Genomic DNA, 144,179 nt, shown 5'->3' with positions numbered 1-144,179 from the left:
AGTTACGACTGTGTGGTAACTGCTGTGGTGTGCACAGTTCCCATTATGTGGGAACAATTGTGAAGTGTAGAGCTCTCATTGTGTGTAACCATTGTGACGTGCACAGTTCCCATTGTGTGGTAACCATTGTGAAGTGTAGAGTTACCATTGTGTGGTAACCACTGTGAAGTGTACAGTTCCCATTGTGTGGTAACCATTGTGAGGTGTAGAGTTTCCATTGAGAGGTAACCACTGTGAAGTGTACAGTTACCATTGTGTGGTAACCATTTTTAAGTGTACAATCAGCATCGTGTGTAACCATTGTAAAGTTTACGGTTCTCATTGTGTGGTAACAACTGTAAAGTGTACGGTTTCCATTGTGTGGTAAATGCTGCGAAGTGTAGAGTTCTTATTGTGTGGTATCCATTGCGAAGTGTACAGTTTCCATTGTGTGGTAACCATTGTGAAGTGTAGAGTTGACATTGTGTGTAACCATTGTGAAGTGTACAGTTACCATTGTGTTGTAACCACTGTGAAGTGTACAGTTACCATTGTGTGGGAAGCATTGCGAAGTGTACAGTTCCCATTGTGTGGTATCCATTGCGAAGTGTACAGTTCCCATTCTGTGGTAACCATTGTGAAGTGTACAGTTCCCATTGTGAGGTAACAGTTTAGAAGTGTACAGTTCCCATTGTGTGGTAACCGCTGCAAAGTGTGCAGTTACCATAGTGTGGTAGCCATTGTGAAGCGTACAGTTCCCATTGTGTGGGAACCATTGCGAAGTGCACAGTTCTCATTCTGTGGTGACCATTGCGAAGGGTAAATTTGCGATTGTGTGGTAATCATAGTGAAGTGTACAGTTACCATTGTGTGGTCAACGTTGTGAAGTGTACAGTTCCCATTGTGTGGTAACATTATGAAGGGTAGAGTTACAATTGTGTGCTAACCATTGAAAAGTGTAAAGTTTCCATTGTGTTGTAACACCTGTCAAGTGTGCAGTTCCCATTGTGCGATAACCATTGCGAAGTGGACAGTTCCCATTGTGTGGTGACCATTTTGAAATGCACAGTTACTATTGTGTGGTAACCATTGTGACGTGTAAAGTTCTCATTGTGTGGTAACCACTGCATAGTGTACACGTACAATTGTGTCATAACCATTATGAAGTGTACAGTTCCCATTGTGTGGTAACCAATGAGAAGTGTAAAGTTCCCATTGTGTGGTGACCATTTTGAAGTGTACAGTTACCATTGTGTGGTAACCATTGTGAAGTGTACAATTCCCATTGTGTGGTAGTAACCGTTGTAAAGTGTACAGTTACCATTGAGTTGGAACCATTGTGAGGTGTACAGTTCCCATTGTGTGGTAACCATGATGAAGTGTACAGTTATCATTGTATGGGAACCATTGTGAAGGGTACAGTTCCCATTGTGTGGTAACCATTGGAAAGTGTACAGTTCCCATTATGTGTAACCATTGCGAAGTGTTCAGTTTTTATTGTGTGGTAACCATTGTGATGTGTAGAGTTACCATTGTGTGGTAAAGACTCCGAAGTGTACAGTTTCCGTTGTATGGTTACCATTGTAGAGTGTAGAGTTACCATTGTGTGGTAACCACTGTGAAGAGTGCAGTTACCATTGTGTGGTAACCATTGTGAAGTGTACAGTTATTATTGTGTGGTAACCATTGTGAAGGGTACAGTTACCATTGTGTGGTAACCATTGTCAATTTTAGAGTTTCCATTTTTAGTAACCATTGTCAAGTGTACAGTTACCATCGTCAAGTAACCATTGTGATGTGTGCAGTTCCCATTGTGTGGTAAGAATTGTGAAGTGTACATTTACCATTTTGTGGAAACCATTGTAAAGTGTACAGTTCCCATTGCGTGGTAACCATTGTGAAGTGTACAGTTATTATTGTTTGGAAACCATTGTAAGGTTTACAGTTCCGATTGTGTGGTAACGATGGTGAAGTGTACAGTTTCCATTGTGTGTAAGCATTGTGAAGCGTACAGTTTTTATTGTGTGGTAACTATTGTGACGTGTACAGTTACCATTGTGTGGGAACCGCTGTGAAGTGTACAGTTAACATTCTGTGGTAACCGCTGTGAAGTGTAGAGTTCCAACTGTGTGGTAACCATTGTGAAGTGTACCATTCCCATTGTGTGGTAACCATTGTCAAGTGTACAGTTCCCATGATGTGGTAAAAATTGTGAATTGTACATTTCCCATTGTGTGGTAACTATTGTGAAGTGTACAGTTCCATTTGTGTGTAATCATTGTGAAGTGTACAGTTCCTGTTTTGTGGTAACCACGGTGAAGTGTGCAGTTTCGTTTTCGGGGTGACCGCTGAGAAATGTAGATTTATTATTGTGTGTAACCATTGTGAAATGTACAGTTCCCATTGTGTTTAACCATAGTGAAGTGTCCAGATTTCACTGTGTTGTAACCATTCTGAAGTGTAGAGCTCCCCTTGTGTGTAACCATTGTGATGTGTACAGTCACCATTGTGTGGTACCCATTGTAAAGTGTACAGTTCCCATAGTGTGTAACCATTGTGAAAAGTAAAGTTACCATTGTGTGGTGACCGCTGCAAAGTGTACAGATCCCATTGTGTGGTAACCATTGTGAAGTGTAGAGTTTCCATTGTGAGCTAACCACTGCAAAGTGTACAGTTTCCATTGTGTGGTAACCGTTGTGAAGTGTACAGTTATCATTGTGTTTTAACCATTGTGAAGTGTACAGTTTCCTTTGTTTGTAACCATTGTGAAGTGTAAAGTTCCAATTGTGTGGTAACCATCGTGAAGTGCACTTTTGCCATTGTCCGTAACCATTGTAAACTGTACATTTACCATTGTGTGGGAACCATTGTGAAGTGTAAAGTTTCCATTGTGTCATAAGCATTGTGAAGTGTAAAGTTCCCATTGTGTGGTAACCATTGTGAAGCCTACAGTTCTCATAGTGTGTAACCATTGTGAAGTGTACAGTTTTCATTGTGTGGTAACTATTGTGAAGGGTACAGTTTCCATTGTCTGATAACCATTGTGAAGTGTACAGTTATTACTGTGTGGTAACCAATGTGAAATGCCCAGTTTCTATGGTGTGGTAACTGCTGTAAAGTGTACAGTTCCCACCGTGTGGTAACCATAGTGAAGTGTACAGTTCCGATTATGTGGGAACTATTGTGAAGTGTAGAGCTCTTATTGTGTGTAACCATTGTGAAGTGTACAGTTACGACTGTGTGGTAACTGCTGTGGTGTGCACAGTTCCCATTATGTGGGAACAATTGTGAAGTGTAGAGCTCTCATTGTGTGTAACCATTGTGACGTGCACAGTTCCCATTGTGTGGTAACCATTGTGAAGTGTAGAGTTACCATTGTGTGGTAACCACTGTGAAGTGTACAGTTCCCATTGTGTGGTAACCATTGTGAGGTGTAGAGTTTCCATTGAGAGGTAACCACTGTGAAGTGTACAGTTACCATTGTGTGGTAACCATTTTTAAGTGTACAATCAGCATCGTGTGTAACCATTGTAAAGTTTACGGTTCTCATTGTGTGGTAACAACTGTAAAGTGTACGGTTTCCATTGTGTGGTAAATGCTGCGAAGTGTAGAGTTCTTATTGTGTGGTATCCATTGCGAAGTGTACAGTTTCCATTGTGTGGTAACCATTGTGAAGTGTAGAGTTTACATTGTGTGTAACCATTGTGAAGTGTACAGTTACCATTGTGTTGTAACCACTGTGAAGTGTACAGTTACCATTGTGTGGGAAGCATTGCGAAGTGTACAGTTCCCATTGTGTGGTATCCATTGCGAAGTGTACAGTTCCCATTCTGTGGTAACCATTGTGAAGTGTACAGTTCCCATTGTGAGGTAACAGTTTAGAAGTGTACAGTTCCCATTGTGTGGTAACCGCTGCAAAGTGTGCAGTTACCATAGTGTGGTAACCATTGTGAAGCGTACAGTTCCCATTGTGTGGGAACCATTGCGAAGTGCACAGTTCTCATTCTGTGGTGACCATTGCGAAGGGTAAAGTTGCGATTGTGTGGTAATCATAGTGAAGTGTACAGTTACCATTGTGTGGTCAACGTTGTGAAGTGTACAGTTCCCATTGTGTGGTAACATTATGAAGGGTACAGTTACCATTGTGTGCTAACCATTGAGAAGTGTAAAGTTTCCATTGTGTTGTAACACCTGTGAAGTGTGCAGTTCCCATTGTGCGATAACCATTGCGAAGTGGACAGTTCCCATTGTGTGGTGACCATTTTGAAATGCACAGTTACTATTGTGTGGTAACCATTGTGACGTGTAAAGTTCTCATTGTGTGGTAACCACTGCATAGTGTACACGTACAATTGTGTCATAACCATTATGAAGTGTACAGTTCCCATTGTGTGGTAACCAATGAGAAGTGTAAAGTTCCCATTGTGTGGTGACCATTTTGAAGTGTACAGTTACCATTGTGTGGTAACCATTGTGAAGTGTACAATTCCCATTGTGTGGTAGTAACCGTTGTAAAGTGTACAGTTACCATTGAGTTGGAACCATTGTGAGGTGTACAGTTCCCATTGTGTGGTAACCATGATGAAGTGTACAGTTATCATTGTATGGGAACCATTGTGAAGGGTACAGTTCCCATTGTGTGGTAACCATTGGAAAGTGTACAGTTCCCATTATGTGTAACCATTGTGAAGTGTTCAGTTTTTATTGTGTGGTAACCATTGTGAAGTGTAGAGTTACCATTGTGTGGTAAAGACTCCGAAGTGTACAGTTTCCGTTGTATGGTTACCATTGTAGAGTGTACAGTTACCATTGTGTGGTAACCACTGTGAAGAGTGCAGTTACCGTTGTGTGGTAACCATTGTGAAGTGTACAGTTATTATTGTGTGGTAACCATTGTGAAGGGTACAGTTACCATTGTGTGGTAACCATTGTCAATTTTAGAGTTTCCATTTTTAGTAACCATTGTCAAGTGTACAGTTACCATCGTCAAGTAACCATTGTGATGTGTGCAGTTCCCATTGTGTGGTAAGCATTGTGAAGTGTACATTTACCATTTTGTGGAAACCATTGTAAAGTGTACAGTTCCCATTGCGTGGTAACCATTGTGAAGTGTACAGTTATTATTGTTTGGAAACCATTGTAAGGTTTACAGTTCCGATTGTGTGGTAACGATGGTGAAGTGTACAGTTTCCATTGTGTGTAAGCATTGTGAAGCGTACAGTTTTTATTGTGTGGTAACTATTGTGACGTGTACAGTTACCATTGTGTGGTAACCGCTGTGAAGTGTACAGTTCCCATTGTGTGGTAACCGCTGTGAAGTGTAGAGTTCCAACTGTGTGGTAACCATTGTGAAGTGTACCATTCCCATTGTGTGGTAACCATTGTCAAGTGTACAGTTCCCATGATGTGGTAAAAATTGTGAATTGTACATTTCCCATTGTGTGGTAACAATTGTGAAGTGTACAGTTCCATTTGTGTGTAATCATTGTGAAGTGTACAGTTCCTGTTTTGTGGTAACAATTCTGAAGTGTGCAGTTTCGTTTTCGGGGTGACCGCGGAGAAATGTAGATTTACCATTGTGTGTAACCATTGTGAACTGTACAGTTCCCATTGTGTTTAACCATAGTGAAGTGTCCAGATTTCATTGTGTTGTAACCATTCTGAAGTGTAGAGCTCCCCTTGTGTGTAACCATTGTGATGTGTACAGTCACCATTGTGTGGTACCCATTGTAAAGTGTACAGTTCCCATAGTGTGTAACCATTGTGAAAAGTAAAGTTACCATTGTGTGGTGACCGCTGCAAAGTGTACAGATCCCATTGTGTGGTAACCATTGTGAAGTGTAGAGTTTCCATTGTGAGCTAACCACTGCAAAGTGTACAGTTTCCATTGTGTGGTAACCGTTGTGAAGTGTACAGTTATCATTGTGTTTTAACCATTGTGAAGTGTACAGTTTCCTTTGTTTGTAACCATTGTGAAGTGTAAAGTTCCAATTGTGTGGTAACCATCGTGAAGTGCACTTTTGCCATTGTCCGTAACCATTGTAAACTGTACATTTACCATTGTGTGGGAACCATTGTGAAGTGTAAAGTTTCCATTGTGTCATAAGCATTGTGAAGTGTAAAGTTCCCATTGTGTGGTAACCATTGTGAAGCCTACAGTTCTCATAGTGTGTAACCATTGTGAAGTGTACAGTTTTCATTGTGTGGTAACTATTGTGAAGGGTACAGTTTCCATTGTCTGATAACCATTGTGAAGTGTACAGTTATTACTGTGTGGTAACCATTGTGAAATGCCCAGTTTCTATGGTGTGGTAACTGCTGTAAAGTGTACAGTTCCCACCGTGTGGTAACCATAGTGAAGTGTACAGTTCCGATTATGTGGGAACTATTGTGAAGTGTAGAGCTCTTATTGTGTGTAAGCATTGTGAAGTGTACACTTACGACTGTGTGGTAACTGCTGTGGTGTGCACAGTTCCCATTATGTGGGAACAATTGTGAAGTGTAGAGCTCTCATTGTGTGTAACCATTGTGACGTGCACAGTTCCCATTGTGTGGTAACCATTGTGAAGTGTAGAGTTACCATTGTGTGGTAACCACTGTGAAGTGTACAGTTCCCATTGTGTGGTAACCATTGTGAGGTGTAGAGTTTCCATTGAGAGGTAACCACTGTGAAGTGTACAGTTACCATTGTGTGGTAACCATTTTTAAGTGTACAATCAGCATCGTGTGTAACCATTGTAAAGTTTACGGTTCTCATTGTGTGGTAACAACTGTAAAGTGTACTGTTTCCATTGTGTGGTAAATGCTGCGAAGTGTAGAGTTCTTATTGTGTGGTATCCATTGCGAAGTGTACAGTTTCCATTGTGTGGTAACCATTGTGAAGTGTAGAGTTTACATTGTGTGTAACCATTGTGAAGTGTACAGTTACCATTGTGTTGTAACCACTGTGAAGTGTACAGTTACCATTGTGTGGGAAGCATTGCGAAGTGTACAGTTCCCATTGTGTGGTATCCATTGCGAAGTGTACAGTTCCCATTCTGTGGTAACCATTGTGAAGTGTACAGTTCCCATTGTGAGGTAACAGTTTAGAAGTGTACAGTTCCCATTGTGTGGTAACCGCTGCAAAGTGTGCAGTTACCATAGTGTGGTAACCATTGTGAAGCGTACAGTTCCCATTGTGTGGGAACCATTGCGAAGTGCACAGTTCTCATTCTGTGGTGACCATTGCGAAGGGTAAAGTTGCGATTGTGTGGTAATCATAGTGAAGTGTACAGTTACCATTGTGTGGTCAATGTTGTGAAGTGTACAGTTCCCATTGTGTGGTAACATTATGAAGGGTACAGTTACCATTGTGTGCTAACCATTGAGAAGTGTAAAGTTTCCATTGTGTTGTAACACCTGTGAAGTGTGCAGTTCCCATTGTGCGATAACCATTGCGAAGTGGACAGTTCCCATTGTGTGGTGACCATTTTGAAATGCACAGTTACTATTGTGTGGTAACCATTGTGACGTGTAAAGTTCTCATTGTGTGGTAACCACTGCATAGTGTACACGTACAATTGTGTCATAACCATTATGAAGTGTACAGTTCCCATTGTGTGGTAACCAATGAGAAGTGTAAAGTTCCCATTGTGTGGTGACCATTTTGAAGTGTACAGTTACCATTGTGTGGTAACCATTGTGAAGTGTACAATTCCCATTGTGTGGTAGTAACCGTTGTAAAGTGTACAGTTACCATTGAGTTGGAACCATTGTGAGGTGTACAGTTCCCATTGTGTGGTAACCATGATGAAGTGTACAGTTATCATTGTATGGGAACCATTGTGAAGGGTACAGTTCCCATTGTGTGGTAACCATTGGAAAGTGTACAGTTCCCATTATGTGTAACCATTGTGAAGTGTTCAGTTTTTATTGTGTGGTAACCATTGTGAAGTGTAGAGTTACCATTGTGTGGTAAAGACTCCGAAGTGTACAGTTTCCGTTGTATGGTTACCATTGTAGAGTGTACAGTTACCATTGTGTGGTAACCACTGTGAAGAGTGCAGTTACCGTTGTGTGGTAACCATTGTGAAGTGTACAGTTATTATTGTGTGGTAACCATTGTGAAGGGTACAGTTACCATTGTGTGGTAACCATTGTCAATTTTAGAGTTTCCATTTTTAGTAACCATTGTCAAGTGTACAGTTACCATCGTCAAGTAACCATTGTGATGTGTGCAGTTCCCATTGTGTGGTAAGCATTGTGAAGTGTACATTTACCATTTTGTGGAAACCATTGTAAAGTGTACAGTTCCCATTGCGTGGTAACCATTGTGAAGTGTACAGTTATTATTGTTTGGAAACCATTGTAAGGTTTACAGTTCCGATTGTGTGGTAACGATGGTGAAGTGTACAGTTTCCGTTTTGTGTAAGCATTGTGAAGCGTACAGTTTTTATTGTGTGGTAACTATTGTGACGTGTACAGTTCCCATTGTGTGGTAACCGCTGTGAAGTGTACAGTTCCCATTGTGTGGTAACCGCTGTGAAGTGTAGAGTTCCAACGGTGTGGTAACCATTGTGAAGTGTACCATTCCCATTGTGTGGTAACCATTGTCAAGTGTACAGTTCCCATGATGTGGTAAAAATTGTGAATTGTACATTTCCCATTGTGTGGTAACAATTGTGAAGTGTACAGTTCCATTTGTGTGTAATCATTGTGAAGTGTACAGTTCCTGTTTTGTGGTAACCACGGTGAAGTGTGCAGTTTCGTTTTTGGGGTGACCGCTGAGAAATGTAGATTTACCATTGTGTGTAACCATTGTGAAGTGTACAGTTTTCATTGTGTTTAACCATAGTGAAGTGTCCAGATTTCATTGTGTTGTAACCATTCTGAAGTGTAGAGCTCCCCTTGTGTGTAACCATTGTGATGTGTACAGTCACCATTGTGTGGTACCCATTGTAAAGTGTACAGTTCCCATAGTGTGTAACCATTGTGAAAAGTAAAGTTACCATTGTGTGGTGACCGCTGCAAAGTGTACAGATCCCATTGTGTGGTAACCATTGTGAAGTGTAGAGTTTCCATTGTGAGCTAACCACTGCAAAGTGTACAGTTTCCATTGTGTGGTAACCGTTGTGAAGTGTACAGTTATCATTGTGTTTTAACCATTGTGAAGTGTACAGTTTCCTTTGTTTGTAACCATTGTGAAGTGTAAAGTTCCAATTGTGTGGTAACCATCGTGAAGTGCACTTTTGCCATTGTCCGTAACCATTGTAAACTGTACATTTACCATTGTGTGGGAACCATTGTGAAGTGTAAAGTTTCCATTGTGTCATAAGCATTGTGAAGTGTAAAGTTCCCATTGTGTGGTAACCATTGTGAAGCCTACAGTTCTCATAGTGTGTAACCATTGTGAAGTGTACAGTTTTCATTGTGTGGTAACTATTGTGAAGGGTACAGTTTCCATTGTCTGATAACCATTGTGAAGTGTACAGTTATTACTGTGTGGTAACCATTGTGAAATGCCCAGTTTCTATGGTGTGGTAACTGCTGTAAAGTGTACAGTTCCCACCGTGTGGTAACCATAGTGAAGTGTACAGTTCCGATTATGTGGGAACTATTGTGAAGTGTAGAGCTCTTATTGTGTGTAAGCATTGTGAAGTGTACACTTACGACTGTGTGGTAACTGCTGTGGTGTGCACAGTTCCCATTATGTGGGAACAATTGTGAAGTGTAGAGCTCTCATTGTGTGTAACCATTGTGACGTGCACAGTTCCCATTGTGTGGTAACCATTGTGAAGTGTAGAGTTACCATTGTGTGGTAACCACTGTGAAGTGTACAGTTCCCATTGTGTGGTAACCATTGTGAGGTGTAGAGTTTCCATTGAGAGGTAACCACTGTGAAGTGTACAGTTACCATTGTGTGGTAACCATTTTTAAGTGTACAATCAGCATCGTGTGTAACCATTGTAAAGTTTACGGTTCTCATTGTGTGGTAACAACTGTAAAGTGTACGGTTTCCATTGTGTGGTAAATGCTGCGAAGTGTAGAGTTCTTATTGTGTGGTATCCATTGCGAAGTGTACAGTTTCCATTGTGTGGTAACCATTGTGAAGTGTAGAGTTTACATTGTGTGTAACCATTGTGAAGTGTACAGTTACCATTGTGTTGTAACCACTGTGAAGTGTACAGTTACCATTGTGTGGGAAGCATTGCGAAGTGTACAGTTCCCATTGTGTGGTATCCATTGCGAAGTGTACAGTTCCCATTCTGTGGTAACCATTGTGAAGTGTACAGTTCCCATTGTGAGGTAACAGTTTAGAAGTGTACAGTTCCCATTGTGTGGTAACCGCTGCAAAGTGTGCAGTTACCATAGTGTGGTAACCATTGTGAAGCGTACAGTTCCCATTGTGTGGGAACCATTGCGAAGTGCACAGTTCTCATTCTGTGGTGACCATTGCGAAGGGTAAAGTTGCGATTGTGTGGTAATCATAGTGAAGTGTACAGTTACCATTGTGTGGTCAACGTTGTGAAGTGTACAGTTCCCATTGTGTGGTAACATTATGAAGGGTACAGTTACCATTGTGTGCTAACCATTGAGAAGTGTAAAGTTTCCATTGTGTTGTAACACCTGTGAAGTGTGCAGTTCCCATTGTGCGATAACCATTGCGAAGTGGACAGTTCCCATTGTGTGGTGACCATTTTGAAATGCACAGTTACTATTGTGTGGTAACCATTGTGACGTGTAAAGTTCTCATTGTGTGGTAACCACTGCATAGTGTACACGTACAATTGTGTCATAACCATTATGAAGTGTACAGTTCCCATTGTGTGGTAACCAATGAGAAGTGTAAAGTTCCCATTGTGTGGTGACCATTTTGAAGTGTACAGTTACCATTGTGTGGTAACCATTGTGAAGTGTACAATTCCCATTGTGTGGTAGTAACCGTTGTAAAGTGTACAGTTACCATTGAGTTGGAACCATTGTGAGGTGTACAGTTCCCATTGTGTGGTAACCATGATGAAGTGTACAGTTATCATTGTATGGGAACCATTGTGAAGGGTACAGTTCCCATTGTGTGGTAACCATTGGAAAGTGTACAGTTCCCATTATGTGTAACCATTGTGAAGTGTTCAGCTTTTATTGTGTGGTAACCATTGTGAAGTGTAGAGTTACCATTGTGTGGTAAAGACTCCGAAGTGTACAGTTTCCGTTGTATGGTTACCATTGTAAAGTGTACAGTTACCATTGTGTGGTAACCACTGTGAAGAGTGCAGTTACCATTGTGTGGTAACCATTGTGAAGTGTACAGTTATTATTGTGTGGTAACCATTGTGAAGGGTACAGTTACCATTGTGTGGTAACCATTGTCAATTTTAGAGTTTCCATTTTTAGTAACCATTGTCAAGTGTACAGTTACCATCGTCAAGTAACCATTGTGATGTGTGCAGTTCCCATTGTGTGGTAAGCATTGTGAAGTGTACATTTACCATTTTGTGGAAACCATTGTAAAGTGTACAGTTCCCATTGCGTGGTAACCATTGTGAAGTGTACAGTTATTATTGTTTGGAAACCATTGTAAGGTTTACAGTTCCGATTGTGTGGTAACGATGGTGAAGTGTACAGTTTCCATTGTGTGTAAGCATTGTGAAGCGTACAATTTTTATTGTGTGGTAACTATTGTGACGTGTACAGTTCCCATTGTGTGGTAACCGCTGTGAAGTGTACAGTTCCCATTGTGTGGTAACCGCTGTGAAGTGTAGAGTTCCAACGGTGTGGTAACCATTGTGAAGTGTACCATTCCCATTGTGTGGTAACCATTGTCAAGTGTACAGTTCCCATGATGTGGTAAAAATTGTGAATTGTACATTTCCCATTGTGTGGTAACAATTGTGAAGTGTACAGTTCCATTTGTGTGTAATCATTGTGAAGTGTACAGTTCCTGTTTTGTGGTAACCACGGTGAAGTGTGCAGTTTCGTTTTCGGGGTGACCGCTGAGAAATGTAGATTTACCATTGTGTGTAACCATTGTGAAGTGTACAGTTCCCATTGTGTTTAACCATAGTGAAGTGTCCAGATTTCATTGTGTTGTAACCATTCTGAAGTGTAGAGCTCCCCTTGTGTGTAACCATTGTGATGTGTACAGTCACCATTGTGTGGTACCCATTGTAAAGTGTACAGTTCCCATAGTGTGTAACCATTGTGAAAAGTAAAGTTACCATTGTGTGGTGACCGCTGCAAAGTGTACAGATCCCATTGTGTGGTAACCATTGTGAAGTGTAGAGTTTCCATTGTGAGCTAACCACTGCAAAGTGTACAGTTTCCATTGTGTGGTAACCGTTGTGAAGTGTACAGTTATCATTGTGAAGTGTACAGTTTCCTTTGTTTGTAACCATTGTGAAGTGTAAAGTTCCAATTGTGTGGTAACCATCGTGAAGTGCACTTTTGCCATTGTCCGTAACCATTGTAAACTGTACATTTACCATTGTGTGGGAACCATTGTGAAGTGTAAAGTTTCCATTGTGTCATAAGCATTGTGAAGTGTAAAGTTCCCATTGTGTGGTAACCATTGTGAAGCCTACAGTTCTCATAGTGTGTAACCATTGTGAAGTGTACAGTTTTCATTGTGTGGTAACTATTGTGAAGGGTACAGTTTCCATTGTCTGATAACCATTGTGAAGTGTACAGTTATTACTGTGTGGTAACCATTGTGAAATGCCCAGTTTCTATGGTGTGGTAACTGCTGTAAAGTGTACAGTTCCCACCGTGTGGTAACCATAGTGAAGTGTACAGTTCCGATTATGTGGGAACTATTGTGAAGTGTAGAGCTCTTATTGTGTGTAAGCATTGTGAAGTGTACACTTACGACTGTGTGGTAACTGCTGTGGTGTGCACAGTTCCCATTATGTGGGAACAATTGTGAAGTGTAGAGCTCTCATTGTGTGTAACCATTGTGACGTGCACAGTTCCCATTGTGTGGTAACCATTGTGAAGTGTAGAGTTACCATTGTGTGGTAACCACTGTGAAGTGTACAGTTCCCATTGTGTGGTAACCATTGTGAGGTGTAGAGTTTCCATTGAGAAGTAACCACTGTAAAGTGTACAGTTACCATTGTGTGGTAACCATTTTTAAGTGTACAATCAGCATCGTGTGTAACCATTGTAAAGTTTACGGTTCTCATTGTATGGTAACAACTGTAAAGTGTACGGTTTCCATTGTGTGGTAAATGCTGCGAAGTGTAGAGTTCTTATTGTGTGGTATCCATTGCGAAGTGTACAGTTTCCATTGTGTGGTAACCATTGTGAAGTGTAGAGTTTACATTGTGTGTAACCATTGTGAAGTGTACAGTTACCATTGTGTTGTAACCACTGTGAAGTGTACAGTTACCATTGTGTGGGAAGCATTGCGAAGTGTACAGTTCCCATTGTGTGGTATCCATTGCGAAGTGTACAGTTCCCATTCTGTGGTAACCATTGTGAAGTGTACAGTTCCCATTGTGAGGTAACAGTTTAGAAGTGTACAGTTCCCATTGTGTGGTAACCGCTGCAAAGTGTGCAGTTACCATAGTGTGGTAACCATTGTGAAGCGTACAGTTCCCATTGTGTGGGAACCATTGCGAAGTGCACAGTTCTCATTCTGTGGTGACCATTGCGAAGGGTAAAGTTGCGATTGTGTGGTAATCATAGTGAAGTGTACAGTTACCATTGTGTGGTCAACGTTGTGAAGTGTACAGTTCCCATTGTGTGGTAACATTATGAAGGGTACAGTTACCATTGTGTGCTAACCATTGAGAAGTGTAAAGTTTCCATTGTGTTGTAACACCTGTGAAGTGTGCAGTTCCCATTGTGCGATAACCATTGCGAAGTGGACAGTTCCCATTGTGTGGTGACCATTTTGAAATGCACAGTTACTATTGTGTGGTAACCATTGTGACGTGTAAAGTTCTCATTGTGTGGTAACCACTGCATAGTGTACACGTACAATTGTGTCATAACCATTATGAAGTGTACAGTTCCCATTGTGTGGTAACCAATGAGAAGTGTAAAGTTCCCATTGTGTGGTGACCATTTTGAAGTGTACAGTTACCATTGTGTGGTAACCATTGTGAAGTGTACAATTCCCATTGTGTGGTAGTAACCGTTGTAAAGTGTACAGTTACCATTGAGTTGGAACCATTGTGAGGTGTACAGTTCCCATTGTGTGGTAACCATGATGAAGTGTACAGTTATCATTGTATGGGAACCATTGTGAAGGGTACAGTTCCCATTGTGTGGTAACCATTGGAAAGTGTACAGTTCCCATTATGAGTAACCATTGTGAAGTGTTCAGCTTTTATTGTGTGGTAACCATTATGAAGTGTAGAGTTACCATTGTGTGGTAAAGACTCCGAAGTGTACAGTTTCCGTTGTATGGTTACCATTGTAGAGTGTACAGTTACCATTGTGTGGTAACCACTGTGAAGAGTGCAGTTACCGTTGTGTGGTAACCATTGTGAAGTGTACAGTTATTATTGTGTGGTAACCATTGTGAAGGGTACAGTTACCATTGTGTGGTAACCATTGTCAATTTTAGAGTTTCCATTTTTAGTAACCATTGTCAAGTGTACAGTTACCATCGTCAAGTAACCATTGTGATGTGTGCAGTTCCCATTGTGTGGTAAGCATTGTGAAGTGTACATTTACCATTTTGTGGAAACCATTGTAAAGTGTACAGTTCCCATTGCGTGGTTACCATTGTGAAGTGTACAGTTATTATTGTTTGGAAACCATTGTAAGGTTTACAGTTCCGATTGTGTGGTAACGATGGTGAAGTGTACAGTTTCCATTGTGTGTAAGCATTGTGAAGCGTACAATTTTTATTGTGTGGTAACTATTGTGACGTGTACAGTTCCCATTGTGTGGTAACCGCTGTGAAGTGTACAGTTCCCATTGTGTGGTAACCGCTGTGAAGTGTAGAGTTCCAACGGTGTGGTAACCATTGTGAAGTGTACCATTCCCATTGTGTGGTAACCATTGTCAAGTGTACAGTTCCCATGATGTGGTAAAAATTGTGAATTGTACATTTCCCATTGTGTGGTAACAATTGTGAAGTGTACAGTTCCATTTGTGTGTAATCATTGTGAAGTGTACAGTTCCTGTTTTGTGGTAACCACGGTGAAGTGTGCAGTTTCGTTTTTGGGGTGACCGCTGAGAAATATAGATTTACCATTGTGTGTAACCATTGTGAAGTGTACAGTTCCTATTGTGTTTAACCATAGTGAAGTGTCCAGATTTCATTGTGTTGTAACCATTCTGAAGTGTAGAGCTCCCCTTGTGTGTAACCATTGTGATGTGTACAGTCACCATTGTGTGGTACCCATTGTAAAGTGTACAGTTCCCATAGTGTGTAACCATTGTGAAAAGTAAAGTTACCATTGTGTGGTGACCGCTGCAAAGTGTACAGATTTCATTGTGTGGTAACCATTGTGAAGTGTAGAGTTTCCATTGTGAGCTAACCACTGCAAAGTGTACAGTTTCCATTGTGTGGTAACCGTTGTGAAGTGTACAGTTATCATTGTGTTTTAACCATTGTGAAGTGTACAGTTTCCTTTGTTTGTAACCATTGTGAAGTGTAAAGTTCCAATTGTGTGGTAACCATCGTGAAGTGCACTTTTGCCATTGTCCGTAACCATTGTAAACTGTACATTTACCATTGTGTGGGAACCATTGTGAAGTGTAAAGTTTCCATTGTGTCATAAGCATTGTGAAGTGTAAAGTTCCCATTGTGTGGTAACCATTGTGAAGCCTACAGTTCTCATAGTGTGTAACCATTGTGAAGTGTACAGTTTTCATTGTGTGGTAACTATTGTGAAGGGTTCAGTTTCCATTGTCTGATAACCATTGTGAAGTGTACAGTTATTACTGTGTGGTAACCATTGTGAAATGCCCAGTTTCTATGGTGTGGTAACTGCTGTAAAGTGTACAGTTCCCACCGTGTGGTAACCATAGTGAAGTGTACAGTTCCGATTATGTGGGAACTATTGTGAAGTGTAGAGCTCTTATTGTGTGTAAGCATTGTGAAGTGTACACTTACGACTGTGTGGTAACTGCTGTGGTGTGCACAGTTCCCATTATGTGGGAACAATTGTGAAGTGTAGAGCTCTCATTGTGTGTAACCATTGTGACGTGCACAGTTCCCATTGTGTGGTAACCATTGTGAAGTGTAGAGTTACCATTGTGTGGTAACCACTGTGAAGTGTACAGTTCCCATTGTGTGGTAACCATTGTGAGGTGTAGAGTTTCCATTGAGAGGTAACCACTGTGAAGTGTACAGTTACCATTGTGTGGTAACCATTTTTAAGTGTACAATCAGCATCGTGTGTAACCATTGTAAAGTTTACGGTTCTCATTGTGTGGTAACAACTGTAAAGTGTACGGTTTCCATTGTGTGGTAAATGCTGCGAAGTGTAGAGTTCTTATTGTGTGGTATCCATTGCGAAGTGTACAGTTTCCATTGTGTGGTAACCATTGTGAAGTGTAGAGTTTACATTGTGTGTAACCATTGTGAAGTGTACAGTTACCATTGTGTTGTAACCACTGTGAAGTGTACAGTTACCATTGTGTGGGAAGCATTGCGAAGTGTACAGTTCCCATTGTGTGGTATCCATTGCGAAGTGTACAGTTCCCATTCTGTGGTAACCATTGTGAAGTGTACAGTTCCCATTGTGAGGTAACAGTTTAGAAGTGTACAGTTCCCATTGTGTGGTAACCGCTGCAAAGTGTGCAGTTACCATAGTGTGGTAACCATTGTGAAGCGTACAGTTCCCACACAACAGTTCCCATTGTGTGGGAACCATTGCGAAGTGCACAGTTCTCATTCTGTGGTGACCATTGCGAAGGGTAAATTTGCGATTGTGTGGTAATCATAGTGAAGTGTACAGTTACCATTGTGTGGTCAACGTTGTGAAGTGTACAGTTCCCATTGTGTGGTAACATTTTGAAGGGTACAGTTACCATTGTGTGCTAACCATTGAGAAGTGTAAAGTTTCCATTGTGTTGTAACACCTGTGAAGTGTGCAGTTCCCATTGTGCGATAACCATTGCGAAGTGGACAGTTCCCATTGTGTGGTGACCATTTTGAAATGCACAGTTACTATTGTGTGGTAACCATTGTGACGTGTAAAGTTCTCATTGTGTGGTAACCACTGCATAGTGTACACGTACAATTGTGTCATAACCATTATGAAGTGTACAGTTCCCATTGTGTGGTAACCAATGAGAAGTGTAAAGTTCCCATTGTGTGGTGACCATTTTGAAGTGTACAGTTACCATTGTGTGGTAACCATTGTGAAGTGTACAATTCCCATTGTGTGGTAGTAACCGTTGTAAAGTGTACAGTTACCATTGAGTTGGAACCATTGTGAGGTGTACAGTTCCCATTGTGTGGTAACCATGATGAAGTGTACAGTTATCATTGTATGGGAACCATTGTGAAGGGTACAGTTCCCATTGTGTGGTAACCATTGGAAAGTGTACAGTTCCCATTATGTGTAACCATTGTGAAGTGTTCAGTTTTTATTGTGTGGTAACCATTGTGAAGTGTAGAGTTACCATTGTGTGGTAAAGACTCCGAAGTGTACAGTTTCCGTTGTATGGTTACCATTGTAGAGTGTACAGTTACCATTGTGTGGTAACCACTGTGAAGAGTGCAGTTACCATTGTGTGGTAACCATTGTGAAGTGTACAGTTATTATTGTGTGGTAACCATTGTGAAGGGTACAGTTACCATTGTGTGGTAACCATTGTCAATTTTAGAGTTTCCATTTTTAGTAACCATTGTCAAGTGTACAGTTACCATCGTCAAGTAACCATTGTGATGTGTGCAGTTCCCATTGTGTGGTAAGCATTGTGAAGTGTACATTTACCATTTTGTGGAAACCATTGTAAAGTGTACAGTTCCCATTGCGTGGTAACCATTGTGAAGTGTACAGTTATTATTGTTTGGAAACCATTGTAAGGTTTACAGTTCCGATTGTGTGGTAACGATGGTGAAGTGTACAGTTTCCATTGTGTGTAAGCATTGTGAAGCGTACAATTTTTATTGTGTGGTAACTATTGTGACGTGTACAGTTCCCATTGTGTGGTAACCGCTGTGAAGTGTACAGTTCCCATTGTGTGGTAACCGCTGTGAAGTGTAGAGTTCCAACGGTGTGGTAACCATTGTGAAGTGTACCATTCCCATTGTGTGGTAACCATTGTCAAGTGTACAGTTCCCATGATGTGGTAAAAATTGTGAATTGTACATTTCCCATTGTGTGGTAACAATTGTGAAGTGTACAGTTCCATTTGTGTGTAATCATTGTGAAGTGTACAGTTCCTGTTTTGTGGTAACCACGGTGAAGTGTGCAGTTTCGTTTTTGGGGTGACCGCTGAGAAATGTAGATTTACCATTGTGTGTAACCATTGTGAAGTGTACAGTTCCCATTGTGTTTAACCATAGTGAAGTGTCCAGATTTCATTGTGTTGTAACCATTCTGAAGTGTAGAGCTCCCCTTGTGTGTAACCATTGTGATGTGTACAGTCACCATTGTGTGGTACCCATTGTAAAGTGTACAGTTCCCATAGTGTGTAACCATTGTGAAAAGTAAAGTTACCATTGTGTGGTGACCGCTGCAAAGTGTACAGATCTTTTTGTGTGGAAACCATTGTGAAGTGTAGAGTTTCCATTGTGAGCTAACCACTGCAAAGTGTACAGTTTCCATTGTGTGGTAACCGTTGTGAAGTGTACAGTTATCATTGTGTTTTAACCATTGTGAAGTGTACAGTTTCCTTTGTTTGTAACCATTGTGAAGTGTAAAGTTCCAATTGTGTGGTAACCATCGTGAAGTGCACTTTTCCCATTGTCCGTAACCATTGTAAACTGTACATTTACCATTGTGTGGGAACCATTGTGAAGTGTAAAGTTTCCATTGTGTCATAAGCATTGTGAAGTGTAAAGTTCCCATTGTGTGGTAACCATTGTGAAGCCTACAGTTCTCATAGTGTGTAACCATTGTGAAGTGTACAGTTTTCATTGTGTGGTAACTATTGTGAAGGGTACAGTTTCCATTGTCTGATAACCATTGTGAAGTGTACAGTTATTACTGTGTGGTAACCATTGTGAAATGCCCAGTTTCTATGGTGTGATAACTGCTGTAAAGTGTACAGTTCCCACTGTGTGGTAACCATAGTGAAGTGTACAGTTCCGATTATGTGGGAACTATTGTGAAGTGTAGAGCTCTTATTGTGTGTAAGCATTGTGAAGTGTACACTTACGACTGTGTGGTAACTGCTGTGGTGTGCACAGTTCCCATTATGTGGGAACAATTGTGAAGTGTAGAGCTCTCATTGTGTGTAACCATTGTGACGTGCACAGTTCCCATTGTGTGGTAACCATTGTGAAGTGTAGAGTTACCATTGTGTGGTAACCACTGTGAAGTGTACAGTTCCCATTGTGTGGTAACCATTGTGAGGTGTAGAGTTTCCATTGAGAGGTAACCACTGTGAAGTGTACAGTTACCATTGTGTGGTAACCATTTTTAAGTGTACAATCAGCATCGTGTGTAACCATTGTAAAGTTTACGGTTCTCATTGTGTGGTAACAACTGTAAAGTGTACGGTTTCCATTGTGTGGTAAATGCTGCGAAGTGTAGAGTTCTTATTGTGTGGTATCCATTGCGAAGTGTACAGTTTCCATTGTGTGGTAACCATTGTGAAGTATAGAGTTTACATTGTGTGTAACCATTGTGAAGTGTACAGTTACCATTGTGTTGTAACCACTGTGAAGTGTACAGTTACCATTGTGTGGGAAGCATTGCGAAGTGTACAGTTCCCATTGTGTGGTATCCATTGCGAAGTGTACAGTTCCCATTCTGTGGTAACCATTGTGAAGTGTACAGTTCCCATTGTGAGGTAACAGTTTAGAAGTGTACAGTTCCCATTGTGTGGTAACCGCTGCAAAGTGTGCAGTTACCATAGTGTGGTAACCATTGTGAAGCGTACAGTTCCCATTGTGTGGGAACCATTGCGAAGTGCACAGTTCTCATTCTGTGGTGACCATTGCGAAGGGTAAAGTTGCGATTGTGTGGTAATCATAGTGAAGTGTACAGTTACCATTGTGTGGTCAACGTTGTGAAGTGTACAGTTCCCATTGTGTGGTAACATTATGAAGGGTACAGTTACCATTGTGTGCTAACCATTGAGAAGTGTAAAGTTTCCATTGTGTTGTAACACCTGTGAAATGTGCAGTTCCCATTGTGTGATAACCATTGCGAAGTGGACAGTTCCCATTGTGTGGTGACCATTTTGAAATGCACAGTTACTATTGTGTGGTAACCATTGTGACGTGTAAAGTTCTCATTGTGTGGTAACCACTGCATAGTGTACACGTACAATTGTGTCATAACCATTATGAAGTGTACAGTTCCCATTGTGTGGTAACCAATGAGAAGTGTAAAGTTCCCATTGTGTGGTGACCATTTTGAAGTGTACAGTTACCATTGTGTGGTAACCATTGTGAAGTGTACAATTCCCATTGTGTGGTAGTAACCGTTGTAAAGTGTACAGTTACCATTGAGTTGGAACCATTGTGAAGTGTACAGTTCCCATTGTGTGGTAACCATGATGAAGTGTACAGTTATCATTGTATGGGAACCATTGTGAAGGGTACAGTTCCCATTGTGTGGTAACCATTGGAAAGTGTACAGTTCCCATTATGTGTAACCATTGTGAAGTGTTCAGTTTTTATTGTGTGGTAACCATTGTGAAGTGTAGAGTTACCATTGTGTGGTAAAGACTCCGAAGTGTACAGTTTCCGTTGTATGGTTACCATTGTAGAGTGTACAGTTACCATTGTGTGGTAACCACTGTGAAGAGTGCAGTTACCATTGTGTGGTAACCATTGTGAAGTGTACAGTTATTATTGTGTGGTAACCATTGTGAAGGGTACAGTTACCATTGTGTGGTAACCATTGTCAATTTTAGAGTTTCCATTTTTAGTAACCATTGTCAAGTGTACAGTTACCATCGTCAAGTAACCATTGTGATGTGTGCAGTTCCCATTGTGTGGTAAGCATTGTGAAGTGTACATTTACCATTTTGTGGAAACCATTGTAAAGTGTACAGTTCCCATTGCGTGGTAACCATTGTGAAGTGTACAGTTATTATTGTTTGGAAACCATTGTAAGGTTTACAGTTCCGATTGTGTGGTAACGATGGTGAAGTGTACAGTTTCCATTGTGTGTAAGCATTGTGAAGCGTACAATTTTTATTGTGTGGTAACTATTGTGACGTGTACAGTTACCATTGTGTGGTAACCGCTGTGAAGTGTACAGTTCCCATTGTGTGGTAACCGCTGTGAAGTGTAGAGTTACAACTGTGTGGTAACCATTGTGAAGTGTACCATTCCCATTGTGTGGTAACCATTGTCAAGTGTACAGTTCCAATGATGTGGTAAAAATTGTGAATTGTACATTTCCCATTGTGTGGTAACAATTGTGAAGTGTACAGTTCCATTTGTGTGTAATCATTGTGAAGTGTACAGTTCCTGTTTTGTGGTAACCACGGTGAAGTGTGCAGTTTCGTTTTCGGGGTTACCGCGGAGAAATGTAGATTTACCATTGTGTGTAACCATTGTGAAGTGTACAGTTCCCATTGTGTTTAACCATAGTGAAGTGTACAGATTTCAATGTGTTGTAACCATTCTGAAGTGTAGAGCTCCCCTTGTGTGTAACCATTGTGATGTGTACAGTCACCATTGTGTGGTACCCATTGTAAAGTGTACAGTTCCCATAGTGTGTAACCATTGTGAAAAGTAAAGTTACCATTGTGTGGTGACCGCTGCAAAGTGTACAGATCCCTTTGTGTGGTAACCATTGTGAAGTGTAGAGTTTCCATTGTGAGCTAACCACTGCAAAGTGTACAGTTTCCATTGTGTGGTAACCGTTGTGAAGTGTACAGTTATCATTGTGTTTTAACCATTGTGAAGTGTACAGTTTCCTTTGTTTGTAACCATTATGAAGTGTAAAGTTACAATTGTGTGGTAACCATCGTGAAGTGCACTTTTGCCATTGTCCGTAACCATTGTAAACTGTACATTTACCATTGTGTGGGAACCATTGTGAAGTGTAAAGTTTCCATTGTGTCATAAGCATTGTGAAGTGTAAAGTTCCCATTGTGTGGTAACCATTGTGAAGCCTACAGTTCTCATAGTGTGTAACCATTGTGAAGTGTACAGTTTTCATTGTGTGGTAACTATTGTGAAGGGTACAGTTTCCATTGTCTGATAACCATTGTGAAGTGTACAGTTATTACTGTGTGGTAACCATTGTGAAATGCCCAGTTTCTATGGTGTGGTAACTGCTGTAAAGTGTACAGTTCCCACTGTGTGGTAACCATAGTGAAGTGTACAGTTCTGATTATGTGGGAACTATTGTGAAGTGTAGAGCTCTTATTGTGTGTAACCATTGTGAAGTGTACAGTTACGACTGTGTTTTAACTGCTGTGGTGTGCACAGTTCCCATTATGTGGGAACAATTGTGAAGTGTAGAGCTCTCATTGTGTGTAACCATTGTGACGGGCACAGTTCCCATTGTTTGGTAACCATTGTGAAGTGTAGAGTTACCATTGTGTGGTAACCACTGTGAAGTGTACAGTTCCCATTGTGTGGTAACCATTGTGAGGTGTAGAGTTTCCATTGAGAGGTAACCACTGTGAAGTGTACAGTTACCATTGTGTGGTAACCATTTTTAAGTGTACAATCAGCATCGTGTGTAACCATTGTAAAGTTTACGGTTCTCATTGTGTGGTAACAACTGTAAAGTGTACGGTTTCCATTGTGTGGTAAATGCTGCGAAGTGTAGAGTTCTTATTGTGTGGTATCCATTGCGAAGTGTACAGTTTCCATTGTGTGGTAACCATTGTGAAGTGTAGAGTTTACATTGTGTGTAACCACTGTGAAGTGTACAGTTACCATTGTGTTGTAACCACTGTGAAGTGTACAGTTACCATTGTGTGGGAAGCATTGCGAAGTGTACAGTTCCCATTGTGTGGTATCCATTGCGAAGTGTACAGTTCCCATTCTGTGGTAACCATTGTGAAGTGTACAGTTCCCATTGTGAGGTAACAGTTTAGAAGTGTACAGTTCCCATTGTGTGGTAACCGCTGCAAAGTGTGCAGTTACCATAGTGTGGTAACCATTGTGAAGCGTACAGTTCCCATTGTGTGGGAACCATTGCGAAGTGCACAGTTCTCATTCTGTGGTGACCATTGCGAAGGGTAAAGTTGCGATTGTGTGGTAATCATAGTGAAGTGTACAGTTACCATTGTGTGGTCAACGTTGTGAAGTGTACAGTTCCCATTGTGTGGTAACATTATGAAGGGTACAGTTACCATTGTGTGCTAACCATTGAGAAGTGTAAAGTTTCCATTGTGTTGTAACACCTGTGAAGTGTGCAGTTCCCATTGTGCGATAACCATTGCGAAGTGGACAGTTCCCATTGTGTGGTGACCATTTTGAAATGCACAGTTACTATTGTGTGGTAACCATTGTGACGTGTAAAGTTCTCATTGTGTGGTAACCACTGCATAGTGTACACGTACAATTGTGTCATAACCATTATGAAGTGTACAGTTCCCATTGTGTGGTAACCAATGAGAAGTGTAAAGTTCCCATTGTGTGGTGACCATTTTGAAGTGTACAGTTACCATTGTGTGGTAACCATTGTGAAGTGTACAATTCCCATTGTGTGGTAGTAACCGTTGTAAAGTGTACAGTTACCATTGAGTTGGAACCATTGTGAAGTGTACAGTTCCCATTGTGTGGTAACCATGATGAAGTGTACAGTTATCATTGTATGGGAACCATTGTGAAGGGTACAGTTCCCATTGTGTGGTAACCATTGGAAAGTGTACAGTTCCCGTTATGTGTAACCATTGTGAAGTGTTCAGTTTTTATTGTGTGGTAACCATTGTGAAGTGTAGAGTTACCATTGTGTGGTAAAGACTCCGAAGTGTACAGTTTCCGTTGTATGGTTACCATTGTAGAGTGTACAGTTACCATTGTGTGGTAACCACTGTGAAGAGTGCAGTTACCATTGTGTGGTAACCATTGTGAAGTGTACAGTTATTATTGTGTGGTAACCATTGTGAAGGGTACAGTTACCATTGTGTGGTAACCATTGTCAATTTTAGAGTTTCCATTTTTAGTAACCATTGTCAAGTGTACAGTTACCATCGTCAAGTAACCATTGTGATGTGTGCAGTTCCCATTGTGTGGTAAGCATTTTGAAGTGTACATTTACCATTTTGTGGAAACCATTGTTAAGTGTACAGTTCCCATTGCGTGGTAACCATTGTGAAGTGTACAGTTATTATTGTTTGGAAACCATTGTAAGGTTTACAGTTCCGATTGTGTGGTAACGATGGTGAAGTGTACAGTTTCCATTGTGTGTAAGCATTGTGAAGCGTACAGTTTTTATTGTGTGGTAACTATTGTGACGTGTACAGTTCCCATTGTGTGGTAACCGCTGTGAAGTGTACAGTTCCCATTGTGTGGTAACCGCTGTGAAGTGTAGAGTTCCAACGGTGTGGTAACCATTGTGAAGTGTACCATTCCCATTGTGTGGTAACCATTGTCAAGTGTACAGTTCCCATGATGTGGTAAAAATTGTGAATTGTACATTTCCCATTGTGTGGTAACAATTGTGAAGTGTACAGTTCCATTTGTGTGTAATCATTGTGAAGTGTACAGTTCCTGTTTTGTGGTAACCACGGTGAAGTGTGCAGTTTCGTTTTTGGGGTGACCGCTGAGAAATGTAGATTTACCATTGTGTGTAACCATTGTGAAGTGTACAGTTCCCATTGTGTTTAACCATAGTGAAGTGTCCAGATTTCATTGTGTTGTAACCATTCTGAAGTGTAGAGCTCCCCTTGTGTGTAACCATTGTGATGTGTACAGTCACCATTGTGTGGTACCCATTGTAAAGTGTACAGTTCCCATAGTGTGTAACCATTGTGAAAAGTAAAGTTACCATTGTGTGGTGACCGCTGCAAAGTGTACAGATCCCATTGTGTGGTAACCATTGTGAAGTGTAGAGTTTCCATTGTGAGCTAACCACTGCAAAGTGTACAGTTTCCATTGTGTGGTAACCGTTGTGAAGTGTACAGTTATCATTGTGTTTTAACCATTGTGAAGTGTACAGTTTCCTTTGTTTGTAACCATTGTGAAGTGTAAAGTTCCAATTGTGTGGTAACCATCGTGAAGTGCACTTTTGCCATTGTCCGTAACCATTGTAAACTGTACATTTACCATTGTGTGGGAACCATTGTGAAGTGTAAAGTTTCCATTGTGTCATAAGCATTGTGAAGTGTAAAGTTCCCATTGTGTGGTAACCATTGTGAAGCCTACAGTTCTCATAGTGTGTAACCATTGTGAAGTGTACAGTTTTCATTCTGTGGTAACTATTGTGAAGGGTACAGTTTCCATTGTCTGATAACCATTGTGAAGTGTACAGTTATTACTGTGTGGTAACCATTGTGAAATGCCCAGTTTCTATGGTGTGGTAACTGCTGTAAAGTGTACAGTTCCCACCGTGTGGTAACCATAGTGAAGTGTACAGTTCCGATTATGTGGGAACTATTGTGAAGTGTAGAGCTCTTATTGTGTGTAAGCATTGTGAAGTGTACACTTACGACTGTGTGGTAACTGCTGTGGTGTGCACAGTTCCCATTATGTGGGAACAATTGTGAAGTGTAGAGCTCTCATTGTGTGTAACCATTGTGACGTGCACAGTTCCCATTGTGTGGTAACCATTGTGAAGTGTAGAGTTACCATTGTGTGGTAACCACTGTGAAGTGTACAGTTCCCATTGTGTGGTAACCATTGTGAGGTGTAGAGTTTCCATTGAGAGGTAACCACTGTGAAGTGTACAGTTACCATTGTGTGGTAACCATTTTTAAGTGTACAATCAGCATCGTGTGTAACCATTGTAAAGTTTACGGTTCTCATTGTGTGGTAACAACTGTAAAGTGTACGGTTTCCATTGTGTGGTAAATGCTGCGAAGTGTAGAGTTCTTATTGTGTGGTATCCATTGCGAAGTGTACAGTTTCCATTGTGTGGTAACCATTGTGAAGTGTAGAGTTTACATTGTGTGTAACCACTGTGAAGTGTACAGTTACCATTGTGTTGTAACCACTGTGAAGTGTACAGTTACCATTGTGTGGGAAGCATTGCGAAGTGTACAGTTCCCATTGTGTGGTATCCATTGCGAAGTGTACAGTTCCCATTCTGTGGTAACCATTGTGAAGTGTACAGTTCCCATTGTGAGGTAACAGTTTAGAAGTGTACAGTTCCCATTGTGTGGTAACCGCTGCAAAGTGTGCAGTTACCATAGTGTGGTAACCATTGTGAAGCGTACAGTTCCCATTGTGTGGGAACCATTGCGAAGTGCACAGTTCTCATTCTGTGGTGACCATTGCGAAGGGTAAAGTTGCGATTGTGTGGTAATCATAGTGAAGTGTACAGTTACCATTGTGTGGTCAACGTTGTGAAGTGTACAGTTCCCATTGTGTGGTAACATTATGAAGGGTACAGTTACCATTGTGTGCTAACCATTGAGAAGTGTAAAGTTTCCATTGTGTTGTAACACCTGTGAAGTGTGCAGTTCCCATTGTGCGATAACCATTGCGAAGTGGACAGTTCCCATTGTGTGGTGACCATTTTGAAATGCACAGTTACTATTGTGTGGTAACCATTGTGACGTGTAAAGTTCTCATTGTGTGGTAACCACTGCATAGTGTACACGTACAATTGTGTCATAACCATTATGAAGTGTACAGTTCCCATTGTGTGGTAACCAATGAGAAGTGTAAAGTTCCCATTGTGTGGTGACCATTTTGAAGTGTACAGTTACCATTGTGTGGTAACCATTGTGAAGTGTACAATTCCCATTGTGTGGTAGTAACCGTTGTAAAGTGTACAGTTACCATTGAGTTGGAACCATTGTGAGGTGTACAGTTCCCATTGTGTGGTAACCATGATGAAGTGTACAGTTATCATTGTATGGGAACCATTGTGAAGGGTACAGTTCCCATTGTGTGGTAACCATTGGAAAGTGTACAGTTCCCATTATGTGTAACCATTGTGAAGTGTTCAGTTTTTATTGTGTGGTAACCATTGTGAAGTGTAGAGTTACCATTGTGTGGTAAAGACTCCGAAGTGTACAGTTTCCGTTGTATGGTTACCATTGTAAAGTGTACAGTTACCATTGTGTGGTAACCACTGTGAAGAGTGCAGTTACCATTGTGTGGTAACCATTGTGAAGTGTACAGTTATTATTGTGTGGTAACCATTGTGAAGGGTACAGTTACCATTGTGTGGTAACCATTGTCAATTTTAGAGTTTCCATTTTTAGTAACCATTGTCAAGTGTACAGTTACCATCGTCAAGTAACCATTGTGATGTGTGCAGTTCCCATTGTGTGGTAAGCATTGTGAAGTATACATTTACCATTTTGTGGAAACCATTGTAAAGTGTACAGTTCCCATTGCGTGGTAACCATTGTGAAGTGTACAGTTATTATTGTTAGGAAACCATTGTAAGGTTTACAGTTCCGATTGTGTGGTAACGATGGTGAAGTGTACAGTTTCCATTGTGTGTAAGCATTGTGAAGCGTACAGTTTTTATTGTGTGGTAACTATTGTGACGTGTACAGTTCCCATTGTGTGGTAACCGCTGTGAAGTGTACAGTTCCCATTGTGTGGTAACCGCTGTGAAGTGTAGAGTTCCAACGGTGTGGTAACCATTGTGAAGTGTACCATTCCCATTGTGTGGTAACCATTGTCAAGTGTACAGTTCCCATGATGTGGTAAAAATTGTGAATTGTACATTTCCCATTGTGTGGTAACAATTGTGAAGTGTACAGTTCCATTTGTGTGTAATCATTGTGAAGTGTACAGTTCCTGTTTTGTGGTAACCACGGTGAAGTGTGCAGTTTCGTTTTTGGGGTGACCGCTGAGAAATGTAGATTTACCATTGTGTGTAACCATTGTGAAGTGTACAGTTCCCATTGTGTTTAACCATAGTGAAGTGTCCAGATTTCATTGTGTTGTAACCATTCTGAAGTGTAGAGCTCCCCTTGTGTGTAACCATTGTGATGTGTACAGTCACCATTGTGTGGTACCCATTGTAAAGTGTACAGTTCCCATAGTGTGTAACCATTGTGAAAAGTAAAGTTACCATTGTGTGGTGACCGCTGCAAAGTGTACAGATCCCATTGTGTGGTAACCATTGTGAAGTGTAGAGTTTCCATTGTGAGCTAACCACTGCAAAGTGTACAGTTTCCATTGTGTGGTAACCGTTGTGAAGTGTACAGTTATCATTGTGTTTTAACCATTGTGAAGTGTACAGTTTCCTTTGTTTGTAACCATTGTGAAGTGTAAAGTTCCAATTGTGTGGTAACCATCGTGAAGTGCACTTTTCCCATTGTCCGTAACCATTGTAAACTGTACATTTACCATTGTGTGGGAACCATTGTGAAGTGTAAAGTTTCCATTGTGTCATAAGCATTGTGAAGTGTAAAGTTCCCATTGTGTGGTAACCATTGTGAAGCCTACAGTTCTCATAGTGTGTAACCATTGTGAAGTGTACAGTTTTCATTGTGTGGTAACTATTGTGAAGGGTACAGTTTCCATTGTCTGATAACCATTGTGAAGTGTACAGTTATTACTGTGTGGTAACCATTGTGAAATGCCCAGTTTCTATGGTGTGGTAACTGCTGTAAAGTGTACAGTTCCCACCGTGTGGTAACCATAGTGAAGTGTACAGTTCCGATTATGTGGGAACTATTGTGAAGTGTAGAGCTCTTATTGTGTGTAAGCATTGTGAAGTGTACACTTACGACTGTGTGGTAACTGCTGTGGTGTGCACAGTTCCCATTATGTGGGAACAATTGTGAAGTGTAGAGCTCTCATTGTGTGTAACCATTGTGACGTGCACAGTTCCCATTGTGTGGTAACCATTGTGAAGTGTAGAGTTACCATTGTGTGGTAACCACTGTGAAGTGTACAGTTCCCATTGTGTGGTAACCATTGTGAGGTGTAGAGTTTCCATTGAGAGGTAACCACTGTGAAGTGTACAGTTACCATTGTGTGGTAACCATTTTTAAGTGTACAATCAGCATCGTGTGTAACCATTGTAAAGTTTACGGTTCTCATTGTGTGGTAACAACTGTAAAGTGTACGGTTTCCATTGTGTGGTAAATGCTGCGAAGTGTAGAGTTCTTATTGTGTGGTATCCATTGCGAAGTGTACAGTTTCCATTGTGTGGTAACCATTGTGAAGTGTAGAGTTTACATTGTGTGTAACCATTGTGAAGTGTACAGTTACCATTGTGTTGTAACCACTGTGAAGTGTACAGTTACCATTGTGTGGGAAGCATTGCGAAGTGTACAGTTCCCATTGTGTGGTATCCATTGCGAAGTGTACAGTTCCCATTCTGTGGTAACCATTGTGAAGTGTACAGTTCCCATTGTGAGGTAACAGTTTAGAAGTGTACAGTTCCCATTGTGTGGTAACCGCTGCAAAGTGTGCAGTTACCATAGTGTGGTAACCATTGTGAAGCGTACAGTTCCCATTGTGTGGGAACCATTGCGAAGTGCACAGTTCTCATTCTGTGGTGACCATTGCGAAGGGTAAAGTTGCGATTGTGTGGTAATCATAGTGAAGTGTACAGTTACCATTGTGTGGTCAACGTTGTGAAGTGTACAGTTCCCATTGTGTGGTAACATTATGAAGGGTACAGTTACCATTGTGTGCTAACCATTGAGAAGTGTAAAGTTTCCATTGTGTTGTAACACCTGTGAAGTGTGCAGTTCCCATTGTGCGATAACCATTGCGAAGTGGACAGTTCCCATTGTGTGGTGACCATTTTGAAATGCACAGTTACTATTGTGTGGTAACCATTGTGACGTGTAAAGTTCTCATTGTGTGGTAACCACTGCATAGTGTACACGTACAATTGTGTCATAACCATTATGAAGTGTACAGTTCCCATTGTGTGGTAACCAATGAGAAGTGTAAAGTTCCCATTGTGTGGTGACCATTTTGAAGTGTACAGTTACCATTGTGTGGTAACCATTGTGAAGTGTACAATTCCCATTGTGTGGTAGTAACCGTTGTAAAGTGTACAGTTACCATTGAGTTGGAACCATTGTGAGGTGTACAGTTCCCATTGTGTGGTAACCATGATGAAGTGTACAGTTATCATTGTATGGGAACCATTGTGAAGGGTACAGTTCCCATTGTGTGGTAACCATTGGAAAGTGTACAGTTCCCATTATGTGTAACCATTGTGAAGTGTTCAGTTTTTATTGTGTGGTAACCATTGTGAAGTGTAGAGTTACCATTGTGTGGTAAAGACTCCGAAGTGTACAGTTTCCGTTGTATGGTTACCATTGTAAAGTGTACAGTTACCATTTTGTGGTAACCACTGTGAAGAGTGCAGTTACCATTGTGTGGTAACCATTGTGAAGTGTACAGTTATTATTGTGTGGTAACCATTGTGAAGGGTACAGTTACCATTGTGTGGTAACCATTGTCAATTTTAGAGTTTCCATTTTTAGTAACCATTGTTAAGTGTACAGTTACCATCGTCAAGTAACCATTGTGATGTGTGCAGTTCCCATTGTGTGGTAAGCATTGTGAAGTATACATTTACCATTTTGTGGAAACCATTGTAAAGTGTACAGTTCCCATTGCGTGGTAACCATTGTGAAGTGTACAGTTATTATTGTTAGGAAACCATTGTAAGGTTTACAGTTCCGATTGTGTGGTAACGATGGTGAAGTGTACAGTTTCCATTGTGTGTAAGCATTGTGAAGCGTACAGTTTTTATTGTGTGGTAACTATTGTGACGTGTACAGTTCCCATTGTGTGGTAACCGCTGTGAAGTGTACAGTTCCCATTGTGTGGTAACCGCTGTGAAGTGTAGAGTTCCAACGGTGTGGTAACCATTGTGAAGTGTACCATTCCCATTGTGTGGTAACCATTGTCAAGTGTACAGTTCCCATGATGTGGTAAAAATTGTGAATTGTACATTTCCCATTGTGTGGTAACAATTGTGAAGTGTACAGTTCCATTTGTGTGTAATCATTGTGAAGTGTACAGTTCCTGTTTTGTGGTAACCACGGTGAAGTGTGCAGTTTCGTTTTCGGGGTGACCGCTGAGAAATGTAGATTTACCATTGTGTGTAACCATTGTGAAGTGTACAGTTCCCATTGTGTTTAACCATAGTGAAGTGTCCAGATTTCATTGTGTTGTAACCATTCTGAAGTGTAGAGCTCCCCTTGTGTGTAACCATTGTGATGTGTACAGTCACCATTGTGTGGTACCCATTGTAAAGTGTACAGTTCCCATAGTGTGTAACCATTGTGAAAAGTAAAGTTACCATTGTGTGGTGACCGCTGCAAAGTGTACAGATCCCATTGTGTGGTAACCATTGTGAAGTGTAGAGTTTCCATTGTGAGCTAACCACTGCAAAGTGTACAGTTTCCATTGTGTGGTAACCGTTGTGAAGTGTACAGTTATCATTGTGAAGTGTACAGTTTCCTTTGTTTGTAACCATTGTGAAGTGTAAAGTTCCAATTGTGTGGTAACCATCGTGAAGTGCACTTTTGCCATTGTCCGTAACCATTGTAAACTGTACATTTACCATTGTGTGGGAACCATTGTGAAGTGTAAAGTTTCCATTGTGTCATAAGCATTGTGAAGTGTAAAGTTCCCATTGTGTGGTAACCATTGTGAAGCCTACAGTTCTCATAGTGTGTAACCATTGTGAAGTGTACAGTTTTCATTGTGTGGTAACTATTGTGAAGGGTACAGTTTCCATTGTCTGATAACCATTGTGAAGTGTACAGTTATTACTGTGTGGTAACCAATGTGAAATGCCCAGTTTCTATGGTGTGGTAACTGCTGTAAAGTGTACAGTTCCCACTGTGTGGTAACCATAGTGAAGTGTACAGTTCCGATTATGTGGGAACTATTGTGAAGTGTAGAGCTCTTATTGTGTGTAACCATTGTGAAGTGTACAGTTACGACTGTGTGGTAACTGCTGTGGTGTGCACAGTTCCCATTATGTGGGAACAATTGTGAAGTGTAGAGCTCTCATTGTGTGTAACCATTGTGACGTGCACAGTTCCCATTGTGTGGTAACCATTGTGAAGTGTAGAGTTACCATTGTGTGGTAACCACTGTGAAGTGTACAGTTCCCATTGTGTGGTAACCATTGTGAGGTGTAGAGTTTCCATTGAGAGGTAACCACTGTGAAGTGTACAGTTACCATTGTGTGGTAACCATTTTTAAGTGTACAATCAGCATCGTGTGTGACCATTGTAAAGTTTACGGTTCTCATTGTGTGGTAACAACTGTAAAGTGTACGGTTTCCATTGTGTGGTAAATGCTGCGAAGTGTAGAGTTCTTATTGTGTGGTATCCATTGCGAAGTGTACAGTTTCCATTGTGTGGTAACCATTGTGAAGTGTAGAGTTTACATTGTGTGTAACCATTGTGAAGTGTACAGTTACCATTGTGTTGTAACCACTGTGAAGTGTACAGTTACCATTGTGTGGGAAGCATTGCGAAGTGTACAGTTCCCATTGTGTGGTATCCATTGCGAAGTGTACAGTTCCCATTCTGTGGTAACCATTGTGAAGTGTACAGTTCCCATTGTGAGGTAACAGTTTAGAAGTGTACAGTTCCCATTGTGTGGTAACCGCTGCAAAGTGTGCAGTTACCATAGTGTGGTAACCATTGTGAAGCGTACAGTTCCCATTGTGTGGGAACCATTGCGAAGTGCACAGTTCTCATTCTGTGGTGACCATTGCGAAGGGTAAAGTTGCGATTGTGTGGTAATCATAGTGAAGTGTACAGTTACCATTGTGTGGTCAACGTTGTGAAGTGTACAGTTCCCATTGTGTGGTAACATTATGAAGGGTACAGTTACCATTGTGTGCTAACCATTGAGAAGTGTAAAGTTTCCATTGTGTTGTAACACCTGTGAAGTGTGCAGTTCCCATTGTGCGATAACCATTGCGAAGTGGACAGTTCCCATTGTGTGGTGACCATTTTGAAATGCACAGTTACTATTGTGTGGTAACCATTGTGACGTGTAAAGTTCTCATTGTGTGGTAACCACTGCATAGTGTACACGTACAATTGTGTCATAACCATTATGAAGTGTACAGTTCCCATTGTGTGGTAACCAATGAGAAGTGTAAAGTTCCCATTGTGTGGTGACCATTTTGAAGTGTACAGTTACCATTGTGTGGTAACCATTGTGAAGTGTACAATTCCCATTGTTTGGTAGTAACCGTTGTAAAGTGTACAGTTACCATTGAGTTGGAACCATTGTGAAGTGTACAGTTCCCATTGTGTGGTAACCATGATGAAGTGTACAGTTATCATTGTATGGGAACCATTGTGAAGGGTACAGTTCCCATTGTGTGGTAACCATTGGAAAGTGTACAGTTCCCATTATGTGTAACCATTGTGAAGTGTTCAGTTTTTATTGTGTGGTAACCATTGTGAAGTGTAGAGTTACCATTGTGTGGTAAAGACTCCGAAGTGTACAGTTTCCGTTGTATGGTTACCATTGTAGAGTGTACAGTTACCATTGTGTGGTAACCACTGTGAAGAGTGCAGTTACCATTGTGTGGTAACCATTGTGAAGTGTACAGTTATTATTGTGTGGTAACCATTGTGAAGGGTACAGTTACCATTGTGTGGTAACCATTGTCAATTTTAGAGTTTCCATTTTTAGTAACCATTGTCAAGTGTACAGTTACCATCGTCAAGTAACCATTGTGATGTGTGCAGTTCCCATTGTGTGGTAAGCATTGTGAAGTGTACATTTACCATTTTGTGGAAACCATTGTAAAGTGTACAGTTCCCATTGCGTGGTAACCATTGTGAAGTGTACAGTTATTATTGTTTGGAAACCATTGTAAGGTTTACAGTTCCGATTGTGTGGTAACGATGGTGAAGTGTACAGTTTCCATTGTGTGTAAGCATTGTGAAGCGTACAGTTTTTATTGTGTGGTAACTATTGTGACGTGTACAGTTACCATTGTGTGGTAACCGCTGTGAAGTGTACAGTTCCCATTGTGTGGTAACCGCTGTGAAGTGTAGAGTTCCAACTGTGTGGTAACCATTGTGAAGTGTACCATTCCCATTGTGTGGTAACCATTTTCAAGTGTACAGTTCCCATGATGTGGTATAAATTGTGAATTGTACATTACCCATTGTGTGGTAACAATTGTGAAGTGTACAGTTCCATTTGTGTGTAATCATTGTGAAGTGTACAGTTCCTGTTTTGTGGTAACCATTCTGAAGTGTGCAGTTTCGTTTTCGGGGTGACCGCGGAGAAATGTAGATTTACCATTGTGTGTAACCATTGTGAAGTGTACAGTTCCCATTGTGTTTAACCATAGTGAAGTGTCCAGATTTCATTGTGTTGTAACCATTCTGAAGTGTAGAGCTCCCCTTGTGTGTAACCATTGTGATGTGTACAGTCACCATTGTGTGGTACCCATTGTAAAGTGTACAGTTTTCATAGTGTGTAACCATTGTGAAAAGTAAAGTTACCATTGTGTGGTGACCGCTGCAAAGTGTACAGATCCCATTGTGTGGTAACCATTGTGAAGTGTAGAGTTTCCATTGTGAGCTAACCACTGCAAAGTGTACAGTTTCCATTGTGTGGTAACCGTTGTGAAGTGTACAGTTATCATTGTGTTTTAACCATTGTGAAGTGTACAGTTTCCTTTGTTTGTAACCATTGTGAAGTGTAAAGTTCCAATTGTGTGGTAACCATCGTGAAGTGCACTTTTGCCATTGTCCGTAACCATTGTAAACTGTACATTTACCATTGTGTGGGAACCATTGTGAAGTGTAAAGTTTCCATTGTGTCATAAGCATTGTGAAGTGTAAAGTTCCCATTGTGTGGTAACCATTGTGAAGCCTACAGTTCTCATAGTGTGTAACCATTGTGAAGTGTACAGTTTTCATTGTGTGGTAACTATTGTGAAGGGTACAGTTTCCATTGTCTGATAACCATTGTGAAGTGTACAGTTATTACTGTGTGGTAACCATTGTGAAATGCCCAGTTTCTATGGTGTGGTAACTGCTGTAAAGTGTACAGTTCCCACCGTGTGGTAACCATAGTGAAGTGTACAGTTCCGATTATGTGGGAACTATTGTGAAGTGTAGAGCTCTTATTGTGTGTAAGCATTGTGAAGTGTACACTTACGACTGTGTGGTAACTGCTGTGGTGTGCACAGTTCCCATTATGTGGGAACAATTGTGAAGTGTAGAGCTCTCATTGTGTGTAACCATTGTGACGTGCACAGTTCCCATTGTGTGGTAACCAATGTGAAGGGTAGAGTTACCATTGTGTGGTAACCACTGTGAAGTGTACAGTTCCCATTGTGTGGTAACCATTGTGAGGTGTAGAGTTTCCATTGAGAGGTAACCACTGTGAAGTGTACAGTTACCATTGCGTGGTAACCATTTGTAAGTGTACAATCAGCATTGTGTGTAACCATTGTAAAGTTTACGGTTCTCATTGTGTGGTAACAACTGTAAAGTGTACGGTTTCCATTGTGTGGTAAATGCTGCGAAGTGTAGAGTTCTTATTGTGTGGTATCCATTGCGAAGTGTACAGTTTCCATTGTGTGGTAACCATTGTGAAGTGTAGAGTTTACATTGTGTGTAACCATTGTGAAGTGTACAGTTACCATTGTGTTGTAACCACTGTGAAGTGTACAGTTACCATTGTGTGGGAAGCATTGCGAAGTGTACAGTTCCCATTGTGTGGTATCCATTGCGAAGTGTACAGTTCCCATTCTGTGGTAACCATTGTGAAGTGTACAGTTTCCATTGTGAGGTAAGAGTTGAGAAGTGTACAGTTCCCATTGTGTGGTAACCGCTGCAAAGTGTGCAGTTACCATAGTGTGGTAACCATTGTGAAGCGTACAGTTCCCATTGTGTGGGAACCATTGCGAAGTGCACAGTTCTCATTCTGTGGTGACCATTGCGAAGGGTAAATTTGCGATTGTGTGGTAATCATAGTGAAGTGTACAGTTACCATTGTGTGGTCAACGTTGTGAAGTGTACAGTTCCCATTGTGTGGTAACATTATGAAGGGTACAGTTACCATTGTGTGCTAACCATTGAGAAGTGTAAAGTTTCCATTGTGTTGTAACACCTGTGAAGTGTGCAGTTCCCATTGTGCGATAACCATTGCGAAGTGGACAGTTCCCATTGTGTGGTGACCATTTTGAAATGCACAGTTACTATTGTGTGGTAACCATTGTGACGTGTAAAGTTCTCATTGTGTGGTAACCACTGCATAGTGTACACGTACAATTGTGTCATAACCATTATGAAGTGTACAGTTCCCATTGTGTGGTAACCAATGAGAAGTGTAAAGTTCCCATTGTGTGGTGACCATTTTGAAGTGTACAGTTACCATTGTGTGGTAACCATTGTGAAGTGTACAATTCCCATTGTGTGGTAGTAACCGTTGTAAAGTGTACAGTTACCATTGAGTTGGAACCATTGTGAGGTGTACAGTTCCCATTGTGTGGTAACCATGATGAAGTGTACAGTTATCATTGTATGGGAACCATTGTGAAGGGTACAGTTCCCATTGTGTGGTAACCATTGGAAAGTGTACAGTTCCCATTATGTGTAACCATTGTGAAGTGTTCAGTTTTTATTGTGTGGTAACCATGGTGAAGTGTAGAGTTACCATTGTGTGGTAAAGACTCCGAAGTGTACAGTTTCCGTTGTATGGTTACCATTGTAAAGTGTACAGTTACCATTGTGTGGTAACCACTGTGAAGAGTGCAGTTACCATTGTGTGGTAACCATTGTGAAGTGTACAGTTATTATTGTGTGGTAACCATTGTGAAGGGTACAGTTACCATTGTGTGGTAACCATTGTCAATTTTAGAGTTTCCATTTTTAGTAACCATTGTCAAGTGTACAGTTACCATCGTCAAGTAACCATTGTGATGTGTGCAGTTCCCATTGTGTGGTAAGCATTGTGAAGTATACATTTACCATTTTGTGGAAACCATTGTAAAGTGTACAGTTCCCATTGCGTGGTAACCATTGTGAAGTGTACAGTTATTATTCTTTGGAAACCATTGTAAGGTTTACAGTTCCGATTGTGTGGTAACGATGGTGAAGTGTACAGTTTCCATTGTGTGTAAGCATTGTGAAGCGTACAATTTTTATTGTGTGGTAACTATTGTGACGTGTACAGTTCCCATTGTGTGGTAACCGCTGTGAAGTGTACAGTTCCCATTGTGTGGTAACCGCTGTGAAGTGTAGAGTTCCAACGGTGTGGTAACCATTGTGAAGTGTACCATTCCCATTGTGTGGTAACCATTGTCAAGTGTACAGTTCCCATGATGTGGTAAAAATTGTGAATTGTACATTTCCCATTGTGTGGTAACAATTGTGAAGTGTACAGTTCCATTTGTGTGTAATCATTGTGAAGTGTACAGTTCCTGTTTTGTGGTAACCACGGTGAAGTGTGCAGTTTCGTTTTCGGGGTGACCGCTGAGAAATGTAGATTTACCATTGTGTGTAACCATTGTGAAGTGTACAGTTCCCATTGTGTTTAACCATAGTGAAGTGTCCAGATTTCATTGTGTTGTAACCATTCTGAAGTGTAGAGCTCCCCTTGTGTGTAACCATTGTGATGTGTACAGTCACCATTGTGTGGTACCCATTGTAAAGTGTACAGTTCCCATAGTGTGTAACCATTGTGAGAAGTAAAGTTACCATTGTGTGGTGACCGCTGCAAAGTGTACAGATCCCATTGTTTGGTAACAATTGTGAAGTGTAGAGTTTCCATTGTGAGCTAACCACTGCAAAGTGTACAGTTTCCATTGTGTGGTAACCGTTGTGAAGTGTACAGTTATCATTGTGTTTTAACCATTGTGAAGTGTACAGTTTCCTTTGTTTGTAACCATTGTGAAGTGTAAAGTACCAATTGTGTTGTAACCATCGTGAAGTGCACTTTTCCCATTGTCCGTAACCATTGTAAACTGTACATTTACCATTGTGTGGGAACCATTGTGAAGTGTAAAGTTTCCATTGTGTCATAAGCATTGTGAAGTGTAAAGTTCCCATTGTGTGGTAACCATTGTGAAGCCTACAGTTCTCATAGTGTGTAATCATTGTGAAGTGAACAGTTTTCATTGTGTGGTAACTATTGTGAAGGGTACAGTTTCCATTGTCTGATAACCATTGTGAAGTGTACAGTTATTACTGTGTGGTAACCATTGTGAAATGCCCAGTTTCTATGGTGTGGTAACTGCTGTAAAGTGTACAGTTCCCACCGTGTGGTAACCATAGTGAAGTGTACAGTTCCGATTATGTGGGAACTATTGTGAAGTGTAGAGCTCTTATTGTGTGTAACCATTGTGAAGTGTACAGTTACGACTGTGTGGTAACTGCTGTGGTGTGCACAGTTCCCATTATGTGGGAACAATTGTGAAGTGTAGAGCTCTCATTGTGTGTAACCATTGTGACGTGCACAGTTCCCATTGTGTGGTAACCATTGTGAAGTGTAGAGTTACCATTGTGTGGTAACCACTGTGAAGTGTACAGTTCCCATTGTGTGGTAACCATTGTGAGGTGTAGAGTTTCCATTGAGAGGTAACCACTGTGAAGTGTACAGTTACCATTGTGTGGTAACCATTTTTAAGTGTACAATCAGCATCGTGTGTAACCATTGTAAAGTTTACGGTTCTCATTGTGTGGTAACAACTGTAAAGTGTACGGTTTCCATTGTGTGGTAAATGCTGCGAAGTGTAGAGTTCTTATTGTGTGGTATCCATTGCGAAGTGTACAGTTTCCATTGTGTGGTAACCATTGTGAAGTGTAGAGTTTACATTGTGTGTAACCATTGTGAAGTGTACAGTTACCATTGTGTTGTAACCACTGTGAAGTGTACAGTTACCATTGTGTGGGAAGCATTGCGAAGTGTACAGTTCCCATTGTGTGGTATCCATTGCGAAGTGTACAGTTCCCATTCTGTGGTAACCATTGTGAAGTGTACAGTTCCCATTGTGAGGTAACAGTTTAGAAGTGTACAGTTCCCATTGTGTGGTAACCGCTGCAAAGTGTGCAGTTACCATAGTGTGGTAACCATTGTGAAGCGTACAGTTCCCATTGTGTGGGAACCATTGCGAAGTGCACAGTTCTCATTCTGTGGTGACCATTGCGAAGGGTAAAGTTGCGATTGTGTGGTAATCATAGTGAAGTGTACAGTTACCATTGTGTGGTCAACGTTGTGAAGTGTACAGTTCCCATTGTGTGGTAACATTATGAAGGGTACAGTTACCATTGTGTGCTAACCATTGAGAAGTGTAAAGTTTCCATTGTGTTGTAACACCTGTGAAGTGTGCAGTTCCCATTGTGCGATAACCATTGCGAAGTGGACAGTTCCCATTGTGTGGTGACCATTTTGAAATGCACAGTTACTATTGTGTGGTAACCATTGTGACGTGTAAAGTTCTCATTGTGTGGTAACCACTGCATAGTGTACACGTACAATTGTGTCATAACCATTATGAAGTGTACAGTTCCCATTGTGTGGTAACCAATGAGAAGTGTAAAGTTCCCATTGTGTGGTGACCATTTTGAAGTGTACAGTTACCATTGTGTGGTAACCATTGTGAAGTGTACAATTCCCATTGTGTGGTAGTAACCGTTGTAAAGTGTACAGTTACCATTGAGTTGGAACCATTGTGAAGTGTACAGTTCCCATTGTGTGGTAACCATGATGAAGTGTACAGTTATCATTGTATGGGAACCATTGTGAAGGGTACAGTTCCCATTGTGTGGTAACCATTGGAAAGTGTACAGTTCCCATTATGTGTAACCATTGTGAAGTGTTCAGTTTTTATTGTGTGGTAACCATTGTGAAGTGTAGAGTTACCATTGTGTGGTAAAGACTCCGAAGTGTACAGTTTCCGTTGTATGGTTACCATTGTAGAGTGTACAGTTACCATTGTGTGGTAACCACTGTGAAGAGTGCAGTTACCATTGTGTGGTAACCATTGTGAAGTGTACAGTTATTATTGTGTGGTAACCATTGTGAAGGGTACAGTTACCATTGTGTGGTAACCATTGTCAATTTTAGAGTTTCCATTTTTAGTAACCATTGTCAAGTGTACAGTTACCATCGTCAAGTAACCATTGTGATGTGTACAGTTCCCATTGTGTGGTAAGCATTGTGAAGTGTACATTTACCATTTTGTGGAAACCATTGTAAAGTGTACAGTTCCCATTGCGTGGTAACCATTGTGAAGTGTACAGTTATTATTGTTTGGAAACCATTGTAAGGTTTACAGTTCCGATTGTGTGGTAACGATGGTGAAGTGTACAGTTTCCATTGTGTGTAAGCATTGTGAAGCGTACAGTTTTTATTGTGTGGTAACTATTGTGACGTGTACAGTTACCATTGTGTGGTAACCGCTGTGAAGTGTACAGTTCCCATTGTGTGGTAACCGCTGTGAAGTGTAGAGTTCCAACTGTGTGGTAACCATTGTGAAGTGTACCATTCCCATTGTGTGGTAACCATTGTCAAGTGTACAGTTCCCATGATGTGGTAAAAATTGTGAATTGTACATTTCCCATTGTGTGGTAACAATTGTGAAGTGTACAGTTCCATTTGTGTGTAATCATTGTGAAGTGTACAGTTCCTGTTTTGTGGTAACCATTCTGAAGTGTGCAGTTTCGTTTTCGGGGTGACCGCGGAGAAATGTAGATTTACCATTGTGTGTAACCATTGTGAAGTGTACAGTTCCCATTGTGTTTAACCATAGTGAAGTGTCCAGATTTCATTGTGTTGTAACCATTCTGAAGTGTAGAGCTCCCCTTGTGTGTAACCATTGTGATGTGTACAGTCACCATTGTGTGGTACCCATTGTAAAGTGTACAGTTCCCATAGTGTGTAACCATTGTGAAAAGTAAAGTTACCATTGTGTGGTGACCGCTGCAAAGTGTACAGATCCCATTGTGTGGTAACCATTGTGAAGTGTAGAGTTTCCATTGTGAGCTAACCACTGCAAAGTGTACAGTTTCCATTGTGTGGTAACCGTTGTGAAGTGTACAGTTATCATTGTGTTTTAACCATTGTGAAGTGTACAGTTTCCTTTGTTTGTAACCATTGTGAAGTGTAAAGTTCCAATTGTGTGGTAACCATCGTGAAGTGCACTTTTCCCATTGTCCGTAACCATTGTAAACTGTACCTTTACCATTGTGTGGGAACCATTGTGAAGTGTAAAGTTTCCATTGTGTCATAAGCATTGTGAAGTGTAAAGTTCCCATTGTGTGGTAACCATTGTGAAGCCTACAGTTCTCATAGTGTGTAACCATTGTGAAGTGTACAGTTTTCATTGTGTGGTAACTATTGTGAAGGGTACAGTTTCCATTGTCTGATAACCATTGTGAAGTGTACAGTTATTACTGTGTGGTAACCATTGTGAAATGCCCAGTTTCTATGGTGTGGTAACTGCTGTAAAGTGTACAGTTCCCACCGTGTGGTAACCATAGTGAAGTGTACAGTTCCAATTATGTGGGAACTATTGTGAAGTGTAGAGCTCTTATTGTGTGTAAGCATTGTGAAGTGTACACTTACGACTGTGTGGTAACTGCTGTGGTGTGCACAGTTCCCATTATGTGGGAACAATTGTGAAGTGTAGAGCTCTCATTGTGTGTAACCATTGTGACGTGCACAGTTCCCATTGTGTGGTAACCATTGTGAAGTGTAGAGTTACCATTGTGTGGTAACCACTGTGAAGTGTACAGTTCCCATTGTGTGGTAACCATTGTGAGGTGTAGAGTTTCCATTGAGAGGTAACCACTGTGAAGTGTACAGTTACCATTGTGTGGTAACCATTTTTAAGTGTACAATCAGCATTGTGTGTAACCATTGTAAAGTTTACGGTTCTCATTGTGTGGTAACAACTGTAAAGTGTACGGTTTCCATTGTGTGGTAAATGCTGCGAAGTGTAGAGTTCTTATTGTGTGGTATCCATTGCGAAGTGTACAGTTTCCATTGTGTGGTAACCATTGTGAAGTGTAGAGTTTACATTGTGTGTAACCATTGTGAAGTGTACAGTTACCATTGTGTTGTAACCACTGTGAAGTGTACAGTTACCATTGTGTGGGAAGCATTGCGAAGTGTACAGTTCCCAGTGTGTGGTATCCATTGCGAAGTGTACAGTTCCCATTCTGTGGTAACCATTGTGAAGTGTACAGTTCCCATTGTGAGGTAACAGTTTAGAAGTGTACAGTTCCCATTGTGTGGTAACCGCTGCAAAGTGTGCAGTTACCATAGTGTGGTAACCATTGTGAAGCGTACAGTTCCCATTGTGTGGGAACCATTGCGAAGTGCACAGTTCTCATTCTGTGGTGACCATTGCGAAGGGTAAAGTTGCGATTGTGTGGTAATCATAGTGAAGTGTACAGTTACCATTGTGTGGTCAACGTTGTGAAGTGTACAGTTCCCATTGTGTGGTAACATTATGAAGGGTACAGTTACCATTGTGTGCTAACCATTGAGAAGTGTAAAGTTTCCATTGTGTTGTAACACCTGTGAAGTGTGCAGTTCCCATTGTGCGATAACCATTGCGAAGTGGACAGTTCCCATTGTGTGGTGACCATTTTGAAATGCACAGTTACTATTGTGTGGTAACCATTGTGACGTGTAAAGTTCTCATTGTGTGGTAACCACTGCATAGTGTACACGTACAATTGTGTCATAACCATTATGAAGTGTACAGTTCCCATTGTGTGGTAACCAATGAGAAGTGTGAAGTTCCCATTGTTTGGTGACCATTTTCTAGTGTACAGTTACCATTGTGTGGTAACCATTGTGAAGTGTACAATTCCCATTGTGTGGTAGTAACCGTTGTAAAGTGTACAGTTACCATTGAGTTGGAACCATTGTGAGGTGTACAGTTCCCATTGTGTGGTAACCATGATGAAGTGTACAGTTATCATTGTATGGGAACCATTGTGAAGGGTACAGTTCCCATTGTGTGGTAACCATTGGAAAGTGTACAGTTCCCATTATGTGTAACCATTGTGAAGTGTTCAGTTTTTATTGTGTGGTAACCATTGTGAAGTGTAGAGTTACCATTGTGTGGTAAAGACTCCGAAGTGTACAGTTTCCGTTGTATGGTTACCATTGTAGAGTGTACAGTTACCATTGTGTGGTAACCACTGTGAAGAGTGCAGTTACCATTGTGTGGTAACCATTGTGAAGTGTACAGTTATTATTGTGTGGTAACCATTGTGAAGGGTACAGTTACCATTGTGTGGTAACCATTGTCAATTTTAGAGTTTCCATTTTTAGTAACCATTGTCAAGTGTACAGTTACCATCGTCAAGTAACCATTGTGATGTGTGCAGTTCCCATTGTGTGGTAAGCATTGTGAAGTGTACATTTACCATTTTGTGGAAACCATTGTAAAGTGTACAGTTCCCATTGCGTGGTAACCATTGTGAAGTGTACAGTTATTATTGTTTGGAAACCATTGTAAGGTTTACAGTTCCGATTGTGTGGTAACGATGGTGAAGTGTACAGTTTCCATTGTGTGTAAGCATTGTGAAGCGTACAATTTTTATTGTGTGGTAACTATTGTGACGTGTACAGTTCCCATTGTGTGGTAACCGCTGTGAAGTGTACAGTTCCCATTGTGTGGTAACCGCTGTGAAGTGTAGAGTTCCAACGGTGTGGTAACCATTGTGAAGTGTACCATTCCCATTGTGTGGTAACCATTGTCAAGTGTACAGTCCCCATGATGTGGTAAAAATTGTGAATTGTACATTTCCCATTGTGTGGTAACAATTGTGAAGTGTACAGTTCCATTTGTGTGTAATCATTGTGAAGTGTACAGTTCCTGTTTTGTGGTAACCATGGTGAAGTGTGCAGTTTCGTTTTTGGGGTGACCGCTGAGAAATGTAGATTTACCATTGTGTGTAACCATTGTGAAGTGTACAGTTCCCATTGTGTTTAACCATAGTGAAGTGTCCAGATTTCATTGTGTTGTAACCATTCTGAAGTGTAGAGCTCCCCTTGTGTGTAACCATTGTGATGTGTACAGTCACCATTGTGTGGTACCCATTGTAAAGTGTACAGTTCCCATAGTGTGTAACCATTGTGAAAAGTAAAGTTACCATTGTGTGGTGACCGCTGCAAAGTGTACAGATCCCATTGTGTGGTAACCATTGTGAAGTGTAGAGTTTCCATTGTGAGCTAACCACTGCAAAGTGTACAGTTTCCATTGTGTGGTAACCGTTGTGAAGTGTACAGTTATCATTGTGTTTTAACCATTGTGAAGTGTACAGTTTCCTTTGTTTGTAACCATTGTGAAGTGTAAAGTTCCAATTGTGTGGTAACCATCGTGAAGTGCACTTTTCCCATTGTCCGTAACCATTGTAAACTGTACATTTACCATTGTGTGGGAACCATTGTGAAGTGTAAAGTTTCCATTGTGTCATAAGCATTGTGAAGTGTAAAGTTCCCATTGTGTGGTAACCATTGTGAAGCCTACAGTTCTCATAGTGTGTAACCATTGTGAAGTGTACAGTTTTCATTGTGTGGTAACTATTGTGAAGGGTACAGTTTCCATTGTCTGATAACCATTGTGAAGTGTACAGTTATTACTGTGTGGTAACCATTGTGAAATGCCCAGTTTCTATGGTGTGGTAACTGCTGTAAAGTGTACAGTTCCCACCGTGTGGTAACCATAGTGAAGTGTACAGTTCCAATTATGTGGGAACTATTGTGAAGTGTAGAGCTCTTATTGTGTGTAAGCATTGTGAAGTGTACACTTACGACTGTGTGGTAACTGCTGTGGTGTGCACAGTTCCCATTATGTGGGAACAATTGTGAAGTGTAGAGCTCTCATTGTGTGTAACCATTGTGACGTGCACAGTTCCCATTGTGTGGTAACCATTGTGAAGTGTAGAGTTACCATTGTGTGGTAACCACTGTGAAGTGTACAGTTCCCATTGTGTGGTAACCATTGTGAGGTGTAGAGTTTCCATTGAGAGGTAACCACTGTGAAGTGTACAGTTACCATTGTGTGGTAACCATTTTTAAGTGTACAATCAGCATCGTGTGTAACCATTGTAAAGTTTACGGTTCTCATTGTGTGGTAACAACTGTAAAGTGTACGGTTTCCATTGTGTGGTAAATGCTGCGAAGTGTAGAGTTCTTATTGTGTGGTATCCATTGCGAAGTGTACAGTTTCCATTGTGTGGTAACCATTGTGAAGTGTAGAGTTTACATTGTGTGTAACCATTGTGAAGTGTACAGTTACCATTGTGTTGTAACCACTGTGAAGTGTACAGTTACCATTGTGTGGGAAGCATTGCGAAGTGTACAGTTCCCATTGTGTGGTATCCATTGCGAAGTGTACAGTTCCCATTCTGTGGTAACCATTGTGAAGTGTACAGTTCCCATTGTGAGGTAACAGTTTAGAAGTGTACAGTTCCCATTGTGTGGTAACCGCTGCAAAGTGTGCAGTTACCATAGTGTGGTAACCATTGTGAAGCGTACAGTTCCCATTGTGTGGGAACCATTGCGAAGTGCACAGTTCTCATTCTGTGGTGACCATTGCGAAGGGTAAAGTTGCGATTGTGTGGTAATCATAGTGAAGTGTACAGTTACCATTGTGTGGTCAACGTTGTGAAGTGTACAGTTCCCATTGTGTGGTAACATTATGAAGGGTACAGTTACCATTGTGTGCTAACCATTGAGAAGTGTAAAGTTTCCATTGTGTTGTAACACCTGTGAAGTGTGCAGTTCCCATTGTGCGATAACCATTGCGAAGTGGACAGTTCCCATTGTGTGGTGACCATTTTGAAATGCACAGTTACTATTGTGTGGTAACCATTGTGACGTGTAAAGTTCTCATTGTGTGGTAACCACTGCATAGTGTACACGTACAATTGTGTCATAACCATTATGAAGTGTACAGTTCCCATTGTGTGGTAACCAATGAGAAGTGTAAAGTTCCCATTGTGTGGTGACCATTTTGAAGTGTACAGTTACCATTGTGTGGTAACCATTGTGAAGTGTACAATTCCCATTGTGTGGTAGTAACCGTTGTAAAGTGTACAGTTACCATTGAGTTGGAACCATTGTGAGGTGTACAGTTCCCATTGTGTGGTAACCATGATGAAGTGTACAGTTATCATTGTATGGGAACCATTGTGAAGGGTACAGTTCCCATTGTGTGGTAACCATTGGAAAGTGTACAGTTCCCATTATGTGTAACCATTGTGAAGTGTTCAGTTTTTATTGTGTGGTAACCATTGTGAAGTGTAGAGTTACCATTGTGTGGTAAAGACTCCGAAGTGTACAGTTTCCGTTGTATGGTTACCATTGTAAAGTGTACAGTTACCATTGTGTGGTAACCACTGTGAAGAGTGCAGTTACCATTGTGTGGTAACCATTGTGAAGTGTACAGTTATTATTGTGTGGTTACCATTGTGAAGGGTACAGTTACGATTGTGTGGTAACCATTGTCAATTTTAGAGTTTCCATTTTTAGTAACCATTGTCAAGTGTACAGTTACCATCGTAAAGTAACCATTGTGATGTGTGCAGTTCCCATTGTGTGGTAAGCATTGTGAAGTGTACATTTACCATTTTGTGGAAACCATTGTAAAGTGTACAGTTCCCATTGCGTGGTAACCATTGTGAAGTGTACAGTTATTATTGTTTGGAAACCATTGTAAGGTTTACAGTTCCGGTTGTGTGGTAACGATGGTGAAGTGTAAAGTTTCCATTGTGTGTAAGCATTGTGAAGCGTACAATTTTTATTGTGTGGTAACTATTGTGACGTGTACAGTTCCCATTGTGTGGTAACCGCTGTGAAGTGTACAGTTCCCATTGTGTGGTAACCGCTGTGAAGTGTAGAGTTCCAACGGTGTGGTAACCATTGTGAAGTGTACCATTCCCATTGTGTGGTAACCATTGTCAAGTGTACAGTTCCCATGATGTGGTAAAAATTGTGAATTGTACATTTCCCATTGTGTGGTAACAATTGTGAAGTGTACAGTTCCATTTGTGTGTAATCATTGTGAAGTGTACAGTTCCTGTTTTGTGGTAACCACGGTGAAGTGTGCAGTTTCGTTTTTGGGGTGACCGCTGAGAAATGTAGATTTACCATTGTGTGTAACCATTGTGAAGTGTACAGTTCCCATTGTGTTTAACCATAGTGAAGTGTCCAGATTTCATTGTGTTGTAACCATTCTGAAGTGTAGAGCTCCCCTTGTGTGTAACCATTGTGATGTGTACAGTCACCATTGTGTGGTACCCATTGTAAAGTGTACAGTTCCCATAGTGTGTAACCATTGTGAAAAGTAAAGTTACCATTGTGTGGTGACCGCTGCAAAGTGTACAGATCCCATTGTGTGGTAACCATTGTGAAGTGTAGAGTTTCCATTGTGAGCTAACCACTGCAAAGTGTACAGTTTCCATTGTGTGGTAACCGTTGTGAAGTGTACAGTTATCATTGTGTTTTAACCATTGTGAAGTGTACAGTTTCCTTTGTTTGTAACCATTGTGAAGTGTAAAGTTCCAATTGTGTGGTAACCATCGTGAAGTGCACTTTTCCCATTGTCCGTAACGATTGTAAACTGTACATTTACCATTGTGTGGGAACCATTGTGAAGTGTAAAGTTTCCATTGTGTCATAAGCATTGTGAAGTGTAAAGTTCCCATTGTGTGGTAACCATTGTGAAGCCTACAGTTCTCATAGTGTGTAACCATTGTGAAGTGTACAGTTTTCATTGTGTGGTAACTATTGTGAAGGGTACAGTTTCCATTGTCTGATAACCATTGTGAAGTGTACAGTTATTACTGTGTGGTAACCATTGTGAAATGCCCAGTTTCTATGGTGTGGTAACTGCTGTAAAGTGTACAGTTCCCACTGTGTGGTAACCATAGTGAAGTGTACAGTTCCGATTATGTGGGAACTATTGTGAAGTGTAGAGCTCTTATTGTGTGTAACCATTGTGAAGTGTACAGTTACGACTGTGTGGTAACTGCTGTGGTGTGCACAGTTCCCATTATGTGGGAACAATTGTGAAGTGTAGAGCTCTCATTGTGTGTAACCATTGTGACGTGCACAGTTCCCATTGTGTGGTAACCATTGTGAAGTGTAGAGTTACCATTGTGTGGTAACCACTGTGAAGTGTACAGTTCCCATTGTGTGGTAACCATTGTGAGGTGTAGAGTTTCCATTGAGAGGTAACCACTGTGAAGTGTACAGTTACCATTGTGTGGTAAGCATTTTTAAGTGTACAATCAGCATCGTGTGTAACCATTGTAAAGTTTACGGTTCTCATTGTGTGGTAACAACTGTAAAGTGTACGGTTTCCATTGTGTGGTAAATGCTGCGAAGTGTAGAGTTCTTATTGTGTGGTATCCATTGCGAAGTGTACAGTTTCCATTGTGTGGTAACCATTGTGAAGTGTAGAGTTTACATTGTGTGTAACCATTGTGAAGTGTACAGTTACCATTGTGTTGTAACCACTGTGAAGTGTACAGTTACCATTGTGTGGGAAGCATTGCGAAGTGTACAGTTCCCATTGTGTGGTATCCATTGCGAAGTGTACAGTTCCCATTCTGTGGTAACCATTGTGAAGTGTACAGTTCCCATTGTGAGGTAACAGTTTAGAAGTGTACAGTTCCCATTGTGTGGTAACCGCTGCAAAGTGTGCAGTTACCATAGTGTGGTAACCATTGTGAAGCGTACAGTTCCCATTGTGTGGGAACCATTGCGAAGTGCACAGTTCTCATTCTGTGGTGACCATTGCGAAGGGTAAAGTTGCGATTGTGTGGTAATCATAGTGAAGTGTACAGTTACCATTGTGTGGTCAACGTTGTGAAGTGTACAGTTCCCATTGTGTGGTAACATTATGAAGGGTACAGTTACCATTGTGTGCTAACCATTGAGAAGTGTAAAGTTTCCATTGTGTTGTAACACCTGTGAAGTGTGCAGTTCCCATTGTGCGATAACCATTGCGAAGTGGACAGTTCCCATTGTGTGGTGACCATTTTGAAATGCACAGTTACTATTGTGTGGTAACCATTGTGACGTGTAAAGTTCTCATTGTGTGGTAACCACTGCATAGTGTACACGTACAATTGTGTCATAACCATTATGAAGTGTACAGTTCCCATTGTGTGGTAACCAATGAGAAGTGTAAAGTTCCCATTGTGTGGTGACCATTTTGAAGTGTACAGTTACCATTGTGTGGTAACCATTGTGAAGTGTACAATTCCCATTGTGTGGTAGTAACCGTTGTAAAGTGTACAGTTACCATTGAGTTGGAACCATTGTGAGGTGTACAGTTCCCATTGTGTGGTAACCATGATGAAGTGTACAGTTATCATTGTATGGGAACCATTGTGAAGGGTACAGTTCCCATTGTGTGGTAACCATTGGAAAGTGTACAGTTCCCATTATGTGTAACCATTGTGAAGTGTTCAGTTTTTATTGTGTGGTAACCATTGTGAAGTGTAGAGTTACCATTGTGTGGTAAAGACTCCGAAGTGTACAGTTTCCGTTGTATGGTTACCATTGTAAAGTGTACAGTTACCATTGTGTGGTAACCACTGTGAAGAGTGCAGTTACCATTGTGTGGTAACCATTGTGAAGTGTACAGTTATTATTGTGTGGTAACCATTGTGAAGGGTACAGTTACCATTGTGTGGTAACCATTGTCAATTTTAGAGTTTCCATTTTTAGTAACCATTGTCAAGTGTACAGTTACCATCGTCAAGTAACCATTGTGATGTGTGCAGTTCCCATTGTGTGGTAAGCATTGTGAAGTGTACATTTACCATTTTGTGGAAACCATTGTAAAGTGTACAGTTCCCATTGCGTGGTAACCATTGTGAAGTGTACAGTTATTATTGTTTGGAAACCATTGTAAGGTTTAGAGTTCCGATTGTGTGGTAACGATGGTGAAGTGTACAGTTTCCATTGTGTGTAAGCATTGTGAAGCGTACAATTTTTATTGTGTGGTAACTATTGTGACGTGTACAGTTACCATTGTGTGGTAACCGCTGTGAAGTGTACAGTTCCCATTGTGTGGTAACCGCTGTGAAGTGTAGAGTTCCAACGGTGTGGTAACCATTGTGAAGTGTACCATTCCCATTGTGTGGTAACCATTGTCAAGTGTACAGTTCCCATGATGTGGTAAAAATTGTGAATTGTACATTTCCCATTGTGTGGTAACAATTGTGAAGTGTACAGTTCCATTTGTGTGTAATCATTGTGAAGTGTACAGTTCCTGTTTTGTGGTAACCACGGTGAAGTGTGCAGTTTCGTTTTTGGGGTGACCGCTGAGAAATGTAGATTTACCATTGTGTGTAACCATTGTGAAGTGTACAGTTCCCATTGTGTTTAACCATAGTGAAGTGTCCAGATTTCATTGTGTTGTAACCATTCTGAAGTGTAGAGCTCCCCTTGTGTGTAACCATTGTGATGTGTACAGTCACCATTGTGTGGTACCCATTGTAAAGTGTACAGTTCCCATAGTGTGTAACCATTGTGAAAAGTAAAGTTACCATTGTGTGGTGACCGCTGCAAAGTGTACAGATCCCTTTGTGTGGTAACCATTGTGAAGTGTAGAGTTTCCATTGTGAGCTAACCACTGCAAAGTGTACAGTTTCCATTGTGTGGTAACCGTTGTGAAGTGTACAGTTATCATTGTGTTTTAACCATTGTGAAGTGTACAGTTTCCTTTGTTTGTAACCATTGTGAAGTGTAAAGTTCCAATTGTGTGGTAACCATCGTGAAGTGCACTTTTCCCATTGTCCGTAACCATTGTAAACTGTACATTTACCATTGTGTGGGAACCGTTGTGAAGTGTAAAGTTTCCATTGTGTCATAAGCATTGTGAAGTGTAAAGTTCCCATTGTGTGGTAACCATTGTGAAGCCTACAGTTCTCATAGTGTGTAACCATTGTGAAGTGTACAGTTTTCATTGTGTGGTAACTATTGTGAAGGGTACAGTTTCCATTGTCTGATAACCATTGTGAAGTGTACAGTTATTACTGTGTGGTAACCATTGTGAAATGCCCAGTTTCTATGGTGTGGTAACTGCTGTAAAGTGTACAGTTCCCACCGTGTGGTAACCATAGTGAAGTGTACAGTTCCGATTATGTGGGAACTATTGTGAAGTGTAGAGCTCTTATTGTGTGTAAGCATTGTGAAGTGTACACTTACGACTGTGTGGTAACTGCTGTGGTGTGCACAGTTCCCATTATGTGGGAACAATTGTGAAGTGTAGAGCTCTCATTGTGTGTAACCATTGTGACGTGCACAGTTCCCATTGTGTGGTAACCATTGTGAAGTGTAGAGTTACCATTGTGTGGTAACCACTGTGAAGTGTACAGTTCCCATTGTGTGGTAACCATTGTGAGGTGTAGAGTTTCCATTGAGAGGTAACCACTGTGAAGTGTACAGTTACCATTGTGTGGTAACCATTTTTAAGTGTACAATCAGCATCGTGTGTAACCATTGTAAAGTTTACGGTTCTCATTGTGTGGTAACAACTGTAAAGTGTACGGTTTCCATTGTGTGGTAAATGCTGCGAAGTGTAGAGTTCTTATTGTGTGGTATCCATTGCGAAGTGTACAGTTTCCATTGTGTGGTAACCATTGTGAAGTGTAGAGTTTACATTGTGTGTAACCATTGTGAAGTGTACAGTTACCATTGTGTTGTAACCACTGTGAAGTGTACAGTTACCATTGTGTGGGAAGCATTGCGAAGTGTACAGTTCCCATTGTGTGGTATCCATTGCGAAGTGTACAGTTCCCATTCTGTGGTAACCATTGTGAAGTGTACAGTTCCCATTGTGAGGTAACAGTTTAGAAGTGTACAGTTCCCATTGTGTGGTAACCGCTGCAAAGTGTGCAGTTACCATAGTGTCGTAACCATTGTGAAGCGTACAGTTCCCATTGTGTGGGAACCATTGCGAAGTGCACAGTTCTCATTCTGTGGTGACCATTGCGAAGGGTAAAGTTGCGATTGTGTGGTAATCATAGTGAAGTGTACAGTTACCATTGTGTGGTCAACGTTGTGAAGTGTACAGTTCCCATTGTGTGGTAACATTATGAAGGGTACAGTTACCATTGTGTGCTAACCATTGAGAAGTGTAAAGTTTCCATTGTGTTGTAACACCTGTGAAGTGTGCAGTTCCCATTGTGCGATAACCATTGCGAAGTGGACAGTTCCCATTGTGTGGTGACCATTTTGAAATGCACAGTTACTATTGTGTGGTAACCATTGTGACGTGTAAAGTTCTCATTGTGTGGTAACCACTGCATAGTGTACACGTACAATTGTGTCATAACCATTATGAAGTGTAGAGTTCCCATTGTGTGGTAACCAATGAGAAGTGTAAAGTTCCCATTGTGTGGTGACCATTTTGAAGTGTACAGTTACCATTGTGTGGTAACCATTGTGAAGTGTACAATTCCCATTGTGTGGTAGTAACCGTTGTAAAGTGTACAGTTACCATTGAGTTGGAACCATTGTGAAGTGTACAGTTCCCATTGTGTGGTAACGATGATGAAGTGTACAGTTATCATTGTATGGGAACCATTGTGAAGGGTACAGTTCCCATTGTGTGGTAACCATTGGACAGTGTAAAGTTCCCATTATGTGTAACCATTGTGAAGTGTTCAGTTTTTATTGTGTGGTAACCATTGTGAAGTGTAGAGTTACCATTGTGTGGTAAAGACTCCGAAGTGTACAGTTTCCGTTGTATGGTTACCATTGTAGAGTGTACAGTTACCATTGTGTGGTAACCACTGTGAAGAGTGCAGTTACCATTGTGTGGTAACCATTGTGAAGTGTACAGTTATTATTGTGTGGTAACCATTGTGAAGGGTACAGTTACCATTGTGTGGTAACCATTGTCAATTTTAGAGTTTCCATTTTTAGTAACCATTGTCAAGTGTACAGTTACCATCGTCAAGTAACCATTGTGATGTGTACAGTTCCCATTGTGTGGTAAGCATTGTGAAGTGTACATTTACCATTTTGTGGAAACCATTGTAAAGTGTACAGTTCCCATTGCGTGGTAACCATTGTGAAGTGTACAGTTATTATTGTTTGGAAACCATTGTAAGGTTTACAGTTCCGATTGTGTGGTAACGATGGTGAAGTGTACAGTTTCCATTGTGTGTAAGCATTGTGAAGCGTACAGTTTTTATTGTGTGGTAACTATTGTGACGTGTACAGTTACCATTGTGTGGTAACCGCTGTGAAGTGTACAGTTCCCATTGTGTGGTAACCGCTGTGAAGTGTAGAGTTCCAACTGTGTGGTAACCATTGTGAAGTGTACCATTCCCATTGTGTGGTAACCATTGTCAAGTGTACAGTTCCCATGATGTGGTAAAAATTGTGAATTGTACATTTCCCATTGTGTGGTAACAATTGTGAAGTGTACAGTTCCATTTGTGTGTAATCATTGTGAAGTGTACAGTTCCTGTTTTGTGGTAACCATTCTGAAGTGTGCAGTTTCGTTTTCGGGGTGACCGCGGAGAAATGTAGATTTACCATTGTGTGTAACCATTGTGAAGTGTACAGTTCCCATTGTGTTTAACCATAGTGAAGTGTACAGATTTCATTGTGTTGTAACCATTCTGAAGTGTAGAGCTCCCCTTGTGTGTAACCATTGTGATGTGTACAGTCACCATTGTGTGGTACCCATTGTAAAGTGTACAGTTCCCATAGTGTGTAACCATTGTGAAAAGTAAAGTTACCATTGTGTGGTGACCGCTGCAAAGTGTACAGATCCCTTTGTGTGGTAACCATTGTGAAGTGTAGAGTTTCCATTGTGAGCTAACCACTGCAAAGTGTACAGTTTCCATTGTGTGGTAACCGTTGTGAAGTGTACAGTTATCATTGTGTTTTAACCATTGTGAAGTGTACAGTTTCCTTTGTTTGTAACCATTGTGAAGTGTAAAGTTCCAATTGTGTGGTAACCATCGTGAAGTGCACTTTTCCCATTGTCCGTAACCATTGTAAACTGTACATTTACCATTGTGTGGGAACCGTTGTGAAGTGTAAAGTTTCCATTGTGTCATAAGCATTGTGAAGTGTAAAGTTCCCATTGTGTGGTAACCATTGTGAAGCCTACAGTTCTCATAGTGTGTAACCATTGTGAAGTGTACAGTTTTCATTGTGTGGTAACTATTGTGAAGGGTACAGTTTCCATTGTCTGATAACCATTGTGAAGTGTACAGTTATTACTGTGTGGTAACCATTGTGAAATGCCCAGTTTCTATGGTGTGGTAACTGCTGTAAAGTGTACAGTTCCCACTGTGTGGTAACCATAGTGAAGTGTACAGTTCCGATTATGTGGGAACTATTGTGAAGTGTAGAGCTCTTATTGTGTGTAACCATTGTGAAGTGTACAGTTACGACTGTGTGGTAACTGCTGTGGTGTGCACAGTTCCCATTATGTGGGAACAATTGTGAAGTGTAGAGCTCTCATTGTGTGTAACCATTGTGACGTGCACAGTTCCCATTGTGTGGTAACCATTGTGAAGTGTAGAGTTACCATTGTGTGGTAACCACTGTGAAGTGTACAGTTCCCATTGTGTGGTAACCATTGTGAGGTGTAGAGTTTCCATTGAGAGGTAACCACTGTGAAGTGTACAGTTACCATTGTGTGGTAACCATTTTTAAGTGTAAAATCAGCATCGTGTGTAACCATTGTAAAGTTTACGGTTCTCATTGTGTGGTAACAACTGTAAAGTGTACGGTTTCCATTGTGTGGTAAATGCTGCGAAGTGTAGAGTTCTTATTGTGTGGTATCCATTGCGAAGTGTACAGTTTCCATTGTGTGGTAACCATTGTGAAGTGTAGAGTTTACATTGTGTGTAACCATTGTGAAGTGTACAGTTACCATTGTGTTGTAACCACTGTGAAGTGTACAGTTACCATTGTGTGGGAAGCATTGCGAAGTGTACAGTTCCCATTGTGTGGTATCCATTGCGAAGTGTACAGTTCCCATTCTGTGGTAACCATTGTGAAGTGTACAGTTCCCATTGTGAGGTAACAGTTTAGAAGTGTACAGTTCCCATTGTGTGGTAACCGCTGCAAAGTGTGCAGTTACCATAGTGTGGTAACCATTGTGAAGCGTACAGTTCCCATTGTGTGGGAACCATTGCGAAGTGCACAGTTCTCATTCTGTGGTGACCATTGCGAAGGGTAAAGTTGCGATTGTGTGGTAATCATAGTGAAGTGTACAGTTACCATTGTGTGGTCAACGTTGTGAAGTGTACAGTTCCCATTGTGTGGTAACATTATGAAGGGTACAGTTACCATTGTGTGCTAACCATTGAGAAGTGTAAAGTTTCCATTGTGTTGTAACACCTGTGAAGTGTGCAGTTCCCATTGTGCGATAACCATTGCGAAGTGGACAGTTCCCATTGTGTGGTGACCATTTTGAAATGCACAGTTACTATTGTGTGGTAACCATTGTGACGTGTAAAGTTCTCATTGTGTGGTAACCACTGCATAGTGTACACGTACAATTGTGTCATAACCATTATGAAGTGTACAGTTCCCATTGTGTGGTAACCAATGAGAAGTGTAAAGTTCCCATTGTGTGGTGACCATTTTGAAGTGTACAGTTACCATTGTGTGGTAACCATTGTGAAGTGTACAATTCCCATTGTGTGGTAGTAACCGTTGTAAAGTGTACAGTTACCATTGAGTTGGAACCATTGTGAGGTGTACAGTTCCCATTGTGTGGTAACCATGATGAAGTGTACAGTTATCATTGTATGGGAACCATTGTGAAGGGTACAGTTCCCATTGTGTGGTAACCATTGGAAAGTGTACAGTTCCCATTATGTGTAACCATTGTGAAGTGTTCAGTTTTTATTGTGTGGTAACCATTGTGAAGTGTAGAGTTACCATTGTGTGGTAAAGACTCCGAAGTGTACAGTTTCCGTTGTATGGTTACCATTGTAAAGTGTACAGTTACCATTGTGTGGTAACCACTGTGAAGAGTGCAGTTACCATTGTGTGGTAACCATTGTGAAGTGTACAGTTATTATTGTGTGGTAACCATTGTGAAGGGTACAGTTACCATTGTGTGGTAACCATTGTCAATTTTAGAGTTTCCATTTTTAGTAACCATTGTCAAGTGTACAGTTACCATCGTCAAGTAACCATTGTGATGTGTGCAGTTCCCATTGTGTGGTAAGCATTGTGAAGTGTACATTTACCATTTTGTGGAAACCATTGTAAAGTGTACAGTTCCCATTGCGTGGTAACCTTTGTGAAGTGTACAGTTATTATTGTTTGGAAACCATTGTAAGGTTTACAGTTCCGATTGTGTGGTAACGATGGTGAAGTGTACAGTTTCCATTGTGTGTAAGCATTGTGAAGCGTACAATTTTTATTGTGTGGTAACTATTGTGACGTGTACAGTTCCCATTGTGTGGTAACCGCTGTGAAGTGTACAGTTCCCATTGTGTGGTAACCGCTGTGAAGTGTAGAGTTCCAACGGTGTGGTAACCATTGTGAAGTGTACCATTCCCATTGTGTGGTAACCATTGTCAAGTGTACAGTTCCCATGATGTGGTAAAAATTGTGAATTGTACATTTCCCATTGTGTGGTAACAATTGTGAAGTGTACAGTTCCATTTGTGTGTAATCATTGTGAAGTGTACAGTTCCTGTTTTGTGGTAACCACGGTGAAGTGTGCAGTTTCGTTTTTGGGGTGACCGCTGAGAAATGTAGATTTACCATTGTGTGTAACCATTGTGAAGTGTACAGTTCCCATTGTGTTTAACCATAGTGAAGTGTCCAGATTTCATTGTGTTGTAACCATTCTGAAGTGTAGAGCTCCCCTTGTGTGTAACCATTGTGATGTGTACAGTCACCATTGTGTGGTACCCATTGTAAAGTGTACAGTTCCCATAGTGTGTAACCATTGTGAAAAGTAAAGTTACCATTGTGTGGTGACCGCTGCAAAGTGTACAGATCCCATTGTGTGGTAACCATTGTGAAGTGTAGAGTTTCCATTGTGAGCTAACCACTGCAAAGTGTACAGTTTCCATTGTGTGGTAACCGTTGTGAAGTGTACAGTTATCATTGTGTTTTAACCATTGTGAAGTGTACAGTTTCCTTTGTTTGTAACCATTGTGAAGTGTAAAGTTCCAATTGTGTGGTAACCATCGTGAAGTGCACTTTTGCCATTGTCCGTAACCATTGTAAACTGTACATTTACCATTGTGTGGGAACCATTGTGAAGTGTAAAGTTTCCATTGTGTCATAAGCATTGTGAAGTGTAAAGTTCCCATTGTGTGGTAACCATTGTGAAGCCTACAGTTCTCATAGTGTGTAACCATTGTGAAGTGTACAGTTTTCATTGTGTGGTAACTATTGTGAAGGGTACAGTTTCCATTGTCTGATAACCATTGTGAAGTGTACAGTTATTACTGTGTGGTAACCATTGTGAAATGCCCAGTTTCTATGGTGTGGTAACTGCTGTAAAGTGTACAGTTCCCACCGTGTGGTAACCATAGTGAAGTGTACAGTTCCGATTATGTGGGAACTATTGTGAAGTGTAGAGCTCTTATTGTGTGTAAGCATTGTGAAGTGTACACTTACGACTGTGTGGTAACTGCTGTGGTGTGCACAGTTCCCATTATGTGGGAACAATTGTGAAGTGTAGAGCTCTCATTGTGTGTAACCATTGTGACGTGCACAGTTCCCATTGTGTGGTAACCATTGTGAAGTGTAGAGTTACCATTGTGTGGTAACCACTGTGAAGTGTACAGTTCCCATTGTGTGGTAACCATTGTGAGGTGTAGAGTTTCCATTGAGAGGTAACCACTGTGAAGTGTACAGTTACCATTGTGTGGTAACCATTTTTAAGTGTACAATCAGCATCGTGTGTAACCATTGTAAAGTTTACGGTTCTCATTGTGTGGTAACAACTGTAAAGTGTACGGTTTCCATTGTGTGGTAAATGCTGCGAAGTGTAGAGTTCTTATTGTGTGGTATCCATTGCGAAGTGTACAGTTTCCATTGTGTGGTAACCATTGTGAAGTGTAGAGTTTACATTGTGTGTAACCATTGTGAAGTGTACAGTTACCATTGTGTTGTAACCACTGTGAAGTGTACAGTTACCATTGTGTGGGAAGCATTGCGAAGTGTACAGTTCCCATTGTGTGGTATCCATTGCGAAGTGTACAGTTCCCATTCTGTGGTAACCATTGTGAAGTGTACAGTTCCCATTGTGAGGTAACAGTTTAGAAGTGTACAGTTCCCATTGTGTGGTAACCGCTGCAAAGTGTGCAGTTACCATAGTGTGGTAACCATTGTGAAGCGTACAGTTCCCATTGTGTGGGAACCATTGCGAAGTGCACAGTTCTCATTCTGTGGTGACCATTGCGAAGGGTAAAGTTGCGATTGTGTGGTAATCATAGTGAAGTGTACAGTTACCATTGTGTGGTCAACGTTGTGAAGTGTACAGTTCCCATTGTGTGGTAACATTATGAAGGGTACAGTTACCATTGTGTGCTAACCATTGAGAAGTGTAAAGTTTCCATTGTGTTGTAACACCTGTGAAGTGTGCAGTTCCCATTGTGCGATAACCATTGCGAAGTGGACAGTTCCCATTGTGTGGTGACCATTTTGAAATGCACAGTTACTATTGTGTGGTAACCATTGTGACGTGTAAAGTTCTCATTGTGTGGTAACCACTGCATAGTGTACACGTACAATTGTGTCATAACCATTATGAAGTGTACAGTTCCCATTGTGTGGTAACCAATGAGAAGTGTAAAGTTCCCATTGTGTGGTGACCATTTTGAAGTGTACAGTTACCATTGTGTGGTAACCATTGTGAAGTGTACAATTCCCATTGTGTGGTAGTAACCGTTGTAAAGTGTACAGTTACCATTGAGTTGGAACCATTGTGAGGTGTACAGTTCCCATTGTGTGGTAACCATGATGAAGTGTACAGTTATCATTGTATGGGAACCATTGTGAAGGGTACAGTTCCCATTGTGTGGTAACCATTGGAAAGTGTACAGTTCCCATTATGTGTAACCATTGTGAAGTGTTCAGTTTTTATTGTGTGGTAACCATTGTGAAGTGTAGAGTTACCATTGTGTGGTAAAGACTCCGAAGTGTACAGTTTCCGTTGTATGGTTACCATTGTAGAGTGTACAGTTACCATTGTGTGGTAACCACTGTGAAGAGTGCAGTTACCATTGTGTGGTAACCATTGTGAAGTGTACAGTTATTATTGTGTGGTAACCATTGTGAAGGGTACAGTTACCATTGTGTGGTAACCATTGTCAATTTTAGAGTTTCCATTTTTAGTAACCATTGTCAAGTGTACAGTTACCATCGTCAAGTAACCATTGTGATGTGTGCAGTTCCCATTGTGTGGTAAGCATTGTGAAGTGTACATTTACCATTTTGTGGAAACCATTTTAAAGTGTACAGTTCCCATTGCGTGGTAACCATTGTGAAGTGTACAGTTATTATTGTTTGGAAACCATTGTAAGGTTTACAGTTCCGATTGTGTGGTAACGATGGTGAAGTGTACAGTTTCCATTGTGTGTAAGCATTGTGAAGCGTACAGTTTTTATTGTGTGGTAACTATTGTGACGTGTACAGTTACCATTGTGTGGGAACCGCTGTGAAGTGTACAGTTCCCATTGTGTGGTAACCGCTGTGAAGTGTAGAGTTCCAACTGTGTGGTAACCATTGTGAAGTGTACCATTCCCATTGTGTGGTAACCATTGTCAAGTGTACAGTTCCCATGATGTGGTAGAAATTGTGAATTGTACATTTCCCATTGTGTGGTAACAATTGTGAAGTGTACAGTTCCATTTGTGTGTAATCATTGTGAAGTGTACAGTTCCTGTTTTGTGGTAACCATTCTGAAGTGTGCAGTTTCGTTTTCGGGGTGACCGCGGAGAAATGTAGATTTACCATTGTGTGTAACCATTGTGAAGTGTACAGTTCCCATTGTGTTTAACCATAGTGAAGTGTACAGATTTCATTGTGTTGTAACCATTCTGAAGTGTCGAGCTCCCCTCGTGTGTAACCATTGTGATGTGTACAGTCACCATTGTGTGGTACCCATTGTAAAGTGTACAGTTCCCATAGTGTGTAACCATTGTGAAAAGTAAAGTTACCATTGTTTGGTGACCGCTGCAAAGTGTACAGATCCCTTTGTGTGGTAACCATTGTGAAGTGTAGAGTTTCCATTGTGAGCTAACCACTGCAAAGTGTACAGTTTCCATTGTGTGGTAACCGTTGTGAAGTGTACATTTATCATTGTGTTTTAACCATTGTGAAGTGTACAGTTTCCTTTGTTTGTAACCATTGTGAAGTGTAAAGTTCCAATTGTGTGGTAACCATCGTGAAGTGCACTTTTGCCATTGTCCGTAACCATTGTAAACTGTACATTTACCATTGTGTGGGAACCATTGTGAAGTGTAAAGTTTCCATTGTGTCATAAGCATTGTGAAGTGTAAAGTTCCCATTGTGTGGTAACCATTGTGAAGCCTACAGTTCTCATAGTGTGTAACCATTGTGAAGTGTACAGTTTTCATTGTGTGGTAACTATTGTGAAGGGTACAGTTTCCATTGTCTGATAACCATTGTGAAGTGTACAGTTATTACTGTGTGGTAACCATTGTGAAATGCCCAGTTTCTATGGTGTGGTAACTGCTGTAAAGTGTACAGTTCCCACCGTGTGGTAACCATAGTGAAGTGTACAGTTCCGATTATGTGGGAACTATTGTGAAGTGTAGAGCTCTTATTGTGTGTAAGCATTGTGAAGTGCACAGTTACGACTGTGTGGTAACTGCTGTGGTGTGCACAGTTCCCATTATGTGGGAACAATTGTGAAGTGTAGAGCTCTCATTGTGTGTAACCATTGTGACGTGCACAGTTCCCATTGTGTGGTAACCATTGTGAAGTGTAGAGTTACCATTGTGTGGTAACCACTGTGAAGTGTACAGTTCCCATTGTGTGGTAACCATTGTGAGGTGTAGAGTTTCCATTGAGAGGTAACCACTGTGAAGTGTACAGTTACCATTGTGTGGTAACCATTTTTAAGTGTACAATCAGCATCGTGTGTAACCATTGTAAAGTTTACGGTTCTCATTGTGTGGTAACAACTGTAAAGTGTACGGTTTCCATTGTGTGGTAAATGCTGCGAAGTGTAGAGTTCTTATTGTGTGGTATCCATTGCGAAGTGTACAGTTTCCATTGTGTGGTAACCATTGTGAAGTGTAGAGTTTACATTGTGTGTAACCATTGTGAAGTGTACAGTTACCATTGTGTTGTAACCACTGTGAAGTGTACAGTTACCATTGTGTGGGAAGCATTGCGAAGTGTACAGTTCCCATTGTGTGGTATCCATTGCGAAGTGTACAGTTCCCATTCTGTGGTAACCATTGTGAAGTGTACAGTTCCCATTGTGAGGTAACAGTTTAGAAGTGTACAGTTCCCATTGTGTGGTAACCGCTGCAAAGTGTGCAGTTACCATAGTGTGGTAACCATTGTGAAGCGTACAGTTCCCATTGTGTGGGAACCATTGCGAAGTGCACAGTTCTCATTCTGTGGTGACCATTGCGAAGGGTAAAGTTGCGATTGTGTGGTAATCATAGTGAAGTGTACAGTTACCATTGTGTGGTCAACGTTGTGAAGTGTACAGTTCCCATTGTGTGGTAACATTATGAAGGGTACAGTTACCATTGTGTGCTAACCATTGAGAAGTGTAAAGTTTCCATTGTGTTGTAACACCTGTGAAGTGTGCAGTTCCCATTGTGCGATAACCATTGCGAAGTGGACAGTTCCCATTGTGTGGTGACCATTTTGAAATGCACAGTTACTATTGTGTGGTAACCATTGTGACGTGTAAAGTTCTCATTGTGTGGTAACCACTGCATAGTGTACACGTACAATTGTGTCATAACCATTATGAAGTGTACAGTTCCCATTGTGTGGTAACCAATGAGAAGTGTAAAGTTCCCATTGTGTGGTGACCATTTTGAAGTGTACAGTTACCATTGTGTGGTAACCATTGTGAAGTGTACAATTCCCATTGTGTGGTAGTAACCGTTGTAAAGTGTACAGTTACCATTGAGTTGGAACCATTGTGAGGTGTACAGTTCCCATTGTGTGGTAACCATGATGAAGTGTACAGTTATCATTGTATGGGAACCATTGTGAAGGGTACAGTTCCCATTGTGTGGTAACCATTGGAAAGTGTACAGTTCCCATTATGTGTAACCATTGTGAAGTGTTCAGTTTTTATTGTGTGGTAACCATTGTGAAGTGTAGAGTTACCATTGTGTGGTAAAGACTCCGAAGTGTACAGTTTCCGTTGTATGGTTACCATTGTAGAGTGTACAGTTACCATTGTGTGGTAACCACTGTGAAGAGTGCAGTTACCATTGTGTGGTAACCATTGTGAAGTGTACAGTTATTATTGTGTGGTAACCATTGTGAAGGGTACAGTTACCATTGTGTGGTAACCATTGTCAATTTTAGAGTTTCCATTTTTAGTAACCATTGTCAAGTGTACAGTTACCATCGTCAAGTAACCATTGTGATGTGTGCAGTTCCCATTGTGTGGTAAGCATTGTGAAGTGTACATTTACCATTTTGTGGAAACCATTTTAAAGTGTACAGTTCCCATTGCGTGGTAACCATTGTGAAGTGTACAGTTATTATTGTTTGGAAACCATTGTAAGGTTTACAGTTCCGATTGTGTGGTAACGATGGTGAAGTGTACAGTTTCCATTGTGTGTAAGCATTGTGAAGCGTACAGTTTTTATTGTGTGGTAACTATTGTGACGTGTACAGTTACCATTGTGTGGGAACCGCTGTGAAGTGTACAGTTCCCATTGTGTGGTAACCGCTGTGAAGTGTAGAGTTCCAACTGTGTGGTAACCATTGTGAAGTGTACCATTCCCATTGTGTGGTAACCATTGTCAAGTGTACAGTTCCCATGATGTGGTAGAAATTGTGAATTGTACATTTCCCATTGTGTGGTAACAATTGTGAAGTGTACAGTTCCATTTGTGTGTAATCATTGTGAAGTGTACAGTTCCGGTTTTGTGGTAACCATTCTGAAGTGTGCAGTTTCGTTTTCGGGGTGACCGCGGAGAAATGTAGATTTACCATTGTGTGTAACCATTGTGAAGTGTACAGTTCCCATTGTGTTTAACCATAGTGAAGTGTACAGATTTCATTGTGTTGTAACCATTCTGAAGTGTCGAGCTCCCCTCGTGTGTAACCATTGTGATGTGTACAGTCACCATTGTGTGGTACCCATTGTAAAGTGTACAGTTCCCATAGTGTGTAACCATTGTGAAAAGTAAAGTTACCATTGTGTGGTGACCGCTGCAAAGTGTACAGATCCCTTTGTGTGGTAACTATTGTGAAGTGTAGAGTTTCCATTGTGAGCTAACCACTGCAAAGTGTACAGTTTCCATTGTGTGGTAACCGTTGTGAAGTGTACATTTATCATTGTGTTTTAACCATTGTGAAGTGTACAGTTTCCTTTGTTTGTAACCATTGTGAAGTGTAAAGTTCCAATTGTGTGGTAACCATCGTGAAGTGCACTTTTCCCATTGTCCGTAACCATTGTAAACTGTACATTTACCATTGTGTGGGAACCATTGTGAAGTGTAAAGTTTCCATTGTGTCATAAGCATTGTGAAGTGTAAAGTTCCCATTGTGTGGTAACCATTGTGAAGCCTACAGTTCTCATAGTGTGTAACCATTGTGAAGTGTACAGTTTTCATTGTGTGGTAACTATTGTGAAGGGTACAGTTTCCATTGTCTGATAACCATTGTGAAGTGTACAGTTATTACTGTGTGGTAACCATTGTGAAATGCCCAGTTTCTATGGTGTGGTAACTGCTGTAAAGTGTACAGTTCCCACCGTGTGGTAACCATAGTGAAGTGTACAGTTCCGATTATGTGGGAACTATTGTGAAGTGTAGAGCTCTTATTGTGTGTAACCATTGTGAAGTGCACAGTTACGACTGTGTGGTAACTGCTGTGGTGTGCACAGTTCCCATTATGTGGGAACAATTGTGAAGTGTAGAGCTCTCATTGTGTGTAACCATTGTGACGTGCACAGTTCCCATTGTGTGGTAACCATTGTGAAGTGTAGAGTTACCATTGTGTGGTAACCACTGTGAAGTGTACAGTTCCCATTGTGTGGTAACCATTGTGAGGTGTAGAGTTTCCATTGAGAGGTAACCACTGTGAAGTGTACAGTTACCATTGTGTGGTAACCATTTTTAAGTGTACAATCAGCATCGTGTGTAACCATTGTAAAGTTTACGGTTCTCATTGTGTGGTAACAACTGTAAAGTGTACGGTTTCCATTGTGTGGTAAATGCTGCGAAGTGTAGAGTTCTTATTGTGTGGTATCCATTGCGAAGTGTACAGTTTCCATTGTGTGGTAACCATTGTGAAGTGTAGAGTTTACATTGTGTGTAACCATTGTGAAGTGTACAGTTACCATTGTGTTGTAACCACTGTGAAGTGTACAGTTACCATTGTGTGGGAAGCATTGCGAAGTGTACAGTTCCCATTGTGTGGTATCCATTGCGAAGTGTACAGTTCCCATTCTGTGGTAACCATTGTGAAGTGTACAGTTCCCATTGTGAGGTAACAGTTTAGAAGTGTACAGTTCCCATTGTGTGGTAACCGCTGCAAAGTGTGCAGTTACCATAGTGTGGTAACCATTGTGAAGCGTACAGTTCCCATTGTGTGGGAACCATTGCGAAGTGCACAGTTCTCATTCTGTGGTGACCATTGCGAAGGGTAAAGTTGCGATTGTGTGGTAATCATAGTGAAGTGTACAGTTACCATTGTGTGGTCAACGTTGTGAAGTGTACAGTTCCCATTGTGTGGTAACATTATGAAGGGTACAGTTACCATTGTGTGCTAACCATTGAGAAGTGTAAAGTTTCCATTGTGTTGTAACACCTGTGAAGTGTGCAGTTCCCATTGTGCGATAACCATTGCGAAGTGGACAGTTCCCATTGTGTGGTGACCATTTTGAAATGCACAGTTACTATTGTGTGGTAACCATTGTGACGTGTAAAGTTCTCATTGTGTGGTAACCACTGCATAGTGTACACGTACAATTGTGTCATAACCATTATGAAGTGTACAGTTCCCATTGTGTGGTAACCAATGAGAAGTGTAAAGTTCCCATTGTGTGGTGACCATTTTGAAGTGTACAGTTACCATTGTGTGGTAACCATTGTGAAGTGTACAATTCCCATTGTGTGGTAGTAACCGTTGTAAAGTGTACAGTTACCATTGAGTTGGAACCATTGTGAGGTGTACAGTTCCCATTGTGTGGTAACCATGATGAAGTGTACAGTTATCATTGTATGGGAACCATTGTGAAGGGTACAGTTCCCATTGTGTGGTAACCATTGGAAAGTGTACAGTTCCCATTATGTGTAACCATTGTGAAGTGTTCAGTTTTTATTGTGTGGTAACCATTGTGAAGTGTAGAGTTACCATTGTGTGGTAAAGACTCCGAAGTGTACAGTTTTTGTTGTATGGTTACCATTGTAGAGTGTACAGTTACCATTGTGTGGTAACCACTGTGAAGAGTGCAGTTACCATTGTGTGGTAACCATTGTGAAGTGTACAGTTATTATTGTGTGGTAACCATTGTGAAGGGTACAGTTACCATTGTGTGGTAACCATTGTCAATTTTAGAGTTTCCATTTTTAGTAACCATTGTCAAGTGTACAGTTACCATCGTCAAGTAACCATTGTGATGTGTGCAGTTCCCATTGTGTGGTAAGCATTGTGAAGTGTACATTTACCATTTTGTGGAAACCATTGTAAAGTGTACAGTTCCCATTGCGTGGTAACCATTGTGAAGTGTACAGTTATTATTGTTTGGAAACCATTGTAAGGTTTACAGTTCCTGTTGTGTGGTAACGATGGTGAAGTGTACAGTTTCCATTGTGTGTAAGCATTGTGAAGCGTACAATTTTTATTGTGTGGTAACTATTGTGACGTGTACAGTTCCCATTGTGTGGTAACCGCTGTGAAGTGTACAGTTCCCATTGTGTGGTAACCGCTGTGAAGTGTAGAGTTCCAACGGTGTGGTAACCATTGTGAAGTGTACCATTCCCATTGTGTGGTAACCATTGTCAAGTGTACAGTTCCCATGATGTGGTAAAAATTGTGAATTGTACATTTCCCATTGTGTGGTAACAATTGTGAAGTGTACAGTTCCATTTGTGTGTAATCATTGTGAAGTGTACAGTTCCTGTTTTGTGGTAACCACGGTGAAGTGTGCAGTTTCGTTTTTGGGGTGACCGCTGAGAAATGTAGATTTACCATTGTGTGTAACCATTGTGAAGTATACAGTTCCCATTGTGTTTAACCATAGTGAAGTGTCCAGATTTCATTGTGTTGTAACCATTCTGAAGTGTAGAGCTCCCCTTGTGTGTAACCATTGTGATGTGTACAGTCACCATTGTGTGGTACCCATTGTAAAGTGTACAGTTCCCATAGTGTGTAACCATTGTGAAAAGTAAAGTTACCATTGTGTGGTGACCGCTGCAAAGTGTACAGATCCCATTGTGTGGTAACCATTGTGAAGTGTAGAGTTTCCATTGTGAGCTAACCACTGCAAAGTGTACAGTTTCCATTGTGTGGTAACCGTTGTGAAGTGTACAGTTATCATTGTGTTTTAACCATTGTGAAGTGTAGAGTTTCCTTTGTTTGTAACCATTGTGAAGTGTAAAGTTCCAATTGTGTGGTAACCATCGTGAAGTGCACTTTTGCCATTGTCCGTAACCATTGTAAACTGTACATTTACCATTGTGTGGGAACCATTGTGAAGTGTAAAGTTTCCATTGTGTCATAAGCATTGTGAAGTGTAAAGTTCCCATTGTGTGGTAACCATTGTGAAGCCTACAGTTCTCATAGTGTGTAACCATTGTGAAGTGTACAGTTTTCATTGTGTGGTAACTATTGTGAAGGGTACAGTTTCCATTGTCTGATAACCATTGTGAAGTGTACAGTTATTACTGTGTGGTAACCATTGTGAAATGCCCAGTTTCTATGGTGTGGTAACTGCTGTAAAGTGTACAGTTCCCACCGTGTGGTAACCATAGTGAAGTGTACAGTTCCGATTATGTGGGAACTATTGTGAAGTGTAGAGCTCTTATTGTGTGTAAGCATTGTGAAGTGTACACTTACGACTGTGTGGTAACTGCTGTGGTGTGCACAGTTCCCATTATGTGGGAACAATTGTGAAGTGTAGAGCTCTCATTGTGTGTAACCATTGTGACGTGCACAGTTCCCATTGTGTGGTAACCATTGTGAAGTGTAGAGTTACCATTGTGTGGTAACCACTGTGAAGTGTACAGTTCCCATTGTGTGGTAACCATTGTGAGGTGTAGAGTTTCCATTGAGAGGTAACCACTGTGAAGTGTACAGTTACCATTGTGTGGTAACCATTTTTAAGTGTACAATCAGCATCGTGTGTAACCATTGTAAAGTTTACGGTTCTCATTGTGTGGTAACAACTGTAAAGTGTACGGTTTCCATTGTGTGGTAAATGCTGCGAAGTGTAGAGTTCTTATTGTGTGGTATCCATTGCGAAGTGTACAGTTTCCATTGTGTGGTAACCATTGTGAAGTGTAGAGTTTACATTGTGTGTAACCATTGTGAAGTGTACAGTTACCATTGTGTTGTAACCACTGTGAAGTGTACAGTTACCATTGTGTGGGAAGCATTGCGAAGTGTACAGTTCCTATTGTGTGGTATCCATTGCGAAGTGTACAGTTCCCATTCTGTGGTAACCATTGTGAAGTGTACAGTTCCCATTGTGAGGTAACAGTTTAGAAGTGTACAGTTCCCATTGTGTGGTAACCGCTGCAAAGTGTGCAGTTACCATAGTGTGGTAACCATTGTGAAGCGTACAGTTCCCATTGTGTGGGAACCATTGCGAAGTGCACAGTTCTCATTCTGTGGTGACCATTGCGAAGGGTAAAGTTGCGATTGTGTGGTAATCATAGTGAAGTGTACAGTTACCATTGTGTGGTCAACGTTGTGAAGTGTACAGTTCCCATTGTGTGGTAACATTATGAAGGGTACAGTTACCATTGTGTGCTAACCATTGAGAAGTGTAAAGTTTCCATTGTGTTGTAACACCTGTGAAGTGTGCAGTTCCCATTGTGCGATAACCATTGCGAAGTGGACAGTTCCCATTGTGTGGTGACCATTTTGAAATGCACAGTTACTATTGTGTGGTAACCATTGTGACGTGTAAAGTTCTCATTGTGTGGTAACCACTGCATAGTGTACACGTACAATTGTGTCATAACCATTATGAAGTGTACAGTTCCCATTGTGTGGTAACCAATGAGAAGTGTAAAGTTCCCATTGTGTGGTGACCATTTTGAAGTGTACAGTTACCATTGTGTGGTAACCATTGTGAAGTGTACAATTCCCATTGTGTGGTAGTAACCGTTGTAAAGTGTACAGTTACCATTGAGTTGGAACCATTGTGAGGTGTACAGTTCCCATTGTGTGGTAACCATGATGAAGTGTACAGTTATCATTGTATGGGAACCATTGTGAAGGGTACAGTTCCCATTGTGTGGTAACCATTGGAAAGTGTACAGTTCCCATTATGTGTAACCATTGTGAAGTGTTCAGTTTTTATTGTGTGGTAACCATTGTGAAGTGTAGAGTTACCATTGTGTGGTAAAGACTCCGAAGTGTACAGTTTCCGTTGTATGGTTACCATTGTAGAGTGTACAGTTACCATTGTGTGGTAACCACTGTGAAGAGTGCAGTTACCATTGTGTGGTAACCATTGTGAAGTGTACAGTTATTATTGTGTGGTAACCATTGTGAAGGGTACAGTTACCATTGTGTGGTAACCATTGTCAATTTTAGAGTTTCCATTTTTAGTAACCATTGTCAAGTGTACAGTTACCATCGTCAAGTAACCATTGTGATGTGTGCAGTTCCCATTGTGTGGTAAGCATTGTGAAGTGTACATTTACCATTTTGTGGAAACCATTGTAAAGTGTACAGTTCCCATTGTGTGGTAACCTTTGTGAAGTGTACAGTTATTATTGTTTGGAAACCATTGTAAGGTTTACAGTTCCGATTGTGTGGTAACGATGGTGAAGTGTACAGTTTCCATTGTGTGTAAGCATTGTGAAGCGTACAATTTTTATTGTGTGGTAACTATTGTGACGTGTACAGTTCCCATTGTGTGGTAACCGCTGTGAAGTGTACAGTTCCCATTGTGTGGTAACCGCTGTGAAGTGTAGAGTTCCAACGGTGTGGTAACCATTGTGAAGTGTACCATTCCCATTGTGTGGTAACCATTGTCAAGTGTACAGTTCCCATGATGTGGTAAAAATTGTGAATTGTACATTTCCCATTGTGTGGTAACAATTGTGAAGTGTACAGTTCCATTTGTGTGTAATCATTGTGAAGTGTACAGTTCCTGTTTTGTGGTAACCACGGTGAAGTGTGCAGTTTCGTTTTTGGGGTGACCGCTGAGAAATGTAGATTTACCATTGTGTGTAACCATTGTGAAGTGTAGAGTTTACATTGTGTGTAACCATTGTGAAGTGTACAGTTACCATTGTGTTGTAACCACTGTGAAGTGTACAGTTACCATTGTGTGGGAAGCATTGCGAAGTGTACAGTTCCTATTGTGTGGTATCCATTGCGAAGTGTACAGTTCCCATTCTGTGGTAACCATTGTGAAGTGTACAGTTCCCATTGTGAGGTAACAGTTTAGAAGTGTACAGTTCCCATTGTGTGGTAACCGCTGCAAAGTGTGCAGTTACCATAGTGTGGTAACCATTGTGAAGCGTACAGTTCCCATTGTGTGGGAACCATTGCGAAGTGCACAGTTCTCATTCTGTGGTGACCATTGCGAAGGGTAAAGTTGCGATTGTGTGGTAATCATAGTGAAGTGTACAGTTACCATTGTGTGGTCAACGTTGTGAAGTGTACAGTTCCCATTGTGTGGTAACATTATGAAGGGTACAGTTACCATTGTGTGCTAACCATTGAGAAGTGTAAAGTTTCCATTGTGTTGTAACACCTGTGAAGTGTGCAGTTCCCATTGTGCGATAACCATTGCGAAGTGGACAGTTCCCATTGTGTGGTGACCATTTTGAAATGCACAGTTACTATTGTGTGGTAACCATTGTGACGTGTAAAGTTCTCATTGTGTGGTAACCACTGCATAGTGTACACGTACAATTGTGTCATAACCATTATGAAGTGTACAGTTCCCATTGTGTGGTAACCAATGAGAAGTGTAAAGTTCCCATTGTGTGGTGACCATTTTGAAGTGTACAGTTACCATTGTGTGGTAACCATTGTGAAGTGTACAATTCCCATTGTGTGGTAGTAACCGTTGTAAAGTGTACAGTTACCATTGAGTTGGAACCATTGTGAGGTGTACAGTTCCCATTGTGTGGTAACCATGATGAAGTGGACAGTTATCATTGTATGGGAACCATTGTGAAGGGTACAGTTCCCATTGTGTGGTAACCATTGGAAAGTGTACAGTTCCCATTATGTGTAACCATTGTGAAGTGTTCAGTTTTTATTGTGTGGTAACCATTGTGAAGTGTAGAGTTACCATTGTGTGGTAAAGACTCCGAAGTGTACAGTTTCCGTTGTATGGTTACCATTGTAGAGTGTACAGTTACCATTGTGTGGTAACCACTGTGAAGAGTGCAGTTACCATTGTGTGGTAACCATTGTGAAGTGTACAGTTATTATTGTGTGGTAACCATTGTGAAGGGTACAGTTACCATTGTGTGGTAACCATTGTCAATTTTAGAGTTTCCATTTTTAGTAACCATTGTCAAGTGTACAGTTACCATCGTCAAGTAACCATTGTGATGTGTACAGTTCCCATTGTGTGGTAAGCATTGTGAAGTGTACATTTACCATTTTGTGGAAACCATTGTAAAGTGTACAGTTCCCATTGCGTGGTAACCATTGTGAAGTGTACAGTTATTATTGTTTGGAAACCATTGTAAGGTTTACAGTTCCGATTGTGTGGTAACGATGGTGAAGTGTACAGTTTCCATTGTGTGTAAGCATTGTGAAGCGTACAGTTTTTATTGTGTGGTAACTATTGTGACGTGTACAGTTACCATTGTGTGGTAACCGCTGTGAAGTGTACAGTTCCCATTGTGTGGTAACCGCTGTGAAGTGTAGAGTTCCAACTGTGTGGTAACCATTGTGAAGTGTACCATTCCCATTGTGTGGTAACCATTGTCAAGTGTACAGTTCCCATGATGTGGTAAAAATTGTGAATTGTACATTTCCCATTGTGTGGTAACAATTGTGAAGTGTACAGTTCCATTTGTGTGTAATCATTGTGAAGTGTACAGTTCCTGTTTTGTGGTAACCATTCTGAAGTGTGCAGTTTCGTTTTCGGGGTGACCGCGGAGAAATGTAGATTTACCATTGTGTGTAACCATTGTGAAGTGTACAGTTCCCATTGTGTTTAACCATAGTGAAGTGTCCAGATTTCATTGTGTTGTAACCATTCTGAAGTGTAGAGCTCCCCTTGTGTGTAACCATTGTGATGTGTACAGTCACAATTGTGTGGTACCCATTGTAAAGTGTACAGTTCCCATAGTGTGTAACCATTGTGAAAAGTAAAGTTACCATTGTGTGGTGACCGCTGCAAAGTGTACAGATCCCTTTGTGTGGTAACCATTGTGAAGTGTAGAGTTTCCATTGTGAGCTAACCACTGCAAAGTGTACAGTTTCCATTGTGTGGTAACCGTTGTGAAGTGTACAGTTATCATTGTGTTTTAACCATTGTGAAGTGTACAGTTTCCTTTGTTTGTAACCATTGTGAAGTGTAAAGTTCCAATTGTGTGGTAACCATCGTGAAGTGCACTTTTGCCATTGTCCGTAACCATTGTAAACTGTACATTTACCATTGTGTGGGAACCATTGTGAAGTGTAAAGTTTCCATTGTGTCATAAGCATTGTGAAGTGTAAAGTTCCCATTGTGTGGTAACCATTGTGAAGCCTACAGTTCTCATAGTGTGTAACCATTGTGAAGTGTACAGTTTTCATTGTGTGGTAACTATTGTGAAGGGTACAGTTTCCATTGTCTGATAACCATTGTGAAGTGTACAGTTATTACTGTGTGGTAACCATTGTGAAATGCCCAGTTTCTATGGTGTGGTAACTGCTGTAAAGTGTACAGTTCCCACTGTGTGGTAACCATAGTGAAGTGTACAGTTCCGATTATGTGGGAACTATTGTGAAGTGTAGAGCTCTTATTGTGTGTAACCATTGTGAAGTGTACAGTTACGACTGTGTGGTAACTGCTGTGGTGTGCACAGTTCCCATTATGTGGGAACAATTGTGAAGTGTAGAGCTCTCATTGTGTGTAACCATTGTGACGTGCACAGTTCCCATTGTGTGGTAACCATTGTGAAGTGTAGAGTTACCATTGTGTGGTAACCACTGTGAAGTGTACAGTTCCCATTGTGTGGTAACCATTGTGAGGTGTAGAGTTTCCATTGAGAGGTAACCACTGTGAAGTGTACAGTTACCATTGTGTGGTAACCATTTTTAAGTGTACAATCAGCATCGTGTGTAACCATTGTAAAGTTTACGGTTCTCATTGTGTGGTAACAACTGTAAAGTGTACGGTTTCCATTGTGTGGTAAATGCTGCGAAGTGTAGAGTTCTTATTGTGTGGTATCCATTGCGAAGTGTACAGTTTCCATTGTGTGGTAACCATTGTGAAGTGTAGAGTTTACATTGTGTGTAACCATTGTGAAGTGTACAGTTACCATTGTGTTGTAACCACTGTGAAGTGTACAGTTACCATTGTGTGGGAAGCATTGCGAAGTGTACAGTTCCCATTGTGAGGTAACAGTTTAGAAGTGTACAGTTCCCATTGTGTGGTAACCGCTGCAAAGTGTGCAGTTACCATAGTGTGGTAACCATTGTGAAGCGTACAGTTCCCATTGTGTGGGAACCATTGCGAAGTGCACAGTTCTCATTCTGTGGTGACCATTGCGAAGGGTAAAGTTGCGATTGTGTGGTAATCATAGTGAAGTGTACAGTTACCATTGTGTGGTCAACGTTGTGAAGTGTACAGTTCCCATTGTGTGGTAACATTATGAAGGGTACAGTTACCATTGTGTGCTAACCATTGAGAAGTGTAAAGTTTCCATTGTGTTGTAACACCTGTGAAGTGTGCAGTTCCCATTGTGCGATAACCATTGCGAAGTGGACAGTTCCCATTGTGTGGTGACCATTTTGAAATGCACAGTTACTATTGTGTGGTAACCATTGTGACGTGTAAAGTTCTCATTGTGTGGTAACCACTGCATAGTGTACACGTACAATTGTGTCATAACCATTATGAAGTGTACAGTTCCCATTGTGTGGTAACCAATGAGAAGTGTAAAGTTCCCATTGTGTGGTGACCATTTTGAAGTGTACAGTTACCATTGTGTGGTAACCATTGTGAAGTGTACAATTCCCATTGTGTGGTAGTAACCGTTGTAAAGTGTACAGTTACCATTGAGTTGGAACCATTGTGAGGTGTACAGTTCCCATTGTGTGGTAACCATGATGAAGTGGACAGTTATCATTGTATGGGAACCATTGTGAAGGGTACAGTTCCCATTGTGTGGTAACCATTGGAAAGTGTACAGTTCCCATTATGTGTAACCATTGTGAAGTGTTCAGTTTTTATTGTGTGGTAACCATTGTGAAGTGTAGAGTTACCATTGTGTGGTAAAGACTCCGAAGTGTACAGTTTCCGTTGTATGGTTACCATTGTAAAGTGTACAGTTACCATTGTGTGGTAACCACTGTGAAGAGTGCAGTTACCATTGTGTGGTAACCATTGTGAAGTGTACAGTTATTATTGTGTGGTAACCATTGTGAAGGGTACAGTTACCATTGTGTGGTAACCATTGTCAATTTTAGAGTTTCCATTTTTAGTAACCATTGTCAAGTGCACAGTTACCATCGTCAAGTAACCATTGTGATGTGTGCAGTTCCCATTGTGTGGTAAGCATTGTGAAGTGTACATTTACCATTTTGTGGAAACCATTGTAAAGTGTACAGTTCCCATTGTGTGGTAACCTTTGTGAAGTGTACAGTTATTATTGTTTGGAAACCATTGTAAGGTTTACAGTTCCGATTGTGTGGTAACGATGGTGAAGTGTACAGTTTCCATTGTGTGTAAGCATTGTGAAGCGTACAGTTTTTATTGTGTGGTAACTATTGTGACGTGTACAGTTCCCATTGTGTGGTAACCGCTGTGAAGTGTACAGTTCCCATTGTGTGGTAACCGCTGTGAAGTGTAGAGTTCCAACGGTGTGGTAACCATTGTGAAGTGTACCATTCCCATTGTGTGGTAACCATTGTCAAGTGTACAGTTCCCATGATGTGGTAAAAATTGTGAATTGTACATTTCCCATTGTGTGGTAACAATTGTGAAGTGTACAGTTCCATTTGTGTGTAATCATTGTGAAGTGTACAGTTCCTGTTTTGTGGTAACCACGGTGAAGTGTGCAGTTTCGTTTTTGGGGTGACCGCTGAGAAATGTAGATTTACCATTGTGTGTAACCATTGTGAAGTGTACAGTTCCCATTGTGTTTAACCATAGTGAAGTGTCCAGATTTCATTGTGTTGTAACCATTCTGAAGTGTAGAGCTCCCCTTGTGTGTAACCATTGTGATGTGTACAGTCACCATTGTGTGGTACCCATTGTAAAGTGTACAGTTCCCATAGTGTGTAACCATTGTGAAAAGTAAAGTTACCATTGTGTGGTGACCGCTGCAAAGTGTACAGATCCCATTGTGTGGTAACCATTGTGAAGTGTAGAGTTTCCATTGTGAGCTAACCACTGCAAAGTGTACAGTTTCCATTGTGTGGTAACCGTTGTGAAGTGTACAGTTATCATTGTGTTTTAACCATTGTGAAGTGTACAGTTTCCTTTGTTTGTAACCATTGTGAAGTGTAAAGTTCCAATTGTGTGGTAACCATCGTGAAGTGCACTTTTGCCATTGTCCGTAACCATTGTAAACTGTACATTTACCATTGTGTGGGAACCATTGTGAAGTGTAAAGTTTCCATTGTGTCATAAGCATTGTGAAGTGTAAAGTTCCCATTGTGTGGTAACCATTGTGAAGCCTACAGTTCTCATAGTGTGTAACCATTGTGAAGTGTACAGTTTTCATTGTGTGGTAACTATTGTGAAGGGTACAGTTTCCATTGTCTGATAACCATTGTGAAGTGTACAGTTATTACTGTGTGGTAACCATTGTGAAATGCCCAGTTTCTATGGTATGGTAACTGCTGTAAAGTGTACAGTTCCCACCGTGTGGTAACCATAGTGAAGTGTACAGTTCCGATTATGTGGGAACTATTGTGAAGTGTAGAGCTCTTATTGTGTGTAAGCATTGTGAAGTGTACACTTACGACTGTGTGGTAACTGCTGTGGTGTGCACAGTTCCCATTATGTGGGAACAATTGTGAAGTGTAGAGCTCTCATTGTGTGTAACCATTGTGACGTGCACAGTTTTCATTGTGTGGTAACCATTGTGAAGTGTAGAGTTACCATTGTGTGGTAACCACTGTGAAGTGTACAGTTCCCATTGTGTGGTAACCATTGTGAGGTGTAGAGTTTCCATTGAGAGGTAACCACTGTGAAGTGTACAGTTACCATTGTGTGGTAACCATTTTTAAGTGTACAATCAGCATCGTGTGTAACCATTGTAAAGTTTACGGTTCTGATTGTGTGGTAACAACTGTAAAGTGTACGGTTTCCATTGTGTGGTAAATGCTGCGAAGTGTAGAGTTCTTATTGTGTGGTATCCATTGCGAAGTGTACAGTTTCCATTGTGTGGTAACCATTGTGAAGTGTAGAGTTTACATTTTGTGTAACCATTGTGAAGTGTACAGTTACCATTGTGTGATAACCACTGTGAAGTGTACAGTTACCATTGTGTGGGAAGCATTGCGAAGTGTACAGTTCCCATTGTGTGGTATCCATTGCGAAGTGTACAGTTCCCATTCTGTGGTAACCATTGTGAAGTGTACAGTTCCCATTGTGAGGTAACAGTTTAGAAGTGTACAGTTCCCATTGTGTGGTAACCGCTGCAAAGTGTGCAGTTACCATAGTGTGGTAACCATTGTGAAGCGTACAGTTCCCATTGTGTGGGAACCATTGCGAAGTGCACAGTTCTCATTCTGTGGTGACCATTGCGAAGGGTAAAGTTGCGATTGTGTGGTAATCATAGTGAAGTGTACAGTTACCATTGTGTGGTCAACGTTGTGAAGTGTACAGTTCCCATTGTGTGGTAACATTATGAAGGGTACAGTTACCATTGTGTGCTAACCATTGAGAAGTGTAAAGTTTCCATTGTGTTGTAACACCTGTGAAGTGTGCAGTTCCCATTGTGCGATAACCATTGCGAAGTGGACAGTTCCCATTGTGTGGTGACCATTTTGAAATGCACAGTTACTATTGTGTGGTAACCATTGTGACGTGTAAAGTTCTCATTGTGTGGTAACCACTGCATAGTGTACACGTACAATTGTGTCATAACCATTATGAAGTGTACAGTTCCCATTGTGTGGTAACCAATGAGAAGTGTAAAGTTCCCATTGTGTGGTGACCATTTTGAAGTGTACAGTTACCATTGTGTGGTAACCATTGTGAAGTGTACAATTCCCATTGTGTGGTAGTAACCGTTGAAAAGTGTACAGTTACCATTGAGTTGGAACCATTGTGAGGTGTACAGTTCCCATTGTGTGGTAACCATGATGAAGTGTACAGTTATCATTGTATGGGAACCATTGTGAAGGGTACAGTTCCCATTGTGTGGTAACCATTGGAAAGTGTACAGTTCCCATTATGTGTAACCATTGTGAAGTGTTCAGTTTTTATTGTGTGGTAACCATTGTGAAGTGTAGAGTTACCATTGTGTGGTAAAGACTCCGAAGTGTACAGTTTCCGTTGTATGGTTACCATTGTAGAGTGTACAGTTACCATTGTGTGGTAACCACTGTGAAGAGTGCAGTTACCATTGTGTGGTAACCATTGTGAAGTGTACAGTTATTATTGTGTGGTAACCATTGTGAAGGGTACAGTTACCATTGTGTGGTAACCATTGTCAATTTTAGAGTTTCCATTTTTAGTAACCATTGTCAAGTGTACAGTTACCATCGTCAAGTAACCATTGTGATGTGTACATTTCCCATTGTGTGGTAAGCATTGTGAAGTGTACATTTACCATTTTGTGGAAACCATTGTAAAGTGTACAGTTCCCATTGCGTGGTAACCATTGTGAAGTGTACAGTTATTATTGTTTGGAAACCATTGTAAGGTTTACAGTTCCGATTGTGTGGTAACGATGGTGAAGTGTACAGTTTCCATTGTGTGTAAGCATTGTGAAGCGTACAGTTTTTATTGTGTGGTAACTATTGTGACGTGTACAGTTACCATTGTGTGGTAACCGCTGTGAAGTGTACAGTTCCCATTGTGTGGTAACCGCTGTGAAGTGTAGAGTTCCAACTGTGTGGTAACCATTGTGAAGTGTACCATTCCCATTGTGTGGTAACCATTGTCAAGTGTACAGTTCCCATGATGTGGTAAAAATTGTGAATTGTACATTTCCCATTGTGTGGTAACAATTGTGAAGTGTACAGTTCCATTTGTGTGTAATCATTGTGAAGTGTACAGTTCCTGTTTTGTGGTAACCATTCTGAAGTGTGCAGTTTCGTTTTCGGGGTGACCGCGGAGAAATGTAGATTTACCATTGTGTGTAACCATTGTGAAGTGTACAGTTCCCATTGTGTTTAACCATAGTGAAGTGTCCAGATTTCATTGTGTTGTAACCATTCTGAAGTGTAGAGCTCCCCTTGTGTGTAACCATTGTGATGTGTACAGTCACCATTGTGTGGTACCCATTGTAAAGTGTACAGTTCCCATAGTGTGTAACCATTGTGAAAAGTAAAGTTACCATTGTGTGGTGACCGCTGCAAAGTGTACAGATCCCTTTGTGTGGTAACCATTGTGAAGTGTAGAGTTTCCATTGTGAGCTAACCACTGCAAAGTGTACAGTTTCCATTGTGTGGTAACCGTTGTGAAGTGTACATTTATCATTGTGTTTTAACCATTGTGAAGTGTACAGTTTCCTTTGTTTGTAACCATTGTGAAGTGCAAAGTTCCAATTGTGTGGTAACCATGGTGAAGTGCACTTTTCCCATTGTCCGTAACCATTGTAAACTGTACATTTACCATTGTGTGGGAACCATTGTGAAGTGTAAAGTTTCCATTGTGTCATAAGCATTGTGAAGTGTAAAGTTCCCATTGTGTGGTAACCATTGTGAAGCCTACAGTTCTCATAGTGTGTAACCATTGTGAAGTGTACAGTTTTCATTGTGTGGTAACTATTGTGAAGGGTACAGTTTCCATTGTCTGATAACAATTGTGAAGTGTACAGTTATTACTGTGTGGTAACCATTGTGAAATGCCCAGTTTCTATGGTGTGGTAACTGCTGTAAAGTGTACAGTTCCCACTGTGTGGTAACCATAGTGAAGTGTACAGTTCCGATTATGTGGGAACTATTGTGAAGTGTAGAGCTCTTATTGTGTGTAACCATTGTGAAGTGTACAGTTACGACTGTGTGGTAACTGCTGTGGTGTGCACAGTTCCCATTATGTGGGAACAATTGTGAAGTGTAGAGCTCTCATTGTGTGTAACCATTGTGACGTGCACAGTTCCCATTGTGTGGTAACCATTGTGAAGTGTAGAGTTACCATTGTGTGGTAACCACTGTGAAGTGTACAGTTCCCATTGTGTGGTAACCATTGTGAGGTGTAGAGTTTCCATTGAGAGGTAACCACTGTGAAGTGTACAGTTACCATTGTGTGGTAACCATTTTTAAGTGTACAATCAGCATCGTGTGTAACCATTGTAAAGTTTACGGTTCTCATTGTGTGGTAACAACTGTAAAGTGTACGGTTTCCATTGTGTGGTAAATGCTGCGAAGTGTAGAGTTCTTATTGTGTGGTATCCATTGCGAAGTGTACAGTTTCCATTGTGTGGTAACCATTGTGAAGTGTAGAGTTTACATTGTGTGTAACCATTGTGAAGTGTACAGTTACCATTGTGTTGTAACCACTGTGAAGTGTACAGTTACCATTGTGTGGGAAGCATTGCGAAGTGTACAGTTCCCATTGTGTGGTATCCATTGCGAAGTGTACAGTTCCCATTCTGTGGTAACCATTGTGAAGTGTACAGTTCCCATTGTGAGGTAACAGTTTAGAAGTGTACAGTTCCCATTGTGTGGTAACCGCTGCAAAGTGTGCAGTTACCATAGTGTGGTAACCATTGTGAAGCGTACAGTTCCCATTGTGTGGGAACCATTGCGAAGTGCACAGTTCTCATTCTGTGGTGACCATTGCGAAGGGTAAAGTTGCGATTGTGTGGTAATCATAGTGAAGTGTACAGTTACCATTGTGTGGTCAACGTTGTGAAGTGTACAGTTCCCATTGTGTGGTAACATTATGAAGGGTACAGTTACCATTGTGTGCTAACCATTGAGAAGTGTAAAGTTTCCATTGTGTTGTAACACCTGTGAAGTGTGCAGTTCCCATTGTGCGATAACCATTGCGAAGTGGACAGTTCCCATTGTGTGGTGACCATTTTGAAATGCACAGTTACTATTGTGTGGTAACCATTGTGACGTGTAAAGTTCTCATTGTGTGGTAACCACTGCATAGTGTACATGTACAATTGTGTCATAACCATTATGAAGTGTACAGTTTCCATTGTGTGGTAACCAATGAGAAGTGTAAAGTTCCCATTGTGTGGTGACCATTTTGAAGTGTACAGTTACCATTGTGTGGTAACCATTGTGAAGTGTACAATTCCCATTGTGTGGTAGTAACCGTTGTAAAGTGTACAGTTACCATTGAGTTGGAACCATTGTGAGGTGTACAGTTCCCATTGTGTGGTAACCATGATGAAGTGTACAGTTATCATTGTATGGGAACCATTGTGAAGGGTACAGTTCCCATTGTGTGGTAACCATTGGAAAGTGTACAGTTCCCATTATGTGTAACCATTGTGAAGTGTTCAGTTTTTATTGTGTGGTAACCATTGTGAAGTGTAGAGTTACCATTGTGTGGTAAAGACTCCGAAGTGTACAGTTTCCGTTGTATGGTTACCATTGTAGAGTGTACAGTTACCATTGTGTGGTAACCACTGTGAAGAGTGCAGTTACCATTGTGTGGTAACCATTGTGAAGTGTACAGTTATTATTGTGTGGTAACCATTGTGAAGGGTACAGTTACCATTGTGTGGTAACCATTGTCAATTTTAGAGTTTCCATTTTTAGTAACCATTGTCAAGTGTACAGTTACCATCGTCAAGTAACCATTGTGATGTGTGCAGTTCCCATTGTGTGGTAAGCATTGTGAAGTGTACATTTACCATTTTGTGGAAACCATTGTAAAGTGTACAGTTCCCATTGCGTGGTAACCATTGTGAAGTGTACAGTTATTATTGTTTGGAAACCATTGTAAGGTGTACAGTTCCGATTGTGTGGTAACGATGGTGAAGTGTACAGTTTCCATTGTGTGTAAGCATTGTGAAGCGTACAGTTTTTATTGTGTGGTAACTATTGTGACGTGTACAGTTACCATTGTGTGGGAACCGCTGTGAAGTGTACAGTTCCCATTGTGTGGTAACCGCTGTGAAGTGTAGAGTTCCAACTGTGTGGTAACCATTGTGAAGTGTACCATTCCCATTGTGTGGTAACCATTGTCAAGTGTACAGTTCCCATGATGTGGTAGAAATTGTGAATTGTACATTTCCCATTGTGTGGTAACAATTGTGAAGTGTACAGTTTCATTTGTGTGTAATCATTGTGAAGTGTACAGTTCCTGTTTTGTGGTAACCATTCTGAAGTGTGCAGTTTCGTTTTCGGGGTGACCGCGGAGAAATGTAGATTTACCATTGTGTGTAACCATTGTGAAGTGTACAGTTCCCATTGTGTTTAACCATAGTGAAGTGTACAGATTTCATTGTTTTGTAACCATTCTGAAGTGTCGAGCTCCCCTCGTGTGTAACCATTGTGATGTGTACAGTCACAATTGTGTGGCACCCATTGTAAAGTGTACAGTTCCCATAGTGTGTAACCATTGTGAAAAGTAAAGTTACCATTGTGTGGTGACCGCTGCAAAGTGTACAGATCCCTTTGTGTGGTAACCATTGTGAAGTGTAAAGTTTCCATTGTGAGCTAACCACTGCAAAGTGTACAGTTTCCATTGTGTGGTAACCGTTGTGAAGTGTACATTTATCATTGTGTTTTAACCATTGTGAAGTGTACAGTTTCCTTTGTTTGTAACCATTGTGAAGTGTAAAGTTCCAATTGTGTGGTAACCATCGTGAAGTGCACTTTTGCCATTGTCCGTAACCATTGTAAACTGTACATTTACCATTGTGTGGGAACCATTGTGAAGTGTAAAGTTTCCATTGTGTCATAAGCATTGTGAAGTGTAAAGTTCCCATTGTGTGGTAACCATTGTGAAGCCTACAGTTCTCATAGTGTGTAACCATTGTGAAGTGTACAGTTTTCATTGTGTGGTAACTATTGTGAAGGGTACAGTTTCCATTGTCTGATAACCATTGTGAAGTGTACAGTTATTACTGTGTGGTAACCATTGTGAAATGCCCAGTTTCTATGGTGTGGTAACTGCTGTAAAGTGTACAGTTCCCACCGTGTGGTAACCATAGTGAAGTGTACAGTTCCGATTATGTGGGAACTATTGTGAAGTGTAGAGCTCTTATTGTGTGTAAGCATTGTGAAGTGCACAGTTACGACTGTGTGGTAACTGCTGTGGTGTGCACAGTTCCCATTATGTGGGAACAATTGTGAAGTGTAGAGCTCTCATTGTGTGTAACCATTGTGACGTGCACAGTTCCCATTGTGTGGTAACCATTGTGAAGTGTAGAGTTACCATTGTGTGGTAACCACTGTGAAGTGTACAGTTCCCATTGTGTGGTAACCATTGTGAGGTGTAGAGTTTCCATTGAGAGGTAACCACTGTGAAGTGTACAGTTATTATTGTGTGGTAACCATTTTTAAGTGTACAATCAGCATCGTGTGTAACCATTTTAAAGTTTACGGTTCTCATTGTGTGGTAACAACTGTAAAGTGTACGGTTTGCATTGTGTGGTAAATGCTGCGAAGTGTAGAGTTCTTATTGTGTGGTATCCATTGCGAAGTGTACAGTTTCCATTGTGTGGTAACCATTGTGAAGTGTAGAGTTTACATTGTGTGTAACCATTGTGAAGTGTACAGTTACCATTGTGTTGTAACCACTGTGAAGTGTACAGTTACCATTGTGTGGGAAGCATTGCGAAGTGTACAGTTCCCATTGTGTGGTATCCATTGCGAAGTGTACAGTTCCCATTCTGTGGTAACCATTGTGAAGTGTACAGTTCCCATTGTGAGGTAACAGTTTAGAAGTGTACAGTTCCCATTGTGTGGTAACCGCTGCAAAGTGTGCAGTTACCATAGTGTGGTAACCATTGTGAAGCGTACAGTTCCCATTGTGTGGGAACCATTGCGAAGTGCACAGTTCTCATTCTGTGGTGACCATTGCGAAGGGTAAAGTTGCGATTGTGTGGTAATCATAGTGAAGTGTACAGTTACCATTGTGTGGTCAACGTTGTGAAGTGTACAGTTCCCATTGTGTGGTAACATTATGAAGGGTACAGTTACCATTGTGTGCTAACCATTGAGAAGTGTAAAGTTTCCATTGTGTTGTAACACCTGTGAAGTGTGCAGTTCCCATTGTGCGATAACCATTGCGAAGTGGACAGTTCCCATTGTGTGGTGACCATTTTGAAATGCACAGTTACTATTGTGTGGTAACCATTGTGACGTGTAAAGTTCTCATTGTGTGGTAACCACTGCATAGTGTACACGTACAATTGTGTCATAACCATTATGAAGTGTACAGTTCCCATTGTGTGGTAACCAATGAGAAGTGTAAAGTTCCCATTGTGTGGTGACCATTTTGAAGTGTACAGTTACCATTGTGTGGTAACCATTGTGAAGTGTACAATTCCCATTGTGTGGTAGTAACCGTTGTAAAGTGTACAGTTACCATTGAGTTGGAACCATTGTGAGGTGTACAGTTCCCATTGTGTGGTAACCATGATGAAGTGTACAGTTATCATTGTATGGGAACCATTGTGAAGGGTACAGTTCCCATTGTGTGGTAACCATTGGAAAGTGTACAGTTCCCATTATGTGTAACCATTGTGAAGTGTTCAGTTTTTATTGTGTGGTAACCATTGTGAAGTGTAGAGTTACCATTGTGTGGTAAAGACTCCGAAGTGTACAGTTTCCGTTGTATGGTTACCATTGTAGAGTGTACAGTTACCATTGTGTGGTAACCACTGTGAAGAGTGCAGTTACCATTGTGTGGTAACCATTGTGAAGTGTACAGTTATTATTGTGTGGTAACCATTGTGAAGGGTACAGTTACCATTGTGTGGTAACCATTGTCAATTTTAGAGTTTCCATTTTTAGTAACCATTGTCAAGTGTACAGTTACCATCGTCAAGTAACCATTGTGATGTGTGCAGTTCCCATTGTGTGGTAAGCATTGTGAAGTGTACATTTACCATTTTGTGGAAACCATTGTAAAGTGTACAGTTCCCATTGCGTGGTAACCATTGTGAAGTGTACAGTTATTATTGTTTGGAAACCATTGTAAGGTTTACAGTTCCGATTGTGTGGTAACGATGGTGAAGTGTACAGTTTCCATTGTGTGTAAGCATTGTGAAGCGTACAATTTTTATTGTGTGGTAACTATTGTGACGTGTACAGTTCCCATATTGTGGTAACCGCTGTGAAGTGTACAGTTCCCATTGTGTGGTAACCGCTGTGAAGTGTAGAGTTCCAACGGTGTGGTAACCATTGTGAAGTGTACCATTCCCATTGTGTGGTAACCATTGTCAAGTGTACAGTTCCCATGATGTGGTAAAAATTGTGAATTGTACATTTCCCATTGTGTGGTAACAATTGTGAAGTGTACAGTTCCATTTGTGTGTAATCATTGTGAAGTGTACAGTTCCTGTTTTGTGGTAACCACGGTGAAGTGTGCAGTTTCGTTTTCGGGGTGACCGCTGAGAAATGTAGATTTACCATTGTGTGTAACCATTGTGAAGTGTACAGTTCCCATTGTGTTTAACCATAGTGAAATGTCCAGATTTCATTGTGTTGTAACCATTCTGAAGTGTAGAGCTCCCCTTGTGTGTAACCATTGTGATGTGTACAGTCACCACTGTGTGGTACCCATTGTAAAGTGTACAGTTCCCATAGTGTGTAACCATTGTGAAAAGTAAAGTTACCATGGTGTGGTGACCGCTGCAAAGTGTACAGATCCCATTGTGTGGTAACCATTGTGAAGTGTAGAGTTTCCATTGTGAGCTAACCACTGCAAAGTGTACAGTTTCCATTGTGTGGTAACCGTTGTGAAGTGTACAGTAATCATTGTGTTTTAACCATTGTGAAGTGTAGAGTTTCCTTTGTTTGTAACCATTGTGAAGTGTAAAGTTCCAATTGTGTGGTAACCATCGTGAAGTGCACTTTTCCCATTGTCCGTAACCATTGTAAACTGTATATTTACCATTGTGTGGGAACCATTGTGAAGTGTAAAGTTTCCATTGTGTCATAAGCATTGTGAAGTGTAAAGTTCCCATTGTGTGGTAACCATTGTGAAGCCTACAGTTCTCATAGTGTGTAACCATTGTGAAGTGTACAGTTTTCATTGTGTGGTAACTATTGTGAAGGGTACAGTTTCCATTGTCTGATAACCATTGTGAAGTGTACAGTTATTACTCTGTGGTAACCAATGTGAAATGCCCAGTTTCTATGGTGTGGTAACTGCTGTAAAGTGCACAGTTCCCACTGTGTGGTAACCATAGTGAAGTGTACAGTTCCGATTATGTGGGAACTATTGTGAAGTGTAGAGCTCTTATTGTGTGTAACCATTGTGAAGTGTACACTTACGACTGTGTGGTAACTGCTGTGGTGTGCACAGTTCCCATTATGTGGGAACAATTGTGAAGTGTAGAGCTCTCATTGTGTGTAACCATTGTGACGTGCACAGTTCCCATTGTGTGGTAACCATTGTGAAGTGTAGAGTTACCATTGTGTGGTAACCACTGTGAAGTGTACAGTTCCCATTTTGTGGTAACCATTGTGAGGTGTAGAGTTTCCATTGAGAGGTAACCACTGTGAAGTGTACAGTTACCATTGTGTGGTAACCATTTTTAAGTGTACAATCAGCATCGTGTGTAACCATTGTAAAGTTTACGGTTCTCATTGTGTGGTAACAACTGTAAAGTGTACGGTTTCCATTGTGTGGTAAATGCTGCGAAGTGTAGAGTTCTTATTGTGTGGTATCCATTGCGAAGTGTACAGTTTCCATTGTGTGGTAACCATTGTGAAGTGTAGAGTTTACATTGTGTGTAACCATTGTGAAGTGTACAGTTACCATTGTGTTGTAACCACTGTGAAGTGTACAGTTACCATTGTGTGGGAAGCATTGCGAAGTGTACAGTTCCCATTGTGTGGTATCCATTGCGAAGTGTACAGTTCCCATTCTGTGGTAACCATTGTGAAGTGTACAGTTCCCATTGTGAGGTAACAGTTTAGAAGTGTACAGTTCCCATTGTGTGGTAACCGCTGCAAAGTGTGCAGTTACCATAGTGTGGTAACCATTGTGAAGCGTACAGTTCCCATTGTGTGGGAACCATTGCGAAGTGCACAGTTCTCATTCTGTGGTGACCATTGCGAAGGGTAAAGTTGCGATTGTGTGGTAATCATAGTGAAGTGTACAGTTACCATTGTGTGGTCAACGTTGTGAAGTGTACAGTTCCCATTGTGTGGTAACATTATGAAGGGTACAGTTACCATTGTGTGCTAACCATTGAGAAGTGTAAAGTTTCCATTGTGTTGTAACACCTGTGAAGTGTGCAGTTCCCATTGTGCGATAACCATTGCGAAGTGGACAGTTCCCATTGTGTGGTGACCATTTTGAAATGCACAGTTACTATTGTGTGGTAACCATTGTGACGTGTAAAGTTCTCATTGTGTGGTAACCACTGCATAGTGTACACGTACAATTGTGTCATAACCATTATGAAGTGTACAGTTCCCATTGTGTGGTAACCAATGAGAAGTGTAAAGTTCCCATTGTGTGGTGACCATTTTGAAGTGTACAGTTACCATTGTGTGGTAACCATTGTGAAGTGTACAATTCCCATTGTGTGGTAGTAACCGTTGTAAAGTGTACAGTTACCATTGAGTTTGAACCATTGTGAAGTGTACAGTTCCCATTGTGTGGTAACCATGATGAAGTGTACAGTTATCATTGTATGGGAACCATTGTGAAGGGTACAGTTCCCATTGTGTGGTAACCATTGGAAAGTGTACAGTTCCCATTATGTGTAACCATTGTGAAGTGTTCAGTTTTTATTGTGTGGTAACCATTGTGAAGTGTAGAGTTACCATTGTGTGGTAAAGACTCCGAAGTGTACAGTTTCCGTTGTATGGTTACCATTGTAGAGTGTACAGTTACCATTGTGTGGTAACCACTGTGAAGAGTGCAGTTACCATTGTGTGGTAACCATTGTGAAGTGTACAGTTATTATTGTGTGGTAACCATTGTGAAGGGTACAGTTACCATTGTGTGGTAACCATTGTCAATTTTAGAGTTTCCATTTTTAGTAACCATTGTCAAGTGTACAGTTACCATCGTCAAGTAACCATTGTGATGTGTACAGTTCCCATTGTGTGGTAAGCATTGTGAAGTGTACATTTACCATTTTGTGGAAACCATTGTAAAGTGTACAGTTCCCATTGCGTGGTAACCATTGTGAAGTGTACAGTTATTATTGTTTGGAAACCATTGTAAGGTTTACAGTTCCGATTGTGTGGTAACGATGGTGAAGTGTACAGTTTCCATTGTGTGTAAGCATTGTGAAGCGTACAGTTTTTATTGTGTGGTAACTATTGTGACGTGTACAGTTACCATTGTGTGGTAACCGCTGTGAAGTGTACAGTTCCCATTGTGTGGTAACCGCTGTGAAGTGTAGAGTTCCAACTGTGTGGTAACCATTGTGAAGTGTACCATTCCCATTGTGTGGTAACCATTGTCAAGTGTACAGTTCCCATGATGTGGTAAAAATTGTGAATTGTACATTTCCCATTGTGTGGTAACAATTGTGAAGTGTACAGTTCCATTTGTGTGTAATCATTGTGAAGTGTACAGTTCCTGTTTTGTGGTAACCATTCTGAAGTGTGCAGTTTCGTTTTCGGGGTGACCGCGGAGAAATGTAGATTTACCATTGTGTGTAACCATTGTGAAGTGTACAGTTCCCATTGTGTTTAACCATAGTGAAGTGTCCAGATTTCATTGTGTTGTAACCATTCTGAAGTGTAGAGCTCCCCTTGTGTGTAACCATTGTGATGTGTACAGTCACCATTGTGTGGTACCCATTGTAAAGTGTACAGTTCCCATAGTGTGTAACCATTGTGAAAAGTAAAGTTACCATTGTGTGGTGACCGCTGCAAAGTGTACAGATCCCTTTGTGTGGTAACCATTGTGAAGTGTAGAGTTTCCATTGTGAGCTAACCACTGCAAAGTGTACAGTTTCCATTGTGTGGTAACCGTTGTGAAGTGTACAGTTATCATTGTGTTTTAACCATTGTGAAGTGTACAGTTTCCTTTGTTTGTAACCATTGTGAAGTGTAAAGTTCCAATTGTGTGGTAACCATGGTGAAGTGCACTTTTCCCATTGTCCGTAACCATTGTAAACTGTACATTTACCATTGTGTGGGAACCATTGTGAAGTGTAAAGTTTCCATTGTGTCATAAGCATTGTGAAGTGTAAAGTTCCCATTGTGTGGTAACCATTGTGAAGCCTACAGTTCTCATAGTGTGTAACCATTGTGAAGTGTACAGTTTTCATTGTGTGGTAACTATTGTGAAGGGTACAGTTTCCATTGTCTGATAACCATTGTGAAGTGTACAGTTATTACTGTGTGGTAACCATTGTGAAATGCCCAGTTTCTATGGTGTGGTAACTGCTGTAAAGTGTACAGTTCCCACCGTGTGGTAACCATAGTGAAGTGTACAGTTCCGATTATGTGGGAACTATTGTGAAGTGTAGAGCTCTTATTGTGTGTAACCATTGTGAAGTGTACAGTTACGACTGTGTGGTAACTGCTGTGGTGTGCACAGTTCCCATTATGTGGGAACAATTGTGAAGTGTAGAGCTCTCATTGTGTGTAACCATTGTGACGTGCACAGTTCCCATTGTGTGGTAACCATTGTGAAGTGTAGAGTTACCATTGTGTGGTAACCACTGTGAAGTGTACAGTTCCCATTGTGTGGTAACCATTGTGAGGTGTAGAGTTTCCATTGAGAGGTAACCACTGTGAAGTGTACAGTTACCATTGTGTGGTAACCATTTTTAAGTGTACAATCAGCATCGTGTGTAACCATTGTAAAGTTTACGGTTCTCATTGTGTGGTAACAACTGTAAAGTGTACGGTTTCCATTGTGTGGTAAATGCTGCGAAGTGTAGAGTTCTTATTGTGTGGTATCCATTGCGAAGTGTACAGTTTCCATTGTGTGGTAACCATTGTGAAGTGTAGAGTTTACATTGTGTGTAACCATTGTGAAGTGTACAGTTACCATTGTGTTGTAACCACTGTGAAGTGTACAGTTACCATTGTGTGGGAAGCATTGCGAAGTGTACAGTTCCCATTGTGTGGTATCCATTGCGAAGTGTACAGTTCCCATTCTGTGGTAACCATTGTGAAGTGTACAGTTCCCATTGTGAGGTAACAGTTTAGAAGTGTACAGTTCCCATTGTGTGGTAACCGCTGCAAAGTGTGCAGTTACCATAGTGTGGTAACCATTGTGAAGCGTACAGTTCCCATTGTGTGGGAACCATTGCGAAGTGCACAGTTCTCATTCTGTGGTGACCATTGCGAAGGGTAAAGTTGCGATTGTGTGGTAATCATAGTGAAGTGTACAGTTACCATTGTGTGGTCAACGTTGTGAAGTGTACAGTTCCCATTGTGTGGTAACATTATGAAGGGTACAGTTACCATTGTGTGCTAACCATTGAGAAGTGTAAAGTTTCCATTGTGTTGTAACACCTGTGAAGTGTGCAGTTCCCATTGTGCGATAACCATTGCGAAGTGGACAGTTCCCATTGTGTGGTGACCATTTTGAAATGCACAGTTACTATTGTGTGGTAACCATTGTGACGTGTAAAGTTCTCATTGTGTGGTAACCACTGCATAGTGTACACGTACAATTGTGTCATAACCATTATGAAGTGTACAGTTCCCATTGTGTGGTAACCAATGAGAAGTGTAAAGTTCCCATTGTGTGGTGACCATTTTGAAGTGTACAGTTACCATTGTGTGGTAACCATTGTGAAGTGTACAATTCCCATTGTGTGGTAGTAACCGTTGTAAAGTGTACAGTTACCATTGAGTTGGAACCATTGTGGGGTGTACAGTTCCCATTGTGTGGTAACCATGATGAAGTGTACATTTATCATTGTATGGGAACCATTGTGAGGGGTACAGTTCCCATTGTGTGGTAACCATTGGAAAGTGTACAGTTCCCATTATGTGTAACCATTGTGAAGTGTTCAGTTTGTATTGTGTGGTAACCATTGTGAAGTGTAGAGTTACCATTGTGTGGTAAAGACTCCGAAGTGTACAGTTTCCGTTGTACGGTTACCATTGTAGAGTGTACAGTTACCATTGTGTGGTAACCACTGTGAAGAGTGCAGTTACCATTGTGTGGTAACCATTGTGAAGTGTACAGTTATTATTGTGTGGTAACCATTGTGAAGGGTACAGTTACCATTGTGTGGTAACCATTGTCAATTTTAGAGTTTCCATTTTTAGTAACCATTGTCAAGTGTACAGTTACCATCGTCAAGTAACCATTGTGATGTGTACAGTTCCCATTCTGTGGTAAGCATTGTGAAGTGTACATTTACCATTTTGTGGAAACCATTGTAAAGTGTACAGTTCCCATTGCGTGGTAACCATTGTGAAGTGTACAGTTATTATTGTTTGGAAACCATTGTAAGGTTTACAGTTCCGATTGTGTGGTAACGATGGTGAAGTGTACAGTTTCCATTGTGTGTAAGCATTGTGAAGCGTACAGTATTTATTGTGTGGTAACTATTGTGACGTGTACAGTTACCATTGTGTGGTAACCGCTGTGAAGTGTACAGTTCTTATTGTGTGGTAACCGCTGTGAAGTGTAGAGTTCCAACGGTGTGGTAACCATTGTGAAGTGTACCATTCCCATTGTGTGGTAACCATTGTCAAGTGTACAGTTCCCATGATGTGGTAAAAATTGTGAATTGTACATTTCCCATTGTGTGGTAACAATTGTGAAGTGTACAGTTCCATTTGTGTGTAATCATTGTGAAGTGTACAGTTCCTGTTTTGTGGTAACCACGGTGAAGTGTGCAGTTTCGTTTTTGGGGTGACCGCTGAGAAATGTAGATTTACCATTGTGTGTAACCATTGTGAAGTGTACAGTTCCCATTGTGTTTAACCATAGTGAAGTGTCCAGATTTCATTGTGTTGTAACCATTCTGAAGTGTAGAGCTCCCCTTGTGTGTAACCATTGTGATGTGTACAGTCACCATTGTGTGGTACCCATTGTAAAGTGTACAGTTCCCATAGTGTGTAACCATTGTGAAAAGTAAAGTTACCATTGTGTGGTGACCGCTGCAAAGTGTACAGATCCCATTGTGTGGTAACCATTGTGAAGTGTAGAGTTTCCATTGTGAGCTAACCACTGCAAAGTGTACAGTTTCCATTGTGTGGTAACCGTTGTGAAGTGTACAGTTATCATTGTGTTTTAACCATTGTGAAGTGTACAGTTTCCTTCGTTTGTAACCATTGTGAAGTGTAAAGTTCCAATTGTGTGGTAACCATCGTGAAGTGCACCTTTCCCATTGTCTGTAACCATTGTAAACTGTACATTTACCATTGTGTGGGAACCATTGTGAAGTGTAAAGTTTCCATTGTGTCATAAGCATTGTGAAGTGTAAAGTTCCCATTGTGTGGTAACCATTGTGAAGCCTACAGTTCTCATAGTGTGTAACCATTGTGAAGTGTACAGTTTTCATTGTGTGGTAACTATTGTGAAGGGTACAGTTTCCATTGTCTGATAACCATTGTGAAGTGTACAGTTATTACTGTGTGGTAACCATTGTGAAATGCCCAGTTTCTATGGTGTGGTAACTGCTGTAAAGTGTACAGTTCCCACTGTGTGGTAACCATAGTGAAGTGTACAGTTCCGATTATGTGGGAACTATTGTAAAGTGTAGAGCTCTTATTGTGTGTAGCCATTGTCAAGTGTACAGTTACGACTGTGTGGTAACTGCTGTGGTGTGCACAGTTCCCATTATGTGGGAACAATTGTGAAGTGTAGAGCTCTCATTGTGTGTAACCATTGTGACGTGCACAGTTCCCATTGTGTGGTAACCATTGTGAAGTGTAGAGTTACCATTGTGTGGTAACCACTGTGAAGTGTACAGTTCCCATTGTGTGGTAACCATTGTGAGGTGTAGAGTTTCCGTTGAGAGGTAACCACTGTGAAGTGTACAGTTACCATTGTGTGGTAACCATTTTTAAGTGTACAATCACCATTGTGTGTAACCATTGTAAAGTTTACGGTTCTCATTGTGTGGTAACAACTGTAAAGTGTACGGTTTCCATTGTGTGGTAAATGCTGCGAAGTGTAGAGTTTTTATTGTGTGGTATTCATTGCGTAGTGTACAGTTTCCATTGTGTGGTAACCATTGTGAAGTGTAGAGTTTACATTGTGTGTAACCATTCTGAAGTGTACAGTTACCATTGTGTTGTCAACACTGTGAAGTGTACAGTTACCATTGTGTGGGAAGCATTGCGAAGTGTACAGTTCCCATTGTGTGGTATCCATTGCGAAGTGTACAGTTCCCATTGTGTTGTTACCATTGTGAAGTGTAGAGTTTCCATTGTGAGCTAACCACTGCAAAGTGTACAGTTTCCATTGTGTGGTAACCGTTGTGAAGTGTACAGTTATCATTGTGTTCTAACCATTGTGAAGTGTACAGTTTCCTTTGTTTGTAACCGTTGTGAAGTGTAAAGATCCATTTGTGTGGTAACCATCGTGAAGTGCACTTTTCCCATTGTCTGTAACCATTGTAAACTGTACATTTACCATTGTGTGGGAACCATTGTGAAGTGTAAAGTTTCCATTGTGTCATAAGCATTGTGAAGTGTAAATTTCCCATTGTGTGGTAACCAGTGTGAAGCCTACAGTTCTCATAGTGTGTAACCATTGTGAAGTGTACAGTTTTCAATGTGTGGTAACTATTGTGAAGGGTACAGTTTCCATTGTCTGATAACCATTGTGAAGTGTACAGTTATTACTGTGTGGTAACCATTGTGAAATGCCCAGTTTCTATGGTGTGGTAACTGCTGTAAAGTGTACAATTCCCACAGTGTGGTAACCATAGTGAAGTGTACAGTTCCGATTATGTGGGAACTATTGTGAAGTGTGGAGCTCTTATTGTGTGTATTCATTGTGAATTGTACAGTTCCCATTGTCTGGTCACCATGGTGAAGTGTACAGTTTTTATTGTGTGGTAATCATTGCGAAATGTACAATTTTTATTGTGTGGTAAACATTTTAAAGTGTACAGTTACCGTTTTTTGGTAACCACTGTGAAGTGTACAGTTCCCATTATGTGGTAATCATTTTGAAATGTACTATTCCCATTGTGTGTAACAATTGTGAAGTGTACAGTTTCCATTGTGTAGTAACTGCTGTGAAGTGTACAGTTACAATTGTGTGTAACCATTGTGAAGTGTAAAGTTTTCTTTTTATGTAACCATTGTGAACTGTAGTTTCCATTGTGTGGTAACAATTTTGAAGTGTACAGTTCCCATTGTGTGGTAACCGCTGTTAAGTTTACAGTCTCCATTGTGTGGTAATTATGGTAAAGTACCAAAAAACGGGTACTGTACAATTCACAATGCTTACCACACAATAGTAACTGTACATTTCACAATGGTTACCACACAATGGTACTTGTACAGTGCGCAATTCTTACCACAAAGGGAAACTGTACACTTGACAGCAATTACCACACAATGGAAACTGTACACTTCACCATGGTTACCACACAATTGAAACTGTACAATTCACAATTGTTACCACACAATGGGAACTCTATATTTCACAATGGTTAGACCCAGTGGGAACTCTGCAATTCACAGTGGTTCCAACAAAATGGAAACTGAACACTTCACAATGGTAACCACAGAATGGGAACTGTACACTTCACAATCATTACACACAATAAAAACTGTACACTTCACAATTGTTTTCACACAATGGGAATTGAACCCTTCACAATGGTTTCCACACAATGAAAACTGTACACTTCGAAGATGGCACTGAGAACAACCCAGGATTGGAGCTTGCGTTTTGCCCGCGGAGAGGTGAGTCTGAGCTGCATTTCCAGACTGATCTTTGTTGCCCATGGAACGGGGAAATTCCCAAGTGAAGAGGAGACGCGGGATGCCAGGCAGAACCTCCGCCTGGCGAAGCCGGCAGCCGGGGTGGTGGTGGCCGGCCCTGCCCAGTGCTCCCTACAGGGCGCGCTTGTCCGGGTGCCCTGTTGTACTGGCAACCGGAGACGTGAGAGGGCTGGACTTGAGACTGAGCTAGACTTGGACAGTGGGCCAGCCCAGGGGATTGCCGAGACAGAGCGTTAGGGGTGGCCTAGTGGGACGAACAAAACCGCGATCTCAAACAAGCCCCATGCAGACGGCCCGAGACGCTCTGTGGGGGAGGGGCGGCCACCATTACCGAGGCAACCCGCCCTAACTGAAATACACGCCCACTGCTGACACAGCCTGCCGTTGCTGAGGCAACCCGCTACAACAGAGAGTCTCCGCCGGAGAACGTGGCAGAGAACACAGCAGAACAGCGGAGCCAGGGCGAGTCTCACGACAGAAGGGCGGAACCTCGGCAGGCAAACAGTGGCTAGTCTGTGTCCTAGCCGGGCAGGACCTCAACCGACATCCAAAAATAAAGCCCAAACCCCTCAACACAGAGAAAAAAAAAGGGTTTTTTTAATGAACTCTGTTGCAGCAGAATCAAACATAGCATCCTAACAGCCCTGAATGAACAACAGAGCTCACAGCTCAGCAATTAAGCCCCTATAAAGTACAAACTGTCTCCTCAAGCAGCTCCCTGACCCCTCTATATCCAAAAGACTGACATTAGGCAGGCATCATCCTGGGACAAAGATAGCAGAAAAAGAAACTGGTAGCATCCCTCGCTGTGCCACAGCAGCTAGAGGTGCACCGCAGACAAGCAGGGTCTGGAGTGAACCTCAGCAGTCGTACAGCGAAGGGGCTAGATTGGTAGAAGGAAAACCAAGCAACAGAAATACTTCATCATCAACATTCTGGGTGTCCACTCAGAGACTCAATCGAAAAGTCAGCAACTACGCAGACGACCAGCGGACAAATCCACAAAGATGGGAAGAAACCAGCGCAAAAAGGAGGAAAACACCCGAAACCAGAACACCTCACCTCCTAGAAAGGACCAAAACTCCTCCCCAACAAGGGAACAAAACTGGACAGAGAATGACTGTGACGAAATGACGGAATTAGACTTCAGAAGATGGATAATGAGAAACTTTTGTGAGCTAAAAGATCATGTATTAAATCAATGCAAAGAAACTAAGAACCTTGAAAAAAGATTCGAGGAAATGATAACAAGAATGGATAACTTAGAGAGGAATATGAATGAATTAAAGGAGCTGAAAAACACAATACGAGAACTTCGCGAAGCATGCACAAGTTTCAATAGCCGAATCGACCAAGCAGAAGAAAGAATATCTGAAGTCGAAGACCAACTCAATGAAATAAAACGAGAAACCAAGATTAGAGAAAAAATCGCAAAAAGGAATGAACAAAGTCTCCAAGAAATGTGGGACTATGTGAAGAGACCTAACCTACGTTTGATAGGTGTACCAGAAGGGGATGAAGAGAATGAATCCAAGCTGGAAAATACTCTTCAGGACATCATCCAGGAAAACTTCCCCCACCTAGCAAGACAGGCCAACACTCAATTGCAGGAAATACAGAGAACACCACAAAGATATTCTGCAAGAAGAGCAACCCCAAGGCACATAATCGTTAGATTCAACAGGGTTGAAATAAAGGAGAGAATACTAAGGGCAGCCAGAGAGAAAGGTCGGGTCACCCACAAAGGGAAGCCCATCAGACTCACAGCAGATCTCTCGGCAGAAACACTACAAGCCAGAAGAGAGTGGGGGCCAATATTCAACATTCTTAAAGAAAAGAACTTTCATCAACATAATGAAGAATCTACAACAACGAACAGGCAAAACAGCCACTTAGCATCAAAATGGCAGTATCAAATTCACACATAACAATATTAACCCTAAATGTAAATGGACTCAATGCACCAATCAAAAGACACAGACTGGCAAATTGGATAAAAATCCAAAACCCATCAGTGTGCTGTATACAGGAAACCCATCTCACATGCAAGGATACACAAAGGCTCAAAATAAAGGGATGGAGAAAGATTTACCAAGCAAACGGAAAGCAAAAAAAAGCAGGAGTTGCAATTCTTATCTCTGATAAAATAGACTTTAAAGCAACAAAAATCAAAAGAGACAAAGAAGTCCATTACATAATGGTAAAAGGATCGATACAACAAGAAGAGCTAACGATCCTAAACATATATGGACCCAATGCAGGAGCACCCAGATGCATAAGGCAAGTTCTTAACGACTTACAAAAGGACTTAGACTCCCACACAATAATAGTGGGAGACTTTAACACTCCACTGTCAATACTAGACAGATCAACCAGACAGAAAATCAACAAGGATATTCAGGGCTTGAACTCAGACCTGGAACAAGCAAACCTGATAGACATTTACAGAACTCTCCACCCCAAATCCACAGAATACACATTCTTCTCAGCACCACATCACACCTACTCTAAAATTGACCACATAATTGGAAGTAAAGCACTGCTCAACAAATGCAAAACAACTGAAATCATTACAAACAGCCTCTCAGACCATAGTGCAATCAAGTTAGAACTCAGAATTCAGAAACCAACCCAGAACCGCACAGCTTCATGGAAACTGAACAACTGGCTCTTGAATGTTGACTGGGTAAACAATGAAATGAAGTCAGAAATGAAGAAGTTCTTCGAAACCAATGAGAACGAAGACACAACGTGCCAGAACCTCTGGGACACATTTAAAGCAGTCTCTAGAGGAAAGTATATAGCAATAAGTACCCATATGAGGAGAATGGAGAGATCCAAATTGACACCCTATCGTCAAAATTGAAAGAGCTAGAGGAGCAAGATCAAAAAAACTCAAAACCCAGCAGAAGACAAGAAATAACTAAGATCAGAGCTGAGCTGCAGGAGATTGAGACACGAAAAACCCTTCAAAAAATCAATAAATCCAAGAGCTGGTTTTTTGAAAAGATCAACAAAATAGACAGACCACTAGCCAGATTGATTAAAAAGAAAAGAGAGAACAACCAAATAGATGCAATAAAAAATGATAAACGGGAAATCACCACAGATTCCACAGAAATTCAAACCATCATCAGAGAATATTACAAACAACTCTATGCACATAAACTAGTAAACCTGGAAGAAATGGATAAATTCCTGGACTCCTGTGTCCTCCCAAGCCTAAACCAGGAGGAAGCTGAAACTATGAACAGACCAATAACAAGGTCATAAGTTGAGGCAGCAATTAAGAGCTTACCACACAAAAAAAGCCCAGGTCCAGACGGGTTCACAGCCAAATTCTACCAGACACACAAGGAGGAGCTGGTACCATTCCTTCTAAAACTATTTCAAACAATCCAAAAAGAGGGAATTCTTCCGAAATCATTTTATGAGACCAACATCATTCTGATACCAAAACCCGGCAGAGACCCAACAAGAAAAGAAAACTTCAGGCCAATATCCATGATGAACATAGATGCAAAAATCTTCAATAAAATATTGGCAAGCCGATTGCAACAGCAAATCAAAAAACTTATTCATCATGATCAAGTAGGATTCATCTCGGGGATGCAAGGCTGGTTCAACATACGCAAGTCTATCAACGTAATTCACCACATAAACAGAACCAAAAACAAAAACCACATGATTATCTCAATTGATGCAGAGGAGGCATTTGACAAAATTCAACAGCCCTTTATGCTAAAAACCCTCAATAAACTCGGTATTGATGGAACACATCTCAAAGTAATCAAAGCTATTTACAACAAACCAACAGCCAATATCATACTGAATGGGCAAAAACTGGAAGCATTCCCTTTGAAATCCGGCACTAGACAAGGATGCCCTCTGTCACCACTCCTATTCAATATAGTACTGGAAGTTCTAGCCAGAGCAATCAAGCAAGAAAAAGAAATAAAGGGTATTCAAATAGGAAAGGTAGAAGCCAAATTGTCTCTATTTGCAGATGATATGATAGTATACCTAGAAGACCTCATCACCTCAGCCCAAAAACTCCTGAAACTGATAAGCAACTTCAGCAAAGTCTCAGGATATAAAATCAATGTGAAAAAATCACAAGCATTCGTCTACACCAATAACAGACTTAAAGAAAGCCAAATCAAGAACGAACTGCCATTCGCAATTGCTACAAAAAGAATAAAATACCTTGGAATAAAACTCACAAGGAACGTAAGAGACCTCTTCAAGGAAAACTACAAACCACTGCTCAATGAAATCAGAGAGGACACAAACAGATGGAGAAACATTCCATGTTCATGGTTAGGAAGAATTAATATCGTGAAAATGGCTATACTGCCCAAAGTAATTTACAGAATCAACGCTATCCCCATCAAGCTACCATTGACTTTCTTCACAGAACTGGAAAAAACCACCATGAACTTCATATGGAACCAAAAGAGAGCCCGCATAGCCAAGTCAATTCTAAGCAAAAAGTACACAGCGGGGGGCATCACACTACCGGATTTCAAACTATACTACAAGGCTACAGTAATCAAAACAGCATGGTACTGGTACCAAAACAGAGATATAGACCAATGGAACAAAACAGAGGCACCGGAGGCAACACAACATACATACAACTATACAATCTTTGATAAACCTGACAAAAACAAGCAATGGGGCAAGGATTCCATGTTTAACAAATGGTGTTCGGAAAACTGGCTAGCCATGTGCAGAAAGCAGAAACTGGACCCCTTCCTGACACCTTACATTAAAATTAACTCCAAATGGATTAAAGACTTAAACATAAGACCTAGCACCATAAAAACCCTAGAAGGAAATCTAGGCAAAACTATCCAGGACATAGGAGTAGGCAAGGACTTCATGAACAAAACACCAAAAGCATTGGCAACAAAAGCCAAAATAGACAAATGGGACCTAATGAAACTCCACAGCTTCTGCACGGCAAAAGAAACAGTCACTAGAGTGGATCGGCAACCAACAGAATGGGAAAAATTTTCGCAGTCTACCCATCTGACAAAGGGCTGATATCCGGAATTTACAAAGAACTCAAACAGATTTACAGGAAAAAAACAAACAAGCCCATTCAAAAGTGGGCAAAGGATATGAACAGATACTTTATGAAAGAAGACATATATGAGGCCAACAATCATATGAAAAAATGCTCATCGTCACTGGTCATCAGACAGATGCAAATCAAAACCACATTGAGATACCATCTCACGCCAGTTAGAATGGCGATCATTAAAAAATCTGGAGACAACAGATGCTGGAGAGGATGTGGAGAAAAAGGAACAGTTCTACACTGTTGGTGGGAGTGTAAATTAGTTCAACCATTGTGGAAGACAGTGTGGCGATTCCTCAAGGCCTTAGAAATAGAAATTCCATTTGACCCAGCAATCCCATTACTGGGTATATATCCAAAAGACTATAAATCGTTCTACTATAAGGACACATGTACACGAATGTTCATTGCAGCACTGTTTACAATAGCAAGGACCTGGAATCAACCCAAATGCCCATTGATAATAGACTGGATTGGAAAAATGTGGCAAATATACACCATGGAATATTATGCAGCAATCAGAAATGATGAGTTTGTGTCGTTTGTAGGGACATAGATGAATCTGGAGAACGTCATCCTCAGCAAACTGACACAAGAACAGAAAATGAAACACCGCATATTCTCACTCACAGGTGGGTGATGAAAAATGAGAACACATGGACACAGAAAGTGGAGTAATAAACACTGGGGTCTATTGGGGGGAAAAGGGGAGGGCCAGAGGTAGGGGGAGGTGGGGAGGGATAGCCTGGGGAGAAATGCCAAATACGGTGAAGGGGAGAAGAAAAGCAAAGCACACTGCCATGTGTGTACCTACGCAACTGTCTTGCATGCTCTGCTCATGTACCCCAAAACCTAAAATCCAATAAAAAATTAAAAAAAAAAAGAAAACTGTACACTTCACAGCAGTTACCACACAATGAAAACTGTACACTACACCATGGTTACCACACAATGGTTACAGTACACTTCACAATGGTTTCCACACAATAGTAACTGTACAATTCAAAATGGTTACCACACAATGGGAACTGTACACTTTAAAATGATTACCACACAATAAAAACTCTACACTTCTCAATGGTTCCCACACAGTGGAGACCGTACCCTTCAAAAATGTTACACACAATCTTTACCATACACATCCCAGCGGTTTCCACACAATGGAAACTCTACACTTCACAGTGGTTACCACACAATAAGAACTGTATACTTCACAATGGTTACACACAAAGGGAACGGTGCACTTCATAATGGTTACCACACAATGGGAACTGTACACTTCACAATAATTACACACAATGGGAACTGTACACTTCACAATTGTTTTCACTCAATGGGAACTCTACACTTTACAATGGTTACTACACAGTGGGAACTTTACACTTCACAGCAGTTTCCACAAAATGGGAACTGTACACTTCGTAATGGTTACCACACAATGGTAATTGTACACTGTAAAATGGTTACCACACAATGGTAACTGTACACTTCACAATGGTTACCACAGGGTGGGAATTGTACACTTCACAGTGGTTACCACAAAATGGTTACTGTACAATTCGCAATGGTTACCACACAATGGTAACTGTACACTTCACAATGGTTACCACACAATGGGAACTGTACACTTCACAATGGTTACACACAACAAGAAGTGTACACTTCGCAATGGTTACCACACAATGGTAATTGTACACTTCACAATGGTAACAAACCATTTTAACTGTACATTTCCCATTGTTACACACAGTGGTAACTGTGCACTTCATAATGGTTACCACACAATGGTAACTGTACACTTCACAATGGTTACCACACAATGGTAACTGTACAATTCACAATGGTTACCACACAATAATCAGTTTACACTTCGCAATGGTTACCACAGAATGAGACCTGTACACTTCACAATGGTTTCCACAAAATGGTAACTGTACACTTTACAGCGGTTATGACACAATGGGAAGTGTACAATTCACAATGGTTACCACACAATGGAAACTGTACACTTCACAATGGTTACCACAAAATAAGAACTGTATACTTGCAAATGGTTACACACAATGGTAACTGTACATTTCACAGCGGTTACCACTGTGATTCCCACACAATGGTAACTGTACACTTCACAGCGGTTACCACACAATGAAAACTGTACACTTCACAATGTTTACCACACGATGGAAACTGTACTCTTTACAATGGTTATACACAATGGTAACTGTACACTTCACAATGGTTAACACAAATGGTAACTGTACACTTCGCAGAGGTTACCACACAATGGTAACTGCACACTTCGCAATGGTTGCCACACAATGGTAATTGTACATTGTGCAATGGTGACCACACAATGGTAACTGTACATATCGCAATGGTTACCACAAAATGGGAATTGTACACTTTGCAGTGGTTATCACACAATGGTTATTATACACTTTGCAATGGTTACCACACAATGGTAACTGTACACTTCGTAGTGGTTGCCACACAATGGGAACTGTACACTTTGCAGCGGTTAGAACACAATGGGAATTGTACACTTTTCAATGGTTACCACAAAATGGAAACGGTACACTTCGCAGCGGTTACCACACAATAATAACTCTACACTTCACAGCAGTTACCACACAATGGTAAGTGTACACTTCACAATGGTTACCACACAATGGGAACTGTACTATTCACAATGGTTACACACAATAAGAACTGTGCACTTGGCAATGGTTACCACACAATGGTAACTGTACACTTCAAAATGGTTACAAACCATTGTAACTGTACATTTCCAAATGGTTACACACAGTGGTAACTGTACACTTCATAATGGTTACCACACAATGGAAACTGTACACTTCACAATGGCTAACACACAATGGTAACTGTACACTTCACAATGGTTACCACAAAATGGTAACTTTACACTTCGCAATGGTTACCACAGAATGAGAACTGTACACTTCACAATGGTTCCCCCACAATGGTAACTGTATACTTCACAGCGGTTACCAAAAAATTGGAAATGTACACTTCACAATGGTTACCACACCATGAAAACTGAACCCGTCTCAATGGTGACCACACAATGGGAACTGTACACTTCAAAATGGTTACACACAGTGGTAACTGTACACTTCACAGTGGTTACCACACAATGGGAACTATACACTTCAAAATAGTTACACAAAATGGGAACTGTACACTTCACAATATTTACCACATATTGGTAACTGTACACTTCGCAATTGTTACCACAGAATGAGAACTGTACACTTCGTAATGGTTCAAACACAATAATAAATGTACACTTCAGAGCGGATACCACACAATGGGAACTGTACACTTCACAATGGTTACCACACAATGGGAACTGTACTCTTCACAATGGTTACCACATAATGGAAACTGTGCACTTCACAATAATTACCACACAATAGATATTGTACACTTCAGAATCGTTACACACAATAATAACTGTACACTTCACAGTGATTACCACACAATGAAAACTGTAGACTTCACAATGGTTACCACACAATGGAAACTGTACACTTCACAATGGTTACCACACAATGGAAACTTTACACTTCACAATGCTTACACCAAATAAAAACTGTTCACTTCACAATGGTTACCACACAATGGGAACTGTTCACTTAACAATATTTACCACAGAATGGTAACTGTACACTTCACAATGGTTACCAAACAATGGGAACTCTACACTTCACAATGGTTACACTTCACAATGGTTACACACAATAGTAACTGTACACTTTGCAATGGTTACCACACAATGGTAACTGTACACAAAACAATGGTTACTCACAATGGTAACTGTACACTTCACAACAATTACTACACAATGGTAACTGTACACTTCACAATGGTTGCACACAATGGAAACAGTACACTTCAAAATGGTTACCACACAATGGAAATTGTACACTTCACAATGGTTACACACTATGGGAACTGTGTACTTTACTGCAGTTTTCACAGAATGGGAACTGTACACTTCGCAGCGGTTACCACACAATGGGAAATCTACACTTCGCAGCGGTTACCAGACAATGAAAATTGTACACTTTACCATGGTTAACACACAATAAAAACTGTACACTTTACAATGGTCATTACAGAATGGTAACTGTACACTTCGCAATGGTTACACACAATGGTAACTATATATTTTGTAATGGTTAAACAGAATGGTAAATGTACACTAAACAATGGTTACCATACAATGCGAACTGTAGACTTCAAAATGGTTACCACACAATGGTAACTGTACTCTTCACAATGGTTACCACACAATGGTAACTGTACACTGTGCAAGGGTTACCACACAATGGGAACTGTACCCTTCGCAATGGTTACCACAAAATGAGAACTGTACACTTCAGAGCGGTAACCACACAATGCAAATTTTACACTTCACACTGGTTAAAAAACAATAAGAACTGTACACCTCACAATGGTTACCACAAAATGTTAAGTGTACACTTTGCAATGGTTACCACACAATAACAACTGTACACTTTGCATTGGTTAAAACACAAAAAGAACTGTACACTTCACAACGGTTACCACACGATGGTAACTGTACACTTCACAGCGAATACCACACAGTTGGAACTGTACACTTTGCATTGGTTACCACAAAATGGGAACTGTTCACTTCACAGCGATTACCACACAATGGGAACTGTACACTTCACAGCGGTTACCACGCAATGGGTGCTGTACACTTTACAATTATTAAAACACAATGGAAATTGTACACTTCACAATCGTTACCACACAATAACTATACACTTCACAATGGTTAGCACACAATGAGAACTGTGCACTTCACAATGGTTACACACAATAAAAACTGTGCACTTCGCAATAGTTACACACAATTTAAACTGTACACTTCACAGCGGTTACCACACAATCAGAACTGTAAACTACACCACGGTGACCACACAATGGAAACTGTACACTTCACAATGGTTACACACAATGGGAACTGTACACTTTACAATTGTTACCACACAATGGGAACTGTACACTTCACAAGGGTTAACACAATGGGAAATGGACTCTTAGCAATAGTAAACACACAATAGGAATGGTACATTTCACAATGGTTTTACACGATGGGAACTGTACACTTCACAGTGATTACCACACAATGGAAACTGTACACTTCTAAATGGTTACACACAATAAGAACTGTACACTTCACAATGGTTACCACACAATAAGAATGGTACACTTCTTAATACTTACACCCAATGGGAACAGTACACTTCACAATGGATACCACAAAATGGGAATTGTACACTTCACAATGGTTACCACACAATGGGAACTGTACTCTTCCCAATGGTTACACAGAATGGAAACTGTACACTTCACAATGGTTACCACATAATGGAAACTGTACACTTCACAACGGTTACCACACAATGGGAACTTTACACTTCACAATGGTTACCACAAATTGAAACTGTACACTTCAAAATGGTTACCATACCATGAAAACTGTACACTTCACAGTGTTATCACAAGATTGTAACTGTACACTTCATAATGGTTTCCACACAATGGGAACTGTACCCTTCACAATAGTTACCACACAATGACAAGTGTACACATTACAATGGTTACAAACAATGAAAACTGTACACTTCAAATCGGTTACCACACAATGGTAACTATTCACTTCATAATGGTTACTAAACAATAAAAACTGTACACTTTAAGATGGTTACACACAATAGGAACTGTACACTACACAATGGTTACCACACAATGCGAACTGTACACTTCACAATGGTTCTGACACAATGGGAATTGTACACTTCACCACGGTTACACACAATGTTAACTGTACACTTCAAAGTGGTTATAACACAATGGTAACTCTACACTTCACAATAATTACCACACAATGGGAACTTTGCCCTTCAAAATGATTGCACACAATGGAAAATGTATACTTCACAATGGTTACCACACAATGGGAACTGTAAACTTCCGCATGGTTACACACAATGGGAACTGTATATTTTACAATGCTTACCACGCAATGGTAACTGTACACTTCACAATGGTTACGCTCAATGGAAACTGTACACTTCACAATGGTTATCACACAATGGGAAATGTACACTTCACAATGGTTACCAAATAATGGGAACTGTACACTTTACATTGGTTACCACACAATGGGAACTGTACACTTCACAATGATTTCACACAATCAAAATTGTACACTTCAGAGCGGTTACCACACAATGGTAACTTTACACTTCACAATGGTTACCACAAAATGAAAACTATACACGTCACAATGGTTACACACAATGGGAACTTTACACTTCACAATGGTTACCACACGATTGAAGCTGTACACTTCACAATTGTTCCCTCACAATGGAAATTGTACACATCACAATGTTTGTTACACAATGAAAACTGTACACTTCACAGCAGTTACCACGATATGGTAACTTTACAATTCACAATGGTTACCACACAATAAGAAGTGTAAAATTTACAATGGTTACACACATTAAAAACTCTAGAAATTACAATGGTTTTCACACAATGGAAACTGTACACATCACAATGGTTACCACACAATGAAAACTATACACTTCATAGCATTTACCACACCATGACAACTGTACACTTTACAATGATTACCACACAATGGGAATTGTTCACTTCACAATAGTTACCACACAATGGGAACTGTAAAATTCACAGCGGTTCCCACACAATAGTAACTGTACACTTCACAATGGTTACCACAAAATGGGGACTCCATTCTTCACAATGGTTATAACACAATGAGCAATGTACACTTCACAATTGTTCCACACAATGAAAACTGTACACTTCATAATGGTTCTCATACAATGGGAGCAGTACACTTCACAATAGTTCCCACAAATGGCAAATGTACACTTCCCAATGGTTACACACAATATTAACGGGCACTTTACTATGGTTCCCACAAAATGGGAACTCTACACTTCCCAATGTTTACACACAATATGAACTGAACACTTCACAATGGTTTCCACAAAATGGTAACTGTACACTTCACAATGGTTATGCACAATGTAATCTGAACAATTCAGAATGGTTACCAAACAATAAGAACTGCGCACTTCACAATGGTTACACACAATAAAAACTGTACAATTCACAGAGGTTACCACACAATAGTGACTGTGCACTAAACAATGGTTACCACACAATGAAAACTGTACACTTTACAATAATTACACACAATGGGAAATGTACAGTTCACAATGGTTCCCACACAATGGGAATGTACACTTCACAATGGTTACCACACGATGGGAAATGTACACTTCACAATGGTTACCACACAATGGGAACTGTACTCGTTAATTGGTTACAAAACAATGGGAACTGTACACTTCACAATGGTTACACACAATAAAACCTGTACACATCACAGCGGTTGCCACACAATTGTAACCGTACATTTCACAATGGTTTCCACACAATGAGAACTGTACATTTCACAATGGTTACACACAATGGTAACTGTACATTTTACAGTGGTTACCACAAAATGGTAACTCTACCCTTTACAATGGTCACCACACAATGAAAACTGTACACTTCACAATGGTTACACACAATGAAAACTGTACACTTTACAATGGTTACACACAATGGTACCTGTACACATTAAAATGGCTATAAACAATTGTAACTGTACACTTCACAATGATTACAACACGAAGGTAACTGTAAACTTCACAGCGATTACCACACAATGGTAACTGTACACTTCACATTGATTACCACACGATGGGATGTGTACACTTCACAATGCTTACAACACAATGGGAAGTGTACACTTAACAATGGTTACCACACAATAGGAACTGAGCACTTCACGAGGTTTACCACATAATGGGAACTGTACACTTCACAGTGGTTACCACAAAATGGGAACTGTACACTTAAAAATGGTTAAACACAATGTGAACTGGACACTTCACAATGGTAACCACACAATAAAATCTGTACACTTCACAAAGGATACACACAATGGGAATTATACACTTCAAAATGGTTATCACACAATCGGAACTGTGCACTTCACAATGGTTCCCAAACAATGGTAACTGTACACTTTACAATGGTTTCCATTCAATGGCAACTGTACACTTTACAATTGTTACCACACAATGGTAACTGTACACTTCACAATGGTTACCACACAATGTGAACTGTAATCTTTCTCATGGTTACACACAATGGGAACTGTACACTTCACAATGGTTACTACACAGTGGTAACTGTACACTTCACAATGGTTACCACACAATTTTAATTGAACACTTCACAGCAGTTACCACACAATGGTAACTGTACACATCATAATGATTACAACACAATAAGAACTGTACTCTTCACAATGGTTACACAAAATGAGAACTGTACACTTCCCAATAATTACACACAATGGGAACTGTACACTTCACAATGGTTACCACACAATGTAAACTGTACACTTCTCAATGGTTACCACACAATGGTAACTGTACACTTCACAATGGTTACCACACAATAAGAACTGTACACGTAACAGTGGTTACCACACAATGGGAACGGTACTCTTTACAATGGTTACCACACAATTGGAACTGTACACTTCACAATGGTTACACACAATGAAAACTGTACACTTCACAGTGGTTACCACACAATGGTAACCGTACACTTCACAATTGTTCCCACACAATGAGAACTGTGCACTGCAGAATGGTTAAACACAATAGTAACTGTTCACTTCACAGTGGTTACCGCACAATGGTAACTCTACACTTCACAATGGTCACCACAAAATGGTAACTGTGCATTCACAATTGTTACACACAATGGATACTGTACACTTTACAGCAGTTACCACAAAATTGGAACTGTGCACTTCACAATGGTTACCACAAAGTGGTAACTGTACACTTCTCAATGATTACCAAACAATAAGAACTGTACACGTAACAATGGTAACCACACAATGGTAACTGTAAACTTAAAAATGGTTACCACACAATAAGAACTGTACACGTAACAATGGTTACCACACAATTAAAACTGTACCCTTTACAATAGTAACCACACAATGGGAACCGTACACTTCACAATGGTTACAAACAATGAAAACTTTACACTTCACAACGGGTACCACGCAATGGACACCGTACACTTTACAATTGTTTTCACACAATGAGAACTGTACACTTCACAATGCTTACACACAATTGTTACTGTACACTTCACAGTGGTTACCACACAATGGTAACTCTACAGTTTACAATGGTCACCACACAATAGAAATTGTGCACTCGCAATGGGTCCCACACAATGGGAACTGTACACTTCACAGCAGTTACCACACAATAGGAACTGTGCACTTCACAATGGTTACCACACAGTGTTAACTGTTACCTTCACAATGGTTACCACACAATAAGAACTGTACACATAACAATGGTTACCACACAATGAGAACTGTTTTCTTCACAACTGATACCACACAATGGGAACTCTACACTTCACAATAGTTACACAAAATGGAAACTGTACACTTCACAGCGGTTACCACACAATGGTAACTGTACACTTCACAATGGTTTTCACACAATGGGAACTGTACACTTCACCATGGTTACCACACAATGGTAACTGTGCAATTTACAATGGTTACCACACAATGAGAACTGTACACTTCACAATGGTTACACAAAATAAGAACTGTACACTTCACAATGGTAAAAACACAATGAGAACTGTACATTTCCCGATGGTTAAACCCAATGGAAACTTTACACTTCACAATGATTACCACACAATTGGAAGAGTACACTTCACAGCATTTACCACACAAACGTAGCTGTACACTTCACAATTATTACCACACAGTGGTAACTGTACACTTCACAATGGTTACAAACAATGGGAACTGTACACTTCACAATGTTTTCCACACAATGGAAACTGTACACTTCACAATACTTGCCATACAATTGGAACGGTACATTTCACAGCAGTTACCTTACAATGGGTACTATACATTTCACAAGTGTTACCTCATAATGGAAACTGTACACTTCACAATGATTACCACACAGCGGTAACTGTACAGTTCACAATGGTTACCACACCATAAGAACTGTACCCTTCAAAATGGTTACCACACTATAAAAACTTTACACTTCACAATGGTTCCGACACAATAGAAACTGTACACTTTAGAATGGTTCAAACACAATGGAGACTGTACCCTTCACAATGGTTACACACAATGGTTACTGAACACTTCAAAGTGGTTACCACACAATGGTAACCGTACACGTCACTATTGTAACCACACAATGGGTTCTGTACACTTCACAATGGTTACACACAATAAAAACTGTACACTTCAAAATGGTTACCACACAATCGGAACTCTACACTTCACAATAATTACACAAAATGGTTACTGAACACTTCACAGCTGTTACCACACAATGCTTACAGTACACTTCACTATGGTAACCACACAATGAGGACTGTACACTTCACAATCGTTACACACAATGAAAACTGTACACTTCACAATGGTTACCACACAATGGAAACAGTACACTTCACAATGGTTACCACACAATGAAAACTGTACACTTCACAATGGTTACCACACAATGGAAACTGTACAATTCACAATGGTTACCACACAAAGGGAACTGTACACTTTACAATGGTTACCACACAATGAAAATGGTACATTTCACAATGTTTTCACACAATGGGAACTGTACCCTTCACCACGATTACCACACAATGGGAAATGTACACTTCACAATGGTTACCACACAATAAGAACTGTACACTTCTTAATGGTTACACACAATAACAACTGTATACTTCATAATGTTTACCACACAATGGGAACTCTACAGTTCACAATGCTTACACACAATGGTAACTGTACACTTCACAATGGTTACACAAAATGGTAACTGTACTCTTCACAATGCTTACCACACAATAAGAACTGTACACTTCACAATGCTTACCACACAATAAGAACTGTACACTTCACAATACTTGCCATACAATGGGAACGGTACATTTCACAGCAGTTACCCCACAATGGAAACTATACACTTCACAAGTGTTACCACATAATGGGAACTGTACACTTCACAATGGTTACCACACAGCAGTAACTGTACAGTTTACAATAATTACCACACAATAAAAACTGTCCTTTTCAAAATGGTTACCACACAATAAAAACTCTACACTTCACAATGGTTTTGACAGAATAGAAACTGTACACTTTAGAATTGTTCTTACACAATGGAGACTGTACCATTCACAATGGTTACACACAATGGTTACTGAACACTTCACAGCGGTTACCATACAAAGAAAACTGTACACTTTACAATGGTAACCACACAATGGGAACTGTACACTTCAAAACGGTTACACACAATGAAAACTGTACACTTTACAATGTTTACAACACAATGGAAACTGTACACTTCACAGTGGTTACCACACAATGGGAACTGTACACATTACAGTGGTTACCACACAATGGTAACTGTACCATTCCCAGCGGTTACCACAAAATTGTAACTGTATATTTCACACAGGTTAGCACAAAATGGGAACTGTACACTTCACAATGATTTCCACACAATGGCAAATGTACACTTCACAATGTTTACCACACAATTGGTACTGTACACTTGACAATGGTTACCACACAATTGGTACTGTACACTTGACAATGGTTACCACACAATTGGAGCTGTACACTTTGCAATGGTTACCACACAATGAGAATGGTACATTTCACCATGTTTTCACACAATAAGAAATGTACACTTCACAGCAATTACCACCCAATGAAAACTTTACACCTAAAAATGGTTGCACACAATGGTAACTGTACACTTCACAATGGTTACCACACAATGGGGACTGTACTCTTAACAATCATAAACCCACAATGGGAATAATACATTTCACAATGATTTCACACAATAAGAACTGTACACTTCACAGCGATTACCACACAATGGGAGCCGTACACTTCACAATGGTTAAACACCAAGGGAACTGTACACTTCACAATGGTTACACAAAATGGAAACTGTACACTTCGCAATGTTTACCATTGAATCGGAACTGTACTGTTCGGTAAGGTTACCACACAATTAGAACTGTACACTTCCTAGCGATTACCACACAATGAAAACTGTACACTTCACAGCGTTTACCACACAATGGGAACTCTACACTTCACAATGGTTACCACACAATGGAAACTCTATTCTTCACAATCGTTACCACACAATAATATTCATACACTTCACAATGGTTACCACACAATGGTAACTGTACACTTCGCAATAGTTACCACAGAATGAAAACTGTACACTCCACAATGGTTCCCACACAATGGAAACTCTACACTTTACAGAGGTTACCACACTGTGGTAACTGTACACTTCATAGCAGTTACCACACAATGGGAACTGTACACTTCCCTATGGTTACCACAAAATGGGAACTGTACACTTCACAATGGTTACCACACAATGGACAGTGTACATTTCACAATGGTAACACACAATGAGAACTCTACCCTTCACAATTTTTTTCACACAAAGGGAAATGTACACTTCACAATGATTACCACACAATGGAACTTGTACACTTCACAGCAGTTACCACACCATGGGAACTGTAGACTACACAGTGGGTACCACACTGTGGTAACTGCACACATCACAATAGTTACCACACAATGGGAACTGTACACTTCACAATGGTTACTACACAATAAAAACTGTACACTTCACACTTGTTCCCACACAATGGAAACTGTACACTTCATAATGATTACACACAATAAGTACTGTACACTTCACAATGGTTTCCACATAATGGAATCTGTACATTTTCCAATGGTTAAACACAATAAGAACTTTTCACTTTACAATGGTTACAACAAAATAGTAATTCTACACTTCACAGCTGTTACCACACAATGGTAACTGTACATTTTACAATGGTTACCACACAATTGGAACTGTACAGTTTACAATGGTTACAAACAATGGAAACTGTACACTTCACAATTGTTTCCACACAATGGTAACTGTACATTTCACAATGTTTACAACGGAATGTGAACTGTACACTTCACAATGGTGACCACACAATGGTAACTGTACACTTCACTGTGGTTACACAATGGAAACTGTACACTTCACAATGGTTACACCCAAAAGAAACTGTACACTTCATAATGGTCACGACACAATGGTAACTGTACACTTCACAATGGTTACACACCATGAAAACTGAACACTTTACAGCAGTTGCCACACAATGGGAACTGTACACTTCGCAGCAATTACCACACAATGGTAACTCTACACTTCACAATGGTTACGCACAATAGGAACAGTACACTTCACAATGGTTACCACACAATGGGAACTGTACACTTCGCAGAAATTACCACACAATGGTAACTGTACACTTCACAATGGTTATGCACAATGGGAACAATACACTTCACAATGGTTTCCACACAATGGTAACTGTACACTTCACAATAATCACCACACAATGAAAACTGTACACTTCACAATCATTACCAGACGATGGTACCTGTACACTTCACAATGGTTACTATACAATGGAAACTTTACAGTTGACAATAGTTACCACACAATGGTAACTGTACCCTTCACAATGATTACCACAAAATAATAAGTCTACACTTAGCAATGGTAACGACACAATGGGAACTGCACCCTTCACCATGATTACCACACAATTGAAACTGTACACTTCACAATGGTTACACACAAGGTAAATGTACACTTCACAGAGGTTACCACACAATCGGAATGGTATGCTTCAGCATGGTTACCACACAATGGGAACTGTACATTTTAAAATGTTTACACACAATGGGAACTGTACACTTCACAATGGTTACAAACAATGGACACTGTACACTTCACAATGATTACCACACAATGGGAACTTTAATTTTAACAATGGTAATCAAAAAATGGGAATGGTACATTACAAAATGGTTTCACACAATGGTAACTGTACACTTCACAATGGTTACCACACAATGGAAACTGTACACTTGAAAATGGTTACACACAATGGAAACTGAACCCTTCACAGTGGTTATTACATAATGGCTACTTTACGTTTCACAATGGTTACACACAATGGAAACTGTACACATTACAATGGTTACCACAAAATAGGAAGTGTACACTTCACAATGGTTACCACAACATTGTAACTGTACACTTCACAATGGTTACCACACAATGGGAACTCTACCCTTCACTATGGTTACCACACAATAAGAACTGTACACTTTACAATGGTTACACACAATGGAAACGGTACACTTCACAGCTGTTACCACACAATGGTAACTGTACACTTCACAATGGTTACCACACCAGAAAAACTGTATATTTCACTATGGTTACACACAATGGGAACTGTACACTTCACAATGGTTACCACATCATTGGAACTGTACACTTCACAATGATTCCCAAACAATGGCAACTGTACACTTCACAATGTTTACCACACAATAGGAACTGTACACATCACAATGGTTTCCACATAATGGGAATGGTGCACTTCACAGTGGTTAGCAGACGATGGTAACTGTACACTTCACAATGGTTACTACACAATGGGAACTTTACACTTTCAATGGTTACCACACAATGGTAAATGTACCCTTCACAATGGTTATCACACATTAAGAACCGTATACTGAACACGGGTAACCACAAAATTGAAACTGTACCCATCACAATAATTACCACACAATAAAAACTATACACTTCAAAATGGTTACACACAATGGGAACTGTACACTTCACAGTGGTTACAACACAATCGTAACTTTATACTTGACAATGGTAACCACACAATAAAAATTGTACAATTCATTATGGTTTCACACAATAAGAACTGTGAAGTCACAGTGGTTACCAGACCATGGGAACTGTACACTTCACAATGGTTACCACACAATGAAAACTGTACACTTCACAATGGTTCCCACACAATCGGAACTGTACACCTCACAATGGTTACAAACAATTGTAACTCTACACTTCATCATGTTTGCCAAACAATGCTAACTCTGCATTTCACAATGGTTACCACACAATGGGAACTATACACTTCACAATGGTTACCACTAAATGGGAACTGTAAACTTCCCCATGGTTAAACACAATTGAAACTGTACACTTCACAATGGTTACCACACAATAAAAACTGTACACTTCACAATGGTTCTCACACAATAAAAGCTGTACACTTCACAATGGTTACCACACAATCGAAAATATACAGTTCACAATGGTCAACAAATAATGGGAACTCTACACTTCACAATAGTTACCGCACAATGGAGACTGTACACTTCAAATTCGTTGCACGCAATGGTAACTGTACACTTAACAGCAGTTACAAAAAATGGAAACTGTTAACTTCATAATGATTACACATAATGTTTACTGTACACTTCCAAATTGTTACACACCATGAGAACTGTACACTTCATCATGGTTACCGCACAATGAGAACTGTACACTTCACAATGGTTAACACACAATCAGAACTGTACACTTCACAATTGTTACCACACAATGGGAACTATACACTTCACAATGGTTACCACACAATGGGCACTGTACTCTTAACAATGGTAGCCAAACAATGGAAATGGTACATTTCAAATGGTTGTACACAATGGTAACTGTACACTTCACAATGGTTACCACACAATGGGAATGGTACACTTCACAATGATTAAACACAATGATAACTGGACACTTTACAGCGGTTATTACACAATGAAAACTGTAAGCTTCACAATGATTACCACACAATAAGAATGGTACACTTTACATTTGTTACACACAATGGAAAATCTACGCTTCACAGCAGTCACCACACAATGGAAACTGTACACTTGAAAATGGTTACACACAATGGGAACATAACACTTTACCATGGTTACAACACAAGAGGAACTGTACAGTTTGCAATGGTTACACTCAATTTAAACTGTACACTTCACAATGGTTACCACACAATAGGAAGTGTACACTTCACAATCATTACACACAATAGAAAATGTACACTTCACAACTGTTACCACACAATGAAAACTGTACACTTCACAATGGTTACCACACAATAAAAACTGTATATTTCACTATGGTTACACACAATGGGAAATGTGCACTTCACAATGGTTACCACACAACGGGAACTGTACACTTTACGATGGTTACCACACAATGGGAAGTGTACACTTCACAGCAGTTACCACACCATGAAAACTGTTCACTTCCCAATGGTTATTACTCATTGGTAACTGTACACTTCACAATGGTTACCACACAATGAAAACTGTACCCTTCACAATGTTTACCACACAATGAAAACTGTACACTTCAAAATGGTTCGACAAAATGGGAATGGTACACTTCCCAATTTTTACACACAATATGAACTGAACACTTTACAACAGTTACCACAAAATGGGAACTGTACACTTGACAATAATTATGCACAATGGGAATTTTACACTTCACAATGGTTACCAAGCAATACAAACTGCGAACTTCACAATAGTTACACACAGTGGAAACTACTTTTCCCAATGGTTATCACACAATGGTTACTGCACACTTCACAATGGTTACCACACAATGAAAACTGTACACTTTACAATGGTTACACACAATGGGAACTGTACACTTCACAATGGTCACCACACAATAGAAACTCTACACTTCACAATGGTTCCCACACAATGGGAAATGTGTACTTCACAATGGTTACCACACAACGGAAACTGTACACTTTACAATGGTTACCACACAATTGTAACTGTAAACTGTACAGCGGTTACCACACAATGAAAACTGTACACTTCACAATGGTTACCGCACAATGGGACATTTATACTTCACAATGGTTACCACACAATGGAAACTGTACGCTTCACAATGGTTACCACAAAATAAGAACTGTACACTTAACAATGGTTACCACACAATAAGAACTGAACGTTTCACAATGGTTGCCACAAAATGGGAACTGTACACTTCACAATAATTACACACAATGGGAACTGTACACTTCACAGCTGTTACCACACAATGGTGACTGTACATTTCACAATGGTTACACACAGTGGTAACTGCACTCTGCACAGTTGTTACCACACAATGGTAACTCTCCACTTTACAATGGTTACCACATAATGGGAACTGTGCACTTCACAATGGTTACACACAATGGGACTCAACACTTCACAATGGTTACCAAAGTATGGAACTGTACACTTTGCAGCGATGACCACACAATGGAGACTGTACACTTCAAAATCTTTACACACAATGGGAACTGTACCCTTCATAACGGTTACCACAGAATGGGAACTGTACACTTTCCAATGGTTTAACACAATGGGAACTGTACACTTCACAATGGTTATTACACAATGGGAAATGTACATTTCACAGCAGTTACCACACAATGGTAACTCTACACTTCACAATGTTTACACACAATAAGAACTGTAGACTTCAGAGCAGTTACCACACAATGGAAACTGTACCCTTCACAATGGTTACAAACAAAGGTAACTGTACACTTAAAATGGTTACCACACCATAATAGTGATACACTTAACAGTGCTTACCATACAATGGGAACTGTACACTTCACAATGTTTCCCACACAATGGAGACTATAAACTTCACAATGGTTACAAGACAATGGTAACTGTACACTTCACAATGGTTACCACACAATTGTAACTATAAACTTCACAGCGGTTATCAAACAATTGTAACTGTACACTTCACCATAGTTGCCACACAACGGGAACTGTACATATCACAATGGTTACACACAATGGGAACTGTACACTTTACAATGATTACCACACAATAAAAACTGTACACTTTCCAATGGTTAAAACAATAAGAACTGTACACTTAACAATGGTTACCACAAAATGGCAACTGTACCCTTTACAGCGGTTTTCACACAATGGTAACTGTACACTTCATAATGGTTACCACACAATGAAAACTGTACACTTCACAATGATTACACACAGTGGGAACTGAAAACTTCTCTGCAATTAACACACAGTGGCAATTGAAAACTTTACAGTGGTTACCACACAATGATAACTGTACACTTCACTACAGTTACCACACAATGGGAACTGTACACTCTGCAGCGGTTAGCACACAATGTTAACTGTACACTTTACAATGGTTACCACACAATGAAAACTGTAGACTTTGCAGCAGTTACCACACAATGGTAACTTTACACTTCACAATGGTTACGCATTATGGGAACTGTACACTTCACAATGGTTACCACACAATGGTAACTGTGCACTGTACAGCGGTTACCACACAATGGTAACTGTACACTTCACAGTGGTTACACACAATGGGAACTGTAAACTTCAAAATTGTTACCACACAATGGGAACGGCACACTTTACAATGGTTACCTAAAATGGGAACTGTACACTTCACAATGGTTACACACAATGGTAACTGTACACTTCACAGCAGTTACCACACAATGGGAAATGTACACTTCAACGTGGTTACCACAAAATGGGAACTGTACACTTCACAATCGTTACCACACAATAATAACTCTACACTTCAGGATGGTTACCACACAATGGTAACTGTACACCTTGCAATGGTTACCACACGATGGTTACCACATAATAATAACTGTACACTTCAGAATGGTTACCACACAATGGAAAGTGTACACTTCACAGTGGTTATGCTCAATGGGAACTGTACATTTCACAGCAGTTACCACACAATGGAAACTGTGCCCTTCACAATGGTTACCACAAAATAAGAACGGTACAGTTCACAATGGTTAAAACACAGTAGTAACTGTACACTTCACAATTCTTACCACACAATGGGAACTGAAATTTTCAAAATGGTTACCACACAGTTAAAACTGTAAACTTAACAATGGTAACCAAAGAATGGAAACTGTACACTTCACAGTGGTTACACACAATGGTAACTGTACACTTCACAGCGGTTACCAAACAATGGGAACTGTAGACTTCACAATGGTTAAACACTATGGGAACTGTCCACTTCAGAATGGTTACACACAATGGTAAAATGTACACTTCGCAATAATTACCACAGAATGAAAACTGTACTGTTTACAATGGTTACCACACAATGGGAGCTGTACACTTTGTAGCGATTACACCACAGTGGAAACTGTACACTTCACAGCGATTACCACACAATGAAAACTTTACACTTCACAATGGTTACCACACAATGGAAACTGTACACTTCACATTCGTTACCACACAATAATAACTGTACACATCAGGATGGTAACCACACAATGGTAACTCTACACCTTGCAATGGTTATCACACAATGGAAACTGTACACTTCACAATGGTTAACACACAATAATAACTGTACACTTCCGAATGGTTACCACACAATGGAAACTGTACACTTTCCAATGGTTACACACAATTGTAACTGTACACTACGCAATAGTTACACACAATGGTAACTGTACACTTCACAATGGTTGCCACACAATGGAAACTGTACACTTCACAGCAGTTATCACACAATTGTAACTGTACACTTCACAATGGTTACACACAATACTAACTGTACAATTCACAATGGTCACCACATAATGGTAACTTTACACTTCACAATGGTTACCACAGAAAGGAAACTGTACAGTTTGCAATGGTTACCACACAATGGTAACTGTACAATTCACAATAATTACCACACAATGGGAATTGTACACTTCACAGTGGTTTCACACAATTGTAACTGCTCATTTCACAATGGTTACCACACAATAAGAACTGTACACTTTCCAATGGTTACCCCAAAATGGGAACTGTACACTTCACAATGGTTACCACAAAGGGGAACTGTACACTTTACCATAATTACACAATGGTAACTCTACACTTCACAATGGCTAGACACAATGGTAACTGCACACTTCACAATGATTACCACAAAATGGCAACTGTACCCTTCACATCGGTTACCACAACACGGTAACTGTACACTTCACAGCAGTTGCCACAAAATAAAAACTACACTTCACAATGGTTACCGCACAATGGGAACTGTACACTTCACAATGGTTACCACACAATAAAAACTGTACATTTCATAATGGTCACCACACAATGGTAAGTTTACACTTCACAATGGTTACCACAAAATGAAAACTGAGGGGTTCGCAATGGTTACCACACAGTGGGAACTGTACACTTCGCAACAATAACCACACTATGGAAACTGTACACTTCAGAGCGGTTACAAAACAATAGAAACTGTACACTACACAATGGTTACCACACAATGGGAATTGTACAATTCACAATTGTTACCGCAGAATAAAAACTATACACTTCATAATAATTACCACTCAATGGTAACTGTACACTTCGCAATGGTTACCACACAATGGGAATGTTAAACTTCACAATGGTTAAACGCAATGGTAACTTTACACTTTACAATGGTTCTCACACAATGGGAACTCTACACCTCACAATGGTTATCACACAATGGGAACTGTACACTTCGCAATAATTACACACAATGGTAACTGTACACTTCACAATCGCTACCACACAAGGGTAATTATACAGTTCACAGCGGTTACCACACAATGGTAACTGTACATTCAATATGGTAATCACACAATAGAAACTGTACACTTCAAAGTAGGTTTCACACAATGGGAACTCTACACTTCATAATGGTTACCACACAATGGTAACTGTAAACGTCTTTATGGTTACCACACAATGGGAACTGTGCACTTCACAATGGTTACCACGAAATGGTAACTGTACACTTCACAATGGTGACCACACAATGGTAACTGTAAACTTCACAATGGTTACCACACAGTGGTAACTCTACACATCAAAATGGTTACACACAATGGTAACTGTACATTTCACAATGGTTACCACACAATGAAAACTGTAAACTTCCCCATGGTTACACACAATGGGAACTGTACATTTTACAATGGTTACCACATAATTGTAACTGTACACTTTACAATGGCTACACACAATGGTAACTGTACACTTCACAGCGGTTACCACAAAATAATAAATGTGCACTTAACATTGGTTACCACACTATGGGAACTGTACACTTCACAATGGTTACCACACAATGGGAACTGTACACTTCACAGCAGTTACCACAGAATTGGAACTGTGCACTTAAAATTGGTTACCACACAGTGGTAACTGTACACTTTACAATGGTTACCACACAATAAGAACTGTACAGTTCCCAATGGTTACACACAATAGGAACTGGAGACTTCACCATTGTTACCATAAAATTGTAACTGTACACTTCACAATGGTTATGCACAATAGGAACTTTACACTTCTCAATGGTAAGCAAACAATGGGAACTGTGAACTTCACAATGGTTACACACAATGGAAACTGTAAACTCCACAGTGGTTACCACACAATAATAACTGTGCACTTCACAATCGTTACCACACAATGAAAACTGTGCACTTCACAATGGTTACACACAATGGGAACGGTACACTTCACAATGGTTACCACACAGTGGGAACTGTACACTTCCCAATGGTTCCCAGACAATGAGGACTGTACACTTTTCAATGGTTACCACACAATGAAAACTGTACACTTCACAATGGTTACCACACAATTGTAACTGTACACTTCACAGAGCTTACCACACAATGGTAACTGTACACTTCACAATAATTAAAACACAATGGGAACTGTACACTTCACAATGAATCCACACAATGGAAACTGTACACTTTACAATCGTTACCACACAATGAGAACTGTGCACTTCTTAATGGTTAAACACAATAAGAACTGTACACTTTACAATGGTTACCACACCATGGTAACTGTATACTTCACAGCGGTTACCACATAATCGTAACTGTACACCTCACAATGGTTACCACACAATGGGAACTGTACACTTCACAATAGTTCCAACACAAAGGGAACTGTACACTTCCCAATGGTTACCACACAATGGAAACCGTACACTTCACAATAGTTACCACACAATGGGAACTGTACACTTCACAGCAGTTACCACACAATGTCGACTCTACACTTTACACTGGTTACACACAATAGTAACTGCACACTTCACAATGGTCACCACAAAATGGGAACTTTACACTTCACAATGGTTACCACACAATGGGAACTCTACACTTCAAAATAGTTACACACAATGGTAACTGTAAACTTCACAATGGTTACCAGAAAATGGGCACTATACACTTCACAATGGGTACCACACAATGGAAACCGTACACTTTGTTATGCTTACCACCGAATGGGAAATGTACTGTTCGCAAATATTACCACACAATGGGAACTGAACACTTTGTAGCCATTACCACACAATAAAAACTGTACACTTCACAATGGTTACCACACAGTGGGAACTGAACACTTCACAATGGTTAGAAACAATAGAAACTGTACACTTCACAAAGGTTACCACACAATGAGAACTGTGCACTTTACAACGTTTACCACACAATTGGAACTGTGCACTTTGCAGTGGTTAGCACACAATGGTAACTGTATACGTCACAATGGTTACTAGACAATGGGACCTGTACACTTTGCCATGGTTACCACACAATGTTAACTGTACACTTCACAATGGTTACACACTATGAGAACTGAACACTTCACAATGGTTAAAGCACAATGGTAACTGTACACTTCACAGTGGTTACCACACAATGTTAACTGTAAACATTACAGTGGTTACACACAAGGGGAACTGTACACTTCTGGATTTTTACAACACAATGAAAACTGTACACTTCACAATGGTTACACACAATGGTAACTCTACACTTCACCATGGTTATCACAGAATGGGAACTGTACACCTCACAATGATTACACACAATGGGAACTGTACACTTCACAATGGTTACCACACATTGGTAACTGTACACTTCACAGCAATTACAACACAATGAAAACTTCACACTTCACAATGGTTACCACATGATGAAAACTGTGCACTTTACAATGGTTACACACAATGGGAACTGCACACTTCACAACGGTTACCACACAATGCGAACTGTACATTTCACAATGGTTGCAAACAATGGGAACTGTACACTTCACAATGGTTACCACACAATGATAATTATACACATCACAACGGTTACCAAAAAGTTGGAACTATACACTTTGCAGCGATTAGCACACAATGCTAACTGTACACTTCAGAATGGTTACCACACAATGAGATCTGTACACTTTGCAGCGATTACCACACAATGGTAACTGTGCACATCACAATGGTTACACACTATCGGAACTGAACACTTCACAATGATTACCACACAATGGTAACTGTACACTTCAGAGCGGTTACCACACAATGGTAACTGTAAACATCACAGTGGTTACACACAAGGGAAACTGTACACTTCAGGATGTTTACAACACAATGGGAACTGTACACTTCACAATGGTTACAAACAGTGGTAACTCTACACTTCACAGTGGTCACCACACAATGGAAACTGTACACTTCACCATGGTTACCACACAATGGGAACCATACACTTCACAATGGTTACACACAATGGGAAATGTACACTTCAAAATTGTTACCACACAATGGGAAATTTACAGTTCACAATGTTTACCACACAGTGGAAACTGTACACTTCACAATTGTTACCACACAATGGAAATGGTACACTTTACAATGGTTAAACACAATGGACACTGTACACTTCACAGCGGTTACCACACAATGGGAACTGTACACTTTATACTGGTTATACACAATGGGAACTGGTGTGATGCGCCGAGCCTAACCCAAGGTTTGTTTCCGTTCTGAAGACAGAAATTTCCCATGTTGGTCAAGCGGGTCTCGAACATGCATTTTCGAAAAGTTTTTGCGCTGGTCTTCGAAGTGCCTAAATGGCAGGTTCCTGTGAGTCATCATTCCTAACAGGCCGAGTTTCACGTTAGCGCTGAGGCCTTTTGGGGCTTCTATGTGGAGTCCCAATTTCAGTGTATGTGCGGCCGAAGTGAGCACATGCCGTGCCCGGCTCAGCTTTTTTATTTTTTTCGGTTTTTATGTTGTTTATACAAGTGGGTAGTGCTGTGTTGGTCGAGGCCAGTCTCGAATTTGTGATCTCACTGTTTGCCCGGCTCGACATTATACTGTCATGAGATTAGAGGTGCGATGCGCCGAGCCTGACCCAAGTTTTGTTTTTGTTCTGAAAACAGAAATTTCACATGTCGGTCGAGCGGGTCTCGAACACGCATCCTCGAAAGTTTTTTTCATTGGTCTTTGAAGCGCCTAAATGACAGGTTCCTGTGAGCCTCTGTACCTGGCAGGCCGAGTTTCCTGTTAGCGCTGAGGCCTTTTCAGGCTTCTGTGTAGAGTCCCAATTTCAGTGTACGAGCTTCCAAAGCAAGCACATGCCGTGCTCAGCTCAGCTTTTTTTTTCTTTCTGTTATTGCGTTGGTCTTTGAAGCACCTAAATGACAGGTTCCTGTGCACCATCGTACCTGGCAGGCCGAGTTTCGAAGACCAACGCAAAAATATTTTCGAGGATGCATGTTTGAGACCCGCCCGACCAACATGGGAAATTTTCATCTTCAGAACAAAAACCAAACTTGGGTTAGGCTCAGCGCATCACACCTGTCATTTCATGACAGTGGAATCTCCAGACGGGTGAACAGTCACATCAGAAATTCGAGACTGGCCTCGACCAACACAGCGCTACCCGCTTGCAATAAACAACATAAAAACCGAAATAAATTAGAAAGCTGAGCTGGGCACAGCATGTGCTCGCTTTGGGAGAACGTACACTGAAATTGGGACTCTACATAGAAGCCAGAAGAGGCCTCAACCCTACCATGAAACTCGGCCTGCCAGGTACAATGGCTCACAGTAACCTGTGATTTAGGCGCTTCAAAGACCAATGCAATAACCAAGAAAGAAAAATGCTGAGCCTGGCACGGCATGTGCTCACTTTGGCAGCACGTACACTGAAATTGGGACTCTACATAAAGGCTCGAAAAGGCCTCAGCGCTAACATGAAACTCGGCTTGCCAGGTACGTTTGCTCACAGTAACCTGTCATTTAGGTGCTTCGAAGACCAACGCAAAAATCGAAAGACAGAAAAAAGATGAGCCGGGCACAACATGTCCTCGCTTTGGCAGCAGGTACACTAAAATTGAAACTCTAAATAGAGGCCCGATAAGGCCTCAGCGCTAACATGAATTTCGGCCTGCAGGTACGGTGGCTCACAGAAGCCTGTCATTTAGGCGCTTCGAAAACCAATGCAAACAATATTTCGAGGATGCGTGTTTGAGACCCGCCTGACCAACATGGGAAATTTCCGTCTTCAGAACGAAAATAAAACTTGGGTTTGGCTTGGCGCAACACACCTGTAATTCCATGACAGTGGAATGTCGAGCCGGACAAACAGTGAGATTACAAATTCGAGACTGACCTCAACTGACACAGCGCTACCAGCTTGCTATAAACAACATAAAAACCGAAAGAAATAAAAAAAGCTGAGCCGTGCATGGCATGTGCTCGCTTCAACAGCATGTACACTGAAATTGGGACTCTACATAGAAGCCCTAAAGACCTCAGCGCTAACATGAAACTCGGCCTGCCAGATACGGTGGCTCACAGGAACCTGTCATATAGGCGCTTCAAAGACCAATGCAAAAAATTTTTGAAGATGCATGTTCGAGACCCGCCAGACCAACATGGAAAATTTTCATATTCAGAGCAAAAACATAACTTGGGTTAGGCTCGGCGCATCACACTTGTCATTCCATGACAGTGGAATGTCGAGCTGGGCGGACACTGAGATTACAAATTCGAGACTGGCGTCGACCGCCACAGCGCTACCTGCATGCTATAAGCAACATAAAAACCGAGAGAAATAAAAAAGCTGAGCAGGGCACGGCATGTGCTTGCTTCGGCAGCATGTACACTGAAATTGGGACTCTACATAGAAGCCCAAAAAGGCCTCAGCACTAACATGAAACTCGGCCTGCGCGGTACAATGGTTCACAGCAATCTGTCATTTAGGTGCTCCAAAGACAAACGCAAAAAAGTTTCGAGGATGCGTGTTCGAGACCCGCCCAACCAACATGGCAAATTTCCGACTTCAGAACGGAAACAAAACTTGGGTTAGGCTCAGCCCATCACACCTGTAATCTAATGACAGTAAAAGGTCGAGCCGGATGGACAGTGAAATCACAAATTCGAGACTGGCCTCGACTGACACAGCGCTACCCGCTTGCTATAAACAACATAAAAACCAAAAGAAATAATAAAGCTGAGCCGGGCACGGCATGTGCTCGCTTCGGCAGCACATACACTGAAATTAGGACTCTACATAGAAGCCCGAAAAGGCCTCAGCGCTAACATAAAACTCGGCCTGCCAGGTGCGGTGGTTCACAGCAACTTGTCTTTTAGGTGCTTCGAAGACCAACGCAAAAAATTTTCGAGGATGCATGTTCGAGACCCACCCGACCAACATGGAAAATTTCCGCCTTCAGAACGGAAACAAAACTTGGGTTAGGCTCGGCGCATCACACCTGTCATCCCATGACAGCGGAATGTCGAGCCGGGCAGACACTGAGATCACAAATTTGAGACTGGCCTCGAACGACACAGAACTACCCGCTTGCTATAAACAACATAACAACCGAAAGAAATAAAAAAGCTGAGCCGGGCATGGCATGTGCTCGCTTCGGCAGCATGTACACTGAAATTGGGACTCTACATAGAAGCCCGAAAAGGCCTCAGTGCTAGCATGAAACTCGGCCTGCCAGGTACGGTGGCTCACAGTAACCTGTCATTTAGGCGCTTCAAAGACAAACGCAATAACCGAAAAAAAAAAGAAAGGCTAAGCCGGGCATGACATGTGCTCGCTTCGGCAGCACGTACACTGAAATTGGGACTCTACATAGAAGCCCAAAAGGCCTCAACGCTAACATGAAACTCGGTCTGCCAAGTACTGTGGCTCAATGAAACCTGTCATTTAGGCGCTTCGAAGACCAACGCAAAAAAAATTTCGAAGATGCGTGTTCGAGATTCGCCCGACCAACATGGGAAATTTCCGTCTTCAGAACGGAAACAAAACTTGGGTTACGCTTGGTGCATCCCACCTGTAATCCCATGACAGTGGAATGTTGAGCCAAGCAAACAGAGCGATCAAATATTTGAGACTGGCCTCGACCAACACAGCGCTACCTGCTTGCTGTAAACAACATAAAAAACGAGTGAAATAAAAAAGCTGAGCCCGGCACGGCATGTGCTCGCTTCGGCAGCACGTACACTGAAATTGGTACATTCTGGGATATTAGTCTTAACATGTTAGATAGAAATTACTTCAATTACCAAAGTAGTGTACACGCATGTGTCTACATAGTTTATACATGTACATTCCGTGTATATTATATACTCGTGTACAGCCATTACATGTCTAGCTTATATGTACCTTTGCATACATAGTGTACATAAGTACATACTGTGCACAAATATATACAAGTGCATATATTGTACATTCGTGCCCAATGGGTACATGATGTACATGTTTACATAATGGGTACATGATTTACACGTAGACGTACAGGTTATATGGTGTACATGTGAAAATAATGTGTACATGATGTTCATGTGTACATATCGTAATATTACAATAAATGTAATTTTACATAATGTTTGCAATCTGTTCATCTATATTGATATATGTGTTACGTAAGCATTGTGATTTTATCTACTGTTGTGAATATATGATATCATTGTGACATTACAATATGTAATCATATTGTACACACTATGTACATAATTATTGTGCACACATTATGTCCATATAATAAACATATAGCACAGATTATTTACATTCATTGTACATCTGTATTTGGTAAACACATGTACACCAGAGAAATTGTACAGTCTGTACCTCTTTTATACATTTCTTGCGATATGCCAATAAATGTACACATGATGAGAACATTCTGGGATATGATTTTTGCATTTTTTTTTATTTTTGCATATTAAATAGAAATTACTTTGGTGACTAAAGTGGGAGTTCACCCGGGTGTGCACATGGATTATACGTGTACATATTGTGCATATTACGTACTCGTGTACATAATGTACATGTCTATATGATATGTACATGTGCGTATGTATGTATATAATGTGCACACGTATGTACACGCTCATATATTGTGCATCTGTATGTAATGGGTACAGGAGGTACATGCATACATATTATCATTTAACAATAAATGTAAATGAACATAATGTTGGCAATACATAATATATAGATATTATGCATTACAGGTTTATTGTAATTACATAAGCTGTTGTGATATGATATCATTTGGATATTATAATAGATGTACCTTTTATACATCTTAGGGTTAGTGTTAGGGTCGGCGTTCGGGTGAGGTATAGGGTTAGGCTTTCGGTTAGGTTTAGGGTCTAGAATGATGGTTAGGGTTAGGGTTAGTGTTTAAGTTTAGCGTTAGTGTAAAGTTAGGGTTAGGTTTCGGGTTAAGGTTATACTTTTATTGAAATATGCCAATAAATGGACAAATTATGAGTACATTCTGGAATATTACTCTAAGCATGTTAGATAAAAATCACTTCAATTACCAGCATGGGTGTACACGCATATGTGTGCATAGTTTATACGTGCACATACAGTGAATATTATGCACTTGCGTATGTACAGAAGGTACATGTCAACCATATATGTACATATGCATACATAGTGTAGCGACGTACATACTGTGCACACATATATACACGTGCATATATTGTACATCCGTGCACAATGTGCACAAGGTGTACCTGTTTACATAATGTATACATGACGTACATGTGAACATATGGGTTACATGGTGTATATGTAAACATAATGTGTACATGTTGTTCATGTGTATATACCGTAATATTACAACAAATGTACATGTACGTAATGTTTTCAATGTCTACACTTATATTGATATTATGTATTACATTTGCAATGTGATTTCATAAGTTGTGATTAAGTGATATCATTGCGATATTACAATCAATGACATGTTGTACACATGATGTACGTAACTGTTGTGCACACTTTATATAAATATAATATACTTATTAAACAGATTATGCACATTGTACATTTGTATTGTGTAAACATATGCAAACCAGACTAATTGTACAGACTGTACCTCTATTATATATTTCTTGCGATTCAAATTAATGTACATATGATGAATAAATTCTTAAATATAATTTTTTGCATATTAATTAGAAATTACTTTGGTGATAAAAGTGGGAGTTCACCCGGGTCTGCACATGGTATATACGTATATGATTTGTGCCTATTACGTACTCGCGTACAAAACGTACATGCCTATATTACATGGACATGTGCGAACATATGTACATAATGTGCACACATAGTTCCACGCGCATATATTGTGCACCTGTAAGTAACGGGTACATGGTGTACTTGAATACACATCGTCATTTAACAATAAATGTAAAGGTGCATAATGTTGGCAATATGTACGATTATATTGACATTATGTATTACATGTGTATAGTGACTATATATGCTGTTGTGATATGATATCATGTTGATATTACGATAGATGTAACTTTCATAATCTTTAGGGTTAGGGATAGTGTTATACATTTATTGCAATATGCACATAAATTTACACATTGTGAGTACATTCCTGGATATTAGTCTTAACATGTTAGATATTACTTCAGTGACCAAAGTGGGTGTTCACGCATGTGTCTACATAGTTCATGCGTGTACATACAGTGCATATTATGTACTCATGTACAGCCGTTACATGTCTAGCTTATATGTACCTATGCACACATTGTGTAGATAGGTACATACTGTGCACACATATATACATGTGCATATATTGTACATCCGTGCCCAATGGGTACATGATGTACATGTTTACATAATGGGTACTTCTATGTAGACTCCCAATTTTAGTGTACGTGCTGCTGAAGCGAGCACATGTTGTGCCCGGCTCAACTCTTCTATTTCTTTCGGTTTTTATGTTGTTTATCGCAAGCAAGTAGCACTGTGTCGTTCGAGGTCAGTCTCGAATTGGTGATCTCACTGTCCACCTGGCTCGACATTTTACTGTCATGGGATTACAGGTGTGATGCGCCGAGCCTAACCCAAGTTTTGTTTTCGTTCTGAAGACATAAATTTCCCATGTTTGTCGAGCAGGTCCCAAACACGCATCCTCGAAATTTATTTTGCATTGGTCTTCGAAGCGACTAAATGAGAGGTTCCTGTGATCCACTGTACCTGGCAGGCCGCGTTTCATGTTAACAAAAGAGAACAGAAAGACTTTGCCCGGCACTGTGACTAACACCAGCTGTCTTAGCCATTTGGGAGGTTGAGGTGGGCGGTTTACCTGACGTCACGAGTTCTGGGTCAGCCTGGGCATCTCGGTGAAAACCCACTTCACTTAAAAAAAAAGAAGTAGAAAAAGAAAATAACAGAAATCTGACAATTAGTGTGCAAAATCTGAACAAAACCAGGGACCAGGTGGCTCCACCCCACACCCCGCCTTTCTGTATGACGTACTGCTTTCCTTTTGTCACCCAAGCTAGAGTGAAACACTGCGATCTCGACTTATTGCCACAACTGCATAGTGGGTTCCAGCGGTCGTTCTGCCGATGCCTCCCAAATAACTGTGGTTGAATATGTCATCACCACTTGGAACAGACAACGTTCTGTTTATTTTTGTGAACCTAGAACCTATCTGTATTTGATTTGTACAAAACAGTTACAACGGCAAAAGTAAATGAATAAATGAAAAACAGAACACTGCGTACCTTTTTATCCTTGCGCTGAGGCCTTTTCAGGCTTCTATGTGGAGTCCAAATTTTAGTGTACATGCTGCCGAAGCGAGCACATGCCGTGCCCGGCTTAGCTTTTATATTTCTTTCGGGTTTTATGTTGTTTATAGCAAGTGGGTAGCGCTGTGTCGTTCGAGGCCAGTCTCGAATTTGTGGTTTCACTGTCAGCCCGGCTCGACATTCCACTGTCATGAAATTACCGGTGTGATGCGCCAAGCCTAGTCCAAGTTTTGTTTCCATTCTGAAGAAGGAAATTTCCAATGTTAGTTGGGCGGGTCTTGAAAACGCATCCTAGAAAATTTTTTTGCATTGGTCTTCGAAGCGCCTAAATGACAGGTTCCTGTGAGCCATTGTACCTGGCAGGCCGAGTTTTATGTTAACAAAAGAGAACAGAGAGACTTTGCCCGGCACTGTGACTGACACCAGCTATCCTAGGCATTTGGGAGGTCGAGGTGTGCAGTTCACCAAAGGTCACGAGTTCTGGGTCAGCCTGGGCATCTCAGTGAAAACCCACTTCACTTAAATAAAAAGAATTAGAAAAAGAAAATAACAGAAATCAGACAAATTATTGTGCACAATCTGAAAAAAACGGGGTGCCAAGTGGCTCCACCCCCAACCCTACCTTTCTGTATGAGGTACTGCTTTCCTCCTGTCACCCAGGCTGGAATGAAACACTGAGATCTTGGCTTATTGCCACAATTGCAAAGTGGGTTCCAGCGGTCATTCTGCCGATGCCTCCCAAGTAACTGCGGTTGAATATGTCAACAACACCTGGAACAGACATCTTTCTGTTTATTTTTGTGAACCTAAAATCTATATGTATTTGATTTGTACGAAACAGTTACAATTGCAAAACAAAATGAATCGATAAGAAATGGAACGCTGCGTAGTATTTCATCCTTGCATTGAGGGCTTCTCCGGCTTCAATGTAGAGTCCCAATTATAGTGTACATGCTTCCGAAGTGAGCACATGCCGTGCCCGGCAAAGTTTTTTATTTCTTTCCGTTTTTATGTTGTTTATAGCAAGTGGGTAGCGCTGTGTCGGTTGAGGCCAGTCTCGAATTTGTGATCTCACTGTCCACCCGGCTTGACATTCCAATGCCATGAAATTACAGGTGTGATGCGCTGAGCCTATCCCAAGTCTTGTTTCTGTTCTGAAGACGAAAATTTCCCATGTTGGTTGGGCGGGTCTCGAACACGCATCCTCGAAGTTTTTTTGCGTTTGTCTTCGAAGCACCTGAATGACAGGTTTCTGTGAGCCACCGTTTCTGGCAGGCCGAGTTTCATGTTAACAAAAGAGAACAGAGAAACTTTCCCCAGCACTGTGACTAACACCAGCTATCCTAGCCATTTGGGAGGTTGAGGTGGGTGGTTCACCTGAGCTCACGAGTTCAGGGTCAGCCTGGGAATCTCAATGAAAACTCACTTCACTTAAAAAAAAAGTAGAATAAGAAAATAACAGAAATCAGACAAATTAGTGTTCACAATCTGAAAAAAACTGGGTGCCATGTGGCTCCACTTCCCATTCCACCGTTCTGTATGACATACTGCTTTCCTCCTCTCATCCAGGCTGGAGAGAAACACTGCAATCTCGGCTTATTGCCACAAGTGCATAGTGGGTTCCAGCGGTCATCCTGCCGATGCCTTTCAAGTAACTGCGGTTGAATATGTCAACACCACCTGGAACAGACAACTTTCTGTTTATTTTTGTGAACATAAAATCTATCTGTATTTGATTTGTATGAAACAGTTACAACAGCAAAACTAAATGAATCAATAAGAAACGGAATGCTGCGCAGCGTTTCATCCTTGCACAGAGGCCTTTTCAAGCTTCCATGTAGAGTCCCAATTTCAGTTTACATGCTGCCGAAGCGAGCACATGCCGTGCCGGCTCAGCTTTTTTATTTCTTTCGGTTTTTATGTTGTTTATAGCAAGTGGGTAGCCCTGTGTTAGTCGAGGCCAGTCTCGAATTGGTGATCTCACTGTCGGCCCAGCTGGACATTCCACTATCATGGGATTACAGGTGTGATGCACCGAGCCTAACCCAAGTTTTGTTTTCCTTCTGAAGACGGAAATTTCCCATGTTGGTCGGGCAGGTCGCGAACACGCAACCTCGAAAATTTTTTGCGTTGGTTTTCGAAGCGCCTGAATCACAGGTTCCTGTGAGCCACCGTACCTGACAGGCCGAGTTTCATGTTAACAAAAGAGAACAGAGAGACTTTGCGTAGCACTGAGACTAACACCAGCTATCCTAGCTATTTAGGAGGTCGAGGTGGGCGGTTCATATGAGGTCACGAGTTCCGGGTCAGCCTGAGCATCTCGGTGAAAACACATTTCACTTAAAAAAAAAGAAGTAGAAAAAGGAAATAACAGAAATCAGACAAATTAATGTGCACAATCTGAACAAAACGAGGTGCCAGGTGGGTCCACCACCCACCGCGATTTTCTGTATGACGTACTGCTTGCCTCCTGTCACCCTGGCTGGAGTGAAACACTGTGATCTCGGCTTATGGTCCCAAATGCATAGCGGGTTCCAGCGGTCGTTCTGCCGATGCCTCCCAAGTAACTGCTTTTGAAGATGTCAACACCACCTAGAACAGACAACTTTCTGTTTATTTTTGTGAACCTAAAATCTATCTGTATTTGATTTGAACGAAACCATTACAATGGCAAAACTAAATGAATCCATAAAAACGGAACACTGCGTAGCATTGCATCCTTGCGCTGAGGCCTTTTTGGGCTTATATGTTGAGACCCAATATTAGTGTACATGCTGCCAAAGCGAGCACATGCCGTGCCCGGCTCAGCTTTTTTATTTCTTTACGTTTTTATGTTGTTTATAGCAAGTGGGTAGCCCTGTGTTGGTCGAAGCCAGTCTCGAATTGGTGATCTCACTATCGGCCGGGCTCGACATTCACTGTCATGGGATTACAGATGTGATGCGTTGAGCCTAACCCAAGTTTTGTTTCCATTCTAAAGACCGAAACTTCCCATGTTGGTCAAACGGGTCTCGAACATGCATCCTCGAAATATTTCTTGCGTTGGTCTTCGAAGCGTCTAAATGACAGGTCCCTCTGAGCCACTGTACGTGGCAGGCCGCGTTTCATGTTAGCGCTGAGGCCTTTTCAGACTTCTATATCAAGTCCCAATTTCAGTGTACGTGCTGCCTAAGCAAGCACATGCCGTGCCAGGCTCAGGTTTTTTATTTCTTTCGGTTTATATATTGTTTATAACAAGTGATAGCGCTGTGTCGGTCGAGGCCAGTCTCGAATTTGTGATCTCACTGTCCACCCGGCTCAACATTCCACTGTCATGGGATTAAAGGTGTGATGCGCTGAGCCTTACCCAAGTTTTGTTTTTGTTCTGAAGACGAAAATTTCCCATGTTGGTCAGGCGTGTCTTGAACACGCATCCTTGCAATTTTTCTGCATTGGTCTTTGAAGTGCCTAAATGACAGGTTCCTGTGAGCCACCGAACCTGGCTGGCCGACATTCATGCTTGCGCCGAGGCCATTTTGGGCTTCTATGTAGAGTCCCAATTTTAGTGTTTGTGCTGTTTAAGCGAGCACACGCAGTGCCTGGCTCAGCTTTTCTATTACTTCTGGTTTTTATGTTGTTTATAGCAAGCGGGTAGCGCTGTGTCAGTCGAGGCCAGTCTCGAATTTGTGATCTCATTGTCCACGTAGCTCGACATTCCATTGTCATGGGATTACAGGTGTGATGTGCCAAGCCTAACTCAAGTTTTGTTTTTGTTCTGAAGATGGACATTTCCCATGATTGTCGGACAAATCTAGAACATGCATCCTCGAAACATTTATTGCGTTGGTCTTCGAAGCGCCTAAATGACAGGTTCCTGTGAACCACCATACCTGGCAGGCCGAGTTTCATGTTAGCGCTGAGGCCTTTTCGGGCTTTTGTGTAGAGTCCCAATTTCAGTGTACGTGCTGCCGAAGCGAGCACATGCCTTGCCCAGCTCAGCTTTTTTATTTCTCTGTTTTCATGTTGTTTATAGCAAGCGGGTAGCGCTGTGATGGTCGTGAACAGTCTCGAATCTGTGATCTCACTGTCCGCCCGGCTTGACATTCCACTGTCATGGGATAACAGGTGTGATGTGCCAAGCCTAAGCCAAGTTTTGTTTCCGTTCTGAAGACGAAAACTTGCCATGATGGTGGGGTGGGTCTCGAAGGTGCATCTTTGAATTTTTTGCGTTTGTCTTCGAAGCGCCTAAATGAAAGCATCCTGTGAGCCACCATACCTGGCAAGCCGAGTTTCATGTTAGGGCTGAGGCCTTCTCAAGCTGTTTTGTAGAGTCCCAATTTCAGTGTACGTGCTACCGAAGCAAGCACATGCCATGAATGGCTTAGCTTTTTTATTTCTCTCGGTTTTTATGTTGTTTATAGCAAGCGGGTAGCACTGTGTCGGTCGAGGCCAGTCTCAAATTTGTGATCTCACTGTCCACATGGCTCGACATTCCACTGTCATGGGATGACAGCTGAGATGCTCCAAGCCTAATCCAAGTTTTGTTTCCGTTCTGAAGACAGAAATTTTCCATGTTGGTCGGCCGGGTCTTGAACACGCATCCTCGAAATTTTTTGTGCGTTGGTCTTTGAAGCGCCTAAATGACAGGTTTATGTGAGCCACTGTATCCGGCAGGCCGAGTTTCATGTTAGCGCTGAAAAATTTTTGGGCTTCTATGTAGAGTCCCAGTTTCAGTGTACGTGCTGCCGAAGCGAGCACATGCCGTGCCTGGCTCAGCTTTTTTATTTCTCTCGGTTTTTATGTTGTTTATTGCAAGCGGGTAGCGCTGTGTCAGTCGAGGCCAGTCTCGAATTGGTGATCTCACTGTCCACCCGGCTGGACATTTCACTGTCATGGGATGACAGGTGTGATGGGCCGAGCCTAACACAAGTTTTGTTTTCATTCTAAAGACGGAAATTTTCCATGTTGTTTGGGCGGGTCTTGAAGATGCATCCTCGAAAATTTTTTGCGTTGGTCTTCGAAGCGCCTAAATCACAGGTTACTGTGAGCCACCGTACATGGCAGGCCGAGATTCATGTTAGTGCTGAGGCCTTTTCGGGCTTCTGTGTAGAGTCCCAATTTCAGTGTACATGCTGCTGAAGGGAGCACATGCCGTGCCCGGCTCAGCTTTTTTATTTCTTTCGGTTTTAATGCTGTTTATAGCAAGTGGGTAGCACTGTGTCGGTCGAGGCTTTCTCGAATTTGTGATCTCACTGTCCACCTGGCTCAACATTCCACTTTCATGGTATGACAAATGTGATGCTCCGAGCATAACCCAAGTTTTGCTTCCATTCTGAAGACAAAAATTTTCCATGTTGGTCGGGTGGGTCTCAAACACGTACACTCAAAATGTTTTGTGCATTGGTCTTCGAAGCACCTAAATGACAGGTTGCTGTGAGCCACCGTACCTGGCAGGCCGAGTTTCATGTTAGTGCTGAGGCCTAATCACATACACTGAAATTAAGAGTCTACATAGAAGCTTGAAAAGGCCTCAGCGCTAACATGAAACTCGGCCTGCTAGGTACGGTGGCTCACAGGAACCTGTCATTTGGGCGCTTCGAAGACCAACACAAAAAAATTTTCGAGTATGTGTGTTCGAGACTTGCCCAATCAACATGGGAAATTTCCGACTTCAGAACGGAAACAAAACTTGGGTTAGGCTCAGCGCATCACACCTGTAATCCCATGACAGTGGAATGTCGAGCTGGGCGGACAGTGAGATCACAAATTCGAGACTGTCTTCGACCGACACAGTGCTACCCGCTTGCTATAAACAACATAAAAACTGAAAGAAATAAAAAAGCTGAGCCAAGCACGGCATGTGCTCGTTTCAGCAGCACATACACTGAAATTGGGACTCTACATAGAAGCCCGAAAAGGCCTCAGCGCTAACATGAAACTTGGCCTGCCAGGTACGGGTTCTCACAGCAATTTGCTATGTAGGCGCTTCGAAGACCAACGCAATTACCGAAAATAAGAAAAAAGCTGAGCCAAGCACGGCATGTGCTCGCTTCGGCAGCACATACACTGAAATTGGGACTCTACATAGAAGCCAGAAAAGGCCTCAGCACTAAGATGAAACTCGGCCTGCCACATACGGTGGCTCACAGGAACCTGTCATTTAGGCGCTTCGAAGACCAATGCAAAAAATATTTCGAGGATGTGTGTTCGAGACCCGCCCAACAAACATGGAAAATTTTCGTCTACAGAATGGAAACAAAACTTGGGTTACACTCGGCTCATCACACCTGTCATCCCATGACAGTAAAATGTCGTGCAGGGCGGACAATGAGATCACGAATTCGAGACTGGCCTCGACCAACCCAGCGCTACCCGCTTGCTATAAAAAACATAAGAACCCAAACAAATACAAAAGCTGAGCTGAGCATGGCATGTGCTCGCTTCAGCAGCACGTACACTGAAAGTGGGACTCTACATAGAAGCCCGAAAATGCCTCAGTGCTAACATGAAACTCGGCCTGCCAGGTATGTTGGCTCACAGGAACCTGTCATTTAGGCTCTTCGAAGACCAACAAAAAAAATTTTTGAGGATGTGTGTTTGAGACCTGGCCGACCAACTTGGGAAATTTCCGTCTTTAGAACGGAAACAATACCTGGGTTATGCTCGGTGCATCACACCTGTAATCCCATGACAGTGGAATGTCGAGCCGAGCGGACAGTGAGATCAAAAATTCGAGACTGTCCTCAACCCACACAGTGCTACCCGCTTGCTATAAACAACATAGAAACCGAGAGAAATAAAAAAGCTGAGCCGGGCACGGAATGTGCTTGCTTCGACAGCGCGTACACTGAAACTGGGACTCTACATAGAAGCCCGATAAGGCCTCAGCACTAACATGAAACTCGTCCTGCCATATACGGTGGCTCACAGGAACCTGTCATTTAGGCACTTCGAATACCAATGCAATAACCAAAAGAAAGAAAAAAGCTCAGCCGGGCACAGCATGTGCTCGCTTTGGCAGCATGTACACTGAAATTGGGACTCTACATAGAAGCCGGAAAGGCCTCAGAACTAACATAAAACTCGGCCTGCCAGGTACGGTGGCTCACAGAAACATGTCATTTAGGCACTTCGAAGAACAACGCAAGAAATATTTTGAAAATGCGTGTTCGAGACCCGCTTGACCAACATGGGAAATTTCCGTCTTCAGAACGGAAACAAACCTTGGGTTAGGCTCGGCACATCACACCTGTAATTCCATGACAGTGGAATGTCAAGCCGAACAGGCAGTGAGATTTCAAATTCGAGACTGGCCTCGACCAACACAGTGCTACCCGCTTGCTATAAACAACATAAAAACAGAGAGAAAAAAAAGTTGAGCCGGGCACAACATGTGCTCTCTTCGGCAGCACGTACACTGAAATTGGGACTCTCCATAGAAGCTTGAAAAGGCCTCAGCGCTAACATGAATCTCGGCCTGCCAAGTACGGTGGCACACAGGATCCTGTCATTTAGGAGCTTCGAAGACCAATGCAATAACCGAAATAAAGTAAAAACTGAGCCGGGCACAGCATGTGCTCTCTTCATCAGCACGTACACTGAAATTGGGACTCTACATAGAAGCCCAAAAAGGCCTCAGTGGTAACATGAAACTCGGCTTGTTAGGTACGGAGGGTCACAGGAACCTGTGATTTAGGCACTTCGAAGTCCAACGGAATAACCGAAAGAAAAGAAAAGCTGAGCCCTGCACAGCATGTGCTCACTTCGGCAGCACATACACTGAAATTGGGATTCTACATAGAAGCTTGAAAATGCTTCAACGCTAACATGCCGTTACTTCACAATGGGAACTGTACACTTCGCAATGGTTACACACAATGCTAAGTGTACACTTCACAATCGTTACCACAAAATGGGAACTGTACACTTCACAGTGGTTACCACACAATGAGAACTGTACACTTCATGACGGTTACACACAATGAAAACTGTCCACTTCACAGTGGTTACCACACAATGGTAACTGTAACGTTCACAATGGTAAACACACAATGTAAACTATAAACTTCACGGCGGTTACCACACAATGAAAACTGAACACTTCACAATGGTTACCACACAATGGAAATTGCACACTTCACAATGGTAACCACACAATGCTAACTGTAAACTTCGCAATGGTTACACAGAATGGGAACTCTACACTTCCCAGGGGCCACCACACAATAATAACTGTACACTTCACAATTGTTATACACAATGGTAACTCTACACTTCACAATCATTACCACACAATGGTAACTCTACACGTCGCAATGGTTACCACAGAATGGTAACTGTACATGTCGCAGTGGTTACCAGACAATGGAAACTGTACACTTCACAATCGTTACCACACAATGGGAACTGTACACTTTACAATGGTTACCACACAATGGGAACTGTACACTTCACAATGGTTACCACAGAATGGGAACTGTACACTTCACAATGGTTACCACACAATGGTAACTGCGCACTTAACAGCGGTTACCACACAACAGTAACTGTACACTTCACAATGGTTACCACACAATGGGAACTGTACACTTCACAGCGGTTACCACAAAATGGAAACTGTACACTTCACAATTGTTACCACACAATTTTAACTGTACACTTCACAATGGTTACCACACAATGAAAACTGAACACTATAGAATGGTTACACACAATGGTGACTGTGAACTTCAAAATGGTTACCACATAATGGGATCTGTATACTTCACAATGGTTACCACAAAATTAGAACTGTACACTTTACAGCAGTTACCACAAAATGGAAACTGTACATTTCACAATGGTTACCACACAATGAGAACTGAACACTTCACAATGGTTACACCACAGTGGAAACTGTTCACTTCACAATGGTTACCACACAAAGGGAACTGTACACCTAACAGCGGATACCACACAATGGTAACTCTACACTTCACAATGGTAACAATGCAATGGTAACTTTCTTTCTCACAAAGGTTACACACAATAAGAACCATACACTTCACAGTAATTTCCACACAATTGTATCCCTACACTTCACAATTGTTACCAAACCATGGGAACTGTACACTTCACAATGGTTACACATAGTGGGAACTGTACACTTAACAGCAGTTACCACACAATGGTAATTGTAACCTTCACAATGGTTAACACAAAATGGAAACTGCACACTTCACATCGGTTACCACATAATGGAAACTGAACACTTCACAATGCTTACACAATAGAAACTGTACACTTCACAATGGTTACCACACAATGGTAATTGTACACTTCAAAATGGTTACCACACAATGCTAACTGTACACTTCGCAATGGTTACACAGAATGGGAACTCTACACTTCACAGCCATTACCACACAATGGTAACGGTACACTTCACAACTGTTATACACAATGGTAACTGTACACTTCACAATGGTTATCACACAATGATAACTCTACACTTTACAGCGGTTACCACACAATGGCAACTCTACACTTCACAATGGTTACATAAAACGGAAACTGTACAATTCACAATGGTTACACACATTTGTAACTGCATGCTTCACAGCGGTTACTACACAATGGAAACTGTCCACTTCACAATGGTTACCACAGAATGAAATTGTACACTTTACAATGGTTACACACAATGGGAACTGTAAAATTCACAATGGATACCACACTATGAAAACGATACACTTCACAATGGTTACACACAATGAGAACTGTACACGTCGAAGCGGTTACCACACAATGGGAACTCAACACTTCAAAATAATTACACACAATGGGAAACAGTACACTGCAAAATGGTTACCACACAATGGAAACTTTACACTTCACAGCAGTTACCACACAATGGTAACTGTACACTTCACAATCGTTACACACAATAGTAAATGTACACTTCACAATGATCACCACATAGTGGAAAATTTACACCTCACAGCAATTACCACACAATGGTAATTGTACACTTCACAATGGTTACCACAAAATGGGAACTGTACGCTTCACAATGGTTACACACACTGGGAACTGTACACTTCAAAATGGTTACCACACAAAGATAACTGTGCACTTTACAACGGTTACCACACAAGGGGAACTGTACAGTTTGCTGCGTTTAGCACACAATGGGAACTCTACACTTCATAATGGTAACCACACAATAAAATCTGTACACTTTGCAGCGGTTAAAACCCAATGGTAACTGCACACTTCGCAATGGTTACCACACAATGGGAACTGTACACTTCGCAATGGTTACCACGAAATGGGAACTGTACACTTCACAGCAGTTACCACACAATAAAAACTGTACACTTCACACTGGATACAAAACGATTAGACCTGTAAACCTCACAATGGTTACCACACAATGGTAAGTGTACACCTCGCAATGGGAACTGTTCACTTCGCAGTGGTTACCACACGATGGTAACTGTACACTTCACAGAAGTTACCACACAATGGGAACTGTACATTTCGCATTGGTCACCACATAATGAGAACTATTCACTTCGCAGAGATTACCACACAATGGTAACTGTACTCTTCACAGCAGTTACCACACAATGGTAACTGTACTCTTCACAGCAGTTACCACACAATGGTAACTGTACACTTCACAATGGATAACAAACAATGAAAACTGTACACTTCACAATGGTTACACAATGTGAACTGTACACTTCACAATGTTTATTACACAATGATAACTGTACACTTTACAACGGTTACCACGCAATGGAAACTGAACACTTTGCAGCAGTTAGCACACAATGGTAACTGTACACTTTACAATGGTTACCACACAATAAGATCTGTATACTTTGCAGCGGTTACCACACAATGGTAACTGCACACTTCACAATGGTTACACACAATGGGAACTGTACACTTCACAATAATTACCACACAATAGTAACTACACACTTCACATTAATTACCACACAATGGTAACTGTACACTTCACGGTTGATACACACAATGAAAACTGTGCACTTCAAAATGGTTACCGCACAATGCAATCTGTACAGTTCACAACAGTTTCATAAAATGAGAATTGTACACTTCAAAATGGTTACACACAATTGTAACTGTACACTTCAAAGCGGTTACAACAAAATGGGTACTGTACACTTCACAATGGTTACCACACAATGGGAACTGTACACTTCACAATGGTTACACACAATGGGAACTGTACACTTCACAGTGGTTACCAAAGAATGAGAACTGTACACTTAACAATGGTTACCACACAATGGTAACGGTACACTTCACAATGGTTACCAAACAATGAAACCTGTACACTTCACAATGGTTACACTTAATGGGGACTGTACACTTCACAGCGGTTATCACACAATGGTAACTTTGCACTTCACAATGGTTAACACACAATAGAAACTTTACACTTCACAGTGGTTACCACACAATGGGAACTGAACACTTCACAATGCTTACACACAGTGGGAACTGTACACTAAACAAAGGTCACCACACAATGGTAATTTTACACTTCACAACGGTTACTACACAATGGTAACTGTACACTTCGCAAAGGTTACACAGAATAAGAACTTTACACTTCACAGCGGTTACCACAGAATGGTAACTGTACACTTCACAATGGTTATACACAATGGTAACTGTAGACTTCACAATGGTTACCACTAAATGGTAACTGTACACTTCACAGCAGTTACCACACAATAGTAACTGTACACTTCGCTATGGTTACCACACAATGGTAATTGTACACTGCAAAATGGTTACCACACAATGGTAACTGTACACTTTGCAATGATTACCACAGGGTGGGAATTGTACACTTCGCAGTTGTTACCACAAAATGGTTACTGTACAATTTACAATAATTACCACACAATAATAACTGTACACTTTGCAGTGGTTACCACACAATGAAAACTGTACACTTCACTATGATTACCAAAAATGGTAACTGTACACTTCACAGCGGTTACCAGAAAATGGTAACTGTACACTTCACAATGGTTACCACACAATGGGAACTTAACATTTCGCAATGGTTACCACACAATGGGAACTGTACACTTCGCAGCAGTTAGAACACAATGGGAACTGTACACTTTGCAATGGTTACCACACAATGGGAACTGTACAGTTTGCAGCAGTTACCACACAATAATAACTGTACACTTCATAGCGGTTACCACACAATGGTAACATTACACTTCACAATGGTTACCACACAATGGGAACTGTACACTTCACGATGGTTAAACACAATAAGAACTGTACCCTTCACAATGGTTATCACACAATGGTAACTTTACACTTCACAATGGTTACAAACAGTTTTAACTGTACATTTTGCAATGATTACACACAGAAGTAACTGTACACATCATAATGGTTACAACAAAATAAGACCTGTACACTTCGCATTGATTTCCACACAATGGTAACTGTACACTTCACAGCGGTTACCACACAATGGGAAGTGTACAATTTACAATGGTTACCTCACAATTGAAGCTGTACACTTCAAAATGGTTACCACACAATAAGAACTGTACACTTCAAAATGGTTACACACAATGGTAACTGTACATTTCACAGTGGTTCCCACACAATGGTAACTGTACACTTCACAGTGGTTACCACACAACGAGAACTCTACACTTCACAATGGTTACCACACAATGGTAACTGTATTCTTTACAATGGTTATACACAATGGTAACTTTACACTTCACAATGGTAACCACACAATGGGACCTGTACACTTCACAATGGTGACCACACAAAGGGACCTCTACACTTCACAATGGTTACCATACAATGGGAAGGCTACACTTCACAATGCTTACAAACAATGGGAAGTGTACACTTCATAGCAGTTACAACATAATGAAAACTGTACTCTTCACACTGGTTACACACAAAGGAAACTGTACACTTAAAATTGTTACCACACAATAATAACTGTACACTTCACAGCGGTTACCACAAAATGGGAACTGTACACTTCACAATGGTTACCACACAATGGTAATGTACACTTCACAATGGTTACCACACAATGGGAACTGTACACTTCGCAATGGTTACCACACAATGGTAACTGTACACTTCGCTGTGGTAACCACAAAATGGAAACTGTACACTTCACAATGGTAACCACACAATGGGACCTGTACACTTCACAATGGTTACCACACAATGGGAACTGTACACTTCACAATGGTTCCAACACAATGGGAACTGTACACTTCACCATGGTTACACACAATGTTAACAGTACACTTCAAAGTGGTTATGACACAATGGTAACTTTACACTTACAATAATTACCACACCATGGGAACTTTGCCCTTCACAATGGTTACACACAATGAAAACTCTATACTTCACAATGGTCACCACACAATGGAAACAGTAAACTTCCCCATGGTTACACACAATGGGAACTGTCCACTTCAAAATGCTTACCACGCAATGGTAACTGTACACTTCACAATGGTTATGCACAATGAGAACTGTACACTTCACAATGGTTACCACATGTGAACTGTACACTTCACAATGGTTACACACAATAATAAGTGTACACTTCATAATGGCTACCACACAATGGTAACTATACAGTTCACAATGGTTACCAGACAATGGTAACTGTACACTTCAATATGGTTACCACAAAATGGGAACTGTGCACTTCACAGCGGTTACCACACAATGGAAACTGTACACTTCACAATGATTACCGCACAATGGTAACTGTAAACGTCTCCATGTTTACCACACAATGAAAACTGTGCACTTGTCAATGGTTACCACACAATGCTAACTTTATTCTTCACAATGGTTACCACACAATGGTAACTGTACAGTTCACAATGGTTACAAACAATGGGAACTGTACAATTCACAATGGTTACACACAATGAAAACTGTACACTTCACAATAACTACACACAATGGAAACTGTACACTTCAAAATGGTTACCCACAATGGTAACTGTACACTTCACAATGGTTACCACAAAATGGTAACTGTACCCTTCACAGCAGTTACCACAAAACAGTAACTTTACACTTCACAATGTTTACAAAACAATGG

The sequence above is a fragment of the Callithrix jacchus genome, chromosome 17 (genome assembly GCF_049354715.1).
Source record: "Callithrix jacchus isolate 240 chromosome 17, calJac240_pri, whole genome shotgun sequence".
Lineage (NCBI taxonomy): Eukaryota > Metazoa > Chordata > Mammalia > Primates > Cebidae > Callithrix > Callithrix jacchus.
This window is presented reverse-complemented; position numbering follows the sequence as displayed.